Source organism: Cervus elaphus, chromosome 22 (genome assembly GCF_910594005.1).
Source record: "Cervus elaphus chromosome 22, mCerEla1.1, whole genome shotgun sequence".
In the NCBI taxonomy this organism is placed as follows: Eukaryota; Metazoa; Chordata; class Mammalia; order Artiodactyla; family Cervidae; genus Cervus; species Cervus elaphus.
Genome location: NC_057836.1, coordinates 6,293,593 through 6,419,663, shown reverse-complemented (window position 1 = coordinate 6,419,663; position 126,071 = coordinate 6,293,593). Strand labels below are relative to the sequence as shown.

Below are 126,071 nucleotides of genomic sequence, written 5' to 3'. Positions count from 1 at the left end.
TTGGAAGGACTGATGCTGAAGCTGAAACTCCAACACTTTGGCCACCTGATGTGAAGAACTGACTCATTTGGAAAGACCCTGATTCTGGGGAAGATTGAATGCAGGAGGAGAAGGGATGACAGAGGATGAGATGGTTGGTTGGCATCACCATCTTGATGGACATGAGTTTGAGCGAGCTCCAGGAGTTGGTGATGGACAGGGAAGCCTGGCGTGCTGTAGTACATGGGGTCGCAAAGAGTTGGACATGACTGAGCGACTGAACTGAACTCTGCATGTAAGTTGAATAAGCAGAGTGACAATATCCAGCTTTGTTGTACTCCCTTCCTGATTTTGAACCAGTTCATTATTCTGTGTCAGGGTAAATCGGTGAGAGATAACAATTCTCCTGAGGCAAAAGATGCTTACTGGGATATGATGAAAGCAGACAAGAAGAGAGCCGGCTTTTTCCTACCCTTGGCTGACATGACTGCCTGGAGGGTTTAAAAGCTTGGAGAAGGGCGCCTCTTTGACTTAGTGGGTTGGAGCCACTAGGTAAGTGTCGCCCGCCTGTCAGGACAAGGATAACAGGTTTTGGAGTCTAGGCCCAGTTCAGCCAGCTTCCTCCCAGCTTTGTGATCTTGGTCAGATCACTTCTCTGAAGCTGGGCTGCTCCTCCCTACCATGGGGTGAGGGCTGGGGAATCAGTGCTGGGCAGTGCAGGAAAGCAGCTTCCCAGTGAACCCAGGGAAACACTTGGGCAGTTGTCTTTCTGCTTTTGAGGTGCCGTGAGGCATGTTCTTTCAGCCAGTCTGGTTAGATACCCTCAGGGAAGTTGGAAGCTTGCAGGGGCTGGAAGTATTCCAAGGAAGGAAAATATATCACCTTCCAGAACAGTAAGTTACTTTTGCAGTAAGTTTCAGTTCTGACTGAAAGTTCTTCCTTGCACTGAATCAAAGTATTACTTCCCTGGTGGCTCAGCGGTAAAGAATCTGCCTGTCAATGCAGGAGACAGGTTCGATCCCTGGGTCAGGAAGATCTCCTGGAGGAGAAAATGGCAACCCACTCCAGGATTCTTACCTGGAGAATCCCATGGACCGAGGAACCTGGCGGGCTACAGTCTATGGGGTCATAAAGAGTCAGACATGACTTAATGACTAAACAACAACAACAACATTGCAATAGTCCGTGTATTTTGTGTCTCTAGTCCTGGTTTGAGCCTACACAGAACACCCTTTCTGATGAGAATAACTTCTTACCAAGTTATATATCGGATTCAGGGTGTTGTCTACTCTGAGAAGAAAAAAATGTACAATGAAATGTAGACAGTGTCTACACTAACTGAGGCATAAAAGGACTAAAGGAAAAAAAATACCATCAGTGTTTTTTTCTCATCTGCTTAACACCATAATATGTCATACTCCTCTCAACTGAATGTAAGTTTTTGAGATCAGATGTATTATGTCTATCTTTCTATCCCCAGCACCTAAAACAAAGCCTGACACATAGAATATATTCAGTAAGGAGGTGTGGAACAGGCTTAGAATGTAGAAAGCTGCGAAGAATGTGATTCAGCATAATAATGAGAAACGGCTGGATAACATTTAAAATCATAACTTGAGCCCATCAGAGAACTGGGGTTGCAAAGCAACCAAGTAAACAGAATTCCAAAGAGAGACATGCCTCCCCAAGACAGATGGAACACAGAACTCTTTCACCTTTGGCAAAGAACAGGGGAAAGAGGTGGCTGCCATACAAGTGGGCAAAAGGAAATCAGTTAAAATTTTAATGAATTCTTCAAGGCCAAGCATGGACTAGCATGTCAGCTTAGAATAGCTAGGGGCCTCAGAAACAAAGAGAGCTTACTGTCTTCATTCATAAGTTCTTTTCTATAAAACCTCCATCAGAAGTCTTTCTTCACGAGAAAGATGGAAAGAAACCCCTTGTTGGGCAAGCATCCAACTTTTGGTGCATGGAGGTAGAAGCCCACCCGTTTCCTTCTCTCCTAGAAAGCAAAAGCATCAAATTCAGTCTCCCTTGGGCTATAGGCAAAGAGCCACAGCTGCCAGGGGTAGAAGCTGAATCCAGTAATCCCAAATCCTGAAGAGGATAGGAAGTCCTCCTGCTCTCAAGAGTCTAGGCAGAAATTCATTGCTTCCAATCTGAGAAAAATAGAAGGACCCAGTCAGTAGGCAGGTCCACATTGCCCTCTGGGTACTGTCCTTGCTCTCCACCTTTTATGAAGAGAGCTTGGTATGCCTGTGGCCAGGTAACATCTTACGGAAAAACCCCAACAATTTTTTTGGCCAGGGGCTTTCCAGGTGGTGCAGTTGGTAAAGAATCTGCCTGCTCAGTGCAGGAGACACAAGAGATGTGGGTTCGATACCTGGGTCAGGAAGATCCCCTGGAGAAGGGAATGGCTATGCACTCCAGTATTATTGCCTGGAGAATCCCATGGACAGAGGAAACTGGTGGGCTACAGTCCATGGGCTCACAAAGAGTTGGTCATGGCTGAGTGACTAACACTTCAACTTCAACTTCCCAGGTGGCATAGTTGGTAAAGAATCTGCCTGCTCAATGCAGGAGACGCAAAAGATGCAGGTTCAATCCCTGGGGTTGCAGAGTCGGACATGAATGAGTGTGCATGCATGCTTTTTGGCCAACCCAATATTTAGTTTATTCAGTTGAACAGGACCTTGCTGAAAGCCCAGTGCTACTCTAGGAAAAACTAGACATGCTTAGACAGTCATATGATGAATCACAAAGTAAGAATAAGCATAGACCTTATCCTTGCCCCAGTGGCAAGGATAGTTTGTGCTGAGAACAAATTGCTGACTTACAATGGCACAACATAAGAGGTGTGAGTGGTGTTTGTTCACTGCTGAGGACGGTAGCCCAGGAGACAACCTCTCACTTTACCTTGAGGTACTGTTTCAAAGAGATAAGGGAGGAGTCTGGATATATATGATTTTCTTTTTCTGGAAAAAGTGGTTATTGAACATCTGAAGATCACTGCAAATCACAAATAACAGCCATCTCAAATTAATGATTTTAGCGCTTTTCTCTTTTTGGGAAGACATAAGAATCTGCAGTCTCTGAAATTTTTCCTTAGTTGTGTTTCTTAACTATCTAGGGGCCAGTATCCAAAGCACATGCTTTCTGCTTGTCTCCATTCTGAATTCCCCTCAGTGGGTGACTGCCGTGGGTGCTGGCTTGAACCTTGTAGAACTGGAGTGGCAGGCAGTGTATTTTTTCTTTACAAAGCGAACACTGGCTCTCAGACATGCCATTTCTGTAGAGGTCAGATACTTTTGCAAATGACTTCATGGAATCATGAGCAGCCTTATCTGATTTCCACCAACCTCTATATGCTCAGGCAGTGCGCTTGTTATTGAAGTGACTTTAGTCTGCTTTCCTGCCATGGCAAACTGACACTGGGTGAAGGAAAGCACAGCCTTTATTGCAGGCAGCAAGCAAGGAGAATGGGCAGCTCACGCTCAAAGACCCTGACTCTTCAGTGGCTTTCAGGGACTTTTTTTTTAAATTAATAAACTCATTTATTTTTAATTGGAGGATCATTGCTTTACAATATTGTGTTAGTTTCTGCCATACGTCAACATGAGTCAGTCATAGGTACACAAATGTTTCCCTCCCTCTTGAACCTCCTTCCCACCTACCACCCCATTCCAACCCTCTAGGTTGTCACAGAACACTGGGTTTAGCTCCCTGTGTCGTAGAGCAACAAGGGAATGGGTTTTAAAGACAACATTGAGGTGAGGGTTTCAGCTCATGGGCTTCCTTCTGATTGGGTGGTGGTGAGTTAACAGGGTGATGTTTCAGGAACCTTCTCCTTTCAACCAGTCTGGGGTCAGCATGTCATCGACATCCTCCCCCTGGGGGGAGAGGGGCTGGGTCTTAGTTTCTGCAGAACAACTCAAAGATACGCATCAGATTGTTATGATAATTGTTGTGAGGAGGAACTAGGTCTCTGCTTTATTGATGAGTTAGTTTTTTGACTGCTTCTCCTTTGTTTCTACATTCCCTCATCTCCTTAATGAATAGATGCTTGAGTCTGGTCTTTGGAACTCAGGGAAGTCCTGGGAAACTAAACCTGTTTTTCACAAGAAACAGGGGACACGGAGGGGCTTTTGTACCCGGGAGGACCCTGTAGGGGCCTTCTTGATTTCACACTTTTGGAAATTCACACAAGTGTTTTTTTTTGGCCACACTGCACAGCTTACAGGATCTTAGTTCCCAAGATCCTTAGTTCCCAGGGATGGAACCTGCACCCTCTTCAGTGGAAGCACAGAGTCCTAACCAATAGATTGCCAGGTGATTCCCCTTGATTGATTTTTTTTTAATAGAAATTTAAGCTGATGCCATTACCTCCTTTAATGGTTAAAAGATTTGAAATCCTCTTTCAGTTCAGTTGCTCAGTCGTGTCTGACTCTTTGCGACCCCATGGACTGTAGCATGCCAGGCCTCTCTGCCCATCACCAACTTCCGGAGCTTACTCACACTCATGTCCATTGAGTCGGTGATGTCATCCAACCATCTCATCCTCTGTCATCCCCTTCTCCTCCTGCCTTCAATCTTTCCCAGCATCAGGGTCTTTTCAAATGAGTCACTTCTTCACATCAGGTGGCCAAAGTATTGGAGTTTCAGCTTCAACATCAGTCCTTCCAATGAATATTCAGGACTGATTTCCTTTAGGATGGACTAGTGTGATCTCCTTGCAGTCCAAGGGACTCTCAAGAGTCTTCTCCAACACCACAGTTCAAAAGCATCAATTCTTCGGTGCTCAGCTCTCTTTATAGTCCAACTGTTACATCCATACATGCCTACTGGAAAAACCATGGCTTTGACTAGATGGACCTTTGGTCGCAAAGTAATCTCTCTGCTTTTTAATATGCTGTCTAGGTTGGTCATAACTTTCCTTACAAGGAGTAAGCTTCTTTTAATTTCATGGTTGCAGTCACCATCTGCAGTGACTTTGGAGCCCAAGAAAATAAAGTCTGTCACTGTTTCCATTGTTTTCCCATCTATTTGCCATGAAGTGATCGAACCGGATGCCGTGATCATAGTTTTCTGAATGTTAAGCTTTAAACCAGCTTTTTCACTCTCCTCTTTCACTTTCATCAAGAGGCTCTTCAGTTCTTCACTTTCTGCCATAAGGGTGGTGTCATCTGCATATCTGAGGTTATTAATATTTCTTCCATCAGTCTTGATTCCAGGTTGTGCTTCATCCAGCCCAGCATTTCACATGATGTATTCTGCATATAAGTTAAATAAGCATGGTGACAATATACAGCCTTGTTACTGTAATATTTATAACATTACAATATTATACAAAATAATTGAAAAGTGAAATGGAAACTTATGTTTACACAAAAACCTACACTTGCAAACCTATACATAAACGTTTATAACACATTTATTTGTAATCATCAGAAACTAGAGAAACAGCCAAATATCCTTCAATTGAGCTAACAAACCATGGTACATTCACTCAATGGAAACTACTCACAGTAAATAGAAATAAAGTATTTATCCATGTAACCATGTAGATGGATTTCAGATGAATTATGTGAAGTGAAAGATAAGACAGTCTCCAAAGGCTATATGTTGTATGATTCTATTCATATGACATTCTGGAAAAGTCAAAACTATGAAAATAAAACAGATCAGTGGTTTCCAGGGGCTGGAAATACAAGGAGGGGTTGATTACAGTGGAGCAGGGAGAAATCTGAGGGGTGAGGGGACAGTTCTATATCTTGATTGTGGTGATGGTCACATGACTATATGAATTTGTCAAATTATACACTAAACAGGGTGCATTTTACTATGTGTGAATTATACCTTAAAAAATGGGGAAAAAATGGGAAAGAAGTGCTCAGCGATATGGGACTTACAACACATGAAATAAAGAAGACTGAGAGCCGAAGAATGGATGCTTTCGAACGGTGGTGCTGAAAGAAGACTCTTGAGAGCCCTTTGGACTTCAAGGAGATCCAACCAGTCAACCCTAAATCCTAAAGGAAATCAACCCTGAATATTCATTGGAGGGACTGATGCTGAAGCTGAAACTCCAATACTTTGGCCACCAGAAGCAAATAGCTGACTCATTGGAAAAGATCCTGATGCTGGGAAAGATTGACAGCAGGAGAAGGGGATGACAGAGGACGAGATGGCTGGATGGCATCACCGACTCAATGGACATGAGTTTGAGCAAGCTCCAGGAGATGATGAAGGACAGAGAAACCTGGTGTGCTGCAGTCCATGGGGTCGCAAAGAGTCGGACACGACTGAGCGACTGAATGACGACGCGGGAAATATCAAGCAGCCATGAAACATGTCTTTGTGTTAGTCACTCAGTCCTGTCTGACTCTTTGTGACCCACGGACCGTAGCCCACCAGGCTCCTCTGTCCATGGAATTCTCCAGGCAAGAATACTGGAGAGGGTTGCCACTTCCTCCTTCAGGGGATCTTCCCAACCCAGGGATTGAACTCACGTCTCCTGTGTCTCCGGCATTGCAAGTGGATTCTTTACCTGGAAAGAGCTTGAGCCATTGGGGAAGATCCCAAGATAAGTTTTTAGTGAAAGTATATTTAGGGGCATAAGAAACGTTCATGGTCAAATATTAAAAGAGTGAAGCAGGCTACCAAACCACATTCAGAGTATGATCCCAATTCTGTAAAACACACACTTCTGTTAACGGTAAGGACAAACACCTGCGTGTGTGTACATACAGAAAGAAGACTAGAAAAAACGCACCAGAATATCAGCAGTATTACCTCTGCATGTTAGGACTTTAATGTTTTTCTGGATACTTTTGCTTAGGTTCCAGATTTTCATCTGAACCTTTGTTCCCTTTACAATGACCACATTGTTATTTGAAGACGTTATAGAGGGGCAGGAGCAGCCTGGCTATCTTGACCGGCACGTGGCCGATAAGCTGCACTTGGTTTGCTTGCAGTCAGTTTCCCCTTGTTGATCAAACACCACGAGCTGAGGGCTGTCTGTTCTCAGACCTCTGGGCCAGGCCCTCGAGTTTCTGTGGCCTTCAGCTGCCGCACCGCGTGACACGGCTGTAGCCTGCTCACCAAGCCGGGGTGTTAGTTATCCTTTCCTCAGAGAGTGATGTTATTATTATCTCTTTAATTAAAAAAGTATTTATTTATGTGTTTGTGCCGGGTCTTAGTTGTCGCACATGGGGTCTTGGATCTTTGTTGAAGCTTGTGAACCCTTAGTTGCGGCATGTGGGATCTGGTTCCCTGACCAGGGCTCAAACGCAGGCTCCCTGCATTGGGAATGCGGAATCTTAGCCACTGGAAAGTGAAAGTGTCCGACTCTTGCTCCAGGCCAGAATACTGGAGTGGGTAGCCTTACCCTTCTCCAAGGGATCTTCCCAACCCAGGGATTGAACCCAGGTCTCCCTCATTGCAGGCAGATTCTTTACCAATTGAGCTAGCACCTGGGAAATCCCCAGGGAATGATGTTATTTATGCAGTTCATCTTTTCCTTCCTTCATTCATTTCTTAGCCTTCCCCACAGAGGATCAAAGAAGAAGTCTAAAACAGTGTAATCTGGGGTTTTTTGGATGGTTCAAGATTGATTTCTTTTCGCTTTAGTTCCACAAGCACCGGGGCTAGAAAGAAGATAAGGCGCCATCCCTGAACCAATGAGCTTGACGCCAGCAGTGATAACGTGGTGTCCAGAGCACACAGCGGGGCCTCTCGGGTCAGGTGGCTCTGATTCGGCATGACTTGCATCCTGGTAGGTAACTGCAGGTGAGCGGCCCTGGGGGCAGGCGCACCCTCACCCGCCGAGGCCGGCGCGCTCGTGGTCCAACAGCGCGACCTAGTGGGCAGGGACGGCACCGCACCACCCACGTCTGAACCTTGCTAGCCGTGCGGTAGCGATTACACCTTGGGCGAGTTACCTAACATCTCTGTGCTTCTTGTTCCTCACCTATGGAAATAGGAATAACGATATTACATAGTTCAGAGTGTTGCTGTGTTAAATGTTAATAAGTGTCAAAGAGTTTAGAACCAGTTCTGGCATAGACTGAAATACCAGTGTTTACTACTGCCATTTTAAATAACCAAAAAACCCAAAATACTCTTGTCATTTATTGATGAGCAAACCAAGGCTCAGAGAAATTAAGTATTTTGCTCAAGGTAACATAACTAATTAAGGTCCCACAATCGGAGTCAAGTTCGAGTGCAGGGAATACGACCTCACAGTACCTTACAGTCGTATGCTCTTGACCACTGGCTTCATCTTTTCATGTTTGTAAGACTAAGTTTCAGAGAAGAAAAAAATATTTTATCAGGTTTTGGTGTGGGAAGTCCAGCCTTCTTATATACAGTTTCATATATGAATGAATATATGGCTTGGAGGAAGCATTCATGCCCAGCGTCTGGTTGGGGAGGATCCAGCATCTCCAGCTGGGACCTGCGTACTTCGATTATTATCCACTTGAGTTGGGATGGCATTTAGGGGTGAGACCACTTTCATAAAGTGGTGCCTTATATCTATGTGTTTTAACAAGCTCGTTCACACTGTTGACCCCAGATGATGATGAAAAAGAAAAGATGGGAACCATTTCCCCACTTTCCAGATGAGGAAACTGAGGCTCAGAGATATGAAGGGACTTGCCTGCGGACACAAGGTGCCCGTCCGACCCTGGGGGGGCGCCTCTCTCTCCACTGCCCGGCTGCCACTGAGCCCTCCCTGCCCCTTGCCAGGGATGGGAGGTCATGCTGGTCTGATGCCCCTTGCTCCCTGTCGCTCTCTTTTTTAGAACAATTTTTAACATTAAAAAAAAAAGATTACTTATCTGTTTATTTGGCTGCTTTGGGTCTTAGTTGCATCATGGGGATCTTTCATTGGGGCGCACGGACTCTCTAGATGTGGCTCTTGGGCTCAGCAGTTGTGGTACACGCGCTTAGTGGCCCTGCGGTATATGGGATCTTAATTCCCTAAAGTGAAAGTGAAAGTTGCTCAGTCTCTGACTCTTTGCGACCCCATGGAGTATACAGTCCCTGGAATTCTCCAGGCCAGGATACTGGAGTGGGTAGCCTTTCCCTTCTCCAGGGGATCTTCCCAATCCAGGGATCGAACCCAGGTGTCCCGCATTGTGGGCGAATTCTTTACCAGCTGAGCCATCATGGAAGCCCAAGAATGCTGGAGTGGGTAGCCTAGCCCTTCTCCAGCAGATCTTCCCGACCCAGGAATCAAACCTTGGTCTCCCGCATTGCAGGCAGAGTCTTTACCAGCTGAGCTACCAGGGAAGCCCTTAGTTCCCAAACCACGGGTCAAACCGACGTCTGCTGCACTGCAAGGCAGATCCTTAACCACTGGACCACCAGGGAAGCCCCCTCCCTGGCTCTCTTTGTCCATACTGTCCCTGCCTCCTTGGCCCAGTCTGTGGCTGATGGATCTCTAGGTCCCCAGGGCTCAGCTCCTGTGGCCTAGAGCTGGCTTAGGAGCGTCTGCTGGTAGTTTCAACAAATCACAGAGGGCATGGAATTGCAGGTTCTTAAGGCAGCTCTGACCTCAGAACGTGGCCCGGGTCAGCATCCCCTGGGGACTTGTTAGATGTGCAGACTCTGGGCCTCAGAAACTCTGGAATGTGGCCCGGCAAGCTGGAGAACGAGCGCCCTTTGGAGCCGGGCACTGGAGTTCGGACCCCGCGTCTGCCCCTGATTTGCTGAGTGCTGCAATGCAAGCCACTCAAGCTCTCTGGTCTATAAAACAGGGCTCATCATCTTGAGGTTTCTATGGTCCTTTGCAGGGAGGGGTGCTCAGCGCAGGGCCTGGTGTGTAGCTGATTCGTCAACAGCAGGCTGAGAAGCTCCCCTTCCCCCAGGAGTGCGGGGTCAGCCTGGATCCTCTGGCCCTGTGCTTGGCAGTGGCCCTGCCTGGTGGGGGATGAGCCTCAGACCTCAGACCTCAGCGGCTTCTGTCCCGGCCTCAGCCTCCCCCTGGGCAGCCCCAGTCTGTCCATTAAGGGCGGTGGCCCCGCCCTTCTGCTCGCTCCCTCCAGAGTCAGTGCAGGGGTCACTGCCGCCGGCTGAGGGAAAACCCCTGAGAGGGGCACAGACCTCCTGCAGGTGTCTGGGGAGAGGGCTGATGACGGGCACAGGGGGCAGCTGCCCGGGTCACTAGGTCAGAGGTCATTTGCCTTCTGAGCATGACCAGGGGGGCTTGCAGAGGATGAAATACCACCCCCCGCCCATGCGCTGGGGGGACTGGGGTGGGCTGCTGAGGGTCCCCTGGGGGTGGTGTGGATGCAGCCGTGGTCTCAGGGGGAGAAGGGGCAGTGGCAATGGGGCTGGGGAAGACAGAGGCAAAGGGGACCTGGTGGCCCGGCATGGAGGGTGGGGGGGGCGGCCAAGGATGCCAGGGGGTCCTGACTGGGGCCGGGGGACGCAGTGCCAGGCACCTGTGGCCTGTGACCCCGAGTTTAAGCCTCCAGCCGGGAGGCAGGCATTGCTCTGGCTTGGAGGGGATGAGGCCCAGGCGTGGGCGAAGTTTTCCAGCTGACCCTGAGGGCCAGGAGAGGGCAGCAGGCAGCGAGGGCCCCTCAGGATTCCTTGCAGGAGCTCTGGGGGGCACAGGAAGCAGAGAAAAGAGGTTTCACCCTGACTCCTGAGGGTTCCTCCTGCTCAGCCACCCTGTTCTTTATCCACTGATGGAGTGAGAACGGGCTCACCCTCAAGAATCCTGCAAACGCAGGTGTGAACTACGGTTCTGTCGTAGGACCTTGGGCAGGGCACTGGACTTGTTTTCAGACGGGGTGTCTTCTGTAAAGTGGGGACTCCAGCCTCCCCGTGGGCTGGCACCGCAGTATATGAGCTCACGGAGTGCCCAGGACTGGCCGGCCCAGCGCAGGCCGTGGGACTGGGAGCCTGCCCTGACCCCTCCGCTCTGACTCCGCTTGTCTCGCGGAGGCTGCCTGGGGCTGCAACTGGAAGCTGGTGACTGCCGGGGGCAGCGGGCAGCCTCGATGGGCTCAGCGCCTCCTCGGAAGCAGAGAGCAGGGCCCACCTCACTTGCAGCGTGTTTGGAGTTGGGCAGTTCTTTGCAGACGATGTCAGTGAAGTGGGCCTGATGCACAGCAGGGGCTCAGGACATGTTTTCGAAGAAGCTGGGGTGGTGAGTGGTCTCTGGTCTGGTCTTGCTGTCTGGGCCTCGGGGAGGGGGAGGGAAGTGCCAGACTGCTGCCCATGCTGGGGGCACCGAGGCCACACACAGAAGCAGGCTGGAGGGAGGGAAGCACCCCGAGGGGTCAGGGCCCTCGACTCCCCAGCCCCAAGCTTGGCAGGGACGGTGGGACAGGGACGCGGACCCAGGGCAGCGCTCCTGTGCTGGGGTCTTGTCCAGCTCCAGACGCCGGTGAAGACACGTCCACCAGCTGGTGTGAGCGGGAGGCACACGCGTGGCACAGAGACGGTCACAATCACCAGATCAACTGTTTATTGATTATTTTTTTTTCTAAAATACTATACGTTTAAAGAAACTCCTAAACTGAAAAGACTTGACAATTTTTGGTACATCTGTAGCAAAGGAATGAGGATTCTGCTGGTAAGTTTCCAGGACAGATAGACACACATCCTCAGGACAGACAGACACACATCCACTTTCCAAGCAAGACATCAAGCTCACCGGAAACACTGAGTAAAATGCATAGCTTGTGATGCGGCAGCCGTCTCGCCCGTGTCTGGTACACGGAGCAGAGGTTTTCCCTCCCTCGCCGGCCCTGCGGTCACAGGGCAGCTCCTGCCCCAGCCCGTCTGCTCCCTGATGGCGCAGGGTGCTCAGAAGGGACCCTTGTGCTGTGGGGTGAGACCCAGCTTTTGTTTGCTCACGAGGAACACAGATGACAGTGAGATCTGCAGCTGCTTGCAAAGACGCGGGAGTTTCATACAGTGTTCTGCTACAGAGAGGACCAAGGCCAGCTGGACTGAGGGCGCTGGACTCCCAGCTGGCCCGTGAGGACAGACTTCCCTACGGCAGGCTCCACTGGGCCCAGCCGGCCAGCCAGGCCTATGTCCGAATGGTCTTCAAGCAGTTTACAAATTGAAGCCACTGTCAAAAGCTCATGAACACAGTAGACGAGCTCTTTAGATTTTCTGAATATCAAATAGTATATACAGATATACACCAAGACATGACGGTCTAATACAGAGCATCTGAACTCTAGACGCATTCACTTGAAAAGTTAGTCTTCTATTTTAGCCTTTCAAAAATCACTGATAAAATTGTTAATTTGCAAGAGCAAAGTTTTAAGAACAAATAGAGTGAAAATAGATTTTGAATATGGCGACTTTAAAGAGGACTACATAAGGTTATTTGCAAAACTCACATTTGGACATCCCAAATGTGTAGAGCATTCACCATGGAAACCCAACCTTGTGTTCCCATCTTTCCACTGCAATCTCTTGCCTCAGACATGGTCTGTTCAGGCTGCAGGCTCTTGCCCCAGGCAGTGGCACGGGTGATTAACAGAATAGCATGGAAACAGAGATACTGCCTCAAGACTACTGGTGGACATAGACCTATGCCATAATTTAAGTATAAATGAATGCAAGAATGGGAATATAAAAAAGTAACTGTACACAGCCTTTAAATTAAAAACCTCAAAGTGTTCACTCAGAAAATGGCATGTAAGTTTGTTCATTTAAGTTTTAGCAGGCAATGGGACTTGTCAGAGGAAGGAGTCAGTGGAGCAAGGATTAGTGGAGCCCACCGTTACCATCAAGGTGGAGGAGAGGAGGAAAGACAAGGTCAAGAATACACGGATCCATGATAAGCCAACACACAGCGTGGGGGGGTGGGGGGTGGGCGGCGGTGATTCCTGTTGTCCTGCGGCTTCCTGCGATTGGCTCTCTCCATCTGCACTGTGGCAAGGGGGCCGAGTTCCAGGTGAAATGACCAGCTTGTCTGCCTTCAAGAGACAGCATGAAACCAAGAGCAATGGAACCATCATCTTCTGCAGGAAGAGGAGTGGATGCCCGCACGGCTGGCTGGAGGGGCCGCTGCCTGGGGCCAACGGCTAACAGAGCTGCTGGGCCTCCGCTCCGTCCCTCCGCCAGCCAGCCCACTGGCCCGTCACTGGATCGCCTCGACGTAATTCGCGGGGTACAAGCCGACCTGTCCGCTGTCCAAGCGCCCCTTGCACCAGCCCTGCTCATCTTCGTCCTCTATCTTGGTCAGCTCATCCCCTGCAAGACAAAGGGAGCGGTCTTGGTGAGCCCCCTGGGCCCACTGAGGGTCTCTAACGTGGGTGGGAGGTGCATGCATTCTCCTGGCGTGATGAGGGCCCGGCTCTTCCTCTACTAAGTCACATCTGAAGTTGTGTGTCTAGTTGGGGGGGTGGCTCTGAGAGATTAAAGACCCCCATCTCTCACACAGTGCCCCTCGAGCACGGCGTTCTCAGCTGCCCGAGGGGCTCCTGCAGAGACAGCAGGATCTTGCCCTCTGACTGCCCCAGGCCAGGTCCGAGGCCTCGTCCCCCAGGGTCCATGCCTCCCCCGCGCAGCTCTTCCTCCCCGGCCTGGCCTACTCGGTCTTCGTGAATCTCCTCCAGCACTGCTGCCGCGGTCTCCACACCTTCCTTTGTCTGTGTCTAGACGGCAGCTGTGGGAGGCATGGGGACCCGTTCCTTTCCCCAGCACCGAGCTCAGAGCGTCTGTCCTCTGACTTAAAGAAACCAAGCTTTCCCAGCACCCAGAGCGCGCTGGCCTGGTCCTGGGCGCTCCCTGAGGCTGTGTGTGCCCGTGCGGTCTGACTCAGCTTCTGTTTACCCAGGCAAGGAGCAGCCTCTACTTTGCGCCAAGGCCCTGGGTGGTGGAGGGGATACGGAGATGAGGGAGGGACAGATGGAGCCTGGCCTCTCAAGGAGACAGGCCAGGGGACAAAGACCACAGGTGTGATCAGGGGTTGGGGGGAGGAAGGTGCAGGCCTGGCCTCCTCCTGTTCAGGGTGGCCAGAGCAGCCCAGAGCCAGGGGACAGGAAGGAGTGGCCTGGTGACCAGCCCTCAGGGACAGCTCTGAGAACCGGCAGAAGACAGGCCTGCTGAAGTGTCGTCTTCATTGTTCAGTTCACAGCTTTGTGTTTCTCGTTGGCATTTTGGCTCACTTTTCAGGCTTAGCTGCACTGTTTTTCTCAGGCAATCATGCCTTGTCTAGCAGCATACCCTGACTCCTCCTTCTGTGGAGCAGCGGCACCGACCCAGAGGCCTGCAGGGCCAATACTTGGGCTCCCAGAGCTGCTGGGACACTGAGAGGCGCTGTGAGGACTAGGGGTGAAACCCGAAAGGACCCGGGTCGGCGCCAGCACGTAGCGAGCACCTGGTCCTCGTGGCTGCCCTGACTCCCACGAGAGACGGCTCTCTGTCCACCTGGGGACCCACTTCGTCAGCACCAGTGCTCCTGCGAGTCTGACCCGGCGACGTCAGGAGCTGATGCAGGGGGCCACAGGGTGGGCGTCACAAGTGGGAAACCCCTCTTCTCCCAACCCTGGGGGTCCCCTGTGCTCCGGCAGGGCCGACACGGCCACCTGGTCTGTCTCTCATCCGGCCTCGCAGGGCGAGGCTGCTAGGAGCAGACGGGCAGCAGCTCTGAGAGGGGGGAGTGTGGTGGGAAGCTCACCAGGTGGAGACCCTAGGCTCCCCAAGCCCACAGAAGCGGGGAGCAGCCAGGGCACGCTCGAGACAGGAGGAAGCGGTGTGGCCAGAAACTAATGTGACCTCGGGCGGGGGGAAAAGAAAATTACACAAACAGACAAAACTAAACGGAACCTGCCAAGTTGTAAAAATGTAAACTGGTGATTAGAAAGATTCATTTCCGTTTGCTTTTGATAATGAGACATTTTAAATCTATAAAATTGCTGACAAGTCCAAAAGGTAAGATTTAGAGGGAACTCCCTGGCGGTCCAGTGGTTAGGACTCGGCGCTTTCACTGCTGGGGCCCAGGTTCAATCCCTCAGGGGGGATCTACAAGCCCGCACGTCACACAACAGGGCCAAACTTTAAAAAAAATTCAGAAAGAATAAAGTTAAAAATCAATCAATCAATAAACAAAGTAAACAAAGTGGGGGGGGGGGGACACACAACCCCAGTCAAGGATGTCAGAAAACCCTAGGGAATTCCCTTCTGGTCCAGTGGTGAGGAGTCCACGTTTCCACTACAGGGGGGCATAGGTTTGATCCCTGGTTGGGGAATTAAGATCCTGAGAGCCACAAGACATGGCCAAAAAAAAAAAAAAAAAACTTGACAAAGGTGTTTAAAGACACATGAGAACTTCCCAGAAGCAGCCAGTCACTCTATGACCAGTTCTGGGGTGGAGTGGGTAGCTGGCTACTTTCTGAGGGCCGAGAGAAGGCCGCCATCAGACACAGCTCTCAGCCAGGGTGGGTGGGAGGTCGGACACAGGGTCTGCCCCAGAGATGGAGAGTGCAGGGCTCACTTCAGCCTGCGCTGGCTGAGTTAGGGCCCAGCGCCCCCTGCAGTGGAGGGCTAGGGGTGATGCTGCATCTGGGGTGGCTCTGAGCGGGGACAAGGCAGAAGGAAGAACCCTGGCTCCCTTCTGGCCCGTTTGGAGCCAGGCCGACCAAACCTCTGGGGATAGGCTCTAAGACAGTGCTCTTCAGACAGAGGGTTGCAAGCCATTTGTTGAACTGTGACCGGCATTAAAAAAATAAATAGAAACCAGGATAGAAAATTTCCACGCACAGAGCTCGTATGATCAGGATCTAGGCTGTTTCATAAAACCCGAGTTTCAGCTACTGGCAACAAAGCTGTGTTGGTGGCAGGGCTGCAGGGAAGGATGGAAGGCAAAGCCCCGAGAAGAGACTCTGGGGGCCGTGGGGACGCTGCCACTGTGCTAGGGGACCCTCTGCCCGCTGCGGGCCTCTAAAGAAAGGCTCCCCTGGGGACTCGCAGGCACTGTTTCCAGGGAGCCTGCGGGGAAGCCGGATGGCCTGGGTCCATGTCTCTCATGCGCAGGCCTTAGCCTGGCTGGGGCGGCGTCTTGGGCAAAGGCACGGGGCACCTCGCTGTCTTCTAACCTTTAGTGTTGAGCATCTGCCACGTTTGAAATGGAAGGTGGAATGGGGTGGGGAACACACAAATGGAACTAGACTTAAAAAAAGCAGGCTGGGACTTCCCTGCTGGTGCAGTGGGTAAGAATCCACCTGCCAACGCTGGGGTCGTGGGTTAGATCCTCAGTCCGGGAAGATTGCACATGCCGTGGGGCAACTAAGCCCCTGCACCACAACTTCTGAGCCCAGGCTCCAGGGCCTGGGAGCCGCAGGTACTGAAGCCCACACACTTAGAGCCAACGCCCTGCAACAAGAGAAGCCACCGCAGAGAGGAGCCCCCGCTTGCTGCAAACAGAGAAGGCCCGTGCACAGCAACGAAGACCCAACGTGGCCAAACGGACGGACCGGCTGGAAGCAGTGGCCTCAGAGGCCAGCCGGGTGACCACTTACCGGCCTTGAAGCTCAACTCGTCATGCTCCTGCCCTTCGTAGTCATAAAGGGCCCGGACCCGCACTTCCGTCCCCGAGGGGGTGTCCTCGTCAAAGGGATTAGAGTCCCCGTTGGCATCCGTGGAAGAGAATGGGTTGTTAGACTCATCGTCTGACCAGTCCGTGGGGTAGCTCTGGGTCTTCTCGTAGCTGCTCACGCTGCAAGAAAGGGTTGACCCAGCGGCCCTGAGTGTGGGGCTGGCAGAGGCCTGAGGCCCTGCCCGGAGCCTCAGACCCTGCCCGGGGAGGCTGGGGAGCCCTTGGGCTGGGCTGGCATTCCTTCTGTAGAGCATAGGCCCCTCAGCAGCACCCGTGTTCCTGTGCTCATGGGCCGGACCTTGACGAGGGTTAACACAGGGCAGAGAAAAAGCAACCACAGACTGTTAACTGGTGCCTCCCTCCCTGAGAAATCGAGAAGCCAGAGACCGTCCACCAGCCAGGCTGCCTCCTGCAGGCCTCATGCATTGCCCTGAGTGCCGAGGGGGCGAGACCTTGGACAGAGAGAGAAGAGAGAGAGATCGAGCGAGACGGAAGCCAGAGGGAAACGTTTGTTCACCAACTTTTTGGCCTTAATGTCCTCCTTCTCACTGACGGTGCTCCCCGTGTCGTCCTCATCCTCGAAGGGGTTGTAGCTGGACAGTGACTGCGCTGACCGTTCGGGGTTTCCCGGGACACTAAGGTCACTACGGGGAGAGAGAGAGCTTTCAGGGGACCCCAACTCGGTGGCCCCCCACGGTCCCGGGTGCTCCCAGCTGCAAGATCTCAGGATTTGAAGGGACAAATCAGCTCCCTGTCAAATGGGAGGAATATGTTGTTGGAGCAGAAAGATTGTTTTAGTGAAACACTTAGCAACACTTTGGCTCTTGAATGTGCTTAAAGCATCTAAGAAAGAACAAGACTTGCATTTTCCCTCCTTGTGTCTAAATACAGTCTGTCCTAAACAGGAGCCCTGGACGTGCACAGGCTGTTGCTGGAGCATAGGTGCTTCTGGGCTCAGGGCTTCTTTCCGCAGCCCTCCGCCTGGCCCTCTGCGGGGGGCTGGCAGGCCGGCAGCCTGGGGCTCAGCCTGGGGCTCTCCAGACCCCACAGCCCCCAGCGCCCTCTCCTTCTGATGACAAAAGGGTCCAATAGCCTCCTCCCTGGGTCTTCTGGGTCTGCAACTTCCAAGATCAGAGCCAAAGAATGTTGAATAATCCTTTCTAGGAAGAAAGGAAGGACCCCTTCTGTGCTCCAGAGAGAGAAAAACCTGTCTGCTAACTGCCTACTATGTGCCAGGCCCAGAGGGGACCAAAGAGAACTCTGTCTGCAGCCTGGCCTGAGCGGAGACAGCCAGATGATGAAATGCAGTGACTACAGGTACTAAGCATTGAACAAGACGGTAAAGAGATAAGATGGGCCCCAAGAGCCTGGGGACCCCACCGTGGAACTCTGAGTAGGCATGCCCGATCGCTAAGCCACAGGGCAGGGCTGCCCAGGCCAGCACCACCTCCCACCTCCTAGCCAGGGCAGCATGGAGCTGGCACGCTAAGTGCTGGGTGGATGGCTCAGGCAGGGTGGGGGAGGGGAGGAGAGGACACGCCTCAGATGCCACCAGAGGGACCCCCCAGTGGCCAGCCACTGCTGCACAGGTTTCAGGCCTGGCCGGGGCACCGGGCCTACGCCTGCCTGCTGCCTACATCTAGGCCTCATGTCTGAGGCCACCAGGCCCTCCCTCTTCCTTGGCACCTTTCTCCAGCTGACCTTCTGAGAGGGGGTTGGTGCTGCGCAGCTGAATTTGTGCAGCAGCCCTGGCCAGTATGGACCACCCTACCCCTGCCTCTAGGTGCTGGCCTGACCCCTGGCACGTGCTCACACCTGCAGTCACTTAGCCAAGCCCATCTGCCCAGGCACTGGCACAGCAGCTGAGTGATGAGCAGCCATATCAACCCAGGGAGCGCAGGTGGGGGCTTCAGTGCCCAGGACCACCAAAGGCCCCTGGAACCGTGCTGACCCTTCCCAGGAGGCCCGGAGCCTGAGGTGTGTTATCACTCAGCAGGGCGTGGAGGTCTTGGGGCCCCTGGGGCAGTGGCAGCCTCGACTCTATGGAGGACAGCAATGCTTATTTGCTGGGAACTCTGATCCTCCTCAAGCTGAGGACCTCAGTGCCACCTGTTTGATCCAAACTCAGAAATAACAGCAGGGGTAATTTGAAGAAGGGGGCACTGGACAACGAGTGCCCCACCCTTGAATCAGGCACCTGCGTATGGCACAGGAAAGTAAGTACAAACCTGGCCAGGGTCCCTGACTCCACATGAAGGACGCCCCCCAGTCACCTCCACCTGCCCGTGTGCACCGCTGGGACACACAGTGGACAGCACCCTGCATCAGTTCTTTCCATCACAAGGGGCCCAAAGTGCTCGGCGGCAAAGGCTCCTTGTCCGAATCTTTCCACAGCTCTGGCACTGAATGAAATGAAGATTCTCCCAACAGAGGCCCTTGGCTGCTGCCCAGCAGCGTGTCTGGAAAGATGCCCTGGGGTTCCCTGCAGGGCCCCTTTGGGGAGCCTCCCTGGGTCGGGGCATTCCAGCCCTGGCAGAGGACCCGGGGAGCCTTGCCAGGGACGGAGGTGCCCAGTGCCCACCTGCTGGGCTTGTTCTGCGAAGCCTGGTCACCAGTCTGGTTGATGCCCATGAGGGTCACACCATCAGCATTCTTCTTCTTCTCTTTCCGGCTGAGAGTTCGATTCAGATCCACAGACCACTCCTGAGCAACAGGCACCAGGGGAGAGGAATCAAGAAGTTCATTCGTCTGAGGCCACATGAGCCTAACACCGCGGCTGCAAGCCAGTGGCCGGCCCCGCGCAGCGTGGCATCTCACCTTGCTGCGTCTGCTCTCCCCTGCTTCCTGGCAGATCCCAGGCTCGTGACACCCACCACTGACCCTCCTCGCCATGCAAGGTGGGTACTCCTTGGGGGGCCCAGCCTCCAGGGACAGACAGGTGATGGGAACACTGGGGCCAACACTCAGGGGTCCTCCCCGTCCAATCCCACCCCAGCCCCGTGGCACTCAGCCTCCAGGCCTCCAGGCCTTGCCAAGTTTCCTCACACTTCCAAAGCAGACAGAGTCCCTCTGAAGGGCTGGCATTCAGTGCTAAAGACCCTCCCATCCATCTCCTGACTGACTGGTGCCCAGTGAAGCAGGAGAGCTGGGTGCGGGACCTGAGCCAGCCTATGGCTTGGGAAACGGGCCGTGGGTGCAAACAGAATCAGGTACAGGGGGCTCCCTCACCCCTCAGGACCCCGAGGGGTGGCACTCGCCACTGTCCTCTTCCACCTGAGCAACGTGTGGGGTAACAAAGCAGTGTTTATGTCCCCGAAGGCTCACTGTTCCCAGCATGTGAACAGGCTTTTATAAATTGTGCTGGAAATGGGGAGAACAGCACATGTGTATACATATGTGATGAATTCTTCCCCCCAACCCACTTCACCCATTATCAAATCACTTTATCTGAATTAATATTTGGGATGACTGACCCCACGGCTGCGCTGACATGTAGTTACAGGAGCCACCTTAGAAACATCAAGTATAACTGCCAATTTGTCACCTGAGGAAACTGAGGTCCAGAAAGAAACGTGACTTGCCCACGTACAGTTTGTGGCAGACCTGGGCCCCCAATCCCAAACTTAGGTCACCTATTTTCTTAACTGAAATAAGCTGACTGAGAACTCAATTGGAATTCAGAGTCCCCATAGTGACCTTTTGAATATAAATCAGTCCTGACAGGGTGGCTTCCAAGGGCCAGTGTGATTGACAGCTGGCTGACCATGAGGGGAAGGGCCTGCTGTCAACATAGATAACCACACAGCCTGGGCTATTCTGTGGCCTTGGTTCTTTAACCAGCACATGCTGTGGTTAACCAGAGCCAGGCCATGGATGCCACACACAGACCCACAGGCACTGACCACACCACAGGAGGTTGGGAATTCAACAAGTTAGCCATAAAATAGGAACTTACTTCATCCTTGTGGCATGGAAAATAAAAACAAATAATTTCATTAGAGAAAGTCAAGTAGGACGCTGTAAGAGTTGCAAGCATGTGCCACATGCAGGCATGCATTCCCAGGTCAAGGGGCCTATAGAGAAGAGCCCCCATAGGCTGTGGCCAGGGCACCCATGCCAGCAAGACTGCCTGTCAAATGTTCCTTTCCAGACCATTCTATTCCCTGGGTAGGGACCTGCAGTCCTAAGGGCATCATGGCTCGGAGCGGTGCATATCTCAAGGGGTCTCCAGAACCCAGGTATGCGCACCAGTTCCCTCACCAGGGGGAGGAGAAATGGGGCTGTGCTTTTTCCTCCAGGACCACTTCCACCTGGGAAGGCCCCAGGCCTCTGCTCTTGGCCCCTGTTGGGGGCAGGGGTCTTAACGACAGCGTAAGGGAAGGGCTCAGTTGTAGGATTTACATCGTCATGTGGAGAAGCTTTCTTGAGAAGCTCCAGAAAAAAGGCACTGGTATGAGGGCTGAAAAGATGCCAAGCTAGGATGGGGCTAGACAAGGTTCTCTGTGGGGGGCCCCGGGCAAGACCCAGTATGGACCAGGTCACTGAAGCTCTGGCCACCAGGAAGATGGATGCCACTGTCATCCCCATATTACACACGGGACGACTGAGTCGCAGCCAGGGCAAAGGACCCGCTCAGCATCCCACAGTGTGTAAGTGGGGAGGCAGGGTCTGAGTGCGTCCTGGGCTCCGGCAGTTATGGGTCAGAGGAAGCCAGGTGGCTGGGGCCCAGCGCAGAGGGGTCGCCTCAGCCCCTCCCGGGGGAGGCAACAGCCGTGGCCCTGTGGAGCCTCCCCAGCCCCTGATTTACCATGATGTGGGGAGAGCCCTGTCCCCCAGAGGGCAGGCTGCTGGGACTGTGGCCACTGCCTTCTCTGCGACCCTCAGGGGCCCATGTACTGGGAACCCAATTTGCAGACTGGAAGAGTCCTGAGGGCTCCAGGCCCTTGAATATACGTGTTAAAACACTGGATAGCTTGGACCCGTGAAAATGAGAAAAGAAAGCTAATCCTGCACCAAAGCTGACTGAATTTATCTAAGGAAATAAGGAAAAGATCCTCCTGTGTAAGAACGTGCACTCTGAGACTGTGCCCCCTCCCGCCCTGGACTAGCAGCTACTGAGCTGGTGTCCATGGCCCATCAGGCCTGGAGCACTGTGGCCACTCCTTCCCTGGCTGTCCTGCAGGGCTGAGCAGGGACTGCCAGGGACTCTCCACCAAGGGAATGCTGAGGGTCAACAGGGGACCATCAAAGTTCTCACAAAGAATGTAACTGCACCTTCGCCAGAGACTCAGAAGGCCCCTCAGCAGTGCCCAAAGCCCCTTGGAACACCAAACATCCGCTTGGTTTCTAAGGTGGCCATGTGCAAACACTGCCACGTCAACAGGGCACAGGCCAACTCTGAGCTGGAAGGAGAAAGTGTAGGACTCAGTGCTGTGGGCCCAGGTCCCACCCAGGCCAGCGGGTCCTCCTACCTCAAACTGTGGCCAGTTCATGGACATGCCTGGCCCATGGTTGGCTCTGAACCACCTCAGGTCCTCCACTGCGTCGGCGGCTTTGATGCTCTGCTCCAGGTCGCGGTAAACGTTTTTGTAGCTAAATCAGAGAGAGAAGCATGACTGTTTTGGAAGGAAGAGAAGGCCACCAGGCAGCCTTGCCCAGGGCCTGCCCAGAGCTAGCACCACAGTCTGCAGCCACACCAGGGTCGACATCACAGTGCAGACCAGATGTCTGCCCTGCTTGCTAGACAGTCATCTGGCCGTGATGCACACAGAAGGGGAGAAACAACTGTGGCATAGAAGCCACAGCTTCGGGTTCTGACAAATCAAACCAGGAGGCAGTAACCTGGCTTTGTTCTGTGTCAGATAATACAAAAGGTGCTGACATCTGGGCCACAAGGGCCCCCAGTCTGTGTGGTTCCATTTCACCACGTCCACAACTGAGTGTCAGGAAAGTCCCTCCTCATCCCTTCAAAAAAGCTGGTAAGTTTCCATTCAGCAAGTGAAGACTGGCCAGTGCTGTGGGGCTGCACATGCCGTCAGCCAGCTGGGGGGACTCCTGCTTCTGCTCCACAGCCCAGAGTGGCCCACCTCCCTAGGAAGCTGCCTGTGAGGGACAGGAGGACAACCACCACGGGTCCCGGAGTTCTCACTTCTGGTCTGTGTGGCCGGCAGTCATTCCCCCTCTTGGGGTCTGTGCCCTCCTCTGTCCAGTGGGCACAATCCACCTGTTATGGGGTGAGCCGTGTCCTTCAAAACAGATACTGCTGGTGTCACCCCAGGGGTCTCAGGATGAGACCCTGTTGGGAAACAGGGTCTTTACAGAGGTAATCTGTAAATTAAGAAACCCACCTTTTTATAAAAAGGGGGAAACTGGGACACAGGGACAGACAGGGGATGATGTGAAGACCCAGAAGATGGCTGTGTGACTGGAGGGATTCGTCTACAAGTCAGGGAAGGATCCTCCCCTAGACCAGAGCCGTCAGAGGGAGCGAGGCCCACTGACACCTTGATTTCAGAACTGCGAGAGAATAAATTTCTGTTGTTGTAGGCTGCCCAGGTATCAGTATTTTATGATGGCGGCCCTAGGACACTATTAGACTATCTGCTCCCCAGGGTAGCTTGGAGGACTAAGTGAGGCAAGGCAGTTACTCCACACAGAGGATCCCCGCAGCCCCACCCTGCCTCTGCCAGCAGGGCAGCCTTACAAATACAAATACTGCTCAGTCCATGGACTCTAGCCCACCAGGCTCCTCAGTCCATGGAATTTTCCAGACAAGAGTATTGGAGTGGGTTCCTATTTCCTTCTCCAGGGGATCTTCCCAACCCAGGGATTGAACCTGGGTTTCCTGCGTTGCAGTCAGACGCTTTACCCTCTGAGCCACCAGGGAAGCTGGGCAAGTGACTAAACCAGGTCTAGCCTCTACTTCCTCATCCCTGAGATGGGGAACAATGCCACCAACTGCACAGGCACTTGTAGCGCTCCATTAATTGTCGGCACAGCAGCTGAACAATGACTGAACACTTTGCTTCTTTTTAATATTCAGTTTTAGTTCAGTTCAGTTGCTCAGTCATGTCGGACTCTTTGTGACCCCATGAATCGCAGCATGCCAGGCTTCCCTGTCCATCACCAACTCCCAAGGAGACAAAAAGAAGGTAATTCCCTGTTGACGACAAGCTCTGACTTGTAAGTCATTTCTAAATGGCTCGGCTGTGTGGATGACAAGTCGAGGCCCGGGGTTAGCACAGACCTCTGCCCCGATGAAGGTGTCACAGGACCAAAAGGACCATGAGGAAAGTGGGGAAGAACTACCTCGGCCTTGTATCTCAATTCAGCACTGAGGCTCCCGGGCTATGCTGCCCAAGGTCCCAAGCCCCTGGAAGTCCAGGAGCAGGCTGGCAGGCAGCTGCTCTGGATGGAAAGGAGCTTGTGAAGGTCCTCACAGTAAGGCCACCCCCCGGGCTGGGTACACCAGCCGGTGACTACTGGACTTGCTCCTGGGTTGATTTCAAGCGCGTCACTGCAGCCAGTCCGAGCTGCGGCCCTCCCTCGCTGCCCAGATGCAGAGCCCTGCACCCGGAGCTGGCAGAGCGTGGCAGGAGGCCATTGGACTTGCCAGCAAGCAGCCGTCCGGGACAGCAGGACCCCGCAGGGCCACAGGCGGGCTCTGAGACCACCGCCACCCCAGGTCTGGAGAGCAACAACCAAGCTCCACGCAAAAGCACCATCCACTGACTTCGCCACCCTGTGCTCCCCGGCGAAGGGCACTCACCTGGCCATGTTCGACAGGTCCAGGTGCTTCTGCACCTCCAGCAGGACTTCCCGGAAGAAGCGCAGGCGCTTCTCCTCGAACTGCTGGCACTGCTCGAACACCTGCTCCATGCTCTCCATGTACTGCGGCGTACCCTGGCCCAGCTCCTTCAGGGACTTCTCGTACTTCTCTTTGCTCTACGACAGAGGCCAGGTGCGCGAATGAAGACTCAAAACCACCCTGTCCACCTCCGGGTCCTCATACCCCTCCACCAGGTGCAACTCCATCAGCAGTTAGACTGCTCCTCGGGTGACAACATGAAGCCTGCCACTGTGGGTGACCCTGCACCCAAGAAGCACCCCAATCCGTCTCCTCTGCACCCCTAAGTTCCTGCCTAGAGGACTCAGGCCCCACCTGGCTCCTGGAGGGCATTCCCCTCTCCCCCAGGATGGTCTGTGAACAGCCCTCCCCACCCCCCACACACCCAGGCCTCCCAGGCTCGTCCTGAGGCCCTCTCCACCACCAAAGACACCCTTGGCAAAAGTGTCTCAGTCCCCTGTCCCCCCTAGATTCCAAAACTTGAAGAGCACAAGCTCCAGAGTCTGACATAACTCCAAGTTCAAGTCCTAGCCCCTCCACTTCTGAGACACAACCACACTCCTGGGATCTGCCAGGCCTCTCTTCTGGAGTAAGACCCCAGAAGGCAGCCACTGTGGAACAGGCAGTCCCTCAGAGCCAGTGACCGTGTCCTCTCTTGCATGGGGAAGGGCTGTGCCCTGGGTCTTGCCCATAGCAGCAGAGGCTCCCCAGGTTGCCTTTAAGGCAGGATCACAGGGCTCTGAGCTCCATGGAGACCTGTGCCGTGAATCTTCTGGGAGCCTCACTTTCCTTCTCCGCAAACAGAATACTTCTACTTCACAGTACCCTGATACTTAAGGTGACAGACAACGGACACCGAGCTGCACTGAGACATTCAGACAGCCCTGGTTCCCTTTCCTCCAGCCCACGACACCAACCCCTCCCCTGTGACACCCCCCGACACACAGTTATTCCTCCCCAACTGTCCTCAAGAAGCGGTTTCACCAGAAAGAAAATATGAAAACAGGTGTAGCCTTTTCTTGAGGGTGTTTAGGGACAGTGTGACAAGTCTGAAGTTAGCATGTTTTCCTTGCAGGCATGTGCCTGGGGTCAGAAACCTACACAGTCTTCCCTGCCCCCATATGTCTTTGACAGTTAAGGGGACCATCAACGTGATGGAGCCTCCTCGGGTGAAGGGAGGGATGGCGGGGCTGGGGTCACCCATTTATCACAGTTGTTCCCACTCTCAAGACCCTGAAAATGGGGTTTGATCATGGATGGGTGGATTGGCCTTTCCTCTCTGCTCTTCTGTTCCTGACGACAACACAGGGCCTTCTGAGCAGGGAGTGGACCCTCCCTGAGCTTTTGCAGGACTCTGCTTTTAAGACCAAGCCCAGGCCTCAGGCCCGGCCCTGCTGCCTCTGCAGCAGCTTCTCTGCCCCCACTTGGGGGCAGCAGTGAGGAGCATCGCAGAGGGCACAGCTCTCCCACGCTCCCATCACTGGGCAGCACGAGACTGAACCGCTCTGAGGGTCCTCCATGTCCTCCGTCACAAAACAGAGATGCTGCCGCCTAATTCCCCTAATTTCCTCAGAGACTCTTCTGAGGCTCAGGACTCCTGCTTTCCCTCTGGGCATCACGCCGTAGTCCTGAAGCTCAGTGCTCACTCATCTCTAATTTCACCTCTTTCTCCAAACCCAGGCTGGGACTTCCTTCTGTGGACACTGCAGCAGGGCAGGCCCTTGACGGTGACAGCCTCTAGCCACCACCAGCCCTTGGAATAGGGCACAGGAAGGGAGTGGGACCAGGGACGAAGCTGGGAGGCAAGGGCTCCGGAGCCCTTGCTCACATCTGCCCTCTCTTCCCAGGCTCTTAAAGGTTTTTCTAGCAGCTCTCTGTCAGCAACGTCCCAAGCTCCTTACTTGGCCTGACTGTCAAGCCCACTGGTCCTCACAGGCCTCCATACCTGCTCACCTGTCAGCTTCCTGCTGTTGACATTCACGAGCTAGTCCTTCCCACCTCCTGCCGGCGGCCGCCCCAGCCACCCCACACCCTGCCTGCCACGCACAGGAGTCACACCCCGCCTGCCCAGGCTCCGCCCCGTCCTGAGGCGGCACTCAGGGCTGTGGTGAGGTGACAGTGACCTCCCTGATGCAGCCATCCGTCCACGCATCTGACCGAGCAGTGACAGAGGCTCATGGCATGCCAGACACGTGAACAGGTGAGGCATGTGCTCTCAACATGCAAAAAAAACCCCGCACAATTTACCTTAAGAACATCCTGCTTGCACTTCTCTACTCTGTCTTGCAGTTTCTTAAGCTGCTCAGGGTTGAGGGACGGGTCGGCTCTGCTGTTGTTCTCGCGGGATATCGCCAGCTTCTCCTCCTTGCATGCTGCATGGTAGGCCTTCTTTGCTGCTTCTACCTATAGGGAGAAGGAGTTCCCAAACACCATATTTAAAGGTCAAAATCCTCGCTCAAGGTTACACCGACTGTGGGCAGTGCCTGTGCTCTTAAGAAACAGGAAAGATCAGGTACTGTATGTTCAGTATAATCACAGCAAGTTAAAACAGAGGAGTTCATTCAGTGAATATCTACAGGGTGCCTGCTTTGTTGTTAGACACCGTCTAAGCAGAAGGAGTACAGTGGTAGACAAAGAACCTGGCTTTCACGCAGCTCACCATCTAGCTGGGGGAGACAGCTACAAGAAACAGGGAACAGAGTAAGTGAGAAGGTGACAAGTGCCGAGGAGGAGAAGAAAGCAGGGAAGAGAGGCAGGTGCATTGGTGGGTCTGGGCTATAGCCGTACGTAGAACGGCTGGAGAAAGTCATACACGTGACCTGGAGCGAGACTGTGATGGAGGTGTGGGTCTGAGGGAAGAGCTGGCCAAGCAGCTGGAAACCTAACACAAGAGGAGTGTAGCATTGGGAGAAAGGGTTATAGGCCACATTCCTATTCCACATTTTCAATGACTATTTTACATAAATACACACACATAGCTACAGATATAGATGTGTGTGTATGTGTATAATTTAATAGATGCTTCTTAACTGAGCCAAAGTCACAGATTTCATTCTAGAGCAGAAAGCTGAGTTTGTAACCAGAGCTTCATGAGGGAGTTTGTCATCACAAACAGGACCAGAGACAAGAAGGAAGAGAAAGGGGACGTGGCAAAAAAGACAAGACACGGAGTAGACAAGTGAAGCCTGTTGTCACAACCCGGAGACGGAAGTCTGCTCAGGGTGACTCTGAGAGGGAGGAAGGCAATGCGGTTCCTGAGAAAAGCCCCTGATGGGGACGGGACTGGTAGGAAGTGGCACCGGTAGGAAGTGGGGGTACCCTGAGCAATGGGGGAAGGCCAGGCTGCAGGTCTGCCTATGCTAAGGGCTGGGGCGTAGGTATGACAGTCTCTGGAGAACCAAGGCTGGGTGAGACTTGATGGTTTCCACTTGCTACTTTAAAAAAAAATGAGTATCAGCATCATTGTGAATTTGAGAGAAAAACTCATGTAAGAGAAAGAACCATTTAAAAGTTCAGGATTGGGGGTGGCCTTGTTAGCGGTTGAGAGTGTTTCTGTGTGCCACCAACAGCTCTTCTAAAACCGTGCTATTCAAAATGTAGTCCACAGACCAGCGGGCACAGCATCACTCGGGAGATTACTAAACCTGAGCATGAAGAGGCCCCACTTCTGACCTCCTGACCATTTATCTCCAGAGGTGGGGCCTGGGAATCTGGGTTTTAGGAAGCTTACTTATATTTAAAAAGCACTATACCACAACAGTTTCATCTCAGATAACCTTTGGCAACTGAGGACTTACTATTCTGATAGACCAGAAGGTTCATGACATGGAGCGGGGGGTGGGAGCTTCAGTTTTGAGCTCTAGGCTATGTGTGGGCTCTCACCCTGCTCCCAGGACAGGAAAATGGGTGGATAAGGGTTCTGTAAAAACGGCACATGCAGCACTCAGCACACCTCCTGTGCCTAGGCAGTGGCAGGAACTCCGGGGAGGGCAGGAGGGGGGCCAGGGGAAGCAGGCGGCGGGTGGGGTGGGGGGCGGCCTGTGGGCGGGGCAGGCCCTGGGGCGGATGCACCTCTTTCAGTTTCTTGGCCCAGGGCTTCTGCGCCTTCCGAAAGCCGTCCTCAGCCTCCTTGGTCTCCTTGAAGCCGCCCATCATCTGTTTGTGGAAGGCGTCCTTCTGCCAGTTCTTGATCTTCTCGAAGTCCTCGTTCATCAGCGAGGCCTTCACCTCCAGGTGCAGCTCGCTAACCTTCTCCGCCTCGGCCATGACGGCCACCCAGGCCTTCTCCACTGTCCCGTACTGGGGCCCTGGTACAGGAGGGAAGCTGGTGGGTCACTCGGCACTGTGGGGCCCAGACAGGCCCCGGGAGGGGATTTCCTCTGTGAGCCCCCCTCGGCGCTTAGGATGGGGTTTTAGGCCAGCAGTCTGGCTGCCTGGCTGGGAGGCTTCCTTTTGGCTGTTTCAGATATTTTTCTGTCAGTGCTGTTCCTTTTTCAGTTCCTGGGATGAAGAAGAGAATAAGGAACTGAAGCTGGATCTGTTTTCTTTTGTCAGGGAAACTGGGGGATTACACACATTTCCTTTTTGTAAAGACACTGAGCTCTTTAAAAACTCCAAGATGAAGTTTCTTCATTTTGGAAGTTTTGATTTGCTTGAGGCTGGCTAGAGAAGGAAGGCATTCTGAAGTGAACTGACCTCTCTGCCAGGCCAGTCTGAGCCCACCCCTTGGGTTCCTGCTGCCTCCTGGCTTCCCCTGTGTGGGACCACACATTCTCCTGAGGCCCATTCCCTTTTCGACCACACGTTCTCCTGAGGCCCCTTCCCTCCATGAGGAGCTAGGCCCTGGAAACAGCTTGTGGAATGAAGGCCTGAACCCTCAGCAGAAAGGAAGCCCTGGCCTGGGGAAGGAGAGCAGGAGATAGGAATCTGGCTGGCTCTGGCCTGGATGGAGCTCTCCAGACAGTGGGGAGGGTTGCCTGGGTTGCCTCACTTACTGTTCTCAGGAAGAAAACTCCTAGTCTGACCTGTCATTTTGCTGAGGGTGTAGTTGGCCTAAGGTGACAGAGATGGGCTATGACAGAAGCTGAGGATGGAAAGGGAGGACACAGGGCCTGCCCTCAGGGTGCTCCCAGGGCACAATGACTGCTGGCATGGGTAATGACAAGAGAGACACGGTGTGTGTGCTGAGTAACTGTTAGCCCCTCAGGACCTCTGACTTCTCACGTCTACAAGATGAGCAGCTCCTGGTCCTGCCAAGGACCAGGTCCCACAAAGGCGGAAATAAGAGTGCCTTATGAACCTCAGGTTCTGAGTAAGCAGTGTGGATGGTGCTGACAGCTGGATCCTGAGAGAGGGACTCAGGCAGGTGGAAATAAAATAACAACAGCCACTGCTTACTGGAGAAGCCAGCCCACCCCAGCCACCCCACTCTGCACCAGGGCACTGTACTCTGCTCCATAGGTCACCCATTTCAGCATCTGGGGAAAGACAGGGAGCTAGTCTAGGCCCCTGCTGCCTGGGGGCCCCTCGCCCTGGCCTGGCTTCCCCTGGTCAGCTCCTCCAAGGATGGTCAGTTGTGGTAGAAGAGTCCGCCCCAAAACCCACCCTGAGAAATGCCCATTAACCTACTTCTTTCCCAGGAAATCCTAGTCAATAAAGCTCCCTCTCTACTACTAGGAAGTACATTCTCAATACCATCCACACATCCATGTCGCTGAGCTCTAGAATCATCTATGTGTTTTGCAAGGCATGGAGAGGAAGTAAAACCTGCATCATATAATGGGTTTCTCTGGTAGCTCAGTCGGTAAAGAATCTGTCTGCAATGTAGCAGACCGAGTTCAATTTTGCCGGATGTCAGCATCAAGTCTTGCCTGACTGGCTACTTGGCTGAACTTACAAATAAGTAGCCTTGGTGCCAGAAACCACGGTGCTGAGCAGCAAGGCCCTTGACTGGACAGGTGGCTACTCGAGTCTGGGCCCCAAAGGAGCTGCTCTGAGTTAACTCGGCAAGCACAGCATGTCCTCTGCTAACAAGGACTGCCAAGGGAGACTCGGGTGCTGCTGGGGGACAGCAGTCCTGTGTCCCCAGGAAAGGGGAGGAAAACTCACTTGGCCTGTGCTGCTGGGAGAAAATCGCAGCCCCCAGACTGTGAGACAAACTCCTGCCCTGATCTTCCAAGAGAGGAAAGTGGCTCAGAGAGGGTGGACGGTTTGCCCCAGACGCCCGGTGGTGGCCTCCCTACCCTTGTCCACAAGCTGCCTCCAGCGCCGGGCCCACTCGGTGAGCTGCTGCGCGTACGCCTTCTCAATGCGCGCCCGCTCGTGCAGGCAGTTCATGAGGTCTGTGCACAGGCGGTGGCCGTCGTCGATCCGCCGCACGGTCCGCTTGTAGTTCCCGACCTAGGAGACAGAGCCACACTGAGCGCCGGACCTCCACGCTGGCCAGCTCTTGGGCGCTTGCGCCCCCTCCCGCTTCAAAGGTCCCCTGCATTGTTAGATGACAAGCTACCACTGGCAGGAGCAGACAAAACAGAGATTAGGAGCTTCTGCACCACCCATGGGCCAGGGAGGGAAGCAAACCAGTGTGAGAAGGTTTGTGCGGGAGGGAAGTGAGGGGCTGAGGGCACCCAAGGGGGATCTCACAGACAGGACCAGGGACAGCTTCCCAGAGTAGGCAATGTCTAACTAGAAAGATGGAAAACAACAATAGAAACAGAATTTTTTAGTTGCTCAGATTAAAGTGATTTTATAATTAACATTAGAGACCCCTGGCTAAAGGCCTTTGGAGCATTACTGGAATTAGCAGGTTCTCAGGTGTCTACTGGCTTGATGTCACCATATGCTGGATTATTACTTCGCAATTAGAGCCAACAAACGCTATTTCCCACCTACTGAGCACCCACCATATCAGGCACCACACGCCAAATACTGCCTCTGCCTTAATGAGCAGCAGTAACTGTCCCCATGTTAAGATGAGGACAGCAAGGCTCAAGGAAGTTTCACTGTTTGTCAGGACCCCACAGTAGCAGCCTTAGAGGCTGGGCTGCTGCTGAGAGTTTTCCACATGCTTCCAGGTTGGGGCTTGATGGCAAAGCTCAGGCTCTATCTGCTTTGACAAGGGCCAAGGTGTGGCTTGACTACTTTTTCTCACATATGAGAGTTAGCTAATCTAAATTATAAATAATATAAGAGTAATTGGGAAAATATTAGTGGCTAATGTGGAGTGAAAAATCAAAGCATTTCATGTGCTTTATTCTCTGACCTGCTGATTAGAAAGGATACCATGTAGCTGATACTGGAGCCCTTGCAGGAAATACGACAGAAAAATATAATCTGCTGTATTTGCAACCCTTTCTTCCCGCTGTCTTTAAAAAACGTAGTCACATTTTTTCCAGTTTTGCAATTTCTAAAGGTCTCTGCCTGAAAACACTCTCCGACATAAATCACAGCAGGATCCTCTATGACCCACCTCCCAGAATATTGGAAATAAAAGCAAAAATAAACAAATGGGACCTAATGAAACTTAAAAGCTTTTGCACAACAAAGGAAACTATAAGTAAGGTGAAAAGACAGCCCTCAGATTGGGAGAAAATAATAGCAAATGAAGAAACAGACAAAGGATTAATCTCAAAAATATACAAGCAACTCCTGCAGCTCAATTCCAGAAAAATAAATGACCCAATCAAAAAATGGGCCAAAGAACTAAACAGACATTTCTCCAAAGAAGACATACAGATGGCTAACAAACACATGAAAAGATGCTCCACATCACTCATTATCAGAGAAATGCAAATCAAAACCACAATGAGGTACCATTACACGCCAGTCAGGATGGCTGCTATCCAAAAGTCTACAAGCAATAAATGCTGGAGAGGGTGTGGAGAAAAGGGAACCCTCTTACACTGTTGGTGGGAATGCAAACTAGTACAGCCACTATGGAAAACAGTGTGGAGATTTCTTAAAAAACTGGAAATAGAACCCATATGACCCAGCAATACCACTTCTGGGCATACACACTGAGGAAACCAGATCTGAAAGAGACATGTGCACCCCAATGTTCATTGCAGCACTGTTTATAATAGCCAGGACATGGAAGCAACCTAGATGCCCATCAGCAGATGAATGGATAAGGAAGCTGTGGTACATATACACCATGGAATATTACTCAGCTGTTAAAAAGAATTCATTTGAATCAGTTCTAATGAGATGGATGAAACTGGAGCCCATTATACAGAGTGAAGTAAGCCAGAAAGATAAAGAACATTATAGCATACTAACACATATATATGGAATTTAGAAAGATGGCAATGATAACCCTATATGCAAAACAGAAAAAGAGACACAGAAGTACAGAACAGACTTTTGAACTCTGTGGGAGAAGGCGAGGGTGGGATGTTTCGAAAGAACAGCACGTATATTATCTATAGTGAAACAGATCACCAGCCCAGGTGGGATGCGTGAGACAAGTGCTCGGGCCTGGTGCACTGGGAAGACCCAGAGGAATCAGGTGGAGAGGGAGGTGGGAGGGGGGATCGGGATGGGGAATACATGTAAATCCATGGCTGATTCATGTCAATGTATGACAAAACCCACTGAAATGTTGTGAAGTAATTAGCCTCCAACTAATTAAAAAAAAAAAAAAAAGATTCAAATTGTAAAAAAAAATAAAAAAAATAAAGGTCTCTGCCTGGCTGAGCACTCTCGTATTTCATCTCTGTTTAGGGTCGATCTGGACGTTCCTAGAGAACATGGAAGACTAGTACACACTTCTACCGAAAAGGGTACAGTCCTCTCTCTGCCCTGTACCTCTGACTGATGAACAGTTCAAATGACCTGAGTTCCTCCATCTCGTGCTGAGTTAGCCAGGTGAAGAGGCTATAGTGGAGCAGCAGGAAAATCTTGCAAAGAGACAGAACACATGGAGATGGGCATCGGTAGAGCAGGGGACTGTGGTCCCTTCAGGAAAAGCTGTCCTTGAGGCCAGAACTCTGGACAGGCTGAGATGGCCCCATTCGCAATGGGAACCAGAATCCTGGGGAACAGCAGCTCACCAAGACACAGAAGCTGAACCTGAGCTTCCAACTCCATCCTTTAGCGGCCCCTTTTTAGGAAGGAGAAAGCAAGCATTTCACAACCAGTCAGAAGTGACTTCACATGTTCACTTCCCTTAAAATAGGGCCTTGCTGTCATTTTGAAATTTACAGCAGGAAGAAAAACATAATCAACAAAACACAAACTTGGTATTGCTGAACTGGTGGCAAAAAGAGCTAAGACAGTGGCAGCTCGACACAGGCTTGACAGCCGACATGAAATCATGATGCAGACCTGGTTTTCATCCCACTGTTACCAAAAATATTCAAATTGGCAATCAGTATTAAAATATGTTGGCTCCCCAGAAACCTGTCTACCTCTTTGCTTTTCAAAACTCTTGTGAAAAGCTTTAGGGAAAAGGAAAAGATATTTCTTAACAAGGTACACACAGGTTACAGCCCTTTGCATTGGCATAGATCGTACATAAATACCGTTCATCTTTAAATGACAACTCTAGAAATCTGAAAAGCAGCAAGGAATGCAAAGGATGTTTCTGAAAGCATATAGGTTTAAATGCTGGCACTGCTGGGGCCAAGGGGACAGGGGAGTGTTCATGACAACAGGCGCCCAGACACCCCTGCAACATCTGCCTGCTGCTCTCTGCTCAGGGCAAAGGCTGCATGTGGGCTGGAGACAGGCCATCACTTCAGTCCACACACAGGGACATTCATCAGGTATCAATCCATCTCCACCTCCACAGACCACAAAGAAGAGAGCAGGGTGTTGACATAATGAAGATAGTCTGACAGCATGGAGACCTGGCCCTGAGAAGTCCATCAGAACCTGAACATGCACACAGAACGCTGGGGGATGACTAGAGACTTGGTGGGGCTGGGTGCAGTGGGTGGCGTGGGAGGTGGGGTCAGTCAGACAGTGAAAAATCTTGAGGGTCGGGCCATCATCCTGAGGGGTGCTGTACTCAGGGAATGGTGGGGTGTAGGAGGGGGAAGCCCTGGAGGGTAGGTCTGAGTAACCTGCTGACTCCGGGGTACAACAGTGGGGATGGGAGCAGGAAAGCAGGAGAAAGGAAGCATGCTGTCCTCCAGGTGGCAGGTGGGGGTGGACAGAGGCAGCAAGACTCAGCTCCCGGGCACCGCGAGTGGTGGTTCCTGCAGGCTGGACTCATCATGCAGAAGGAGCAGAACCCATCCTTCCCAGAGCTCCCCAGAAACCACTTTCCCACCTCCCTCCACCCAACCGCCTGGTCCTGCCTGGGGCTCCCCGGAAACCTGACCAGCCCGCTGTCCTACTGCACTAAGCTCATCTCGGCTGCTCTACCCTTCCTACCCACAGGCCCCCACTGGGTCTGGGCTGCCTGTGTGTTTGGCTCTCCTCTGCCCCCAGGCCTGAGAACCCAGCATCAGATGAGCCTTGGTTTGTTTGGGTCAGCTAAACGGAGTCTGAGGCTGGAGTTGGCAGAAATATCTGCATAATAGGGGATCAGAGCAGAGACGGTGGACTCTGCCTGAAATCCAGCGGGCTTGTAATTACAGGGGTGCTGGGAAGGGTGGTTCAAACAGGTTGCTCCAGTTCCTCATGCATACTCTGGGTGTAAACAGTCTGGAGCTGCCTCTCACAAGGACACTGGAGAAGGTTTGCTTCTCTGACTTCACAGCCTGTTTACCTTGGCCAACTCCTTTCTGTGGAACATGGTGGCCAAAGGCAACAGGAAGGCTGGAGAATTTGGAAGCAGGTCAGTGGGACCCCCCAGGACCCCAAGTGGATGTGCGGGAACATGAACACGGGTGCACAGCTCCTGCCACCCGTCCACCCCCAGTGCCGGCTCAGTTACCATCTCCCGTGGGAACTGTGGGCCAACAGGTCAGGGAACCTAGACGGTCACGTCACAGACATCTTCCACTTTGCTCCTTTTACCCTTCTCTTTGGTTGGTGACCATCAAGCCCATTTCCCAGACAAATTACCTGATTACAACCAAAGCTCCAGGGTGAATCCAGTGGCCTGAGTGAGAAGAGAACAGGGCAGAATACCCCAAAGCTCATGCTCTCCCACCCCATGCTGCCTCGGCCCTGAGGCGTGAACCTTCACACCCGAGGCTCAATATCACAAAGAATCCCGGTGGAGTCTGGGTGTCCCCAGGAGCCCAAGGGAGCTTTTGGCTGTCTCACTGTTGACTTGATGCACAACACAGAGGGGCTCCTAGGCCCGGGCCCTGGACCACCCTGCGCTCCCCTAGCTGGCCCCTCTGCCCGTGTGCAGACCAGAGCCTACAGCACACAACCTCACACACCTTCTGACTGTGCCCTAACAGCATGGACCTTTGTCTTCCTCATCGACCATTCTTTCCTGACTGCCTTCCACTCACTGGGTCTCAGCGGGCACTCAATAAAAATGTGAAATGTTAAATCAGAGACAGACTAAAAGAAAACGGAGACAAACACCCTTGTGACTTAGGGCAGCGGAGGATCCCTTAAGCAAACTTTCAGAAGTAAAAGCCATGAGTGTACACACACACACACAAACTAAGGATTTCTGTTCTGAAACCAACAGCACGGGCGAAGTTAACAGATTCAAATGCTGACTGCTCGTTTGGCAAGTAGGCAGTGTTGACAAGGGACTAAAATCTGGAATATCCCAGGAAACCCTATATATTAATATCAACATGAAAGAGAGGTCCCTGGGGGAGATGGGCAAAGGTGTGAAGTGGTAACTTCAGAGAGACGTAAAAGTCCGCAGGACTAATGGCCTGAGTGAGATGCTCATGCTCGTGGGACTTGGAGGAATGCCCATGAGAGCAGCAAGACAGTTCTTTACCTCAACAGACAGGTACACCAATAGAGCGGGAAATGCCCAGTGTGGGGCGAGCTGGGCACACAGGACCCCTTCTGAACACACTGGTGGAAAAACAGCCTGGGGCAAGCTTGGGACAGCCAGGCAGTAATTAAGTCACTAAGCATACACTGCAGAAGGAAACAGCAACCCATTCCAGTTATTCTTGCCTGGAAAATCCCAGGGACAGGACCGCCTGCACCTGCAGACAGGCGACACCAATTCCCCACCACAGGGTCCTGCTGGCGGGTCCACTTGGGGGCCACGAGGGCCCTTCCAAACACTGTCCCCATGCTCTGCAGTTGCAGCCTGCTCCACACAGGTCACAGTGGTGCATGTTGAGCTCCCTGGCCAGCTGGACTGCAAGCCCCATGATAACGGGCCCCGCACACAGAGGTTTTCCATCAGCGGCGGCATCATAATAGAGCACACCTATACTCTGCTAGGCAGCATGCTCGCAGCTCCACATGTCACCTCATGTAATCCTGTGACGGTCCCAGGCAGTGAGATTTTACAGAAAAGGAAACAGGTTTGAAGAAGCAAAGTCACTCATAGTCATGTGACCGAAAGGAGGCAGATCCCACCTTCCAGAATCTTCCTCAGGCTGAGGCGAGAGAGGGTGCAGAGCCCAGGCTTACCGGGTCAATCTCAGGTGATGTGTCTGCTTCCAACCAGCCCTGCAGGTTCCAGGAAAGGCCACAGATGACCTTGGTTTTACCCTCAGAATGCTCATGGCCTTTAACCTGTGACCCTGTGGCCCAACACAACTGCTCTCTCTACACCCTGGAGAGGCAAGTCCAAGAGTGAGCCAGCTGTGCCAAGCTGACTGGACAAGAAAGAAAAGCTGCTGATGGTGGCCCTCCAGGCAAGAGCACAGAGTCAGCGACAAATGCTTCACCCAAAGCTGCTCCAGGATGCCTAAGGCTCCAGGGTTTTCTCAACCACCTTGAAAGACAAGCCTTCAGGAATTCCTTAATTACAGGCCTGCAGACATGGGCTGAGTGGGCCTTGGCTGTGTTGTTTGAATCCATCAGCCCCTGGCCCTCTCTGATGAGGCCACCTTCCCTCTACCTCCTCTCATGAGGGGAGCCAAAAAGAACTGGCCCTGCCCTAACAGAAAAGACTGGGTCTTTCTGCCTGCATTTCTGTCCCTTCAGCTGTACCCGTGCTTTTAGACTGGGGTAGCCATCACACAATAAATCCTGGCCATTTCTTCAAGTTGTCCATTCAGACACAACAGGAAGAGAGGAGACAGGATCAGAGGATCTCTGAGGGACTGTCACAATTCCAGGATTTCTAATTCAACAGTCTGTCAATGCCGCCAGCTGGCTGGCTACCTCTTGGAGCACTCATGACTCAATGATTGAGGGTCTGGCAATATCCTCTTGCCACTCACAAACATGGGGTGAACACCTACTGTGTGCCAACGACTATGCCAGGGACCAGGGATGCAGTGGTGAACAAACTGTCATGGTCTCTGCTTTTGTGGGACTTGTGGTCAAGTAACAATTACAGATGGTGACGACTTCTGGAAGGAACACTCCAGGTGGTCAGGGCTACCTGGAGGAGGGGGAAGTCTGAGGTAAGAGCAGAAGGGACCTCCGGGGCAAGGCTCCTTTTTGAAGACTTGAGGTTGAGGCCCACAGAGCTTGAGCTCCACGCCATGCCACCCCCGCTGGGAAGGTCCCCTCTCTGTTACTCTTGCAGCGGTGTCTGCTGTCACATGCAGAATGTGGCAACATGGAGGGTTTGCAGGCAGGGACTGTGCCTTTATTCTCCTCCCTCCACCGTGCCAGGCACACAGAAAGCACCTTCTAACATGTTCTCAGTGCCCGAATGGTGCTGGGAGCGGAGATTCCGTTCTGTGTAGACATGAGGGGACTGGGAAGTTGCTGAGCGCTCAGTGAGAGGCACAGGCAATGAAGTAAGTCGTGCTCCTTTATTCATTTTTCTCAATCCAATGAGTCCTTGAGTTCTCCCCACGAAAGCTAAAAATCAGCTCTCAGAACACGTCATCAGATACACACTCCACAGATGACAAATGAACAACTAATTCTGCCAAGCACAGACCAGCAGAAGAGCCTTGCAGTTCTTTCACAGCACTCACCTGGCTTTCAGTCAAATTCAGGTCCAGGTCAGTGTCTAAGTCCCTGGTGTCCAGGCAGCTGAGAGGGGTCTGGGAGCGGCCCTGCTGTGCCCGCTTGCTGCTGACACTTGCGGAGTCCTCAGTAGACGCCACATCCGTTCACACCAGCAGGGCCTCTTTCTCAGGCACCCTTCTTCAGTCCACCCCAATCTCTAGTCTGAACCTCCCTTTCCTAACAGGAGGTCACATCTGATCTTAAGGCTGTAAGATCTGGGACATGTGCTTGAAAACACCAAAGAGTGAGGGGTATGCTTGGAGAACTGTGAACTCTGTGCCTTGCTCTCAAACTGTCTATGGGTGCCCTCGTTTCTACAGGAGCCCACCCCCAGTTCTCCAACCTGCCCTCCAGCTCACCCCCCCCATCTGGGCTCCCAACTCACCCTGCCCTGGAAAAGAAGGTCTTGGAGCTCCTCACCTCAGTGCTACCCTAAACCTGACCAGGCTCCCTATTCTCAAAACAGGATACTAACGCAGTTCTCCTGGCAGGGCCCTGAGAGGGTCAGACGTGGAGGCTCCTTGCCGGCCTGCCACTGCTGCTGTTCATTTAACAGCCTCCGTTCCCAGCCTCCTCGAGCCCAATCTGTGTGCTCCGGCTCAGCTCTGACCCACGCTGGTCCTGCCTCTGCCTTGGGCCTCACTCTGGCCCAACTCCTGGTTTTCAGTTCTCACCCCCAACATTTCCCAGACTCACCTCCTGTTCCTGGAATTTGTACTCAAGTAGGAGGGTGAAGAAGATGAGGCTCATTACCCTGCAAGGCACCTTTTGCTGTTTTGAGCATGTTATAGCACAAACCCCGTTAAAGATGACTGCATCATCATCCTTTAATCTAAATGCTCAAAATGACAAACTGACAAATGGACGAAGGGGAAACTGAGAGATTCCAATTTTCAGACATAACTCAAAGGCAGAACAAAATAACATAGAGAGGAAGGATGTGTTTTAAAAAAGTTTGTTTCAGACCCGACCTCCTCAAGACTGGCTGGCCAGGCTCACTGCACTCTGCGCCTCCAGGAAACATTGCTCAGATGTCAGGATAAAGGCCCAGTGATACCTGGGGACTTGCCTGAGCACAGAACATGCCGCACTTGTGAGCCATCGCCCTGAAGACCCTGCACGGAGCGCTGTCTCCCCAGCACACATGTGCGTGTACACAGTCCTTCAGCCGAGCGCCTGGGAAGCGGCAGGAGCACTTGGCTGCCTGGTGACAGCTCACTGCCCTCTTACATTCCCCCTCACACTCCAGCAGGTGCTGTGAGAGTTGCTGCCAACCCAGACAGTGAGATCGGTTCCAGCTCTGTAAGTAAGGGCTCGCTGAAGACCAAGCCGCTTCTGGCAGAAACTCCAGCAGTGAAAGGAACCCCCAGGGTAAAAAGCCAAGTGATCTAGCGCAGAAAGTGTCAGATTGGAAAAGTGAGAACAAACAGCACTTTCTGCAGGGAGCACCCCCTTCCATGCTCACCCCCTCCTCCACTTGCTGCTTCCACAGTATCCCACCCCGCCCCGGCCCACCTTTCATGACTCCCGTTTAAAAAAAACCAAACACCCTGCCCCACAAGACACAGCTCCTTCACCCCGCCTCTGTGCCTGGGTCCCTCAGCACTAAGCTCACTGCACCCTCACTGCACACGTGTATACAGACGTCTCAAGGGGGCTAAGCCACCACGGGCTGCTTGAGCTCTCAGGACTTGTCCAGTTCTAAAAGCATGCATTTCTGTTTGTTACTGAGTAGAAACAGAAAATGTTTTCTCCCACAGGGCTTACACAAATTACTTTTGCCATCACTGAAATCAAGTGAGAAAATAAAAATTAATCTTCAGAGGATAAGCTTGATGCAAAAAAATCCTTACTGTTCAATTCTTTCCAGGAAAACACGGAGTGATTCTTTACCAGGCGTTTACAACAATGGTGTTTAGACAGGGGAGGTACAAGCCTGCAGTGAGCAGAAGAAAGACCACCTGATTTGTCTGCCTTCACCTGTCTCCACAAGTGTGACGTTCACGCGTGAAGAGGAGATACCAGTCGGTCTCGGGAGTCATCTGGCCCCTGGCCCCGCAGACGCTATCTCTAGTCCTCACACCCTCCCTGGGAAGCAGGGATTAGCAATGCTGTGTTCCTCCCAGGACTCTGAGCAGGTCATCTCTCTCCTCTGAGCCCTCAGGGTTACACAACAATGAATGTTCCCAGACAGGGGGCGACTTCACATCGAAGCAGAGGCATTTGAGTATGTGGCATCTCTGCAAACGAACATGTCTCTTCTCGCTCCCAGGAAGCCATAAGCAAAGGCAGGAGAGCATTCTAGAGAGCAGGGGCTTGAGCCCCCAGCTGGCACAGTCCCCACCCGGGCCTCAGTTTCCCCACCTGTAAAGTGGAGCTCACGATCGGTGAGGGCTGAGAGCACCCGTGGAAAGCAGAGCAGGGCCCTGGCACACAGCAAGTGTGCAGCAAGTGCCAGCCCCATCACTGAGTTTCATTTCTAAACTCATCCTGGGTCAGAACTCACAGACAGTACACGGGCCAGAAGCACACAGCTTACGTGCACACGGGCTCGATGACTTAGCAGCGTGCACACACCCAGGTGTGGGGTACAGGGCGTGGCAAAAATCACTGCTCAGCGTGGCTGGAGCCCGGGCCAGAGCTCCTGGCGTCCAGCAGCTCCCAGCACATGATCAAGTCCTAGCTACACAAAAGTCACAGTTTCACTTTGAAAGCGATGCAGAAAAGTGAAGCTTCCCGTGCAGGGCAGGAATCACGCAAGGTTGCTTTTCTGATGGGCTGCCCTGGCTGCAGGGAGGACAACAGGTGGAGCACCTGGTGGTACAGGGAGGCTGGTACCCTAAGCCTTGGTCATGGCTCAACAGACACCAGGGCTTGCTTGTAAGAATGAATCGATGGATCTGTTTGGAAACTGTGGTGAAATAAAGGCAAGCCACCAGCCTGCTGGGAGCTCTGTCCGAGCACTGTGGGGTGAGGAGCAGGCCGACACACCTACAGCACGGTTGCTGTGCAGGGCGGGCCCCCCAGATCTGTGTGTGTGGGCGGGGGGCAGGCAGAGGACACTTGGAAGGACCACTGCTGCCCAGAGGCAAGGAGACGGTCGCTTTCACCCCCTCCTGCTTCCATTCACAGCACCCGCACTGCTGCCCAGGACTGCCCGCCATGAATGATGGCTCTGGGGTCCCAAGACTCTGCACTCATTTTGGGACCCCAGGACTCAGCACAGGGCCTGGCTTGTGGTAGATGCCAAATCAGGCTTTATGGAATCCATGAACCTAGGGCAGCAGCATCTTCTAAATGTTACCTACAAAACTGGTCTTGAAGGGTGGGAACAAGGCATCCCATGCCACACGGACGGCTTTCCAGACAAAACCCTGATGCCCGAGGAGATGTTCTCACGTGCTGTGCCACATCCACAGTGCTCAAGTCTGAGAGGAACTGCAGAGAGAAACTTCTCTGAAGCAGACGGCAAATACTAGTCACGTGCCAACTGTTCGGGGCTAACGTTCTACAGCAAGACATTTATGTCCTCATCTCTAAAATACTCTCCTCCGAGGCCCCCTGTGCCCATGGAGAGTGCTCACAGCCAGCCCCAACCTGGTGTCATCCAGGGAGGCCTGAGCTCTAACGGCAGCACCGCTGACAGCTGAACAGGGCTCCTCCTCAGGGATGTGAGCTGGAGGCGGGGCCGGACCCGGACGTCAGCAGGCTGCCCTCCCAGCCCGGCCCCCAGGAGCCCTCAGAGACTGAGGCGGCAGCCCCAAACCCACCTGCCAGGGCAGAGGGCGGCCAGGCTTCCCTGGTGGCACTGGGAGAGCACCGTGGCCTGAAGCCTCGGCTCTCTCTGTGCCCCAGCCTCCAGAGCCAGAGAGGAGACCCAGAGGCAGGGCCTGGAAGTGGAGATGTGGGGGTGCGCCTGCAGGCTCCCCGAGTGAGAATGAGCTAGAGGACTTGCCAGAAGCTTCCCTCGCTGGGAAGCCTGTGGGCAGGATGTCCAGGCTCAAACTTCAGCCAGTTGGCGGCTAAAGGAGTCACCCTCTTGGGGAACCACCTCCACTCGGCCTCAACCTATCTACGCCCACATGACTGCTCTGCCCCAAACAGGCCCTTGACCCCAAAGAGGTCAAGACCCTCAGCCTCTGCAGGACCATGCTTACTGCAATTTGCAGACGCTGCTCCAGCCTAGAATGCTGTCCCTCCCCCGGCCCCTGCCCCACCCACCCCACACACCTTCTCAGGTGAGGCCAGCAGCAGGGCTCTCTCTGAGCGCCATGACACCGAGGGCAAAGCTGTGGCTTGGCCTCACTGCCCTCATTCTCCGTGGAGGCCACCGTCCTTTCTCCTCCAGCTCCTCCACTGTGGGGATCAGCTCCCCACCCTCCTCTCTTCTGAATGGTTTCCTACCATGTTGCAGTGTTGGGGATACAGAAAGCGTCCCCTCCAAATACCCACTACTTCTGGCTGATATGTCCCTGCGAGTAATCTCTCCTCCTCCCAAGAGCACCGCTTGTTCATTCATCCATCTGGCGAACATCTGAGTGCTTAGTCAGCACCAACCCTGCCCATCTTCCATGCCACCTTTCCTGCTCCCTCCTCCAGGGGGAGCCTCACTGCCCCCCCCCCACGCCCCCTGTGTGCCCCAGCAAATTCTATAGTGCCTCCCACAATGATGCCTGTGTCTCCTGCCTCAGGGAGCTTACTTCCGCATGTCACAGCCACAGGCTCCTGCAGGGCAGGGCCACGTCTCTCCTGTGCAGGCGTGCAGCCAGCATGCAGAAGAAGCCAGCATGATCCAGTTACGCGCTGGGTTACTCAGTCAGCACCTTGTGGTGGAAACGGGTAAAATCAGGCACAAAAGACTTTCCACCTCGAGACTTCAATGCTTTCCTTCAACAGCCCTGTGGAGTCACACCCATGAGAAGTGGCCTTCCACGGGAAAGAGGGACCTTGCCGGCAGCCTGGAGACATGCAGCTGGTAGCGTGCACTCGGGTCACTCAGAGCTGGCTCGGCTGAGCAATCACACCTCCACTCAGGGCACGACCGTCAAGTGGGCGGCGGGGAGAGGCACTGCTGATCTGTACGAGCTGAAGAGCAACGTCAGGGACAGCGCCACCAGATGAGCAGAGCCTGTCTAGAAAATAAACCCATTTGCCTTTGTATCCTTCGGATGAGAAATGTTCTTGTCTACTGACATTGCAGTTAAGAATTTAACAGGGAGCCTAGGGGTTTACATCAGTGACAGGGCTTGTTCAAACCACTTGACTTAATATATGCTGACAATACACACTGCAACTTTCACCTACATTTTATTTTTTTAACAAGCACCTGAAGACTTCTGCAATAGAACTATATTTAGCTACTTAATTTTTCCACAGGAGTTTCTGACATCAACTGGGTAATTAAGACAGTGCTGACCAACACACCCCACAGGAACAGACTGTACATTGTGTATGTGTGTGTGTGATGACCCCCACCCCTCGCATCAGAGGGACAGAGCTCCCAGCCGGCACCTGTCTTGATGCCTGACACCACTTTACATGTATTCATTCCCTAACTTGGGCTTCCCTGGTGGCTCAGGTGGTAAAGAATCCGCCTGCAATGCAGGAGACCAAGGTTCGATCCTGGGGTTGGGAAGATCCGCTGGAGAAGGGAACAGCTACCCACTTCAGTATTCTGGTCTGGAGAATTCCATGGACTGTATAGTCCATGGGGTCACAAACAGTTGGACACGACTGAGTGACTTTCACTTTTACTTTCATTCCCTAACTCTCACAATGATAGGATGTGGCTACTGTTATTATCCCCATTTTACAGACTAGGAAATTTGAGGATAAGAAGAAGTAGTAACTTGCCTAAAGCTACACACACACACACACACACACAGAGTAAGTGACAAGGCAGGGAGTCACACCCAGGCCACTTGGTTCCCAAGCCTGTGTCTGAACCTGTCCCTGGCCTCTGCAGGCCCATCCCTCACAAGGCCTTCTGTGTGTGCTAGCCTCCTGTACTTCAGGCAGGCGCTGAGGCCAGTGGCACTGTCACCACAGTTACCAAACAGGAGGTTTCCCCATGACTGTAAAGGATTCTGCCGATAGTTTCAAATCAGTGTTGAGATGGGTGAGGACCTGCATTTCTAAAGGCCAGCTTCACAGGAGCTCACAGGGAGGCTCTGCAGTCAGCGCCAGGTCCCCGAGGGCTTCCACGATGCTGGCGAGGCCACGGGCTCCAGGGCCCAGCAAGCGGGGCCCCAACTGTCTGTGAACCCAGACCTGCCTATGGGCCATGCAGGTCCTGAATCCCAATCATGTCCCCGAGGCACCTCCACCTGCATCTCAGGACTCCCTGTTCTGATCCAGCTTCACTACCAACCCTCCTGCATGCCGTAAGAGTGCACCTGACCACGCCAAGGGCCTGCTGCTGCTGAGCGACTGGGATGTGCCCACAACTCTGTGGCTGCCTTTGCTGAGGTGTTTCCCAGATCACACGTGCCACTCTGGCTACCGAGACTGAGCTCCAGCCCGGATCCCCACCAGGAAGGCTACCAAGGAACAGGGACTCAGGTGGTCGGTCACACTTTTCACGTGAACTCACGGGGCCCAGCACACAGTAGGTGCTCAATAAACACTGACTTCTAATAAAATGATGTAGTCAGCTAAAAGGCAATGATGACCTTTCCCCCAGTACACAGAGAAGAAAAGTGTTGACAGAAGTTTGAGCTGGGCTCCTGTGATCACTTGTCTGTGTTAGACTGTAATATTGATAGTGTTTGATGTTAGACACAATCGCACACCTAATTAGTCACACACCTAATTAATCTAAGCTCCCAGAACTTCTCTGTGCTTGTCTCCAGCAGACCGCAGGCTCCACCATGGGGCTCTGCAACACTTGGGCCTTTTGTCTCAGGAAAGCACCGCAGGGCTCCGATGTTGCCATTCTTGTTTCCTGGTGGCAGCCTCCGTTGAAGACCAGTACCATCATCCCTCTTAGAGTTGAAAACCCTGAAGCTCAGATCAGTCAAGCAACTTGCCCAAGGTCACACAGATGGCTAGTAATGGCACAGCTGGGATCAGAACCCGGAGCTTTCCAATTATAAAGCCAGTGCTCTTTCCACTAAGCCCACAGCTGCTGGGATGGTTCCAGGGGTTTTGACATGTGTTTAGTTGCGAAGTCGTGTCCAACTCTTTTGTGACCCCGTGGACTGTAACCCGCCCAGGCTCCTCTCTCCATGGAATTTCCCAGGCAAGAATACTGGAGTAAGTGGCCATTTCCTTTTCTGGGGGATCTTCCCCACATCTCCTGCATTGGAAGGTGGATTCTTTACCACTGAGCTACCTGGGAAGCCCAAGTAGCCACATAAACAAGATTTCATGGACTCCGTTTTATCCAGCAGGTAACAAGTGCCCAGTGGCTCAGCGGTAAAGAATCTGCCTGCCAATGCAGCAGATGTGGGGAAGATCCCTGGGTCAGGAAGATCCCCTGGAGAAGGAAATGGCAACTCACTCCAATACTGTTGCCTGGGAAATCCCAGGGATACAGGAGCCTGGTGAGCCATGGGGTTGCAAAGAGTCAGACATGACTGAGCAACTAAACAACACAAAGAAATAAGTGGGGCTCAGGAAGAAGGACCTCCATTAAAAAACAAACAAAAAACCCAAGCCACAACATAATCTGATTAGGAAAGGAATTTGTTGCAGGCACAGACAAGAAGATGCTCCAAGAAGTTCAAGGGCAGTTTGTTCAGCCTCCTGGCCACTTGTCTGCATTGCCCAACATGACGTCACATCACAACCATCCATTTTTCTACAAAACTCAAGAGTAATACCACTTCTGAGACCAAGCCTGGTAATTAGTGTATGTAATTTCAAGTCACAGCAGGGTTAGCATGGAAAGGAAGCGATGAGGATGGACAACCTGATAAGACCTTAATGAACACCTCTAACCTCTTCTGTTATCAAACTTTTCTAGCAAGATAAGCTTACCATCCTCACAGAGAGCTAGGCCATACTCGCTGCCACTTAGATCGGAGGCCTGGCTGGTTCTGGTGTATGTTCATCTCGTCACCCCAGCCCCAGTCAATAAAGAGGGGGTGTTAGGCACCACTGGCTTGGTCTCTGCATTCATCTGGAAGAAACCATGGGCATTACCTCCCAGAAGCTGTCGCTGGACACTTCGACTCCAACGGAATCATCGTAAGTGACAGACATCTTTCCAAAGGGTGAGGGAGCAGCAGGGAGTGCTTAAGTTAGAGGTCCGCTTCAGATGCTCAAAATCTGTGGACACACCTATAAAAGAAAAAACACAACATTGCAGGTTTTAAATCCCCACTATAAGGAAGCAAGCTGTCTCCATTTCACAACTCCGATTTCCGTGACCGCCTTCAGGGCAGCACCATCTGCAGTGCCTCCTTCAGGTGGGAGAAAGCCAACACACTCCAAACTCAGCACTGACATATGTGTGCGTGTTACATGTGTGGTGTGCATTTCACATCAACAAGTAAACCTTTGCAACATCTTACTGAAGACTTCGAAGAGCTTTCTGAAGAACAATCTGCATACTTAAATCTACAGGCTGATAGCCTTAATGCCTCATCCCTTGGAGAAAGAGGCAGAGACCCTGTGGGGATGACAGGCAAAAGCAGAGTCGCTGCATCTCTGGGCTCGCCCTGTTTCAGCCTGTCCTACTCATCCCATAGGACAAGGACCTGGGGCAAAATGTGAGTGGAAATAATCCACCTTTGACGCCTGACTCCACTCGCCAGTTCCCACTGGGCTTTGCTTGTCTTGGGCACAGTTTCCCTCTTCCCATGACTGGCTCATCTCAGCCACTGAGGCCCTGGATTCAGACTGGTTTATTCTGACACGGTCCGTGTGAGGGTCAGCTAGAAAGACTGAAGACAAACAAGCTAAAGTGATTGTCTCTGAGCAATGATTCAATGATCTAAATCCAAGTGAGGACAACAGGGTGATTATTTCCCCTGCTAGGAGGAAGAAGTCGAAGGACTCCTGCTACATTCACAAGCACAAATCACACTGATGGAATGACCCATCCACAGCCCCATGAGATTCCCTGACTTCTTAGTGACAGAGCGAGACTCCAGCCTCCTTCACAGCACCCTGCATTCAGATCTCACAGCCAGAGATCTGAAACGCTCTTACCACAGTCAGGAGACCGCTGAGCCGTGGGAGGGAGAAGGCAGAGTGATCTACACTGTTACACTCACAGGTGCCAGACTCTATTCTAGGCACCTTCTCATGCTATCACACTTAATCCTGTGACTCCCTGTGAGACAGTCTAGAAGCACAGGAAGGAGCACGAGCTGCCTGGGCTCTAATCCCAGACGTGCTACTCACTAGCCAGGCAACAGTGGGCAGGGTACCTAACCTCTCTGTGCCTCAATGGCCTTATCTTGTAAACAAGAGACAATAATGTAACCCGTATCACAGAATTACTGTGAGGGTCCAACACGGCTGGACATACGGGGGGAACACTGCATGCTCCTGAGTAAGTGACACATACTAAGTCACACTGTAATTATTATTAGATAGTAGGTATAATCACTTTCATCTATACTTTACAGCTGATAAAACCGAGGTTAAGGGAGGCTAGGTAACTGGTCCATGGTCACCCAAGCAGGACACCAACTGTGCCTGCTTATGAAGGTACTGTTTTCTATCATACTAAGAGGTTTTCTAGAAACAATCTCAAGTTTAAATAAACCAGGTGTCTTATAACCTAAGATCTAACTGGATTAAAAGGTTTCATCTGATGGATTTCCAGCTTCCAAACTTGAACACAGCCCCCTGTTCTCAATACACTTAGAGAGCAAGTTATGGTGGCTTGTGGTCAAGCACCCCACACGCCTGCACTCCATAACCAGACAAAGCGGCCTGAGTGCCACACATACTCTGCCTGGCAGGACACTGGCAGGACCTCTGCTCCACAGTCACAGAGGCAGCGTGTCCTCTTGACCCTGGATATCGCAATGGCTGGCAGGCTTCGCAGGCCAGGGCCCCAGTGCTGCATCTCACAGTATTCCTTTCTGGTGGGATCCCATGCTCTGAGCCAGGGCTCTCCTAGAAGCACCCCAGCCCACAACTGCAGCAGCAGAGAGTTTTCTAACCAGAGCAGCTGGTCTCTGTTTCAAGCTTCTCAGGGAATATCTGAGCTCTGGCTCAGGCGAGTCTCAAAGTGGCCAAATCTAGCCACTGGCTAAGCTGCCTGGCCAGCCCCGGGGAGCAGCTGCAGGGAGCAGGTGCAGAGGAGAGCGGGTGCCTGCTCTGGGCAGAGAAGCAACTTGACACCTGGAAAAGTTCATTTTCAGGAATTCATTTTTTGCCTGGGTTCAGTCCTGGCTTAGACACTAACAGAAGATCAGTTCTGCACAAGATTGATTAAGAGCCTGTGAAGTGCCAGCATATTAAAAAGCAGAGACATCACTTCGCTGACAATGGCTCATATAATAAAAGTTATGACTTTTCCAGTAGTAATGTATGGATGTGAGACTTGGACCATAAAGAAGACTGAGTGCCAAAGAAGTGATATGTTCGAATTGTGGTGCTGGAGAAGACCCTTGAGAATCCCTTGGACTGCAAGGAGATCAAACCAGTCCATCCTAAAGGAAATCAACCCTAAATATTCATTGGAAGGACTGATGCTGGAGCTCCAATACTTTGGCCACCTGATGCAAAGAGCTGACTCAGTGGAAAAGACCCTGATGCTGGGAAAGATTGAAGGTAGGAGGAGAAGGGGGCGACAGAGGATGAGATGGTTGGATGGCATCACCAACTTGATGGACAAGAGTTTGAGCAAGCTCCAGGAATTGGTGATAAGACAGGGAAACCTGATGTGCTGCAATCCATGGGGTCACAAAGAGTTGGACATGACTGAGTGACTGAACTGAGCTGACCTGACCTGGGACCTTATCTTCCCATCAAAAGTATAGAAAAAACAAATTGAGACTTGAGAACAAGAAAATCCTAAGTGTACAAATCATCAGCCCTTCTCCTCCCACTGCTGAAAAACACATCCGTGGTCCCCCATGTGTAACCTGGGTACATAGCAGGCCCTCAGAAGATGACTGCTGAATACATTCTAAGAGACTTTCTTCAGGAATCCAGACATGACTGAGGTGGGGGAAACAGCTCCCAGATCTCTGGGTTCTAGTGACTTCAGCTGCTGATGGATGTAAACACTGTGAGTCAGTATGTACCAAGCTGCTTTAGTCATGTCTGACTCTTTGCAACCCTATGGGCCATAGCTCGCCAGGCTCCTCTGTCCATGAGACTCTCCAGGCAAGGGTACTGGAGTGGGTGCCATGCCCACCTCCAGGGTCTTCCCAACCCAGGGATTGAATCTGCATCTCCTAAGTCTCTTAGCAAATGGGTTCTTTACCACTAGTGCCACCTGGGAAGCCCCTAGTCAGAGCCATTCCTAAAACGGTGGGCAGAATCTCAAAGATTAATGGAGGCTGCCAAGGGTGCCCTTGGTCCAACCTGAGAGCTGGCATAACTTCTCTCCTCCCATCTGGGCCTGATTAAAGATATCAGGTAAGCAATGGTACACATTACATAAGTACATTCAGCTCCCCCTTAATGCCCTTAATTTGTTCCAAGAAATAAAAACAGAACAAGTCATTAGGTCAAAAGGCTATTACTATAAAGCAAGAACATTCAGAGAAAAGGCGCATGTAGCTTGCGCGTGCATGCTAAATCACTCAGTCGTGCCTGACTCTTTGCGACCCCATGGGCTATAACCCGCCAGGCTCCTCTATCCATGGGATTCTCCAGGCAAGAATATTAGAGTGGGTTGCCATGCCCTCCTCTAGGGGATCTTCCTGATGCAGAGATCGAACCCATGACTCATGTCTCCCACATTGGCAGGCAGGTTCTTTACCATTAGCGCCTCATCTACCCTCAAAGTCGGCCTTGGAGAAGCCATCTCTGATCCTCTGTGACTTCAGAAGGCAGAGAAGAAGGGAGGCATCCTCGCTGTTGCCCACACACAACACTAGCCTGGCCTGTGCTACCCTGCAGGCCTGGCCGTGAGCACATGCTGGGTCTAGGGTTTGTTCCTCCCTCCTTATCCAGGGTGGGAGATTCTTCATTGATTAATGAAGTGACTACAATTTCTTCTAAGCCACTATCTGGCCCAGAGTGAGGAGAGAATCATTCCTTCAGTAAGGAGTGGATTTCCCATTCATTCTACAAACCGGTGTTTGAGAACTTACTACGTGCCAGCCACTCTAAGCCCCATGGATGGGGCAACGCACAGGACTGACACAGCCCCTGCAGGCCCAGGGCCTGGTATCTGAGTAGGGCAGATTGACGCACAGGAAAGTGAAAACAGCGGCGAGTGTGAACAGGGCTAGAGCAGAGATAAATGAGGTGCTATATGAGAGTGGAGGAAAGCTCTTGTGGAGGCAGAATGGTCATGCCTCTCTGAGGACCCAAGGTGGAGAGCAAGTGGGTGTGTAAAGGACAGGGGAGGGGTCTTTGCAGCAGAGGGCGGCCCCTGGGAACAAAGGTGCCAGCAGCAGCCGCAACAGGGGAGGAGCCCACAGACCTGCCTGAGGCGGCACTGAGGACTCCAGCGGGGATGGAGCTGCAGGGCAACCAGGATCTTCTGTCTGCTAACAGACAACAATTCAAGCCTCAAGTAGCTGTGAGACGCACTACTGAAAATCAAGCACGCATGCGCATGGTCTTCCATACCTGTCCTAACCTGCGCTACCTCATAGCCTTGATCCAACTAGTTCTTCTAAAACTTTTCCTACAGATAAACTCACCCAAAGGTCAAAGGTAGGTATTCACAGTGGTACTGATTTTAATAGCAGGAAGAATAAGATACCAAAAACCATCTCACTGTGCATCAAGAATCTAAAGTGCTGATACAGCTCTGGAGCGGAACACAGGCAGCCAGAGGAGAAGGGGCAGCGGACTGTGTGTACAGCCGCGGATGAAGGGTGCAACAGTGCTCCTGCATATCAAGTGGGATGAAGTGTAACACCATAGATACAGTCTGATCCCACTGGTATTAAAACACAATCGGGGAACTTCCCTGGTGGTCCAGAGGTTAAGACTCCACACTCCCAATGCAGGGGGCCCAGGTTCGATCCTTGGTAAGGGAACTAGATCCCATATACCAGAGCTAAGACCCAGCGCAGCCAAACCCCCCCCCCGCCCCACATAATCAGGTACCCACCAAAGTATGTCAATGTGCAGAAAGTCCCAGTGGGTCTCAAACTTGTGGCAGTGGGGAGCAAACTTCCATAGTTTACCTTGTAAACCTTCTAAACTACTTGAAAATTTTGACTATCACCACATAATATTTTTAGGATACAAAAACCCGTTAATGAAAATACCTCACTTTGTTTTGTCAGTGGCCTGTGCAGGAATGAAGGAGTGGCCCTCTGCACCACAGCTCCAAAAGAGGACCGACCAGCCCCCCTTGAAGCCCCAACAGCTCTGCCCGCTAGAAGCACCTCTCCACTGCACAATCGCAGTCATCTCCCCATGGTGTCCTGGCTTCCCCTGCCTTTCAGTTTATTCTCAACACAGTGACCCTTTCAAAACTCAAGTCAGACCACAGAGCAGTCACTCAATAAAAACTTGCTGGATGCATTCAGGATGAGAAAAGTTGAAGTGAAAAGTCTGGGCAATTTTGATTCATACAGACTGAAGATCCACAGATGGGAAATAACTGGGGCATTTATGTGAAGATGTTTTGGCTTCAGTGGTTAGAATTCTTTATAAACACTACTGCACACGTTAAACTAAACTGCAACTGGTTTAGCAACCACAGTGGGGGCTGTGTGGCTCAGGGCGGGGTTGTCTACCACCAGCCACACAGGAAGCCCTTCTCCCGCTCAGCCCCGGGGCCGACCACCAGCAGGGCCCACAAGCTGCTAGGAACCCTCTGCCTCCAGCCTCAGTTCAGGCTCTGTCTGTATGTCCAGTCAGTTCCTCCTAAGAAAGGATGGGGTTGCCTGCTTTTCTTTAGCCCTCAAGCCACCTCCCACATGGGGGCTGCTCAGAGAGTAAGACCTGAGGTAATACACTGCTTTACACAACAGACAAAGAGGGAACACTTGCTTTTTTTTAATGGCTCAAATGTGCAGCACAGCCTATTTTGTTTCCAATGATTTCATCTGGAAAACTAAACATTCCTCAAAGGAAGAGATAGAGATCAGCAAATAAAGTGACTTATATCTCTGGAACGTTGTGTAGTGCGCGTACCTCAACCATGGGAAACCACTCCCTCTGAGGGAGACACGATGAGGCCACGGCTCGGCAAGTCCCATGCCCGGATTGGGTGGGTAGGGTCCTCCAGAAGCACGTACCAGGGGCGGGGGCGGTGTGCAGAGTGGGCCAGACACACTCAAAAGTACTTCCAGAGATTAACAAGGCTGTCAGCCTCTCTCATAGGAAATGGCAACCCACTCCAGTGTTCTTGTCTGGAGAATCCCAGGGACGGGGGAGCCTGGTGGGCTGCCATCTACGGGGTCGCACAGAGTCGGACACGACTGAAGCGACTTAGCAGCAGCAGCACCAGCCTCTCTCACAGACAGAGCTTGCTGTTGCCCTGAAAACCACCTCCTGAAACTTGGGAGCATCTCATTTTGTCTAGTCAATACTACAGGGCCTCTTTCTCTGACAGAAAACAATCATGTTGGGTTAGGTGAGAGACAAACACATTTTTCTAAACAGGGACGCTATTCCCACTGTCAGACGTGGCACTGCTCTTGCGCAGCGCGGCATCAGTTCCAAAGGAGGCGCATTCCCGCCCAGCTGTGACGGCCTGGCTCCCAGAGCTTTGCTCATTTGACTCACCTTATACTGCTGAACCTGTGACACTTTCACGTCCAAATGTCTATTCCTTCGGCTACCGCAGGGCTGTCAAAACCAACAAGGGCTCCTCTCAGTGGGGCTCAGTTCCGCCAGCTGCATTCTCATTACTCAACCCTTTCCTCTGTCATCTACAGTCTGTCTTTGCTGCAATCACAGCAAACAAGCCATCCTGCGGTTGGCTTTTTTCAGTTGCATAATGAGCATTTCCCCTGTTGTCTGTGCTGTCTTCCCATCGCTCCTAACAGCTACATGACGTCACGTCTTGGCCCACATCGCGCCCAGCCCCCACAGTCAGTAGCCTTGGGGACCTGGGTCTTTCCCAGTCAGCGCCAAGACTGGGGGAAGGTCACAGTACACACAGCTCCCCACTCTGTCCTGTTACTTCACCAGGGGCTCTGGGCTCACACATTCTAACGATATTTGGTGAACCTCTCAAATGTAGTTTAAAAATCAAGAGTTTGATCCAACATCCTCAATCTACATGTACAGGGGAGACTACACACTCAAAAAAGATACCCTGAGAGGCACAGGAGAAAAAATGACTCCAAAACACACCGTGGCCTTTGGGGGCTTCCTTGTTTCACACGATGAATCTGAGGACATTTTAGAAGATGAAATAGCACTGACAATATTACACATGAATAAGAAACAAATAGAAAAAGAAAAGAAAAGAATAAGTGCCTGTAAAAAGGATACTTCAGCTGTAGGGGGGGACAAAGGAGCCTCATCACAGCTTCTAATTTCTCATTTAGTAAATACAGATATCAGACATCCTGGGGTCTTTTGTTTGATTTTAAAAGCTTCTAGTAAACATTTATGAGGGGGACTTCCCTGGTGGTTCAGTGGCTGAGACTCCAAGCTCCCAATGCCGGGGGCCCAGGTTCAATTCCTGATCAGTGAACTAGATTCCACACACCCCAGCTAAAGATCCCACAAGCCACAGGGAAGATCAAAGATGCCGTGCAACACAACTAAGACCTGGCACAGCCAAACAAACGATCTTTTTAAATTTGTGAAGCTTTACATTTGAAATTCCTTTGATGTACACATTTTCAAAACGTTCAGGACTCACTCCATTCAACCTTTCCCAGACACAGCTATCCACAACTGGATATCCTGGTGGGCTGATGTCCTTTCACCTAGAGGGAGGTTGTCAATGCCTGCACACAATTAATTCCCCCTAACAGGTAGCAATGGGCGTGGTTCATCTGTCTGGTTTAGGGTATCTCTGGGTATACATTGCCGGGAATGCCAATTTTTAAATAAAAATACACATAGATATTTATATACCTCAAATAAACAAACCCAATAAAGCTACACTGATCGCATTTAATTTTTGATGATTCAGAAGTCATTTTTCACTCTTATGAAGGGCTCTCACAGCCAAAATTTGGAAGACTCCCTCCAAATTTGCCACACAAACAGCTGTGGAACCTTGGGCATTTTCTCAACATTCCACTGCTGCTGCTGCTGCTAAGTCGCTTCAGTCGTGTCCAACTCTGTGCAACCCCATAGATGGCAGCCCACCAGGCTCCTCTGTCCCTGGGATTCTCCAGGCAAGAACACTGGAGTGGGTTGCCATTTCCTTCTCCAGTGCATGAAAGTGAAAAGTGAAAGTGAAGTCGCTCAGTCATGTCTGACTCTTAGCGACACCATGGACTACAGCCTACCAGGCTCCTCTGTCCATGGGATTTTCCAGGTGAGAGTACTGGAGTGGGTTGCCATTGCCTTCTCTAAACATTCCACTACCTTCAACTAAAGAGTGCGAGATGAAGCAAACTGTTAGATTTCTTTGAGTTTAAATTGTTTTAGAAGAGCCTCCTACTGGCAATAGATGATAAGAGAATTTGAGTGGACTCAAGCCAAGTCATCCTAAGAGTAAGGTCATTTGCAATAACCTTCACTGCTGACTTTCCTGGTGGTCCAGCAGTTAAGACTCTGCACTTTCACTGCAAGGGGCGCAGGTTTGATTGATCCCTGGTTGGGGAACTAAGATTCCGCATACCACACAGCGTGGCCAAAAAGCTTAAAAAAAAAAAAAAAGAGAGAAAGAGAGAAGAATGAACAGCATGCTGACAAACACAAAAAAACACCACCATGATTTGGGTCATCCAGTTTTTCTATCTGGTTTGAGCCAATGGGAAAATTTAAGAATTACAAAATGAAAGCTTCTGACAGTTCAGGTTCAAAAGTAAATTTATCATTTTAAGTGAAGTTAAGTCATAGAAATACAAATATCATATGATATCACTTATATGTGGAATCTTAAAAACTGATACAAATGAACTTATTTACAAAACAGAAACAGACTCACAGACTTAGAAAACAAACTTCCGGTTACCAAAGGGGAAAGGGAGGGACAACACCTAAGTAGGAGCTTGGGATTAACACACACACACTACTATACATAAAATAATCAAAAAGGGCCTACTGCAGAGTACAGAGACCTCTACTCAAAACTCTGTGATAACCTACATGGGGTAAGATTCTCAAAAAAAAAGAAAAAAAGATTTATGTATAACTGAAGCACTTCGCTATACACCTGAAACACAGCATTGTAAATCAACTATACTCTAATATAAAATAAAAATCACAAAACAAATCTAACTTTGAAGTACCTAATCTTAGAAACAGATGCTAAATGTATAGTGTGATGATTACTAATGAGATATTAGACTTGTTTGAATACTTTAATTTGAACTAACATTCAAGCTCCTAGGATATTCTTTGTGACTTAAATGTATTAACATGTGCTTCCTTGATTAAAAGAATGACAATATTAAGTAAATGAAAGTAATAAACTGAGAAACCTCACTACTAAGGCTTCAGCAGATGCAGCAAAGGTGTAACAGCATTTGGGCAAAAGTAGGGGATGAGGGGCCATTTCTGTTATCAGTTACTATGGCGAACAGGGGCACTGGTAACACATGAGCTGATATAATAATTTACTGGACTAAAACGTCAAGTCTGATAGGGACCAGGATGGGTATAAGGGAGATGCCAAGTAGAGCAAAACAGGAAACCTGTCAAGCCTAGGACAGCAGGGGAAAAGACCAGGAAAAAAAGGGGGTCCAAAGCTGGCCACGGCTCAGGCAGTCCTGACCCTCACAAGTCTCACCTGGTCAGCATCCACAAGCCCCGTGGCCGTCAGACGTGCATCAGCGAGGGTGGAACTCTAACCTGGATAGTCCAGTACTGTCTCCCATCTTTTCTTCCCTCAGCCCACGTTTACAAGCCCTAATCAATTTGCAGACACCAGGGAGAGTTGTGAGGTGTTCACACCTGCATTCAGAGTGGAGTGGGATGCAGTCTCCATCCTCAGCAGATGGCAGAATTAACAAGTCAATATTTATTGAGCGCTTCCTAGGTGCTAGGCACCATTCATTCTCAGAACAGTGCTACCAGGAAGATATTATAACTCTCATTTTACAGATGAAGAAATAAGGCACAAAAGTGCTACAATAACTTGATCAAGGCCATAGAGCTAGGAAGCAGTAGAAAAGTTAAAGTGTTAGTCACTCAGTTGTGTCCAACTCTTTGTGACCCCAGGGACCATAGCCCACCAGGTTCCTCTGTCCAAGGAATTCTCCAGGCAAGAATACTGGGGTGGGTTGCCATGTCCCTCGTTCCAGTGGAAGTAGTAGAGCTGGGATTCAAACCCAGGTGAGGAGCCCAGAGCCTGCCCCTGCACCAGGCTATGCTTCCTCCTATGACACAGGCGATGGAAGATGAAGGAGAGGAGAGGTTAGGAATGTGAGCATGACTCCAACAAAACAAAAGATGGGGGCTTGATGGGATAGCACTCTAACCAAGGCTCCAACAAGGGCAGGCTGTCGGCATCGTTCATTCATTCTGCGGTCACCAAGCACCCGTGGAGGGGCCCTGCTCTGGAAGCACGCCTGCCCAAGAGCTCAGGTGGCTGAGGAGGGAGATGAACACACAGCCCATACCTGCCTCACTCAGGATGAACTCCCGAGGTGGGCACAGTGCCCAGCATGACAAGGCAGTAATGAGAGAATGAACGAACAACAAATGAATCTCTGTGGCACACTAGCAAGATAACTATGGGCAAGTTTCTTAACCTCTCTGAGCCTCAGTTTCCTCACCTAGAAAATAAAACCAATACTTCCTATTACTCCTTGGGATTGTTACACGGATGAAATATCTCAGTCCAGGGTGGAAACAGCTGCTCTCCATCATGGTACTGAGGAAGGCAGGAATAGGATGTCCAGAGCAGGCACTTTCCCAGCCTGGGGACGCGAAGCTGAACCCTAGGAGCCAATGGGAAGCAGGCGGGTGTACACGCACAGGGGCAGGGTGTTCTAGACAGAAGAATCCTTGTGGAAAGGTGGGGGGTGGGGGAGATGGGGTAGGCAGGGGGCACAGGCCACCCAGGCTTCAAGGGTTAGACAGCAAGGCGGGTGCACACCCTGAAACAGGAACAGTGAGGAGGGAAGGAGGAACTGGTGTCACACTTCTATACAAAAATCCCCATGTGGTTCAACTTGATGAGTTTCTCGTAACTTGTAATCTTCCTGCTGCTGGCTATGCTGAGAACTATTTTACACACTATTAACTATATGTTTTAAATGACAGGATCACACAGAGATCATTTGATTATAATTAACGACCAGAGTGCACTTATTTACACAATAGCTCTCCTCACAAAGAGCCCAGAAAACCTGACAGAATCCCAAACTACTAGGAAGGCAGGTGGTATTAATTACTCTAAAATGTCAAAGATAAAATGAAAACAAAAGTTTAATGTTTTTCCAAGTGATCCCAATATTAGGTAGAACAGAAAATCCACCCTCACTTTCAATTTCTAGTCTCCTCAGGACCACCTTTTAAAATACTTAAATCACGTCACTTCCCTGCTCCAAACCCCTCACACTCAGAGCTCAACCCTAAGTCCTCAGCTTGGCCACAGTCCCGTCATGATCTGGCCTTGCCTGCCCCTCTGGCTGACCTCCCTCCCTGGCTGACCCTGCTCTGCCTCAGCCACAATTATCTTCCCACTGCTTCTCGAACACACTGGGCTCATCTCTACCACAAAGCCTTTGTACACGCCGCTCCTTCTCCTTAGAATGCTGCTCTTCCTTGAAGCGAGTGCCTGGCCAGCTCGCGGACACCACAGGAGCCTCTGCCCGAGATCCACAGAGGAGCTTCTCTGACGATCCCCTCCCAGCCAAACCCGCCTCCCACCCTCACCTCTGTAAGATCTGTCTGATTTTAACAATAATATACTGTTGTGAGCAATTTCTTTCATGAAGCTGTGTTAGTGACATCTCTTGGATGACACAGAGAAAAAAGACTAGTCACTCAGATTATTAACTACAAATGTTTCTCAAGCTGAAAGCAAAAATTTTTCAGTGATTCTTTAAAAGTCAATCATTCCACAATGGCCAGCTTGTACAGTCACTCAGTTGGAAGACCTTCCCACCTGGAGCCTCCTGGGTAGCCTCTAGAGCACCCAGAACTGGGTTTTATTTTGTTTTGTTGTTCAAAAGGGTTCTCTCTGAATCAGTGGAAGCAGTTGTGTTAGTAACCGAAGGTCCAGTCAGTAATACCACACTTTAAATTCTCAAGTATTAGGAACCGCTCTGTCATTGAGTCAACAATTATATTTATAGCAGAATTTGAGAATGTCTGGCCAGATGAGTCCCCTACAACAAGCCCCAGGCATAGGCCCAGAACCTAGTCTGTTACTAGGACAAGTTGGTTATCCCTGAAAGAGTGAAAGAGGTCAAAAACTTTAAGAGACTAGAAACAAACTACCTATACAATTCCATATTGCTCTCAGACTTTCTCTAGATCCTGAACAGTCCTTTAGGAAATATACATTTCTCAAAGCAATGAAACACAGAAAAGTATCCCCTTGAACAGTCCCGAATGCCAGGAAGAGAGGGCAAGGCAAACTTCGCCACTGAGTGCTAGACCAGCACTGTTTTCCTTCTGACTGCAGCATCTTAAAACAAGAGACCTTCCCAAAGTGAAAGCTTCACTCAAGCCCAAAAATACATGAACAGATAAGAGTGAGAGAACACACACGCGTTCTTGCTTAAGGAGAACCAAGTCTGCTGAAGGTCTGGACCAAAACGTCCAGGGCCATCACTTCCCAAGCAAAGGTGGCAGCCTGCCCATCCTTTAGGTTCCCTCACCTTGGGACCTAAAGGGGAAGCAGCTCCACACAGATGCCACCAGTCCCGTGCTTGGACGGCCGATGAAAGCCCCCAAATCATCTCCACCCACCACACTCACTGCACGGTCCTCCACAGAACCAAACCTCCTCTATCTCCAACATCTGTAGTGGGGGAAACAGTTAACTTTTCTAACTTGGGAAAAAATGCTATTTCAGTTGGAGAAACATTCTTGGATATCATGAATAAGATGTTCTGATTCCAAGGAATTGTAAATTTGATATTAAAGTGTGTGAAAGTATGAACAAGCAGATTTGAGGAAATATTATGGAGCCATGGTAACAGAAACCACGGAAGAAACTCTGGTTGCACAGAACTGTTTAAAAATAAACCGGATACTAAAATACCAGTAAAGAGCTACAATGACTCACACTGTTCTCCTCAAATACTTGTGAGAACAGCCAGTTCTTTGACAGTCTTCCAGGCTTTTTCCCCATTGGAGAAACGCGAGACAAAGAAAGTGAAAAGAAGCTTTGAGATTTTTCTCTAATTTTACCAGCAACTTGATATGAATAGGACCCTATAGGTTCTAAAGTTTGATGGGGGGTATGGAAATGTACATTCATGCAGAGAGAACTGTTTTGAGGCTTTTCATAAGAGTCAAACTAATTCAAAAATAACCAAAGCCCCAGAGTATGCAACACTAAGTGCTCAAATACTAGTCAATGTGGTAAAGAACCTAAGCACAATTTCCATCACTGATGGACAACCTTCCAAGGCATTGTGTGTGTGACCACCTTCTCCCTCGCTTTGCCTGCATGAACACGCCGCCCTCCCCTTTCGGCCCCCATCCCCACTGCACGTCCTCTAACTGCACCCACACACCTTTTACCGTGGCAGCGCTGCACAGGCCACCCTCTTGGGCCCACACACAGAAGAAACCCACAGGTCTCAGACCTGGGGCCCACATGTGCAGCACTCTGCTCCCTCAGACCGCCCTTCCCATCCACTCCTACTCATCCTGCAAAGGCCAGTTTGAGTGTCCTCTCCTTAAGGAGCCCCTCAACCATGCAATGACCCTCTGCCTACGACTGTCCTGGTACAATTCCTCCATGAAGGATATCACTGGGCTGCTATAACTTATTCTCCACAACTGGAACGTTAGCTCCTGTGGGCACCCTGGTACCTATCACAGTACCTGTGGTGACAGGTGACAGTCACTGAAGGAAGAACTGGATTTAGGGAACGAATGACCTCTCAGAAAACCTGAGTCCTGGCATGTCTGTGCCATCTTTCTCATTAATCAAGACCTAGTTCCTCCCTGTTCCCCCTTCCCCAGCCCTGTTCACGGTATCTCTTCTCTTCTTCTCCCATGAAAATAATTGTTCTCCTGGGCAAAATGCCACCCCTTCACATGCCCAAAGACCCGTTTTGGACATACTGTCTATGCATCAACAACTCTGTCTGGAGCCAGAGCACCAGAAAAACTTGTCTGTGAAACAGCTTTGCACCAGTTGGTAAACAGCTTCAATGGAGTAACTGCACTTAGGTGATCCCTTAAATTTTTCTTTGTTTAGGGAAGACGTTTTTAATCTTTTGCAACACAAATTATTTATCAAGTCCCATAATCATCACTACCATTTCAATTTGGTTTAACACCAAAAGCCCAAAAGAATCACCCAAACACACCCAGGTTCTAAGCCATGGAAAGTGTTGCCCAAAGAGACAAAGATAAACTTGAGAACATGCTCACGGCAAGAAAGCAGAACACACCGAGCCAATGGGAACCTGGGAGACCAACCAGCAGCAGCAAACCCACCAGGTATGGGGAGCCGGCTCTCAGACGCTCCCCACCAGAGCCGAGGAGGGGGCTCCTGTGCATCCCATAAGGGGCTTCAGGGGTGTCTCTGACAGCTCCGGCTAGGAACAGGGCTGGCCCTCCCATCTGGGTCTGTCTAGTCGTGCACAGCTAGCAAATCACATTACTGCTCTGCGCTTCTGGTTTTCCATTCATAAAACAAAGAGGGGTGACGATGCATGCCCTGCAGACTTCTCAATGAGGGTTAGCTTAGAGAATGCAACAAGTACCTGTTTCTCATGCGGCAAACAATAAATGTTGATTCCTTTCCTGGCTCTGGTTGCAAATCTAATGAGATGGAACAGAATGACCTTGGTCCCAGCACATGGCTCCTTGGGCCTTAGATCTCCTTGTTCATACAGTAGGTGATCTTCAAGTTCTATGTAGACTCTAACATGCAAAGTGGAGCCTGGGTATACAGGCAAAGGACAGACGGGGCTGGCATCGGCTCAAAGTTTCCAGTGAAAACGAGTACTATGCATTTTGTTTCAAAACAAGAAATGAAGAAAGATGACTTAAAAAAAAAAATCAAAGTAACAAAAGGAGGTTGGTTTTAATTAAATTAGCATATACCCATTGGGACTGCACTGATAATCTATCCACCCTACTGCTTTTATTTTCCATTCTTTCTAATCTATAATCATATAAAGTGCTGGGGACTTTAAAAGGAGCTGGAGCAGGCAAAAATCTCTCCACCCTCACAGAGTTTATGTTCTAGTACAGAGGACTGACAGAGAAAATGAATCACACAGTAGCAGCTATGCAGCCAAATCAAGCAAGGAAGAAGGATGAGGGGGGCAGCAGAAAGGAGCCGGTCTCCCTGAAAAGGTGATATCTGAGACAAAATGGGAAGCAGGAGCCACGAGCAGCTTCAGGGGAAAGGCCCATGCCAAAAGGAAGATCACCCGTGATGGCACAGAAGGCCTGTCTGACGAGTTCAACAAACAGTGAAACAGCTACCGAAGTATTTCCCAGGGAGAAATGATGGTGGCTAAAACTACACAGACAGCAGGAGAAATGACACGTGAGTTTTGAAAGAATACTGAGGCTAAAACAAAATGCCCTCATTCTTTCAACTTTTATCCACCCCGACTTCCTGACTCCCAGGCTCAAGCCTTCAACCAACCTCTGTGCCCAGCAGCAATCATGTCCTGTGTGTCGCTAAGCTCAGCTCCCCCTGACCCAGACTTTCTCAAGACCCACTGTGGACAATGAGTGGAGATGTGCGCCCCGAGCCCCTTCCATGGAGCTGTGGTTCAGAGAAGCAGGAGAGCCCAGTACCCCATGTCTGGGGAACCAGCTGCGCAGACGGGTGCTGGGGCAGCTTCTCCTTCCCACCAAGCAGTCCCGCACCCCCATCTCCAGGAGGCTCTCAGCCTTCCACATGGTGACTTCAGAGAGAGACCAGCCATCTGCTCTGCACAGCAGGCTTCGCAAACTCACTTCCTTACCACCCCTACCCACATGTGCACAGAGCAAAACAAAATCATCCTGCTGAATGTTCGATTCAAGCCAACAACCCTAAAAACCAAGGCCATTTAAACTGAGCAGAATGCAAAATGTTTCTGAAGCACACCAGTCACCTCAGGTTAAGTTTAGAGAAAATCTTCTAAAAGTACTCACTCCGGATCTGCAGGTGGGGTTTAATTTCTAAAATGCTTTCTGGACTCAGGAAGAGGCAGAAGATGTGACTAGACAATACTCAGCAGTGAATTCCTAAGGTCTGAGAATGAAAATGATGATGGGTCTGTAGATCCAGAGAAAGGTGTCTGTTTATTTTTACAATGAACCTGAAGAAGGAAAGAAAGTCCCAGATGCAGAAAATGCTTATTAATGCCTCTACCTTTGGGATACACAAGGAGGTGTTAAAAGGCTTGACCTTTCCTTTCTGATTATCTTATAGGAAATGAACTCAAATCTTAAAACGAGATGTTCGATGGCAGGCACAGCAGACTTCAGAAGCAGTCGGGGAAGTTCTTTCTCTCGGGAAAGGCTCATGGAATATGTACTGTGTGTTAAGGACCAAACCACGTAGAGGATGTATCAACATGCATGGCCCCAAACAGGCCACTGGGCAACTTGCCAGGGTCCTTTAGGCTCTGCCTTTTCCTCCAGACAGGCTGGTCAAGTCAGCACTCCCACCACACACCACCTGCGCAGCCTCACAAAGGTCTGTCTCCTACTTTATCTGGAATTCCACAGGGGAAGGACTCTGCCCTCTGCATATGTATCTATGCATAACCCAAAACAGGGGCTCCAGAAATGAGACAGGGCCATCACGTGGAGGGTAGGGAAGGGGAGAGAGGAGGTGCTACCTTAGTTGAGTCTTAAAGGTCAGTGAAGGTGACAGACTTTCTATGCAAGAAATTAGTATTAAAAAATACTAAATACCCTTAAGATGACAACGTTTTGCCCCTGTTTCTTTTGCATCCTAATAGCTGAAAGGAAACAAGTGGTGGTCCAGCCCCATGGTCATTTTCTGACGGCTTTTCACCTTCTGGGTAATAACTGTGTTAGGTTACAGAGAACTGGCAGTGAAGGCAGGATTAGACATCAAGTCCTGGCCTCGGCTGAGTCCATTAGCTGTCCATCCACCTACGTGACTTAAGGAGGAGATGGAGCAAACAGAATTTAGACATGTCCCCCCAAATCATTTTTCTCATGTAACAGAAACATGTCAGCTGACAGGTCCATGCCTGGGACTGATTTTTGCTGTAATATTTTTTAGACCTCTGGTTGGCAAGCACCCTGGGAATGTGCAGACTCAGGCTGAAGATTTCCCTAAGCTAAATACTGAGTTGATGCTCCATAGGTTTAAAAATAGAAAAAGTTACTTGCAAAGGACAAAAGTGACACATTTTCAAATCTACTCCCTTCCCCAAAGTTCTGAAAAGGGACCAACCCCACAGTGGGAATGGGACACACCCCACAGGGCAATATTTTGAGAGAAATATACCCATGCTTTTAAGATTGGGGTGGAACTGGGCTGCAGAGAGAGATGACAGAGCCAGGAGACCTGGGTTCTACTGCGTGCTCTGGCTTTTACCTGCACAGGTCACTTCCCAGCCAGCCTGGGCTTCCTTACTTACTGAAATAGACACATTCCCTGCCCCGCCTAGCTTTCAGGTAATGGAAGGATGGTTAGAAATCACCACACAAACAGTATCCCTGCATCCTGTGGCTGGTCCCCTGGTCATTCACTTATTTGCCAAGTAACATATCTTGAGCACCTACTATGTTTGGGTTCAGGAGATCACACAAGTAAGATAAAGTCTCTGATTTTTTAGAGCTTGTATTTTAGTGGGATTTGCATATGCCAGGACTTCGACAAACTGAATTTAGAATGCTCCACCTGGCACCAGACTCAATTACTAGCTGTCTAAAGTTGGAGTTTTCCCTGGCCCTCTACAGAGCAGCTCCTTGGAGAGTGTCAAGGCTCAAGTAAGACAGTGATTGCGATCAGCCTAACAAATGTTATCTATTACGATTATCACACAGTTAGCCATTAAAGAACAAAAACTACAACTAAATGAAAATGAAGTTGGAGTAAAACCTCAAATTCCTTTTTAACTACTCAGCAATTAGGATAGCATTTTATTCCAAAAATAGATCTTTATACTCTATGCAGCAAAAGGAAAGAAGCCCATTGCAAAGTAAATATACTGTGATCCACTCAAGGCAAGTCCATGATGTCTTCATCCCTGCATCTGCACAGGGCAGAGCAGCACCACGTGTCTGTTGTTGAATGAGCCACTACAGTCAGCAAGAGTGAAGCTCAGAGCAGAGTCACGGTGCTCCAGGGGGCGTTCACACTCTCTTTAATATTCACTTATCCTTCCACAGACTTAGAAGCTGAGTCGCCACAGTCAGCGGGTTCAGTAGAAGTGGTGTCACCAGAATGGAGCCCTGCACTAGGGATGGGGAGACCACGGCGGCCTGGAGATGCAGGCCCCCCAGTTCCCATCACTCCCCTTCAAGCTGGCAGCCCCCACCTCCCTCCTCCGGCTCCTCTCTTACTATGGGGTTCTGTGCTTAATCCTGGATGTCACAGTTTAGGAGGTTCAAAAAAATTTTTGTTTCTACAAATGAAAAATATCTGAACACATCTCAAGAAAGGACAAAGGAATGGTACTATTTGCCAGGTGGGGCTGTGTAAGGGTTGATGGTTTAAGTACCTGAAACTATGCCATTTTTTCAATACCTTTATTGAGACATAATTCATACATATTTACCCATTTGACATATACACAGTGATTTTTAGTGTTGAGCATTGTGTATCAGGACCACAGCCAATTCTGTCACCCCCAAAAGCAACTCTGTTCCCCCTTTACTCTTTCAGTGCTTGGCAACCACTAATCTATTTCTGTCTCCATGGATCTGACTACTCTGGACTATTCCATCTCATATAAATGGAATCACACAACACGATCTTTTGTGATCATATGTGTTCTTTTATGACTTGTCTCTTTACCTTGGCACAATGTTTTCAGCTATGGTAGAGCACGTATCAGTAACTCATTCCCTTTTATTGCTAAGTAATATTCCATTGTACAGATTTACCACAATTTGTTTACACATTACCAAGCTGACAGACATTTGGGTCTGTCTGAAGAAGCTGAGTCACCACAGTCAGCGGGTTCAGAAGTGGTGTCCACTTTTTTGGCTGTTATGAATGATGCTGCTGTGAGAATTTGGGTTCAAGTCTTTGTGTGGACCTATGTTTTCATTTCTTTCAGGTACCTAGGTGTGGAATTGCCAGGTCATATGGTAACTCTATGTTTAACCTTTTGAGGAGCTATTTTCCCAAAGTGAGTTGTTTCCAACAGTCAGCCAGACTGTTTTCCAAGCAGTTTTTCCATCCATCCCCACCAGCAGGATATGAGGGTTCCAACTTCTCCACATACCAACATTTGACACTATACACTTGGATGAGCTTGAAATGTCTTATGGCGCTAAATAAAAATCCATTTTAGACAACTCAAAGAAAATAGCTTATTTTTTGGCTTTTAGAAAATTTGTGATGTATAAGAACAAAAGACATCAGAGAAAAACATGGATGTGCCCCCAACTTACTTTTTTAAACCTTTGCACAATAAATTGTAATGTGGAAAGCAAAGAAAAATGGATTTGACACAACTGATAATCTTATTACCTAAAGTACACTATTAATAAAGACTGATATGAAGACTGAGGATTCAATTCTACTGCACAAAGAAGTTGTCAAAGATGAATATCCAGGAAAGAAGATAGCTGGGGCACAGACAGAAGTGCACACAGAAGCCCTCTCTGCTAAACCAGGCCACGTGGCTAGTGTGCAGAGCCCCCGACCTTCTCCTGTCTCCCCATCATCTGCCGAGAAAGCCTGCACTGCAGCTACAGAAGAGTAGACTCCTGAGTCTGCCTGGCCCCAGAGTGACTGTGTAGACTTGCGCCCCAATGCCCCACAAGTGACCTGCAGAGCAAGCAAGGACATTCTGTTATGTGAACCTCTGAGATTCAGGGTTAGGTTGTTGCTGCAGCTTAATCTACCTAAATCTACTCCTACAAATTAACATGTGAGGGAAAAGTACAACCTTCCTTTAAAAACAGAAATAACTGGACTTCCCTGGTGGTTCAATGGTTGAGAATCTGCCTGCCATTGCAGGGGACACAGGTTCAATCCCCGGTGCTGGAAGATTCCACGTGCCACAGGGCAACTAAACCTGGGCATCACAACAACTGAGCCCAGGCTTTGGGGCCCCTGCTCCGCAACAAGAGAAGCCACTCCAGTGAGACGCCCGGGCACCGCCACCAGAGTAGCTCCTGCTCGCCGCAGCTGAAGAAGCCCGCATGTAGAAACAAGACCTAGCACAGCCAGAAATAAACAAACAAAAACAACTGCTTTTACAAATGGAAATAACTTGAGAAAATTAAAATGATAACCCCAGCGGGGCCACAGAAAAATAGGAATGAACTCTAACATTGCTGACAGACTTCATGGAAAAATCTGGAAACAGAACAAGGCAGATGACAGTTACTAACCTCTGACACTGTGGGCCCACTCTGGGGAATATGACCCAAGTAAATAAATTCAAAGAAAAAAGAACTTGAACAAAATGTTCATCCCAGTAATACTTATAATAGCAAAGACTGGAGAACAAGTCAAATGCTCACAAACTGCGACATCAGTGACTTGACAGAGTGGACACTACACAGCCACTATGAAAGATAAGCAAGGGAACCACTTTATATTCAAAATTGGGCATAAGCAAAAAATAAAACAGTGCATAGACCTTTATTACACACAAATGTTAAAGGTAAGGATTATATACTTTCTTCCTTGTAACCCCAGTGCTTAGTATGAAGTAGACGCTCAAATATTTGCTAAATGACTGGATGTCTGACCAGAAAGTAACCATGTCGGGGATGACAAGGTTTGGAGGAGACTCTGGAGATGAAGTTGTGTCCTCCTTATTTCTGTAACATGATTTCAGTGTGTACATTTTAAGATGCATATATCTGAATTAGCAAAAGGGAAACAATATTCTTCCTTCATGTAATAAAGCTAGTTTAATGTTTCAAGGGCATGGGTCATGACTTCACACAAAGAAAAACTCACTAACGGTAACTCATCCCAGGTTTCCTCACAGGAATGGGGAGGAGGCTGGAGTCACTCACAGATCTGTCCCACTCACCCTGCTGACACTTGGTTTTCCCTTCTCCACAGTGTGGGGGTGTGCTAAAGGATAAGGGTCTTTGCAGTTCTGGTTTCAACCATTCCAAGTGGAAAGGGGGGACAACCTATGGTTATCAGAATCTCAGGAAAGTAGCTATCATCCACGATTAAACACATTCAACAAGTGTGGCTTCCTCTGTCCCCAAAATGTAAGCATCCTATGATGATCGTCTAAGCAGTTCCACTCAACAAAGACTGGTTTTACACCTCCAAAGAACAAATGCTCATTGATCTGCCACCATGTCAACCCAGCAAGGAGCCCCAGTGACACCACAGCACGTAAAGCTGCCTTCCAAAGACTGAAGCAGTGTTATTCTAACATAATCTTTGAATGCCTTCGCACAAGTGGCATCACGTACACACACACACACACACACACACACACACACACACACACACACACACACACACACTCCACTTCCTGGAAATTCGCTGCTCCTCTCTCATGTCCAGCTGGCAGTCAGGGGTGGGGAGCAAGCACAAGAGGATGCACTGGCCCATCACTGCCACGACCTCCCCCGTTCACTTCAGGGTATCCTCACAGCCTAACAGAGCACCTGACAAATAGCAGACGGTCACAGACACAAGAGACATGTATGACAAAGTTACAGGGAACTGGGCTATGGACTCAGGCACTTCACGTCCTCTTTATTCCTTGAAATCCTCTGTGCGGCCCCACCTCCCCTGCGCCGGTCTCTGAGGAGCACCTCCAGAGACAGCTATCAAACTTGTTACCAAACTCGTCTAACAGTCCTTTTCTCAGTGAGAAGCTCCTGCCCAGTCGGATACTTCTTCCTTGAGCTTCAAGGTTTCCACCTCGAGACATACTTAAACACTAAAGAAGAAAAGTCAGATGAGACAGAAAGATTCTTCTGGCAAAAGTTGAAGGAAAAAATACAGAATGGGTCAGGAGGTTGTCCTTTGTTCAGGCAAGAAAATGGGGGTATTCACCACAGGCAGATGTGATAGGGAAAGAGGGGGAGAGAAATGCTGACCACTGAGAGCGGGCACTTATGGGGGCACCCTCCGAGCTCTGTTAAAGCAGGTTCCCAAGATTCGACAAAGGGCATTATTAACAACATGCATGAGTCACAGTGGCCGCAGGTCAAGCACTTCAGCTTCTTTCAAACCCTCCGCTCTGAGGCGGCCCCTTTTAGAAGCAGACTTCCTGTCACACAAAGGGCCTCTGTGGGCAGTTCCTCAGCCTCTTTTCCCGTGCGGCGGCACTTTCGGAGGCTCTTCCCTCCCTCAGAGTCTGACTGAGCGCTGAGCACTCCCGAGGGGCTGCAGCCCGGCTGAAGGGCTGACACTCACTCACCCTGCAAACCAGGCACAGCGAGAGACCACTGCAGAACACGACACCCTGGACGCATGCATCTAGAACTGAAAACTAGCCTCTGAAATCTGCACCAGTGATGCTTCACAAGACACACGGGGGGGGGGGGGGGGGGTGGATCCCTTGATGGCTTCATCACCTCACACAAAAAACTCAAGAGGTCTGTGATTGGCATTGCTCATTTGCAAAATGGAAAAAAGGAATCCAATCTGCCTTAGCAGTTGTGCAGATCAAATGACATTTGTCCTGGGCCTGACACAGCGCCAGCATGGGGGCCTCCAGGGTGATGGTGACCATGGGCCATCCTCAGTCAAGCAAGCCAGGTGCCGTCACTGAGGCATTCCCCTTCCCATGGCAAGCTTGAAGGACACTTGAACCTCCTCCTCCAACACAGAGCCAAGGCCTAGGAGAGAACACGCTATGGGAACAGGAGGGCCCATAATGGGTCCATGGGGCTGACACTTCAGTGGGAACTCATCAGCTGGAGAAGAAAGGAGGGGCATTCTAGTAGAGGGACCTGCATGGCAAAGAGAAGGCAGGATAAGCCAGTACAGTTGAGGCTCACGCAGATCCTGATGGCAAGCCCTGGGAAGTGACTGTGGCTTTTAAGGAAAGAGGAAAGAGAATTTACAAGGGCCAGGGTGCTGATGGTCATGCCATCTGGTCCCCAGCCTGAGTCACTCATGCTGCAAGAAGAGTGACTTCTGCTCTGTCCACCCATCAGCCTTAAAAAGTAGCACCTCCTGAAAAGAGCTTGTCATGAGAAGCTAGGAAACCACTGACAAGACTTCACACCCATCAGAGCTCTGTCAGGAAATGAACTGTTCAAGTACTTCTCAAGCTGTGCTGTAAATATGTGCCTTTGAAGTTAAAAAAGAAAAAAAAAAAGTCATGTAACCACAAAAGGGTTTGGTTTTAAGTACTTTGTAGCTATCTATTCACCTAACTATGGGGACACTTTCTCAAGACACTATTCTTTTCGTTCAAACATACAAGCTGGAGCCAAAGCATTCTGTTATAAGGAAGGAAAAACACAGGGCCAGTGTGGACCTGAAGTGACAAACTGACAACTGAATTCAAACTTGATGATGATTTTATTTTTTAAAAAGTTCCCATAACCTGACGGAGAAGGCAATGGTAACCCACTCCAGTACTCTTGCCTGGAAAATCCCATGGACGGAGGAGCCTGGTAGGCTGCAGTCCATGGGGTCGCTAGGAGTCAGACACGACTGAGAGACTTCACTTTCACTTTTCACTTCCATGCACTGGAGAAAGAAATGGCAACCCACTCCAGTATTCTTGCCTGGAGAATCCCAGGGACAGGGGAGCCTGGTGGGCTGCCGTCTATGGGGTTGCACAGAGTCGGACACGACTGAAGCAACTTAGCAGCAGCATAACCTGAAGGACTATCCAGTAAATTGGAAAAAAGAACAGGGAACCCACTTATCAAGAAACAATCTGAAGCTAATGAGCTAAATAAAGTTTCCTTTACATGGGGAAAGAGAGAGCAGGGCTTGTACTAGCAGAGGTTGCTATGACAGGTGCAAGCTTCAACTTCTAAGCCTCATTCTTCTCACCTGGAAATGAGGATAAACATGGCTGATCTACCTCAGGGGGAAGTAAGGAGAAATTTAAATACCACCTTATATGTGAGTGCCTGCCCACACGAGGCACTCAGCAAATGTCCCTCCCTGCCACCTGTCCCTAGTACAACTCCTCCCGGTCTCTGGATCTAGCTGGCCATGCCCCACCCGGGGGCAGATATCACTTGAGAAAGCGGGACATACACGCCCACTCCTCAGTTGTGTCACTGAAAACTCTAGGAATGTAAAACAAAAATCTGCAATGTTAAGTCATTTATGTATGCATATACACATATTTTTATGATGTTACCTGCCTAATAAAACACTTCCAGTTACCAGTTTACAAAGCAGAAAAATGAATGGAACTTCTGTTTATGATAAAATGCCTAATTACTATACAAGCATACCTCAGAGATCTTCCAAGTTTGGCTCCAGATCGCTGCAATAAAGCAAATACTGCAATAAAGTAAGTCACGCAAAGTCTTGGGCTTCCCAGTGCATGTAAAAGTTACATTTCCCCTGTAGTGTATTAAGTGTACAATATATAGCATTATGTCTGTAAAACAATGTACCTTAAAGTCCTTTATTGCTAAAAAATACTAACCATTATCTGAGCCTTCAGCGACTCATAATCTTTTGGCAATAGTAACATCAAAGATCAGTGATCACAGGACTTCCCTGGTGGTCCAGAGGTTAAGAGTTCACCTGCTAATGCAGGGAACACAGGTTTGATCCCTGGTCCAGGAGGATCCCACATGCCACAGAGCAACTAAGCCCAAGAGCCACAACTACTGAACCTGTGCACACTAGAGCCGATGCTCCCCAACAAGAGAAGCCACTGCAGTGAGAAGCCTGCAGTCAGAGGAGCCCCGACTCGATGCCACTGGAGAAAGCCCACATACAGCAACGGACACCCACCACAGCCATAAATTAATTTTAAAAGGCACACACACACACACACACACGTATGCACACACAGAACTGCAGCAAACAGAAGGCACAGAATGAGAAGGGGCCACACCTCTTCGGGTCCACTTCTGTTCAGACTGTACTGGAGGACTAGCCAGAACAAGAAAAGTAAGTAAACAGTATCAGAATTAGAAAAAAAGAATGAAAACGTTATTTGTAGATGATACAGTTTTAGCAAGGTGGATGGACACTAATGATAACTGTCTAGATGAACAGCCTCAACTATGACTTAAGAGCTGTTGAGTTAAGGACAGTGCTGGGGGCTCTGCACATTTGGTTTCATTTCACAGGAGAGAAAGCATCATAATCTTTACTGTACAGAAGAAGAAACCGAGCGTCAGAGAGGTTAAATATCTTGCCCAGAGCCATACGGCAAGTAAATGGTTAGTTTTGAAACTGAGTCTATCTGTCCCCAAAGCTTAGTCACTCCACCTGCCGCAGGGCGACAGACAAACAGCAGCAGCACATGATAACAACCATCTGCGCTCTCAGGGGCGCATACGGCGGGGTGATCACAAGGACTGGAGTATAATGAGAAGCAGATTAACTGGAAGAAAGCCAGTGAAGGGCTCCTGGGCTAGATCTGAAGTGTGTAGGAGAATGCATGGACAGTGAGTGGTATTCTGGAGAGAGAGAGAGGTTAAAACGTATGAAAGAATGGAGAATGTGGCGGCAGGGGGGCAGACAGGGAGGAGCTGAATACAAGGCAAGACAGGCACTAGTAGGCCCAGGAGCTTGAAGGTCACACTGGGAATCTGAAAAGTTATGAGGAGGGACCTGACCAAAAGCCCATGAAAGAAAGTTCCCTTGGAGAGAGAGCAGTGAACAGATCATCAAGCCTGTAGAGCTGGGCTGTCCAATATGGCAGCCACTAGCAATTGAGGGCTTAAAATGCAGCTGGTGCAACTGGGGGATTGACTTTTTTGTATTTATTTTTAATTCATTTTAATATAAATAGCCACACAATGACTACCAACTACCACATTGGACAGTGCCCCTCCTAGAGGTTGGAGACTGAAGAAGGAGAAAGGGTTAGACCAGGAAAGAGGACTGATAGTCAAGAGAAGAACAGACAGGATGAAGTAATCTGTGAATGGGGGGCAGAGGGGAACAAGGATTGAAAGTTCCTGATTTTGAGAATGGGGATACAAGTAGATGGATGGCTGAGTCCCTTCGCTGTTCCCCTGAAACTATCACAACATGGTCAATCAGCTATGTTGAAAGTGTTAGTCGCTGAATGGTGCCTGACTCTCTGTGACCCCATGGACTGTAGCCCACCAGACTCCTTGGTCCATGACATTTCCCAGGCAAGAGTACTGGAATGGGTTGCCATGCCCTCCTCCAGGGGATCTTCCTGACTCATGGATGGAACTTGGGTCTCCTGCACTGCAGGCAGATTCGTTACTGTCTGAGCCACCAGGGAATCTCCAATACAAAATTAAAAGTTCAAAAGAGGAAAAAAAAAAGGAAGGAGAACCCTTAAAAAAAATTTCGATTTTGGCGGCAAAGTAGCTGGTGATGCCACGAAGAGAAAAAGACAATTTGGAAGAAGGGGGTTAGGATGAAAAACACTGGCCTGGACCTGATAAACCTGAGGCTCCTGAAGCCCGGCTGTGTATATACTACCGTCAGCCACATCCAACTCCTGAACACAGCGTGTTCTCTCAGACCTCCTTGCCTTCGAGTATGTATTTCCCTCTGCCTCTCTTGTCCACCTGACAAATCTCTCTCTCAAAACACACCACCAAACTGAGGTGTGACCTGACCTCTCCCATTCTTCACAGCAGATAAGGTGCCAGTGTGAGGAGACTCCTCACCCTGGAGTTTAGAAGTCTCTTTACCTGTCTGGACTGGGGCTTCTCGGGGGCAAGGACTCAATCTCAACCATCATGGATCCCAGGGCCTACAGCACCATGCCTGACATAAACTGAGCACACAACAAACTCTGCCAAGCAGGTAAGCTGAACACATGCATGCCTGAAACAAGTGATCCATCCAGCCAGCATTCGGGTGGACTGTCCCTCCAGGTAGTGACCTAATGGATGCTGGAAATAAGTACAGAGCTGGCTCAGGTGCCTGCACAGCTATTAACGAAAGTAGTCAGGTGCTGAACAAGCAAAGTTACATAAGCCTAACATTATGACTTTTCATCATTATGACAAACTTTGCCCATCCCAAATTCAAACTCTTCAGCCTTAGAAGTCTACTGGATGTGCCGAAGACAAATTAATGCCTTAGAAGTTAACATTAAATGTGCAATGATTTTGCCTAAAAAAAAAAGAAAAAAAAAAGTGGTCCTGAGACTTCTCTGCATGGCCTCCTGGTCTTGATGTGTAACATTCTTCCTGCACAATAACGGTCGATCTGGAGAATAAAGTGAACCTGAACTGAACACCCTCAGTTGCTAAATTAACAAAATGTTTCTGTTTTCCAAGTCAACAGATATTTGGTCATCAGGCCATTGTGCCCTGTGCTGTTTCCCTTTTGTGTCAGCTGATATCAGAAAAGAACCACAGAGAGATCACTTCATTGTCCCCATATTGCCCTGGGCTTCATTGAGTTTGCTAAACAAGCACTACTAATGTGTTAGGAATGTGAGAATCAAAGGGAATTCCAAATTGGTAAGTTCAACATTTTAGCCCTGTTAATTTCATCAATAACATTTTGTCAGATAAGCATTTTCCTGAAAAATCATTCTCCCTGATCTCCCTCAAGGACTACTGCAGAACAAATCTCAATGGGAAACAAGACAGTATGAAATGTGTAGCACACGCTTCACATTAACAGTAAGAAATTTTAAATCACATACTATTGTGATAGCCACTGGCACACATTTCAAATTCAGGACACCTTCTGTTAGATTCTTTAAGTTATCCAAAAATAGAACAATAAGCTTGTGAGTCCACATAGAGATTCATGTCTTATGATTCATGTATGACAGTCTAATGAAAACAAAACAGGGCAGATTCCCAGGCTGCTGGAGATGCTAAGCAGACACCTAGCCTGTCACCCGACACCAAGGCAGGACTGAGGTGCAGATGCAGTCAGACCTGCTCGGTGAGACACGGCTTCAGCACCTTCAACCTCTATGGGAAGGGGACCACGCAATCCTTTCATTCACTCATTCGTTCATTCAAAGCAATGGCCCATATTTTCCATTGATACGATCCATCCCCACCCCCAACACACACAGTCCTCTTCACCTGCTTCTAGTGCCTGGGGTCTACTTGGGTTACCAGAAGTTTCTTCAAAACCTCAGAGGAGATTCTAAGGCCATAGCTAGAAGCAGGTCTGAAGAGCAGCCTCAAGCAGAGACGTGAAGATGGCCCAGATGACCCCAACATCTCACACTCTCTGGGACTTCTGGGCCAAGAGCAGCCTCAGGGGCTGCCTTTAAAACCCTCCTCAGCCTGCAGCAAAGCCAACATCATATCCCCCTTCACATCTTTAAACTTCACAAGCAGAATCAGAATTTACAGTACTGTAGGCAATAGCTAGGTGCAAGGAGGAATGTCAAATATTACTTATTACTGACTAGAACCATTATATATTAATTATATGTTTATATACATGTATAATTATATATATATACATATTAAGAAAGCCAATTACATATTAAGAAAAGGAAGCCATTTAAGATATTCTATATTTAATATGTACTAAAATGTAACAGTACATATAAAATGCTAATTGGGGAAGAAAAGTAACTAAATTATGGGAGAAGTGAACTAAACCACTCCCTGAAGCAGGCTTCACCCTTTCTTCAACCCCCCAATGTGGTCATCTGACTCAGAAACGAAAGCTGTAGCTTCTTCAGGACAGTGACAAAAAGGTGGCTACCAGAACACCACAAGGAAAGACACAGCCCTGACCTAGTACCGAAAAACATTGTTCATGTAACTTACTTTATTACCAGGTTTTATAAATTAAGACAGGTATAAAGCTATCGACCACAATTTTAAGTACAGTTAAAATATTTATGAAAATGCCTATTTCCAAACTGTAGTGTATTTGTTTCAGAAATTCTTGGTAATATATACTCTAAATACTTCAGAAAATACAAATAAGTGCTATTCTGTAACCTCTCCAAGACATTTTAAGGTGACTCTGGGCAGAGTGGGAGCCACATCAAGGGCTGAGAACAGTCACACACTGTTCTCAGCATGCCTCTACTTGCATCTAATTCCCATACTTGAATTTCGGAGGATCCAAATTCAATATTTAGGAGAGACCATTTTTAAATGTCTCTGGAAGGTTGTGGGTAAATTTCATTTTTATAAATTCAATCATTACCCCCTTTACTTACGGTTTAATGTATTGTTTTAAAGTGTATCTATTCCAAAACCCAGTTACTCCAGGCTGAGAGGCAGCAAGACAGAGCTGTCAGTATTCCTTCCCAGGGGCCATAAAGCTCCCCTAGAGTTCAGGGTTCTCCTTTCACATCTTGAAGAATCCTCTTTTCAAAGAACAATCAAGTACTTCAGTCGATTTCTTTAATTATGATTTTATTAAGTTTGGATTTCTCATCTAGCAGATAATGATATAATGAGGTTTTCTTATAACAGTATCAATTGTGTAAGACCTAGTTTAGGGGAGAGGAAAAAAAATTTATAAAATAGAGAACTCTGTTTTTAAGAAAAATCTCTCAGAGGGAGAAATGTCAACACTGTGCTTGAGGTAATGCATTGAGCACCTATGCCAAATGGTACTCAGGGAAATTGCTGAATAAAAGCTGAGTATTTGAAAATAGACTCATCAGAGGAAAAAAGCCAGTGTTGGCCAATTTATCTTGAGATAATATATGAAGAAAGCAGATAAAGCAAAGGCCAATGGCCCAGAAATTGGGAGACCTGGGGTCCAGACTCACCCAGCCACCAACAAGTCAAGTGACCTTGAACAAGTCAGCAGGGCATTTCACCTCTTGGTCTTAACTCCTGGTTTAAAAAAAGGAAGGGGCCTGACTGTAACGACTACAAGAGCTATTACAACTCTAAAGATCATGTTCCAACTTTTTAATTATGCCACCTCCTAAATAACAGAATTATATGGGTGAGCAAAACAGAAGACTAACAATGTATGGGAGGGGGGCTCATTTTTACTACTGGCCTGAATCTCAGGCCTCTAAGACATGCTTCATTTTGAAGCTAGGATACTTGTTTATTATTTTCATAAATGCAGCATTGAAATTCACTGAGAATTAGGTAAGATATCACATTATGAAGACAGAGGGTTTTGAGGAGATATTCTAAGAGCAAGGGTGAAACCTGATTAAGGTCTGAGAGAAATATCATATGTTGGGTGGGGGAGGATTCTAGAAAATAGGAAATATACAATCCTGAAAGTATTAGAAATACATACCTCCCACTAGGAATGACCTAACAAGAAGACATGCTCCTCTGCGCGGCACAGACTGTACTAACATGGCACTTTTTGGAGGATAGAGGACACCACCTTTCTAATGTTAACAGCAATAGGTAACCCAATAAATACATTCACTTAGTGATGAATCACTTAAGTATCAGGAATTTTTAAAAAAAAAATCTTCTAACTAGAATTACAGTACTGCATAAACAAAGAAAAGAGAGAGAGGGCCAATGTTTTAATTCCAGAAAATGACTTCCAAGAAAAGAAAAAATATGTATGTAAAGCTGCTCAGCTATTGAAACCATAAAAGTTTTACATTTTACTATCCAATAAAAATGAAAACAAAGTGTCCAGTGATAGCAATGGATGGGGACAAGGGCACAGGGTCCAGCTGAGAAGAAAAATAAGAACTGATGAGGAGAAAGATGGAGGAGGGGCCTTGGAGCAAGCGGCAAGCTGATCCTGGGATTCTGGAAAAGACGGTCATGAAACAGCAATTACAGTCAACTGGAAAAGCTAATTTGTTCATTTTCTCTCACACGTCCCAGTTACATGTTTGCAGATTAGATTTGGCTGTTAAGAAAGGAAATGGCAGCATGTGATAAACATAATGCCTGACAGTAGGGGGGAAAAAAACCAACTCTTTATTAAAAGCTAACTCAAGTAATTCATTCAGCTACTCAGTAAGAAAAACATACAGCTAGAGGTATGCAAGCTTTCTAAAATAAAACATGCCAAAGTTTTTAATTTACTCTTTAATTATTCTTTATTATTTAATCTATTTTGAAATGAAGCATGCACATATGTTCTAAAACCAGAGTAGAAATTATAAAGCATAGACCTTCATTTAGTTTCGGTCAAAATGTATTCATCAAGAAAATCAAACATTTACTTTGACATTTTCTCAAAGTGTTTTGGATAGAACACTCCACACTCTTCAGCCGATATTGAACTGCGTAAGCATTTCCATTAAGAAGCTCTAAACAAGGTGTGCTTAAAAGGTAAGAGTTCTGGTACATCAATCACTCAGGAAAAAAAAAAAAGATCAATGAAAATTTTACTTTCAAAAGGTCTCTCTTAAAGGAAAAGCAGGTTCTAAACAGCACACTCACGTTTTCCTGTTGCAGGCAGCAGCTTCAACTGCCTAACTTTGCAGATCTGCTTCCGTACCTGCCTCCTCCCGACCCTGCTGGTATGTCTGACCTCAGCTCCCAGCAGAATTCTCCCAGCACATTTCATCATTTCCTGTTGGCTGCCGACTCCTTGCAGCCGCGATAAGGCCATTCCCCTTCGCTGCTGCATTCACCCTACAGGCACCAGGTTCTCAGATCGCTGCTGTGAGCCTGCTAGCACCATCACAGCAGAGCTTCCTTTTTTTTTTCCCCAGAAAGTAGACAAACAGAAATCTCGGTATTCATGAAAAATCAGAGAGACTGAGAACAAAGGTCATATCACCCCCCCACCACCTCAAATCAACCTGCATATGAACTAACTTACACTGTATGTGATCATCTTGGAATCTCTTCCTGTATTCAGGATCCTTCCACTTACGAGGGAAAAAGATCCACTCCGTATCTAAGGAGCCAGGAGTTAACGTGACAGGGATTTATATGCACAGCATAATCTTCCATTGCCCCTACGTGTAGAGCTCCACTTCTCTCTGTGACTCCACACGTTTAAGGCAAAGCAGTCTGACAGGGGGACGTGCAGGGAAACCTGACGCAGACTCAGGCTGGACACTGGCAGGGGACCCCGATCTCAGCAGCATGACTGCCTCCTCGGAGCTCGGGCACTCAAATACGCAAGTGTAATTCCCTAGAAGTGAGCATCAAACACAAAACACCTGACTTCTGAGAGTTTTACAAAGAACTGAAAGTGAAGGAAGAAAAAATATATACATAACTTGCGGTGAGAAGGAAGAGGTCCTGTCTCATTTAAAAATGTATGTGTCCACAAGAACATCCTGTATAATTCTTGTTAGATAAAGAGGAGGCATGACTCTCTGCTGAGTGAGGACAGGGCAGAGGGGAAAGGAAGAGATTACCAGGAATGCTCTGAGCAGCACTCTGATTTTTGAGCTGTTATGGGTGTGATGATTTGTGAAAATCCATTGGTATACACACTTATAATTTGTGCACTTTTATGTGTACATATATATTTATACCTGGATAAAAAGTGTTTTAAAAACTTATGCAACAACATCAAAAATATAAACACTGCAAGAAAGAGAAGATTCAAAGTAATCCGTAAAAAGAGACAAGAACAAATCCTTCAAGGGCTCAGTGTCCCTAAGCCTGCCAGTGTCCCTAACACTGCCCGTGTCCCTAAAATATTTTCTCAGAAAATATGTAATTAACCAAAGAATATACAAGGGAAAATTATGCTAAGTGGATATACATTACTACCCATTTTCATTCAAAAATGTTAAGTTAAAAACAGACATCTAGTCTGACCTTATAACACAGAACAGAATTGGTTAAAAATCTCTTCCCAAAATCTCATGTTTAGAAAGTCCTTAATGGAAAAACACCAATAAAGCAAAGACAATATCAATATCAACAATAGCCTCAATTATTTGACATACAATAATAATTCACACTACTCAGAAAACTATACCACCTTCCCCTCACCCTCCCCATACAACAACAACCATACAACAACAACAAAGGAGAAGCAATGACTTAAAAAAAAAAATTCACAGTCTAAAAGTTGACAGTTATGTGACATCCTCATTTACTGATATGGCAGGAAATATCCCATTTCTCAGAAGTCAACCCAACACAGATTTCACTGTGCTCTGCAGCCAGCTGAGTTAGGTCAATTACACCCTTACAAAGGTATGCACACCAGAGTAGCATCCTCTGGTCTGCAGAGAGGCTGGCCACTTCATCCCGGGGTTTGCTGAGGGTCAGGCAGCATCAGGAACTGAGGGTTTAATGCCGCAAAGATCATTTTCTCCAATGATGGACAAGAAGGCTGGACAAGGCTGAGCAAGACGAAAAATGATTTCAGGCTGAAATGATTTCAGCATACTTAACCACACCAAGACAGGCTTTCTAAAACTAATGGCAGTTCTTTCAGAGCATGTGCAGCTAAGTTTAGGCAGCATAAAAACCTGGTCACCAAAGCCCTTCTCTGGGGATATTTTCTTCCACTAAGAAGCAGTAAACACCTGAGTTTTAGCAAAGCAAGCCGACTGTGTACTTTGCCTTGCTGTCAAGTAGCATGACAGAATTCTCTTCTTTGTCCCAGAGCCCCACTCTTGGCTAGAGGGGCAATCATAGCAAAATTTAAAAGCCTCATCCTCTTTATTTTTTGTAAATCCAACAAACACTGGCTGCTCAATAAACATTTATTGAGTGCTTACTTTATGTATGGTTAATCACGAAAATAACCCTATGAGTGTAAACGTTGTTGTTGTTCAGTTGCCCAGTCATATCCGACTCTCTGCGACCCCATGGACTGCAGCATGCCAGGCTTCCCTGTCCTTTACCACCTCCTGGAGTTTGCCGAAGTTCACGTCCACTGAATCAGTGATGCCATCCAACCATCTCATCCTCTGTTGCCCTTTTCTCCTTCTGCCTTCATTTCACCTCCTTCATTTTCCAGGTGAGATAACTGAGGCACAGAGAGCTTATACTACTTGCCCTGTGCCCTGGAGCTGGCACATGGCAGGGCAGGAATGAACCCCAGGGGGTCAGCCTCCAGAGTCCATTTGTTACCCACTGCACACACTGCCTCTCCATCTCGGCTCCGCTGAAGGATCAGAAATGGGTCCTGGCTACAGCTGCTGCTTAGTGCAAATTTTATAGGAATCAAGTAAGAACACAAATAGCAGCAGGACTATGAGGTAATAAGACCAGCTCTCCAGTGCGGCCAGGGCACTCTCTCCCTCCCCATAACTCCGGGCACCCCTCACCAGCAGCTTCCTGGCAGGAGGGAAGCTCTCCGGGCCCTGTGGCCGCTCCCGATCCTGGGGCAGGGTGCAGCCCTTTGAACTGGTGCTGGGGCAGAAACACTGCTCCAGGAAAACCCACGGCTAACCTCCAGCACACGGTGCCTAAACTGGTATTTCCAGTTCCAATCTGGCTTGTCCCCAGGATTAAAACCATTGGGCATTCATTCAACAAACATTAGCACCAGGCACAGTGCTTAGGGCCTCAGGGCCCCATAACTGGAAAGCCAAGGTCCCTGCCCTGCATTGCTCATAGCATATGGGCAGGACAGAAGTATAAATAACTAAAATGGCACGAGCTGATAAATACTAGAACCAGCATGCCTCAAGGGCTGAGGGATCAGTGTGAAGGGAGCAGCAACCCAGGTGGGAAGGCTTCATGAAGCAGGGGACATGAGTGGGTTATCTAAGAGCTTATCACTGACCTACTCAAACCACGTGGATTAAAGCAGAAAAAAATTCAGAAGCTGAGAGTCCAGCAAATTAGCTGACCTCTGCCACTGTGACCAACGCACGTCAGCAGGGGGATTCAAACGAACAGTCCTTAACTGAGCACAGTTCACAGACATTGGGACGTCTGACCATCTACCTCTTCCCCGTGATACTTTGCTATATGACTGTCACATGCTGAAAATGGCTGCGCCTGCCGAGCTCGTTTAAAAGACTACATAACATAGGTACTACTAGTCCCTTTTTATGGAGAAGAAACCACTACAGACACCTAGCTAACAACAGCCAGATGGGGATTCAAACTCAGGTTCACCTGACACTTTGAAGCCCATCCCCTCCTGACCACACTCTTACACACACACACACACACACACACACACACACATACATACACACATGCCCCACCCCACCCCATGGAACTAGCGCTGTGAAGAAAACTAGGATATTTAGCAATAGGTCACATCATATGAGATGTCAGTTTCCCCCCCATTCATCAACTGGTCTGTCCTGGCTCTAAACCACACTTTAAAAAAAATGGTTTGAGACATAATTCAGATACCACACCATTCAACCATTTAAAGTGTACAACTCAGTGGTTTTCAGTATATTCACAGATATGGCAACCATCATCCGTGGCTTAGGACATTTTCATCATCTCAAAAAGAAACGCCATACCCTTTAGCTATCACCCCCGCACGGTGCTTTCCCCCGAGTCCTAAGTGACCACTGCCTCTCACAAGGTGATACTTAGCAAGGTTACAGGCACAGTAATTGGGTTGTTAACAGAGCAATGCAAATACAATTCTGTGCTTCATTCCTCCCAACTGGGTTAGAGCTAACAGCTGAGCCAGGATAGAGCACCACAGCGGCTAGACAACTCCCAGGCCGAGGCTGGGGTGAGAGGCGGGGGGGACCTGGCGACCGCACACCAAATGGGCTTCCCAGCTCCTGTGTCTCTGAACGTGGCCTTGGCCGAGCGCCAGCACGGATGGCGGAAGTCATGCAGAAGACCTAGAGCAGTCTCACTGGTCACAAGACCTTAAATGCCTAGGAATGCCCATCCCCCTATCTCTAGAAAGACAAGTACCAAGATCACACTGGCTGCCACAAGCTGAAGGTAACCAGAAAAGCATTCTGAGAAGCCCAACACTTACAGACTAGCAAGACTCAAGGCTCTGAGTGTGAAAAGGTGACACTCCCCCTCCCCCCCACCCACCCACCCACACACACACACACACACATACACACACACAGATCTCCATTTGTCTTCCGGCTCTTCCTCTCAGCCTTCCTCCAGTGCTAGGGAAAGTTGGGAGCAGGGGGGGTTACAGACAGCCTATGCGTGTACCCCTCCGGAGCCCTGATTTCTCTGCTGCACTTCTCCATACAGGACATTAGGACACCCGGTGAAAAACTCCTTGGCATTTAAAAGGCAAGAGCCATTAACAGATGTAAAGTGAATGAACCACAGAAATACCATGGTGAGCAAGAAACCAGATGTGAAAGGTACGTACTGTGTGTCTCATATGAAATTGTAAACCAGGCAAACTCACCTAGGGTGACAGGTCAGTGCATGCCTGGGACTGGGGTGCTGCCTGCACAGGGGCACAAGAGACTCCCTGAAGTGACGGAAATGTCCTGTATCCTGACAAGGACAGTGGCTGCACAAGGGTACCCGTCTGTCACAGCCTCTAAATGAGGCCATTCAATTGTATGTAAAATAGTATCTCTGTAAAGAGAAAAGGCAGAGGGAAGAATAAGGAAGGGAGAAGACAGGAGAGAAGGAAGAAAGAGAGGAGGGATGGAGCCCACTGCGGAACTTGGAAGCACAAGTTCCTCCCGCTCCCAGCATCGGCATCAGCAGCGCCACAGCGACCGGCATTCTCCAGGAACTGCGGGCAAGGTCCTCAGGTGCAGAGGCTAAAGCTACGGCGGCACTCCATGCATTTTACTAGGGCTCAGTCCTTAGAATAACTGATCCTCTAACACACACAAATGACTCTGAGGAGCCCGAATGGTCCACTTTCTAAACAGGTTAGCTCGGTTCTCTCTGTCATCACTGCAGTAAAAATGTGATCACACCAGTCAGCAACTTAGGAACGGCAGCTCTTGTGACAGGTCTCAATGGCTGTTTGACAGTCAGTAAACAAGTAAAATCTAATACAATAATTACAGGTATTCACTTTTCTCTTTTTTTTCAAATGAGAAGTAAATCTTAAATTCTAGAACTCTACCATGCTCATAAATAGGTTATGTAAACAGTCCAGTCTTTTTCTGTTTGGTTTGATTTGGTTGGTTTGGTTGGGGAGAGGGTAGCAGCTATGTTCAAGTCCTCCCAGTCAGCCTCTCGTATCGCTCATGAACTGAAACATAGATAGAGCCATTTTACCTTTACTCTTCTCCCCTGTGTACAGAAAAAGGAATAAAACCAGGCCAAATGTCTAACATTCTCTATCAAAGAAGGTGGCAGGACAAGCTGAACTAAGGGCCTGTTCTATCTTTGGCAAAGTAAAAAAAAAAAAAAAGTTAAAACCTTTTATGTAAGCTTCTTTGCTTCTTTGATACTTGACCAAAGGTTTTAAAAAAGGAAAAGAAAGAAAGAAAGGGAAAAAAGAAAGAAAATATGAAGCCAGACTAATTAAAGCAGACAGCCCAATTAAGAAAAACTTCAAAGCACCAATGTGATAGAGAAAAACATGCAAATCTTTCCTCGTGCATTTTATAAAATGCCGTGAGAAGCAACACCTGGACCTCTAACACATCTCGGCGGTTAAGCGGTCACACAGCTTCCTCCACTGCCCCCAGTCCCAGGAACACCTTGAGCCTTCTTTGGGCAACTACCCAAAGAAGATGGTCTGAATTCAAGAGAGGCAAACAGAGTTTGTGGTGAGTTTAGGGGTATTTTCAGGAATAGAGTTAGAGACACACTGTGTTAATGTTTTATTGGAGGCTTATTGGCGTGATTTTACCACTTGCTTACTTATATGGACACTCTCTCTGCTAGACTCTGGAAGTCACAAGCTAAATAATTCATCACACTTTTCCTTAAGCTGCTTAGAGGGCAGCATGGTAGACAGACAAGCTCCCAGAGAACCACACAGTGTGACAAGTGACCCGTACTGTTAGACCTCCACACCTAAGGAGTGAAGTAGGGGGAGGCTGGGAGGAGGTGCTGGAAGACTCCCCAGGAGAGGGGGCCCCTGAGCTGAGTCAGGTAAGCAAGGGCTGCTCACTCTGCACTTCTGGCTATGGCTTCCTCTTCCCCAGGGGAGAGCACAGGGCACTGGATGACAGTTCCCAACTTCACTGACCAGCCCCCTTCATTACGGGTATGTGAACTAAAATATAGCCTGTCATATCAGTAAACAAAGGGTGTTGCAGCCATCAAGCCACCATATTACAGCCGCCAGATAGTGAACCCAGAGATGCCCGCCATCTACAGTCAACTGGCTCAGCCAATCCTGACCTTATTTATTTTTTTTGATAGTCCCAAACAACCAATTCAAATCCTCTGTGAAACTAGGAGGGGTATAAATATGTAAATAAATGAAGTTGTGATCCTAAGCACACCAGAATGCTATCATTACCTTTCCCTTTCTCCTTCCCCATTTTGGACCTGTGTTAAGGATCAGATTATGGGAAAGATGGAAAATATCAAGAACTACATGGGCCAAGAAACATCTGAATACCTATTCAAGATTTTCAATACTATACTTCAATTTGGCATGCAATAAGAAGACATTAAGTGTTTAATAAATGGATCTAAAACTTGTAGGCATTATTGAGTGTTACGTAAATTCAATTTAAAAGACATGGTCTCTAACCTCTAAAAGCTTCCATTCTCAGTCTGAAATACAATTTTAAATATAATACCAACTACAAGCTTAAAAATGTGTCTTGTTTTACAAATTTTATGTTTTTCTTCTACTTCCACCATTTACAATCGACACTATTATACTGAAGAGTCTTTTAACACCATGTGCCCAGTCACACTCTGGCATGTGTGAAGACACAGACCAGGTAACAGGCTGGTCCCTAGAGGGCCCTTCCCAGCCTTCTGCGTGGGAAAAGCAGCACTGAGTGGGGTCAGGCAACAGAGAGGGGCAGAGTGAGCAGACGCAGAGCTTGGCAAGCCTGTAAGCTTCCTGCTCCTCTACCTGGACCATGACGACAGCCTCAGTAACCACCTCAGGGCTTGGGAAGATTGAGGGGACAAGGTATACCTATGTGCTTAGCAATGGTAGCCATGGAGACCACTTCCTGATCTGGAAGCTCCAGAGGATGTTGATCACAACTAAGTCAGGGGAGGGTCAAGGGGGCTTCTCCAAGGGTAGGGGTGAAACAAAGGAGGCGCATACTCAGGCAGCAGCAGCACACGGTTGACCCCCAGGAAATTCAGAGAGCAGGTACTCAGTAAATCAGTGAACTGGAAAATTAGTGAATCAATGCCACAACAATCCAAATGGAAACAAATTCACAATGACCACAAGGAACAAGGTATGGATACGGACAGCTAGTTCAGAAGGTCTCATGAAGGAAGATAAAGTGAGGGGACTTTGCCAAGAGGCTGACGGGGCTGAGTATCTGAGAGTGTCCAATCCAGCATAGTTCAAGGACACGCTGCAGGCAACCTGGCAGGAGCCACAGGGAGAAAACGAGCTGCTCAGCCTGGCAGTGGTTACTCTGCACTTGTGTTGTTGTATGGCAGAAACCAACACATCATCGTAGAGCAATTTTCCTCCCATCGGAGGAAATGTTGGTTTCTGCCATACAACAACACAAATCGGCCATAATTACACATACATCACCTCTCTCAGGAGCCTCCCTCCCCTCCCCCATCCCCCCTCTCTAGGTCATCACAGACTGCCAGGCTGGGCTCCCCTGAGGAAGAACCAAGCATGTTTAAGATGAGTAACAAACCTGAACAGCTCTGGTAACAACCAACATCACAACACCTACACTATCAAGACAACCTGGGATTCATTATACCTGTAGACTGGAAATGTTTTTCTCTTTATTTTTTATGGGAAATGTTAAACATATAAAAAAAAGAGATTAGAACAACGACCCCTAGTTTCAACAGTTATCAGCACATGGTCAACCTTTTAGTTCATCTGTGATTATGAAAAGTGTTAAATGCTCACAGAAGCATGCAACTCAAATATGTCTTCACATGACCCGGCGGTCCACAGCACGCGTCCCCATGCAGGGACAGGGCACAAAGCAAGCAGAGCAGGGGTCCTAGCCTGAAAGAACTAGTGACCCAGTGGGGAGGCAGAGCCACAGAAAGTGAAGGGTTAGTCACTCAGTCGTGTCAGACTCTCTGAGACCCCATGGACTGTAGCCTGCAAGGCTCCTCTGTCCTTGAAATTCTCCGGGCAAGAATACTGAAGTGGGTTGCCAGGGGGTCTTCCCAACCCAGGGATCGAACCTGGGTCTCCTGCATTGCAGGCGGATTCTTTACCATCTGAGCGACCAGGGAAGCCCAGAGCCACATAAAACATGTATAGGACCAAGGAATAAGAATACTAAGCCTGCGAGGTGGACCTCTGCAATGACATGCCACGCTGATATCACCACACCCTGATACAACGCGAAGAGGACAGCACTTCACCTGGAAATATTCTTCCTGCAAACTCATAAGCCGGGTCTAACAATGTGAAAAACACCAGTCAGACCCAAAGTGAGGACCCCTCCACACCAGGTGATGGGTGGCAGCACGCTGCTGGACATGGAGCCTTGCCTGTGAAGGTGAACTGCTGACAGCCAGGAGAGACCTCCTAACGTCAAGGCTGCCCTGCTTGCTCTCCCCACTCCACCCAGAGCTGTGCTGCTTAGGCATCGAACTGGTCTCCTTAAGCTGCCCCCAGCTCCCCCAAGTTTTCTCCTGCCAGTGCCCCCTCACAGCACCTCTCTTCATTCACGCAGCAGTCTCTGAGGGGCTGCAGGTTACCACTAAGCTGAAAGCAATAGAAGGAGGAGGTATTACACACTACTGTATAATAGTCCATTTTAAAAAACAGCAGTTTATGTTTCTAGAGAAGGGCTGAACCGCCTTCAGAACTGAGCACCAGGAGACCTGAAGTTGCAGCACTCAACGAGGGGGTGCTGGGAGCAGCACTGCAGGATTCTGCCTTCGGTCGTTCTGACCTGGAGACCGTGCTTGGAACAACCAAGCCTGTGAGAGCTCATTCGTGCTTTTAAATAGCTTTGCATTTAAAGCTTCTTTATAACAGCATGGTCCTACATTTGAAACTGGACGCAGTTCTAGGAAAAAAAGCAGACCTGGATTTTCAAACTATGAACAGTATGTGGGGGTTTTGTGCATTCTGAACCAGATTTAAGATGACTTTTGTGGCCGGGGGCAAGGCCAAAGCAAGCACCTATGGTAGAGCGGCCGGACGTCTGCCTTCACACAGAAGCAAACATGTCGTGTGCTTGTATGTCAGCCCAAAGAACAGTCTATGTGACAGACTCCTGTCCAAAATGCCCTGCAACAAGATCACTGAAAGACAAAGAGAAAACCAGCACTGATGTTTTTAAAATAAGCTTTAAAAAAGACAGCAGTCTAAAACGGTTGTGCTTGTTCTCCGTAACGACAATTTGAAAATGGATAGGACCTGCACGTTTCCCATCGATGAGGCGATCAATCCGTCCTGAGCAACTTCATTCCTTCTGCTTACCCCCGTCCCTGAAGAGTGTCTTACAACATCCTGGTCAAAACTTCCCCAGTGCTCTGAAGTGCACAACTGGGGGTCCGCACAGAGTATCACCGCCCCCGACTGCCCTCCACTGAGGCTTCATCCTTTAATGCCACATTAAGAAAAGTCTGCATAGGCTTTTCCCATTTCTTTTTTTAACCTTTTCTTAAACTAGAAACTTTCCAAATATACCTTCAACTTTACACATCTGTCAGTTCTACAGGGCTCGAGGGCAAGCTCTCGGGCCACATGCCTGGGCTCCAGCAGGTCTGACCGGCCCCACACCAGTGCCAGGCACAGCCCCCTTCCCCAAATACCCAGCAGGGTGGGTGCTCCCCTCTTCGAGCTGCTGCAGAAGCAGGCTGTTGTACTCCATCCAATCTGAGGGCCGTGCCTGTCCCCACATCCTTCCCCAACCTGCCTCGCAGCCCGTGTTTCCTTGGCACCAAGGACAGCGCTTAGCACCTAGGGGCACAGCACATATCAAAAGAAGAGGAGAAAAATCCATGAGAGAAATGGCAGCCTTGCCCTTGGGCACATGCAGCTCAGGTGTGAATGCCAAGCCTCCACTCGCAGCCAAGAACCAACCCCAGCTCACCACCTGCCAGCCGTGGCATCACAAGCTCATTTCACTCCGCGTCAGTCTGCTCAACTGCAGGAAAGAAGGTCAGCACCTCCCACCTCTCTTCTCTCCATCCCACACCGACGCAAGGCAGCCTCCAGAGCAAGCATCCCTGCTCTGCAGACCCTGACCTCTGTGCAGGCTGTGCCAAAGCCTGGCACGGAGGTCAGGGAGGATTAGCAAGTCCACTGGCAAGCGCTGTGTATGAGTTAGGTCACACCACATCCACCGGGCCTGTTCCAAAGGTGCTGTTTTGGTCACACTCTGACTCTCTCACAGGTCCGAACCTGAGTGAGACGGACTTACACACTCTCTCAAGCTGAGCTCCAATGCTCAATTATTAACATTTATTAAGCTCCCACCATATGCTCACCACAAAGTTAAGTGCTTTCAAGGGATACAGAGATCCTTTCCATCAAAGTCCTCTTTCTTGTGATTTACTCATCAGGAAGATAAAACTAAAATAATTCTATTTAAAAGCAGAACAGAGGAAGGGAGGGTTGCCTATTCTTGTGCTGTATTAACCAGGTATGGACTAGAAATAGACCCCCAGGTTGGGGGGAGAAAGGAGAGGAGAGTTATCATTCAGTGGGGACAGAGATTCAGTTTGGAAAGATGAAAAAGTTCTGGAGATAGATGGATGGATGGATGACGGTGATTGCTGCACAACAACGTGGAGGTACTTAATGCCACAAAATTATACATTAAAATAGTCAAAATGGTGAATTTTATGTTACACATATTTTACCAAACAGAAAAAAAGTTTTAATTTAGAAAACGTCACAGAGTGACACAAATTTCTTGATTTCCTAGGTGACAGAGGCAGAGTCCCAGGGTGCAGAAGGGCAATTCAGTAGTGATGCTGACTCAGTCGAACATCTACTCAGAAGAAAAGAAAACTAGATTTTTACCTCACACCAAAACCCCAAATCAGTTACAAATCAACTCCAGAAAGACTAAGGGTTAAATATGAAAAGCAAAAACTTAAAACTGTTAAAAGAAAATACAGAATATAACTTCCAAGCAGGAAAGGGTTCCTTTTTCAAAGTCCTTAAAAATACCAGTCATGTTAAAAAAAAAAAAAAAGAGTAATACTGTCAACTACATTGGAAACTTAAATGTTTAACAAAAGACAACATAATGAAAGTAAAAAGACATGCCCAAACTAGGAGACGATTCCTGTATCTCATAGAACCAATAAACTGATTGGTATTTGTAGAATGTATAGGGCTTCCCTGATAGCTCAGTTGGTAAAGAATCTGTCTGCAATGCAGAAGATCTGGGTTTGATCCCTGGGTTGGGTTGTAGAATGTATAAAGAACCATACAAATCAATAAGAAAACTACAGACAATTCAAGAGAAAAATGGGAAAAGATCTAGTCATGTCACCAACAGAACCCATGAACTGTTAATAGAAAGTGAAGTCACCTGGTCATGCCTGACTCTTTGCAACCCCATGGGCTGTAGCCTGCTAGGATCCTTCATCCATGGGATTTCCCAGGCAAGAATACTGGAGCGGTTTGCCATTTCCTTCTCCAGGGGATCTTCCTGAACCCAGGTCTCCTTCACTGCAGGCAGACTCTACCATCTGAGCCACCAGGGAAGCCCGAACTGCTAATACCCGCATGGAAACAGGCTCGTCCCCCTAGTATGTAGGTAAGTTCCAGCCAGAATGAGATAACATTTGACATCCTTTGTGTGGGTATGATTATGAAGTGTGACAGTTAGCCCAATTGGGCTAGGATGTGGGCAATGGGAACTCCTTTGCCAGGTTGGAGAGGAACCTGGCACGCTGCTTGGAGGAGGCTTTTCTGCACGCTGAGCACACTTACTCCAGAGGCAACAAGTCTACTCCTATATAAACCTTAGAGAAATGGATTGCACCAAGAGATCTTTACAAAAAAGGTTCATAACCACAGTACTCCTACGGGTCAAAAAAAAAAAAAGAAGCAGCAACCCAATACCTGCTGACAGGAGGATGATAAATTGTGGTCTATGCATGTGATGGTTGTTGAGTTTGCATGTCATGAAATGCATGGATATTTCATCAAACATTGTTCTGGGTGTTTCTGCAAGGGTGTTTTCAGTTAATATTAACATTTTAATTAGTAAAGTACATTGCCCTCCGTAATGCTGGTGAGTACCAATCCAATCACTTGAAGGCCTGGATAGAACCAAAAAGTCAATCCTCCCCAAGTAAGAGGGAATTCTCCACCTGCCAGCCTTCTGTCTTCATCTGCACCATCACTTCTCTGGGTCCCTTGGGCCGCCAGTGCGGGGAACAAGAACTGCACTATCAGCTCTCCTGGCCACAGCCTGCCGCCTGCGGTGCAGATGTGGGCTCACCAGTCTCCATAATCACGGGAGCCAATTCCTCAACGTGAATCTCTTTCTGTACATACACAGATTCTATTGATTCTGTTTCTCTGGAGAACCCTAATACGATACACACAACAGAATACTCTTCAGGAGTTAAAAATGAAATTTGCAGATTACCTGATTTCCTTTTGATAGAGCTCATAAACAAGAACTGAATATATTATTTATAGATACATATGCATTTTTTTTTTGAACTGTGGTATTGGAGAAGACTCTTAAGAGTCCCTTGGACTGCAAGGAGATCCAACCAGTCCATCCTAAAGTAAATCAGTCCTGAATATTCATTGGAAGGACTGATGCTGAAGCTGAAACTCCAACACACTGGCCACCTGATGGGAAGAACTGACTCATTGGAAAAGACCCTGATACTAGGAAAGATTGAAGGCAGGAGGAGAGGGGGATAACAGAGGATGAGGTGGTTGGATGGTATCACCAACTTGATGGACATAAGCTTGAGTAAGCTCTGGGAGTTGGTGATGGACAGGGAGGCCTGATGTGCTACAGTCCATGGGGTCACAAAGAGTCGGACACGACTGAGTGACTGAACTGACTGACTGACTGACTGACTGACTGACTGATACATGTGTTTAAGTGTTCTCTTTTTAAAAGAGCAAGAGAATGATCAAATATCCTGGAATACCTTTGCCCTTGGTAGGAAGCCCCAAATAAGAGCCTCTCTGTGGAACACAATGGTTTTAATCTGGGAGGCTGGTTTCAAGGTTTTTATGATTACATTTCAGAACTTACATACCCATCACCCACTGTTTACATGAATTTTAAGTCGTATAATAAAACCTTCCTAAACTAGAGAAGCCAGGCTTCCTTGGTGGCTCAGCTGGTAAAGAATCTGAAGAAAAGTGCCATAAGAAAGACGAGGAAAAAAACACAGGTATTCAACAAATGCCAGGTTAAAATCAGACCAATGCTGAGACTCACACCTCCCACCAAGGCTTTCCGAACCAGTCAGGAAGGTTGGCTAATCTGACCAAAGCCCTCTAGGGTTCAGATCATTTAGGCGTTCCCTCCTTCCCTATTTTTACCACACTGGTCCACTTATTTATTGAGTGCAGAAGAGGTCGGGGAAGTTTAAGAATTATGACTGGGCTAATTCCTTGCAGAGAATGGCACCTGGCAGGCTCACCCATCTGGTGCTGACCTTCAGTGTCCTAGATGTGACACTTGGTTCCCAGGGCTCCTACCATTACAACTGCTCCCCTGGCCATTTTGAGGTGGCTTATTACTTTTACAATCCTCTTCCCCACTCAACCTCAGGAATTTATTCCTGGCTCCTGCAGGGTGAGACCAGAAGCCACACCCATGGTGCAATGGGAAAGGCAGGCCTTAGGGACAGGTGGTCACATGCTCCAGACAGAGAGGAAGAGAAACACAGGGCCATCTCAGGCTGGACTGACACTGCTCCTGCGGCCCCTCTCCGCACAAGCCTGTCAAGCCCACAGCATCATCTGGGGATTCACAGACTTTGGAGAAGAGTGCTGCATGCAGGCCTCCCTGTCACACCTGGAGCTTAATGAACTGGCCACTTAAATTGCTGGCTGCTGGGTTCTGGTAAATATTTCTGCACTCCTTCTATGACCACTTAGATTTTTATAAGGATTAGCTGTAGAATTTTATAATATGCTTTTCAAGCATCTACTGATATATTCAACATAAGTTTTCTTTTTGCATAGTGAATTGCTATCCATGACATTAATTGAGCACTTACTATGTACCAAGCCCTGCTTTAGCCACTTTGCAAGTATTATTCCATTCAGTCCTGATATCAACTCTGTGCGATGGCATTCTTGTCCTGCTAATTTTACAGATGAGGAAACTGAAGCTCAGAGAGATTAAACAATCTGGCCAGAGTCAGAGTGAGTACATGGCAGGGCTAGGATATACCTTGGGCAAGAACTTCCTCCAGCCAACAAAATTCTTCATGTGATGCCCCCTGTACTTCTGGAATATACCTTGCTTGGTCATGGAGAATTAGTCTTTTAGTACACTACTACGTTCAAGTTACTTTTTATTTAGAAATATATTTAGAAATGTTGTAGATATATATATATATATATATAAACATACATATGCACACATACAGAGGATAGGTCTATAGTTTTCTGTAGATCATGGATGGAAGAGGAAACCTAAACGCTACAAAGATTTAGACATATTTTGTTGTTTAGTCACTAAGTTGTGTCCGACGCTTTTGCGACTCCATGGATGGTTGCACACCAGGATCCTCTGTCCATGGGATTCTCCAAGCAAGAACACTGGAGTGGACTGCCATTGCCTTCCCCAGGGGATCTTCCCAGATCAAGGATTGAACCTGTGTCTCCCACATTGGCAGGCGGATTCTTTACCATTGAGCCACCTGGGAAGCCCTAGACATATCTGACTACATAAAAATCTTTAAATTTTATGGAAAAAGACATGCAAACAAAGGAAAAACCAATTATAGACACAATAGCGAGAGAGGCTATTATATCTGCAATACAAACAACAAAGGATTTACAGCCCAATATACAAAAAGCTCCTAAAAACTGAAAAGAAAAACAGTTCAATGCAAGGTTGGGGGAGGGAACACAGATATAGAATTCACAGAAAAAACACTGATGGCCAATAAACATGTCAAAGCTATGGTTTTTTTTCCAGTAGTCATGTATGGATGTGAGAGTTGGACTATAAAGAAAGCTGGGCGCCAAAGAATTGATGCTTTTGAACCGTGATGTTGGAGAAGACTCTTGAGAGTCCCTTGGACTGCAAGGAGATCCAACCAGTCCATTCTAAAGGAAATCAGTCCTGAATATTCACTGGAAGGACTGATGTTGAAGCTGAAACTCCAATACTTTGGCCACCTGATGCAAAGAACTGACTCACCGGAAAAGGGAGAAGGCAATGGCAACCCACTCCAGTACTCTTGCCTGGAAAACCCCATGGACAGAGGAGCCTGATAGGCTGCAGTCCATGGGGTTGCTAAGGTCGGACACGACTAAGTGACTGAACTGAACTGAAGCTCAACTTAACTAGTACTTCAGTTCAGTTCAGTTCAGTCGCTCAGTCGTGTCCGACTCTTTGTGACCCCACGAATTGCAGCACGCCAGGCCTCCCTGTCCATTACCAACTCCCGGAGTTTACTCAAACTCATGTCCATCAAGTCGGTGATGCCATCCAGCCATCTCATCCTGTGTCGTCCCCTTCTCCTCCTGCCGTCAATCCCTCCCAGCATCAGGATCTTTTCCAATGAACTTAGGAAAGTATAAATTAAAATAACAGTGGAAGCAGCATTTGCTTTCACTGTCAGGTTGGGAACTAAGATTCCGCAATCGGCTCAATGCAGCCAAATAAATAACAATAGGATATGATTTTTACCCATCAGATTAGCAAAAAAAAAACCAAAAAACAAAAAAACCCATCTAGTGCTGGTGGAAATGCCCATGAAAGGGTGTCTGCATACACTGCTGGTGAAGTATGTCCTACAGAAAGGCTGAAGCAACTTAATCTGGCCTAACTTCCAGAAACTACTGACCCGGAGAGATACCCAGAGGACAGCGTTCATTGCTTCACTCAACAACGAACACCTGCCACACACAGAGCACTTCGTTAGATTTTTGTTCTCAGAGTTTAAAATCAGGAGCGTGAAAGCCAAAGGGAAGTGAAAACAGTAAGTTGCTGAGTGATGCTCGCAGCCTTCTTCCTTTTACTAAAATACGCGCTGGTGTGTGTGAGAGCCTAGGGGAAGCTGTGGAGGCCCCGCAACACTGCAGGGGTCAACGCTGGTTCATCTCAGCAAGTTGGGGCAGGAGGTTTATTACCATCTTTCTGTGTATACATCTTTTTTTTCTCTTGGCATGAGCGTATGGTAACAAATGCAATAACCTGTAACTCTGAGAAATCTAATAAAGAATATTGCAAACAGCTGTGGTTGTACACCACAAAGAGGAGCACAAGGTCCACACCAAGTTGGCAGAAGAGCCAAGGGTCCGCCCTCTGCCCTGGCTGACCGCACAGCTGGGCTGCTTGCCCCCAGATGATGCCGCTTGTCCTCACTCTAGCTCACCCACCCCCGCAGGACAGAACTCAGGACGGCTGCTCTGCTCACCAGACAGTAAGCTGCAGGCAGCCAGCTGGCAGCATTCCTTGTATTCATGAGAACCACCTATTTCTTGAGCTCCTATGGAGGATGTGTTATGCTTTTTAGCCTCTAGAAGCTTAGGTGGACTCATTTGAGATAATACAGAAGTGCATTTGCCACCAGGTTGCCTCCTGGCCCTTGGTTAATGTGTTATCCATTTCATGAGGACTCCACAAAGCATTTCCAAACAGGCTGCTCCTTGCCCAGCACCCATTCCTCCTCCTCTGGTGATGGCATTCCAACTCGGCTCTGGGGCATCCCTCACCCCTTGGAAACAACCATCCCTCCCCTGACTCCTCTGCAAGGACTCACTGAGTCTGGGTGAGGCCACCCCACCCAATGTCTCCCAAGGAAGTGCTTTTATATGCTCAGGTTAGCTAAGGACCACAGAACTGTGACCGGTACACTATTTCCCAACTGAAAGGAATGCCATCCCTCTTGACCAACCCCCTACAACAGGGGTATTATGAAACTTTGTCACTTAAGAAAAATAGCAAGTGACTCTACAAAGGATAGACACAGAAACCTCAAAAACACTTCAGATGTTCTTACCACTGCCCAAGGCCCAGGGATAGTTACATCTGTTTATACCTCTATTTACAGAAAAATGTTCAACTGAAGACAGAAAGAAATGGCCCAGGTCAAATACTGCTTCTCCATGAATTTTCTGATCCCTTCCTGCTGGGAGTACCCACTTTCTCTGAAGGCACCTGCCACTTTCTAGCTTGTGCTACAGATTCTGAAGTACAGAAACTTCCCCCATGAGGCTGGAGGCTTCCTGAAAACAGAATCCCTGTCTAATTTACTAAAAGACTTCCCTGGCACTGTGGCCACATGGGGTAAACACATGTTGTCCCATGTGTTAAACAGGTGTTTGTCCCCAAACACATTCATGCCAAGGGTACATGTAAATGCATATGTACGTATAAATATTGGGTTGGCCAAAGAGTTCGTTTGAGTTTTCTGTAACATCTTACCCAACATGTATGGATGTGTATAGTGAATGTGTGTGTGTGTGTGTATTATATATATGTCAGTTCAGTTCAGTCACTCAGTCGTGTCCGACTCTTTGCGACTCCATGGACTGCAGCACGCCAGGCCTCCCTGTCCATCACCAACTCCCAGAGTTTATTCAAACTCATGTCCATTGAGTCGGTGATGCCATCCAACCACCTCATCCTCTGTTGTCCCCTTCTCCTCTCGCCTTCAATCTTTCCCAGCATCAGAGTCTTTTCTAATGAGCATCAGGGTCTTTTCAAATATAATGTATATTATATATATATACACACATATATACACTCCCATACACTCACATTTAACTATATAAGCCTATGAAATAAGTTTACAGTTGCTAAGATTTTAAAAACTTTAAAAACCATAACTAAATCATAGATGTGCGTTAAGACAGGTAAGACAAGTGTAAAGGATTGGGTGAAAATTTGTAAAATCTAGGATTGAGCAACTCAGGTTGCTTCATGCATCTAAGTTCTGAATCCTTCTCAGGCAAAAACTGAATATCAAACACAAATAACAGGCATGGTTTATGCAAGAAAACAACTGACAATTCTGATCAGCAGACTCAAGTAAAAGAGAGGGTCAATGAAAGACTGGCACACGAAATATAATTTTTTTAAAGTTAGAAATAAAATGCCTAAACTGTGTGTGTATGTTTTTAACGATTCTTGCTTTATCTAACTTTTTCAGTGAGCTGACTGCTGGCCAGTCCCAGTTCCATGAGACAAAGGCTAAGTGACCACTGGTCGGGGGTCATGTCAAGGACAGGGGACAGCACTGCCTTGTATAGAAGAAATTCGTATAACAGTTGGCTGAAGGAGCTATGCACAGGCTATGAGGCACCTCACTTAGCATGGCATTAAAAGCGTTCTTCCTTGCCGTCAGTGGAAACAGAAGAGCTATGTAATTTGCTTAAAGGTTGGGCAAATTAATAAAAATACCTAATTCAGAATTCTCAATTTCCAATCTAAAAGAAAAAGCCCCAGGGAACTCCCTAGCAGCCCAGTGATTACGACTTGGTGCTTTCACTGCTTGTAGGCCCAGGTTCAATCCCTGGTCGGAAAACCAGGCTCTCACAAGCTGCACAGTGTGGCCAGAAAGTAAAATAAATAAAGAAAAAGGTCCAGGCTTTCCTGAAGGTGCTCTGATGTTGCTGTGTTAACCTAACAGAACCCTGCTCCCTTCTGGCAGTCACCCACCTCCCCAGACTGAGCCTGGAGACAACATGAAACCCATCTGCCAGGGACAGAAGCATGATGTGCGGGCTCAGGACAGCTGGTGAGCTATGCCTGACACGAAGACGGCTCCAAGTGGAAAAACATTCCCTTTGTTTGGTGCTTCAGGACATCTGGGGATAATGGTCAAAGCAAACCAGAAGGAAATGGAAATTAAATTTGTCTCACCTCACCTGTGCCAAAAGATTACAAAGCATTGACCTATGTGCCTGCTATAAGATTCACTTAGCCTGGGGAACTGCTGAACACCTCCCCATTACGGAGAAACAGACGATCTCCTCCCACCAATTTCATAACGATGGGATTGAGAAGTCAAGCTGTTGTGACTAAGTTACACCAAAAGAGGCAAGTGCTTGCCCCCAAAAAGCAGGGGGGTGGGGGAATGGCTGGAAAACAGAAATGGGGCCCATACTTAAATTTTTCTTATTGTATATTAAACCCTAGAGATGGATATCTATTGGTTTGTTTGTTCTGTTTGATAGCCAAAGGTCAGGAAAGCCGGATGCTTCCTATAAAAAATGAAATCAGGAAGTGTGCAGGGATGACGTGACCACAGAGATCCGTCCCTGCAGCTGCATACCTCGCAGGACGGGGAGCTCACCCCGAGAAACTGGCTGGCTCCCCCAGGCTGCTCCTGTTGGGCTCCATACCCTGCCCACTAGGGCCAGCAGATGGGTGTGCTCGGAGGCTCTGTGGCGGTCCCAGCCTCTCGTACACCCCTGGCTTCCCTTCTTTCCACACCCAGACCCAGCTCCAGGGCTCAGTAGGGTTACCCATCACCAACCTGCACCCCCATCTGATCACACACACCACCCCTCAGCCAACCCCTTGGAAGGGCCTGTTGAAACACTTGCTAACAAGAGAGAACACCACAAAGAATAGCGCCCCCTCTCATGCCACACCCCAAACACACACATGTCTGTCATCCAGCTTCAGGTGGTTTTAACCCCTGCCTCTATACCACATCACATTCTGAAAGAAGAGGTCAAGTCTGAAAAAGACGTTGAAATTTGACAAGTGCTCTCCACCCAGAAATGACTGAGTAAACCCACATTCTCACCACAGGTTCCACAGTCCTATCTCCACTTGAAGCCATTCACCGACGTCCATGCCCACTATGTCCTCCCCATGCTGACTGCAGGGTTACTGTTCATTGTCGGTTCGTATAGAGCCGCTAGACATCTGTCCTCACCCTCACACCACCCACACAAAGGACAGATCAAGGTCATCTTGACTGAGCCGAGAGTCTGGCACACCGCAAAAGCCCAGAATCAGGAAGCTCAAACTTAATTTCAAAATCCACAATTCCCTTGCTCTACATAGCGTTGGTCAAACAACCCCAAGTTGATTTCCCTTTCCCCAGAATTAACACAGAAAAAAACAAGCATCAGACAAGGGAGAAATATGGAAAGGGAGACCAGGAGCTTCACTGGGAGACTTAAAAGGGGAATAATAGCTAACAAAAGAAAACTTGCTCAACAGGAAAGGAAAAGCGATCCAAACTAAACAAATGATGCCGCTGTCCTAAGCCACAAAGCTCAGCCACAGAAGTGGTCAGCACATCTGGCAAACATCCCAGCTGTTTAGGAAAGAGCAGTGGCCACCCAACTGGAACATCCACAACTACAGACAAGGGCAGGAGTCAGCTGCTTAAACAAAGTTGAAAAGAATGAAAAGAAAGCCCCTCTCCCCTCTCCAGCCATGCTACCACCAGACCAGCTCCAACCTACCTGAGATCTCACGCCCCGACTGCTCGTTCACACCACACGTTCATCAGGGCCTGGCAAGGCAGTTCTAAGAGGAGACAGTAGTCAACAGGCCATGGCCTGGGTGATGGTCTACTAGAGAGGGATGAAGGCCCGTGTGGGAGCACGTCAGACATACAACAGACAGCAGGACAGGAAGCAAATTTAGACTGAGGAGTAAGGGAAAGCACAGTGAGGAGGTGGCTTTGGTGCTATAACCAGAAGGATAAGAAGATGCCCTTCAGGCAAAGGACAGTCCAGGAAGTGGGATCCACAGAGCAAAGACCCTAAGAAGGGGCAGTTGCTATTGGATCAATCATTTGCCTTTCTACATCCAAACTCTTCCCTTTTCTATCCATTTCAGAAAACTTTCCTGAAACCCAGGTCTGATCTTATCCCACTCTTCGGCTTAAAAAAACTTCGTTAATTCCCAAAGCCTATCTTAATAAAAAGTCTCTAAATTTCTAGTGAATTTTACTGTATGGAAATTATACAGACCTCTGCACAGAGAGATACAGACATCTCCACTGCCTCCACGAAGTCTCCCCTGACTACCAGCTGCTGGCTGCATCCACACCACTGTCCCCTCATACCACCCTGAATGTAGAGTCTACCACTCTCCCATACTTGATTAAGAAGACATTTCCCATGGCTGGGGCATGTCCACATCTCTGCACCCGACCGGGCCAAAACAGAGCCATGCATCTCATAGCACTGGGATGGACACAGGACCGACATCACCACTGATGCCCCGCGCAGAGCTGTGAGTGAGCAGAGACCACACGCTTACATCCCCAGCTGTCCGAACTGTTCTCTGCAGCTAGACACAGAGAAGAGGCTAAGGAGCTCACTCACCAGCCCCATGTTACAGGGGAAAGACCAAGACAGACCAGGCTTCAAATCTTGGCTCTGCACTTGCTAGCTGCATAATACTGAAAGAGTACCTTAGTTACCTCTGAACCTGTTTCCTTTATGTATAAAAAGGAGACAATAGTATTAGCCTTGAAGCACTGTGGTGAGGGCTGGATATAAGGCATGTGAAGTACCTCCCACATGGCAGGTGCTGGAACATTGATCTCTACTGTCAGCATCCAAGCTGGTTAGCTCTCCATGGAGGAGAATTCTATCTCAAGTCCCTAGACAACACCCCTAAACACAGCTGGCTCTTCCCCTCAGGGACCTCCCTGGCCACCCACCATGGTGGCTCAAGACCACCCAGTCTGAGTTCAGGAGGAATCACTGCACACACTGGCACCATGTTCAGAAGACAGACATGTGCTGAGCAGGAATGGACTGTTACCAAATAACACTTGAACCCATTTTCACAAAGATACAATTCAACCTTCTATTTCTCTTACCTCCTTTCCCCCCACCACACACACCATTATGAAAGTAGACAGGAGAAACTGATTAATCCTGCCTCCTATTAATTAAAGCAAAAAAAAACATCATGCAATGAACTGAAACTAATTCAAAAGTTCATATCTCAACAACCCAGGGGAGTCCGGCTTCAGAGTCCATTAGCCAAAAGTCTAAAAGTCCTTGAACTAAAGCAGCTCAGGGGTAAAACTCACAATCACAGGCATGTGGACTACAGTGAAATGCAGCAGAACATCTCTAAACAGCTCTCTGTACTTAAACACAGTTAACATTTCTTGCCAAACTTCTTTCTCCTTCAGAAAGAGACATCAGATTAAACTTGATCCATTCTAATCAATCCACGCTGGCCCCAACATTGCTGAGAAAGTTTCAAAAATTTATTGAGTTTACTACAAAAATTACAATGGCATCACAACCATTTGTGAAAATATAGAAACTTAATGATCTAAATGATGGGTTTTCCAGGTGTTGCTAGTTGTAAAGAATCCACCTGCCAATGCAAGAGATGCAACAGACTCGGGTTCGATCCCTGGGTCGGGAAGATCCCTGGAGGTGGGCATGACAAGCCACTCCAGTATTCTTGCCTGGAGAATTCCATGGACAGAGGAGCCTGGCGGGCTGTGGTCCAGGGGTTGCACAGAGTCGGACACGACTGAGCGGCAGCACACACAAGCACAGCAAGTTTGAAAAGACGGTCAGAGAGACAGTGTGTTCATCTTTAACACAGGAAAACTCATCCTCAGAGAGGGGAAAGATTTATGCAAGCCTCATTCAGATGGTAAGGAATCACTGAATAATGCTTTTTAAAATGCATCAACATCACTTCCCCGATGAAGGCTGCCCTGGGCACTTGCAGTGATGGATGATGACAAACTAACAGGCCTGAGAACTGAGGGTCCTCATATCATTCATGTCACATTCATTCATTCCACAAATGTTTGCCTTCAATTATATGCCATTACCAAGCTATTGGTGGTGGTGGTTTAGTCACTAAGTCATGTCTAACTCCTGTGACCCGATGGACTGCAGCCTGCCAGGCTCCTCTGTCCAAGGGATTTCCCAGGTTAAAGATACTGGGGTGTGTGCCAACTCCATTTTCCAGAGATATTCCCAACCTCCAGATCAAACCCACACCTCCTACACTGCAAGTGGTCTCTTGCCTTGCAGGTGGATTCATAACCAATTACCAAGCTAAGAACAGTGAATCCCAAGGTACAAGGTAGTCCCTGCCCTCCGCCTCACCTGGCCCAGTGGGAAACCAGCAGATAGCAGGCCAATCATACCAGACCTGAGACGCACTGGTACAAGTGTGGACCTTGCATTCTGCAGGCCCAGGGACAGGACGCCTTAAGTCGAGGAGAAGAGGGTAAAACTAGAACTGGGTTTTGAAGGCTAAGTAGGAGTTTAGCAGGCACAGATGGGAAGAAAGGACATCTACAGCCAATGTAACAGGGTTTTGTGGAAAATACAGGTGAAGAGGGAAAACCTCAAAAGTTCAGTGTTGGCAAGAGATGAGGCTGAGAAGGTAAGCAGGGGCCAGATCACAAGTTTGGAGTTTATTCAGAGCCATTAAAGAATCTTAATCTGATCAAATGGTTCAACTGCTCCCCACTGCTGATAAGGAAATGAAGACTGAGAAGAGAGAGCCCCATAAACCACTGTCTCTATTTTGTTTCATGAGAGTTAATGACCAATGTTAAATGATATCCCTTCTCCAACACTGAATAATGGAAAGCATGGCCAAAAGACGTCTGACATCTGGTCTTCTCAGTACCTGAGTTTCCTCATCTATAAAATGTAGCCACCCTATAGCACTGTTGTGAGGACTAAATGGATAATACAGGAAAAGGGCTTAGAGCAGAGGAAAGTAGGTGCTGGTGATGGTACTAGTTGTGCTAGTATTAGTATGACAAGCAGTATACGAGCCAAGAGAACCACACACAGGTCAAAAAACAGACAAAAATTTTACTGCCCCCTGTGAAGCTGCTGGGTAGTGGTACAAAAGTGGGGGGCCTCTCGGACCGCTGTGTGACTGAAGACAAAAGAAGAATGAACACCCGTTCCCTCACAGACAGTCACAAAGCTGGGCTGGGGGGGAAAGGAGCCCAGAATGGAGCCATGTTTTCTCAGGCTGATGACAGGTCACACTGCTGCCAGGCCACACAGATGAGAATGCCCCCACCACCACTTCCTCAACTGCAGCCACACCCCCAGCCTGGGCACATCCCCACCCACCCAGGCACAGAAGGAGTATTGTCCCTGCACCCCTCCCATACCTGGCAGGCTTCCACAGTCACCTCTGGACAAGAGACATTGCCCGGAACCCACCCACCAGGAAGACCTTACAGGCTTTGTGCCCAGACCTCTGGAAGGTCCAGAGTTGAGGAAGAGACCACACAGGATCACGGCAGGCATCTCCCAGCCTCTTACTCACACACTGCCCAGTGACAGCACCTCTGCCATCAAGGGGCTTAAGACACGCACAAAATAAAGAGAAAGCCAGGTTACATGAAAACTGATGAGAACAGGAAACAGTCATGAAAGGGACAACATTTGTGTGCCTAGAACCCCAACTCCCAGACTTTGGGATTTCACTATCTTCCCAACCCAGGGATTGAAGCCGGGTCTCCCGCACTATAAGCAGACACTTTACCATCTGAGCCACCAGGGAAGTGGCTAAAAACTAACCCCCCACCAAATTTGGAGGAATTTTCAACAAGTAGTACCAAAATAACTGGACATCCACGGGCAAAAAAATAAACTTCATCCATACCTTATTCCATGCACACAAAAAAACTCAAAATGGATCATAGACTTGAATGTAAAAACTAGAACTACAAAACCTCTATAAGAAAACACTTGTGACCTTGGTTAGGCAAAGATTTTAGCTATGACACCAACCAAAAATGCACAAACCATAGAACAGACTTTATTAATTTTTTTTTACTTCTGCTCTTCAAAAAACACCATCAAGAGAATGAAGACAAGACAAGCTACAGACTGAGACAAAATATTTATAAATCATATATTTCACAAGGACTTGTATCCGGAATATACAAAAGAAATCTCAAAACTAATTAATAAAATAAAACCACCCAACTTTTTAAATGGGCAAATGATTTGAATAGGCAGTTCACCAAGGAAGATATTCAGACAGCAAACAAACACCTGAAAAGATGCTCAGCATCACTAGTCATCAGGGAAATGCAAACTAAAACCACAGGGAGACAGTACTACAGACCTATTAAAATGGCAAAAATTAAAAAGATGACCATGAAAAAAAAAAAAAAGATGACCATATCGTGTATTGGCAAAGACATGGAGGAACTGCTCGTGAGAATGTAGCATGACACAGCAATTTAGACACAGAGAATATTTAGGCAGCATTTTAAAAAGTTAAACCAACACTGCCATCATCAAGGGGTACCACTCTAGTATTTATCCAAGAGCTATGAAAGCATGTCTGGACACAGACGGCTACACAAATGTTCATAACAGCTTTATTTGTAATAGCCCTAACTACAAACAGCCCAAAGGTCCATCAATAGGTGAATGAGGGACTTTCCTGGTGGCTCTGTAGATAAGAATCCACCTGCCAATGCCGGGGACACGGGCTCAATCCCTGGTCTGGGAAAATCCCACGTACCATGGAGTAGCTAAGCCCGTTGGCCACCACTGAGCTCACGTGCTGCAACTACTGCAGACTGCGTACCAAGGGCCTGCTCCACAGCAAGAGAAGCCACCGCAATGAGAAGCCCACGCGCCGCAACAAAAGAGCAGCCCCTGCTCGCCACAACTAGAGAAAGCCTGTGCCAAGCAATGCAGACCCGGAGCAGCCATAAATAAACAAATTAAAACTTTAAAAAAGAAAGTTATTTTTTTTAAGATACTAAAAAAAAAATCGGTGAATGAATAAACAAAGCGTGGCATATCTATACACTGGATTAAAAAGAATGAAATATTGATATATGCTATAACAGGGATGAATCTCAAAATAATTTATAAGAAGTATAAGAAGCTAGACTAAAAAAGTATACAGCGCATGAGTCTACTTATATAAAATTGTAGACAGTGCAAACTAATCTGCAGTGACAGAAAGCAGCCCAACAGCCACCTGGGAGGAGTGAGGTGGAAGGGGCTATAGGGGCTCAGGGAAACTTTGGGGGGGTGACAGACATGTTAATTATCTTTCGTGCAGTGATGGTTTAATGGACATGCTCACATGTCAAACCTCATCACACCGTATACTATGTGCAACTGATTGTCCAAGTTATACCAAAATCCTTTATAGACTTCTGGAGGCAAATTACAGAAGGCTGTTAACTTTATTTTGTCAAGTATACTCTTTAAAAAACTACCAGCTCATATCACCAACACCAAAAGAAAGACATTTTCAGACTAAGAGATACAAAGGTCACAATCTTATATCAAAAGACTCCTTCCCAAGAAAAGGCAGTTGCTAACCTTATCATAGAAAAACTACCAAGCCTTCATTTTTTTCTCTTTGGTGAGGACACGGTTTCAGACCAGCTCTTGTGACTCTCTGGGCTGGAACACATTGAAGGCTCCACAGTCCTCAGGCAGGCCCCACGCTCACCTCCATGTCCAACCCGAGGAGCACTTCAGCCCCAGCAGTCCCAGGACGGTCACAGGTACTGGGCAACACTGCAGCTTGGGCAAGTGACTGAGACACAGTTTCCCTCCCCTCTCAGAGAACAAGAAGGCATAAGAACGTGCCCCAAAAGGTTCCTGTAAATGTGCTTTGCTGCTGCTGAAGTGAACTGACTTGTTTCTAGAAGAGCTATTTACCCCCAAGGCAGAGTATCTGTGCTTTGCTGCAAGTTAAAGTTCTATATGACAGGATTAAAGCTATTTACTGAATCTTCCAAGCTAGAGAGGAAACAAAACATGAGCTCTAAAAAAGACCATGATGAAAAAAAAAAAAAAGACCATGATGTAGACTGGAATCCTTCTGATACTGTGCCAGAATGCTAACAAAATCCCAAAGACCTCCACCAGCTAAGCCTGAGAAGCAGGTTTTGTGTAAATGGCACAGTGCAGGCAGTCCTCCTCTGGTGTGGCTGCATTAACGCTAAGAAGAACTGAGTAGGAAACAGGCCTGATATTGAATCCACCTCCCCAAGTCCCAGCTGTCAGACAGGGAGGGACACCTTCAAGCTCTGCACACTGCCATAAGCAGCAGAGATGGTGTGGGACAAGCACATTCAATAATTAAGCATGGACTTTGTCATTTCCAGAAGTCAAATACACAATGAATCCACAACAGTGAGGGTCCTATACCACAAGGAGCCCCAGTGTACTCCTGGGGCACCCCAGACCCATCTACATGTACACGCCCTGTACACAGCCACCATTTGGCCACCTCTCAGTCTGAGGCATGTGTCCACGATGGCACTGTCCACCTTTTGTGGAACACAGCCAGGGAAGAGGCCCAAACACGTCTTGAAATCACGCTGGGGTCACCGGGACAGGGAATTCCGGGCCTCTGTCCCTGTGCACGGTTGAGAAGAGGAAGCCAAGGAAAGAAGCCACAACAGCTGCTTTGTCCATCCCACCCCGCTCAGAAATCCTACAGGTTCTCTTTTCCACCACCCTACCCCTCACTCCCTAATCTCCATTCTATTGGGCCTTCAAACCTAGACTCCTCCAATCCTGCCTCACCCTTTAGACTGGAAGCTCCACTTAGAATACCTTCTGGACTCTCTTAGGACTGGACTTCCAACAAGTACCCCTTGGTCAGATAACATAGGGACAACTTCCCTCTGCGAGCCTCAGGGCTTTTCTGGACCCAAAAATTCCAGGAAGAATGACTGGACACTGCAGCATTTAAGTAACACTGAGCCAGACCCACAGTCCAGCTGTTCCTCCATGACATGAGACGGCTATAGAGAAACTTCACCCTAGCACTTAGTCATGTTTCAAAATAACTCCAAAGGTGCAGTTTTGCGTATGACATGAAGTTGCAGCAAGTTGTAGAAGAAAGCTGAGATATGAAGTTATTAAATGCAAATATTTAAGGAACTAACAGCTGCTAATGCCAGGGCAATGGCAGCTTGCAAACTTCCAGGCAGAATAATGATTCTGTTATGTCAGGAGCTGAGTCAAGAGCACAAACCCTGTTTTATTCCACCCTCTGCAGAGGACACAAAGTTTTTCAAAGCAACTTTTTCAGGAAGTTAGTCTGTTCATTGGGTAGTGCCTTAAAAATTGAAACAAGAAAATAACTGTCTCCTGTGGAAAAAAACAGTGTGCATATAAATCTCTTCAGCCAAGTACCAAATAACAAGCATTTCAAAAGTCACTCATGAGGCAATTATTTGGGACTGATGGAATTATGTAATTTTTCTAACACTAAGAGTGTGTGTGTGTGTGTGTGTGTGTGTGTGTGTGTATGTGTGTATTTGGTAACTCCAAGTGTCTATAACGCCCACCACGTAGAGGCCTGCAGGCATGTTCCTTCCACTCATGTTTCCATCCTTGAGCAAGGCAATTTGATGTGACAGTCAGGTAAAAATTAAATCTCTGACTACTAAAGGAACCAGTCAGAGAATGGACATGTCCAGGGCAAAATGGTCACATTAAATTTTTGGTTGCCATTTCTGATGAAGTCCTCAAGCCTGGCTTGCTGAATTCCACAATCCTAAACTGCACGTTGATCATAAGCACCATACTTCCTAGCTATCAGACCTGTCACTTAACCTCTCTGAAGGCCAGTTTTCCACCTCAAAACAAAGTTGTCACAAGAATAAGTATAATCATGCATGGAAAGGTATAGTACCTGGCACAAAATAAGCCTCAATAAATGTTAAATCTTCTAAAATCTTTATGACAATGATGATAACCTCAAAAACCAGTTCAGGAGGGCAAAAGGGAACAGGGAGATTGGCAAAGAGCCTAGCCCTAAGCAGGGGGGATGAGGCCCGGAGGCTCCAGCCCCCAGGGCCGGCCTTCCCTCGTATGGGACATGAGTTGTCTAACCACTTTCTGTCTCCCCCAACTAAAATGTTAGGCCTTGGCCTACTGAGTTTCTGCTGTGACCCCCAGAGCCTAGAACTGTGCCCTGCACATGACAGAAGTTCAACTATTTGTTCAAAAAATGAATGGGGACTTAGGTATCTCTTGGAATTGCATGCAAAAAATGTCTGGGCCCCTTAGTGGTGTGGAAAGATGGCATGGAATCTATTTTCATGAAATTCTGAAGGAGATCTGAGACCCAAATACAGGTCAAAAATCATAGTGCTGAGGTTCAAGCACATATATCAGAACACTAATGACTAAGGTTAGGTGAGTAAGGCAGTAAAATTACAGAGCAAAATCTAACAAAGAGGAGGGCTCTCCTAGAAGAGACAAGGGCAGCTACCATGCAATAGGCAGCTTCACCGGGGGCAGGCCCTAGCCTTTAAATCCATGGTTTGGGTTCAGGAATGTATTCTGCAAACTAGAGTCTCAGAGGAAGGAGCAGGAATTCATTGAATTGTATAGATATAGATATAGACATAGTTGCTGTTCAGTCGCTCAGTCATGTCCAACTCTTTGCGATCCCATGGGCTGCAACATGCCAGGCTTCCCTGACCATCACCAATTCCCAGAGTTTACTCAAACTCATGTCCATCGAGTCAGTGATGCCATCCAACCATCTCATCCTCTGTCATCCCCTTCACCTCCTGCCTTCAATCTTTCCCAGCATCAGGGTCTTTTCTGAGAGTCAGTTCTTTGCATCAGGTGGCCAAACGATTGGAGCTTCAGCTTCGGCATCAGTCCTTCCAATGAATATTCAGGACTGATTTCCTTTAGGATGGACTGGTTTGATCTCCTTGCAGTCCAAGGGACTCTCAAGAGTCTTCTCCAACACCACAGTTGAAAAGCATTAATTCTTCGGCATTCAGCCTTCTTCATGGTCCAACTCTCACATCCATACATGACTACTGGAAAAACCATAGCTTTGACTTGATGGACCTTTGTCAGCAAAGTAATGTCTCTGCTTTTTAATATGCTGTCTAGATTGGTCATAGCTTTTCTTCCAAGGAGCAAGTGTCTTAATTTTGTGGCTGCAGTCACCATCTGCAGTGATATTGGAGCCCAGGAAAATAAAATCTGTCACCGTTTCCACTGTTTCCGCATCTATCTGCCATGAAGTGATGGGACTAGATGCCATGATCTTCATTTTTTGAATGCTTAGTTTTAAGCCGAGTGATCCTTGAGAATGCATGCAGATGCCAGATATACAGAAGGACATACATGAAGATACAGGGCAAGGAAAGGGCAACAATAGATAGCTACTGAATTCTCCCCACAAAAGGATGCTTTGTTTTAAGACTAACAAGGTCCTGAGATTCCTAAATGATAGTACTTTTTGATCCAATCATTCAGGAACTCAAGATGACAAAAGACTACAATAAATTCAAGCTTTAAAATGAACTGATTTTATTAATCATAATCACAGCATCATTTTTATACAGTAAAATATAAATGTTTTGTGCGTCTGTGTCTTTGTGTGTGTACAAGGACAGTTAAAAAAAAAAAAATCCATCTGCAAAGTACACCTGGTGGGTCAAGTCCTTTGTAATCATTCTCTAATGTCCTGGAGAACCAGGGTCCCTGTGGGGAACCACCAATGCACTGAAGAGAGACCTTTAAGGCAGATCTGGGTCTGAGGAGTTATTCAGCTTCTGTGAGCCTCTTTCCTCAACTGCAAAGCAAGAATCAAAGAGTCACATGGCAGGATGGTTGGGAGGCTTAGAGGCATGCAATGGCCACACCAAATGGGGCTCTCAAAGTGCAGCACTGTCCCAGTCAAGGACACAACACATGCTTATTCATCCTGCCCTCACAACAATCCTATCATTAGGCCCATTTTAGAAGTGAGCCACAGAAAGATCAGGAACTTGCCCAAGGACCCACAATAAACTGCAGAACTGGGATTCAAGCCCAGGCAATAAACTCGTGACATACACCTGCAGCACAGAACACTGGGCTGACCCACGACCATTATTCAGCAGGGCTTGTCCCACTGCTCCAAGAAGGCCCTCTTACAGCAGAGAGCAACTGAGATGAAAAGTCAGGCCCCCATCAACAGCAGGAGCCTGCAGAGGGACCGGGAGCAGTGCTTCACAACCTCTGGATACTGGAATCTTCCACCTACACCCCAAGGAGGGAAAGCTCCTTCCTCTTACCCACTCCCCAGGAGTTCAGGGTGGGGCAGGGCTGCTGACAGAGTTTGCCTCTTGAGAGTGGGCCTCCCCCTCTTCCAGTCACACCACTAACATTAAGTTTTTGTAAGGAAAGGATTTAAAGGTTTGAGGGTTTTTCTCCCTACCTTTTTACTTATAAGTTAAGAGGGCATGCTATTTTTAACTATTTCTAAATTTCAGGAATGTGCAAGTTCCTAGTGGAAGTTGTAGACAAACTAGCACAGGTCCAAAATAGCAATTCTGGATATTTGCTCCAATTATGGAAACAAATTTGTCTGAGCTTTAAAGGGAGGTAATGAGACAGCCCAGTCCAGTCCCAACTAAGCAACTTCAGACCTATACCTGCAAGACCAAGAAAGAAAGAAAGAAATCTAAAAGGCAAAATACCAAAAGTCTGGAATTTACTGTACCAAGTACTTCATTACATTTTCATAAAGGAGGCATACTGCAGCACTCCAATCATCCAATCAAATTTTTTTTCCATGACCTCTGCATGGCCGGACCACTAGCTCTGGCCCCACTTTAAGGCCCATTTTCTGTGAGACTATCAGGTAAGGCCTAGCTCTGGGCTCCAGTCACCTGCACCATTTCTAAAAAGCAGAAGAAACTTGATGGAACAATGTGCAACCTGTCCAACTCAGAATAAAGCTGGGGCTAAGGGCTGCTGAGGAATCATGCCTCATGGTCCAAAGGTCCATGTCCTGAAACAAAGTCACCCCATTCCATTCCATGCCACTCCCTGCCATGCTGGGGCAGTTGGGCAGAGCTTTCTCAGGAAATAAAACAGGAAATGTGGAAAGGACAAAGGGAAGTTATGACCGTGTACCTCTGGGGCTTGGTGGTTACCATTTAGCTTGGCTGAGAAGCCATAGGAAGCCTTAGGGCTTCCATCCAGCCACTACCAGTGCCTTCACCTTACACAGAAACCACAGCTCAGCCAGCTGACCAGGCAACAGCCACCAGACATGTTTAGGCATCTGCGGAAACCAGGGCAAAGTACAATTTCCATGTGTGTAATAAAAACCAGACTACCAAGCACAGAACAAAGCATTACTCTAAAATTTGGGTTTACTGACCGAAGTAACAGGTGGGAAAAGGAAGCAGGAAGCTAGGCAGCACTAGCTGAGCCAATACAGTCAGACAGACCCACAGCACTGGCATCGAAAACTCACTTAGGCCTGAGAAACAAAGCTCTTGTCATGCTTCTGTGTAGTTTGTGATTATTTCCTCTTATTTCTGCCTTAATATGTAGTGATGTTTCGTTGTGTTGTGAACATCAAACTTGCTTAGATAGGATAAGAGGAACCAAGAAAAGAGGAGTTTTTGCCCAGGTCGAGGCCAGAGAACTAAAGAGGAAACAACCTCCTTCAAGTGCAATGGAGGCGAGCAGCAGGCATCCAGGGGCGGGGACCCAAGGGTGAGGGCTGAGGCCTGGCCAGTGCTCCCCACCCGGGCCCCTCCTGTCCCTGCTGAGCAGTTTTTCCTTTGCAGACCCTGAGAAATGAGCCACCAGGAAAGAAAGGACTCCGCTCAATCTGCAGGTGAACACCAAAGAAGAGTGGAATGTGAAAAAGCAAGCCAATCCATGGTAAAGGACAGGTGACTTCAGAAGGGAAAAACAAACAAGCCAGAAAAAAAGAAAGAAAAAGAGTAAACACCCACAGTATAAATGTCCCAGTACTTCTCTGCAATGTTTGCCTCTAGTAATGGCAGAGATAGGAAAGTCCCTCAGAGCTACACTGGAGAAATCCAAAGGATGGCGAGATCCCCCAGGCTGTCCTGGTGGAGATGACATCAGCAGAAACAATCTTGCATGGTCTTTCCCAATATGCATATTACAAGTGAGGAAAAGAAAACAAGAACAAATTCTGAGTCAGACCCTGGTTCGGAGCATCATGACAGCTGAATTGATAAAAGAATGCAATCACAAATATTTACCACTGAAGGAATGCAGAACATTAGCTCAGGTGATTAATAAAGAAAGTAGTAAGGACTTTTTCAAAGGCTGCTTCTTGCTTATGAAGTAAAACATCTCATTCAAGTAAAATTATATCCAGAAATTTGGGAGGAAATATGACTCATTTAAGAAAACCTCACAAAAGTTTATTTCACAGATACTTGAAAGTTCTAAAGGCCAAAGTAATTTAAAGAGGAAAAAAAAAAAATCTCCATTTTTTTCCTCTTAAAAAAATCAGAACTATAAACCCAGAAGTGACAGAGCAGGCTTTCAAAACACTCTAAGATGTTCATATCCTTTAATTCAAGAATTCTAGTTCTGGGAATTTATATCCAGGAACTAATTATACAAATGAAAAAAGAAAAATGAAATTGTCAACTGCAAATGCATCTACAATAAAGCAAAAATAAAAGTGGAAATAACCTAAAATGTCCATTATCAAGGGAATGTTTTAATCTCATTACATTAACAGGCTTACACAACCATTAAAAATCTTTTTAAGAACAATGATAATAATATGGAAAAATATTTGATAAAATATTTAAGGGGATCTGAACAACACAACTGTAACAGTGTAGACTGATGAGGAGAGACAGGGACATGTAGCCAGGCGGTGGGTGTGTGCGCTCAGTCATGTCCTACTCTTTGAGACTCTATGGACTGTAGCCTGCCAGGCTCCTCTGTCCATGGGATTTTCCTAGCAAGAAATACTGCAGTAGGTTGCCATTTCCTCCTCAGGGGATCTTCCCAACCCAGGAATCAAACCTGTGTCTCCTGCATTGCAGGCAAATTCTTTACCACTGAGCCACCTGGAAATTTTCAGTTTACCAGGAATCTTTCTCACCCTCCACACAATGTAGCCAGTGCAGGCTTCAAACTCTCTCCCCTGTCTACAGCCCTGGGGACCTTGAGTTCAGCACATGGCCTCACTACCTTCGGTACCCTCATGTTCAGACTGGTAACCTGGGAGTCTCAAGTATCTCTGTGAGGACAGACAGGGGCAATGCAGCTCTCCAGCCTCTTCTGAAGCTTGGAACAAAGCAGTCAGTTAGTAGGTGCAGCTGCTGCTTCTAAGATAACTTTAAACCGCAAAGCATATGGAAAGTAGAACACAAAGAGTTCTTTATTCAAAAGAACTCTATTTTCTATGTTGTGCCTTCAATTTTTAAAAGACCAGAAAGCAAAGAAAGTCTTTTGACATAAAAGTGACTGATATTTACAAGCATAAAAACAAACATCTGCTGTAATTTACCTGTACAGATGATCTTCCTTTGCTCTCATGTCAATGAAACATGAGCTCTTCTGCAATTTTACAAAGTGTTGTGCAAATGGATACTTTGCAGAACTATAATTTCTTCTCCCCTAAGTGAGTGCTTTTTCAATCTCATACGGCACCTTTTTAGAAAACAGCTAGTGGAAGGCGAGGCAAGAGCACTCCCACCAAAGCCAGGATCTCTGAAGTCCCAGCTCAGCTGTTTAAAAGCCTCTCCCTTTATGCAGTATCTCCCCACTGCATACATTAGTGCAAACTCTTGGATTATCTTTATCAAGTTAGTTGTAGGCAGAGATCCTGTCTTAAACAAAAGACCACATAACTTGTCTCTTTTCTGTGTTTCCGAGGGGTGGGGAAGGAAGATTAACTTACAGATTTTTTTCGTATTTGAGGACAAGTGACTCAGAATGCACCTATTCAAGACAGCAGATAAACGTGGCTTCAGAGTCAGGCTGAGGGCCAGCTCTGCCGGTGACCCTGTGAAGGTCACTTCATCTCTCAGAGTTTTGGTTTACTCTTGTGTAAAGTGGAGTTAACTCCATCTGAAGCAAAAACTGAATGAGCCAGAGCATAAAGCTTCCTGTAGGGTCCCCCACGAGCCCTCACAGCCAGAGGCCTGTCCCAGACGGCAATGCCCAGCCTCTGCTCTGCCCTCTTCACTGGCTGCCAGGCTCCTTAGCTGATGACACCTTCACTGGTGCAGAGGGCACAATCACTTCGATAATTAAAGCATCATCATGTCACAGCTAAACAGCACCCAGGTAGGCCCTCTCCCTCCTCCAGCAATCAGCCAGCTACAGAACCCACTAATAGCAGGCCTGGAGGTCTACATGGGCTGTGGAGCCTGCTCTGTGGTTCTGAAGACCACAGCTCACACTTGGCACACTTAGTTGGCGACAACATAATTGGATACTATGAAACACAAGCATCGTTTAAAATATGAAAATATTCACAAACTATGGCTTGGGTATCACTTTACAATAATAAAATCTCATGTATTCAGTAGGAAACGTCAAAGCACTAGCCACAGTTTATTCTCTATGTTAAAGACCACCCTGCAGGTCGCAGCAGAGACCCCCCATAACTGGGCTCTCTAAGAACTATGGACTCAGGCTGAGGCCCACATGGGGTCCTGGCTGGCCAGCCTCAGGCAAAACCACTGACCCTCCAGACCTCCCTCTTATCCTCCTCTGGAAAATGAAGAGGGGAGCAGACCAACAAGGCTGTTTTGAAAACAAAATGAGGGCTATGGGAAGATTCCTGGTAAACTGAAAATGCCTATGAAACCAAACTGTTATTTTAATTATAGAGTCAACTTATTGCTTAAATATTAATTTTTAAAGTAAAAAGGCAATGTAACAGTGTGGAAATCAAGAAGAAACTTTCCATTATTCTACAACCTTAACTATAGTCACTGTATATTGTTTTAATATTTTACACATGTGATGAATGTACCTATTGCTTTACAATTTGCTTTTTCAAGTCTTTATATTTTTCATTACCTGAGCAGGAGCTATTGTCACCATCAAACAGGGTCCTTTCCAACTCTGAGTCGCTAAAGCCAGTCACAACACCAAAGGTCAGACTTTCTAAAAGCCTATGTAACACTCAACTCAAGCACAGAATCACCAGCCCAGATGGGAACAAGGCCTCTGGGTGGCAGGGATACCCTCAAAATCCAGGGAGGATAAGATCGCCTTCAGGCCTTCACCCCAACCAAGGGGACAGAATCAGAGAGAAGCTTAGAGGAAGAGAAGAGACAAGACAGGCCTTGTAAGTGGCAGGATGGGAGGGCATTCCAAGCAGGATTGGAAGCCTCGTCCACATCAACCACCCCAACAGCATCCCTGTGACCTTGAGTCACCAAGGAAAGGTCTGAGTATACTGAACGGACTTAGGCTGAGAAAAGAATAATGCATCTTAGGATATTCAGTAGAGTTGGATAGTGTAACATCAGTTTGAGACCTTTAAAGGTGTATTTTCTCTTAATTAGCCAAATCACGCAGTAGGCACTGCGCTTCGAGGGATACCAATGGTACTGGGTTGGCACCACAGACCAGGCACAGGTGCTGAGCTCAGGGTCTACAGTCCATTCCCACACATTGCCCTCCTCAAGTCATACAAGGAGGGGCTCCCTGGTTTGGGAGATGTTGAAGCATTTGGCCAAGGAAATTGCCCAGTAGTGGAGCCGGAACTCAAACCCAGGGCTGTGTGGCTCTGAAGCCATGCTACCTGCTATATCTACTGCAATATTACTTTTTCTTTCTCTCTTTTTTTTTTTTTTTGCAGGAAAAAAGTGAAAGTGGCAGTGAAAGATACACACTAACTGCATGGATCTGTGAGCATAAGTCATATGAAAAGAGAAGCAGAACCCAGGCAGCTGCTGTATTACCAACATAAATACAGGCAAAGAAATTGAGTCAAGACTGATGCCAACCCCACTGTGGAAACCCCTCTCATTAGAGATTAGCACTGCTTCCTAAGAACTTCCACGGAAATCCCTGAGCCTCCAGGACATAAGTGACTTTTGTTAAAACGAGACACTTGAAACACCCCTCCCACATCTGCATCCCTGACTTCTCACCTGAAGTCTCATTCCTGTGCAAAGCTTCAACCTGCTATGTCTGCTACCCCAAAATGGCTCCTCCATCCTCCAGAAGGAGGCCCAAAGCCTTGCCTGGCCTACAAGGCAGGTCACACTATCTGAAGCCTGCCCACCCTCGGGGGCCCCTCTCACGCCTCCACATTCTTTACAACTCCATACCTCTGCCTGGGACTCTCCTTCCAGTCACTGTCCGCCTGGAGAGTGGCAAAACCACTGCAAGGTCACCTCCCTGAAGGTGAGCTCTCTGCGGTGTCCTGAAGGCAGTCACATCCACCCTCCTGTCTGCCCCTCCTTTGTACATACTCCCATCTGCTACTGTCACAAAGATAGGATCGCTTCTAAGCTCACCTCCTGACCGAGAGTCACCTGAATCTCAGTATCCTAGAACTGCCAGTAGAGCCAAGCATCAGGGGCACCGCACACACAGTGGCCAGGAAGGCTCCCTTCAACCCACCTTGCATACTCCCCTCATCAGTGCACACTCCCTTCAAACAGCTCAGGAAATGAAATTTAAATAAAAAGCAGGAACTTTGACACAGCAGCCTAATGGAGTTCCCCAGCTCACTACTAACAACTCTGCTACTCTATCAATATTTAAATCACAGACTGGCCTCTGGAAGAAAAGAGCCAACAGAATGCAAGTTTCCTGGCCACAGTGTGTGTGTGCATCATGGCGTGCGTGTGCTCAGTTGCTCAGTTGTGTCACTCTTTGTGACCCTGTGGACTGTAATGCACCAGGCTCCTCTGTCCATGGGATTTTCCAAGCAAGAGTACTGGAGCTGGTTGCCATTTCCCTTCTCCAGGGGATCTTCCTGACCCAGGTCAGAGGAGGGCCCATAAAAACTAGCAGAGTTCACAGCAGGCAGTATAGTTAACTGGATGCCACCTCTGCCCAGTGGCAGCTGCCTGGAGTTTACCCTTCATCACCAGCCTTGCCCTCTGACAGCCTCACCTCACCACTGCCTCTTGCGAGCAATTCCCAGGAAACTGACACATGACATCAGGCTTTATGTTGGACTTCAGTGAGTCTGTCCATGTCTGCCTCGTTCTCTCCAGTATTCTAAAGAAAAGCACTGTGAAATGAGCAAATAACCCTTTTCCACGCCTGGAGAGTTGGCCAGTCTCCTTACAGGTATCAGACGTAACAAAACACATATGTATACTACATTTGAGAGGTATGTACTATAGACCATCCTATTTCCTCCAAGTCTGATTCTTCAACACATATTCATTATGATGAGTCTTTTCATCAGTAATAAACCACTTATATCTGTGAGGCTTTATAGTTTAGTATACTTTTGTATACACAACTTCTTTACATAGCTGATACTTTGTACTCTGTTAATAAACTAAAAAAAAAAAAAAAGTCCCTAAAATATTCAGAATCTGACCAGAGGGCCACAGGAAGCCACTTTTGGATAGTCATGGTGGTTGGCACAATCCACACCTGACTCTCAAACACCCTCCCCACCCCCCCTCCACCCCCCCACCCAGTGGCTCTGGGCTTAGGGAGGCGCCTCTCAGGCTGCAGGAAAAGTCTCATCTATGAGGACATATTTGCCAGAACAAGTCAAATGTTAGGAATTTTCTCTTAACATTTATTTCACAAGTTTCTCAAGTGCCATGCAATTGGAAAGTAATCATTTCAATGTACGCTTTAATCAATAAACATGAAACAAGTATGCTCAAAACACTCAAGTCCTACAAACGTTTCCCAGTGAAAAGTATGGCATAAAAAAAAAATAACAAAAACATAATAAGTAACCTTTTGACAGTCAAGAAAGGTGTTTAGTGATCCAAATTCAGACCAAAAAAAAAAAAAAACAAACCAGTCCTTTCAGCAGATGAACAAATATTTCCTCTGTAAGTGACACATTCTGAGATATTTACACTGCCAAACATAACTCATAATGACAACCACCAAGGAAGCTAAACCTAATGGAAAAACCCCAGGCTGGCAATCAGGAGCCCTGACTCTGGTCCCAGGACAGGCTGCTGGCTGTGTAATCCTACTAAAGTGGTGGCCAGGCCTGGTACCCCTCTCTCTAGGGGAGAAGAATATGCCTATCCTAAGAAGGAGTATCCATCACCACCCACACCACTCAGAAATGTTTGGGGGATTAAAAAAAAAGAGAGATGAAAATGCTCTGGAATGTGTCTTCCATAAATACGAGGCATTATTATTATTAGCTCAAAGATGACCAGGAAAATAGAATTATAGAATATCAAAGGTGAGAGGGAGCTTAGAGGAGATGATCCAGGAGTTCCTAATCTGGGGTCCAGGACTCTGATGCTGTCCATAGGTGTGCTTTCTGGGAAGAAGTCTGTACTTGTTATCAGTTTCTCAAACGGTTAAGAATCTCTCAGGCTCTCCTTTTACAGACATAAAAACTGAGACCCTAAGGTATGTGGCTGTCCTGGGCTCAGGACTAGTCAGGAAAAGGCTGGACTGAGCCCAGGGCTCCTAGTCTCCATCTACAGTCTACAATCCCACTCTACAACCCCACATTCCAGGGAGGAAAAAAGTCACATAAATCTCATATAGCCATAGAGCACATTAATATTACACAAACCACTGCATATGTTCTTTCTAAAGTTATAGCAAAATTTCCCTCCTTTCATTTTCCTTAAGGCTTCTTGCTGAGGCCTTTGATCACTGAGACAGCATTTTATTCATTTCTACACCCTTATATCTTGTTCTTTCAGTCCCTAATGCCAAGACACTCTCAAATGACATTTTAATATTGAAACTAAAGCTTTTATTCTAGGAAACAAGAAAACTAGAATCCATGATGCTCAGTTTTACCAAGCAAACAGATAAACATACAATCATGGGAATAAATGCAAGATAATATACTAAAGTAATGCATTTTTGTCATGTTGTGTCTTTAATCAAAATACTAAAGCTTGTGCTCGTAGATGGCCATTGTCCCTGAAATAGTTACCTTTGGAACTACATGTATGCCAGGAATGTTGCATTGCACAGAATGTTTTGAGTTCTTCTTTAAAGATCATCTCCAGTCGGCAGAGCACAATCGTTTGAATACAAAAATCTGAAGGAATTCCTACACAGCCATCCCAGGGACAGAACTGAGCCCAGCAGCAATCAGATTTCAGGCACTGACATGCCTTCAGGTGTGTGAAGGATCCCAGCCAGGGCCATGAAGAAAGGTCTCTACGCATGGAATGCAAACTGACTTCCTAACGAAGGCACTGCTGTGCTGCCTTCAGGTATGCGGCTGCACTTCCAAACAATCTTAATCGGGGGAAAAAAAAAAAGGGTGCCAGCACCATCGCTCACATGAATGTGGCCATTACCCAAATAATCTACAGGGTGGCCTTGACAAAGTCACCAGCACAATCCGATGGCAGATAAGGCAGGCCTGAGTCAGATGAGAGGTCCAGGTGAGGGTGGCCAGAGAGCACTTGGTAAAAGCTATCATGATCTCTAAACACAAGCTGCTCTTACTATTATTAAGGAATCTGTGCCATCTTTTTGATATTCCATAACATCCTGGACTCAACCGTGACCCAGTCAGAGGAAGGAAACCTGAGCATGAGGCCCTTAACTCGTCTGAACAGACTTCCAAGTGGATAAACAGATGAGAAAATTTAAAGACAAATGCCCCTCAGCTCCCACCCCAGAAAATACCTGGCCATCAGAAATCTGGACTGGGCATCCAGGACTGGGGAAAGCTAGCTATATGTTTCAGCAACAAGCTGTGTTCAAAACCCAGGTATTGCTTTTTATACACACCTACTTTTAGATTATTTAAATCTTATGACCTATATCTTACACACTGAGGGCTAAAAATAATACAGTTCCAGTTCCCCAACAGTGTGAGTTAAGAATGACATTTCCATTCAAATGAGTTTTCATTCTTCTCCCAAAAAGTGAATTCGGAGTACAGACCTAATCTCTCATCTGCTCTTCTGTGCTTCATTCCTTTCCCACGTAATAAATATCATCAATCTCATGGCCAGTTTCTTTAAAGCTCTCAGACAATTGTCAAGAGAAAAACACAGCACAGAAAAGTTTTTGATGTAGTGGTCTCATATCTCAACTAACATAACTTCACCAAGGAGATTGTGAAACTCTAGAATGAAGTTTAAGTGCACACGTGCACACAGATTATTGTTTCCCACATAACTCAAGAGAAATCCCAGTTGCAGTGGCTCCCCTTCAATGATTGTACGAGGAGGCTGCTGGCAGGCTGGTTATTCAAGTCGAATAAGAAATTTCAGGCAGGAAGGGGAAGGCCCGCATTCAAAAGAGACCATCTGCTTGGTTCCCTTGCCCGGGGCTCCAACCTGCCCATCCTTCAGCATACTGGGAATACTGGGGATGAAGGAACCGCAGAGAAAGGAGATAACCGGTGTGAACTCACCACTTGGAGTTCAGGTTTAAAATCTCTGAGCTGGCCTCCTGATTTTCATCAGGACAGCCAGGGAGTGTTTGGTAAACAGTATAATGAGTAGCCGTGGAGACTCAGAGCAGCCAACCCTCCTTAACCACAGAAATACAGGACAACTGGGGTAAAGGAGAGAAAGGGAAGACCCAGGACTGGTGCACAGACCCCACCTGGGGGCCATCTTCCCTCAGGCGTCCAACCCTCGAAGGCTGCAGCTGTGTGTGGGACCCGAGGAGACAGCAAAGCTCGCTCCCCTTGACCAACTCTGTCTGAAAAGAAAGCCAGCCTCCTCCGGTGGAAGCCGAAACCCAAAGGGCCGCTGAAACGGAGCGGCAGAAATCACTACCTCTCCAATCCCAGGCCTCTCCGGATGCCCCAGCGGGCTGGAAACCCCAGAGGAGGAAGGGAGCTCCGGTTTCTAAAAAGTACGGTCTGGGAAGACTCCTTGGGCCAACGGGGCAAACGCCCCCAGCCTCTCTCCTGCCTGTCCCCCAGCCCTAGGACCTGATCACAAAGAAGGGCTTGCACCCCACGCCCCCACCCCCCATGCAGAGGCGGGTGAGGGACTGGGAGGGTGGGGAGGAAGGAAATGGAGGACAGTCATCAAAGCTCCCCTAAACCAGCGCATCCGCATAAGTGTCCCGCCTGCTCAGGCCGCCCCTCCCCTCCAGGACACCCGAGGACCCGGCCCTGCCTTCTAAGTGACGCCGACCGGCCCGCCGCCTCCTCCTGCGCTCCCCACCGCCCCCCTCACCCCAGGGAACCCCCGCACCACTCGGCTTCCCCGCCTCCCCTAGCTAAGTCCCTCAGAGAGTCTTCCATCCCGCTTCGGCAGCAGCACTTTGACCTCTACGGGTCCCGCTCCGCAACTTCTTTCTCAGCCGAGCTGAGGAGGACTGGTCCGCTCCCCTGTGGCGCCCCCCGCTCCCCGCCCAGACCCCGCACCCCACCTCGAAACCCGGCCCCCGCGCGCCCTCCGGAGGCCCCTCGACGTCCCCTTCAGCGCTCCCGTCGGCCCCCGGACGCCGTTCAACACCGGCTCCCCACCCCCCGCTCCCTCAGCGACTCGCCCCCGGACGCCCCTCAACACCGCTCCCCCACCCCCAGCTCCCTCAGCGACTCGCCCCCGGATGCCCCTCAACACCCCTACCCCGCCCCCCGCTCCCTCAGCTACAGGAAGTTCGCGCGCGGGCGACGCGGCCCCAAAGGCTGCCCTCAGGCGCGAGCGCGGCCGCGGCCTGACAGGGCGCGGGCCCGGTTGCCAACAAGCGCCCCGCGTCCGTCCCCCCAACCCCCGCACCCCGCGGAGCCCCAACCGTCGCGGCGCGTCCCTCACCTGGGCCGCCGCTCGTCTCCCGACACTCGGCGCGCCCCGCTCCGGCCGCGACTGCGTCTCCAAGCCCCGGCTCCGGCTCCCGCTCCGGCCCCGGCTCCCCGCCCTCGCTCCGGCCGCGCTGCCCCGGCCCTGCCCTAATCCAGCCGCTGCCGCTCCTGCCGCCAGCCCCGAACGCCCCGCCCCCGCCGCGCCTGCTGTGCTCTTCCCATTGGCTGCTGAGCGTCGGGCCCCGCCCCCACGGCACCTTCGGCTCCCCTGAATGGGCCGGAGGAGAGCCGAGGCGGCACGCCCCTCAGCGAGCCAAAGGGACCTCCCCTGGGCCTCATTGGCGACTTCGCCTGTCCATCAAAGGAGGGGGCGTGCCTACTTAGCTGATGAGAGGGCGGTTGGGGTCACTTTCCCCGAGTCGCTCCAAAACTGTGGGTCCGTGAGACTTTCTCCCAGGAGCCAGAAGTGTTTCAGCTTTGCGGGCGCGCCGAGATGGGGGCCGAGGGAGGGTGGCACCGCGCTTAATGGGAATTCAGGGAAGGTAGTCTTTCTGAAAGTTTCCTTTCCGACGGCACTCACAGACACCAGTGTCATCAGGGCTTCTTAGATTCACTTGAGCCGGCTTAGTTTTTAAAAGCAGGACAGAGAGCGGTGTGTGGTTGCGCATGCGCGTGTCCGGAGCTCACGCGAAGGTTTGGGGATCCCAGGCCAAGTAACTTCCTAGTGGGGTGGCGACCCAGGGTAAACAGTAAATAAATGGCAGAAGCAGGGTCAGCAGTACCCCAGGCCTGTACTGGTTCCACAACAACCGCCTTGAAATTCAGCCGGGCGATGGTGCTGCAATATGGAAAAACGCTTAAACTAAAATGCTAAAAGGAAAAGCCGGATAGGAAATGGCGGGGACTCTTAAAACTGCTACTGTGTTTGCACAAGGATAGAAGACTAGTCGACAGAAACAGAGTGGGTTTTCCCTTTCTAATGTATTTGTTTGGTTGCAATGTGCTTGTGATAATAATCATTGAGAAAGAGGGAAAGAAAGGCCACCACCATGCTGTGCCAGATCCACCTACTGTCAAGAAGTCCCCACCATTCTCCAGGACTCAGCCCACAGGGGCCACTCTGCCACCCAGAACACCTCTGGGTCACATGTACAGAACCCAGTCCTCAGCTGAGGTCTCCCAGGCCTCTGAGATCTGGGTAAATTGCGGTTTGCACCACTTTAACTGTGAAGATCCAAAGTCAGTCCCATGGTTTCTGAACAAGTCCCCATCACCCCTCCCTCCAGCCTCCTGCTCTTTCCCACATGCCCGCTGGTCCTTGTCATCATCCCATCTCCAGCTGCACACACTCACAGAGTCCCCCTTCACACCAAGCTCTGGGGAGGCCAGCAGGGGTTCCTGCAGCCCGGACCCCACGGGGAGGCATCAAACCTGGCACTGCCTGGCAACACAAAACACCTCTTGAGCCCTTTTGGCCTCTTGACCCTGAAGCCACTACCTGGCCACCTGACCAAGGCAGGCCTCTGGCCTCTGGCTCCCTTCTCTTCTCTCTCCTCTCTTCTAAAGACAAAAACAAAATTCCTATCATTGCTTTCCCCAGCAGTTTGAGGCTGATCAGCTCTTTGAGTCTCACCTCTGTCCCCACAGCTTATCAGAGGATTTTTCCCAAGAGAGCTTTCCTTTCCATTCCGTGAACATTCCAACTTTGACCCCCCACAGAAATTTCACAATGTTGCATCCAGCCCCCTCCTATCAGATCCAAACAGCCCCGAAGCGCCGTCCTGCCTCTGCTCCTTGAGCACGTCACTGCCACTCTCTGTACCTCTGTGTCTCAGTTTTTAGCATGCGGGCGATGGCAGGGCCCCCCACCACACAGGGTGAGGAGTGCGTGGGGCCGTCAGGTGAAAGTGAGGGGAGCTGCTCTGGCTGTGCAGGTGTGGGTGCTTGACATCTCATCAGTTAATGTAGTTGCGCTCTGTCACTGTCATTTGGCTGCCTCCTCCTCGCAAAACGTGCTCATTACCTAAGTCTGGGGCAAAGACTGACAGGTCCTTTATTAGCCATTTCCCACTAAACAACTGGGATAAACAGGCAGCCCAAGTTAAAACCTACTTTCACAGGGACTTCCCTGGTGGTTCAGTGGCTAAGACTTTGCACTGCCAATGCAAGGGACCCAGGTTCAATCCCTGGTTGGGGAACTAAATCCCACATGTTGCAACTAAGACCCGGTGCAGTCAAATAAGTGGTGCGCAGTCACTTCAGTCATATCTGACTCTTCATGACCCCATGGACTGTAGCCCACCAGGCTCCTCTGTCCATGGGATTCTCCAGGCAAGAATACTGGAGTGGGTTGCTAAGCCCTCCTCCAGAGGATTTTCTTGGCCCAGGGATCCAAACTGCATCTCTTGTGTCCCCTGCATTGGCAGATGGATTCCCTACCACTGCACCTAATCAAATGAATAAAATAATTATAAAAATAGTTTCACAGAGAATAAAACAGTCTCCAAAAAAATTAAAATGTCCAGATACAGTTATTGTACAGTGGTACAGGTACATCTTCCAAGAAAAAAAATTCAAAATCTGTTACAGATACTTATTTAATTGATAATTACAATGTTTAGAGAATGTGCAGGACAGGGAATAGGGTGGATTCAGGCTGGGATGGACTTGAGTTCTGTCTTGCTTCCAGGAAGACCCAGCAAGGACATCAGACCTAGAAAAGGCCTCTCAGTGGTCCCCAGAGGGTCACCATATTGAGTGTGTGAGTGTTCAGTCATCACTCAGTCCTGTCCAGCTCTTTGCGACCCCTTGGACTATAGCCCACAAGGTTCCTCTGTCCATGGGATTTCCCAGGCAAGAATACTATAAATGGGTTGCCATTTCCTTCTGCAGGAGATCTTCCTGGCCCAGGGATTGAACCTGACTCTCCTGTGTCTCCTGTATTGCAGACAGATTCTTTACTACTGAGCCACTGGGGAAGCCCTGCCATATTGAAGGCAGTGATATTTAACTGAGCCAAGGTGAATGGAAAGGATGAGCAGAGGCCCAGAGGCAAGAGATCCTGCTGTCCAGGGAGACAGGTGGGTTCTTCTTGGCTGGAGCATGTAGCCGAGCAGTGAGTAGCCATGCAATTCTGGCAATCTGTTTTGCCACTCCAGGTCTCAGTTTTCTCAGCTGTAAAATGGGCATAATCACAGAGTCTAGTGTTTAGAGAAATTGCCAGGATTCTTGAGGTCACTCCTGTGACGCTCTTAGGACATAGCTGATACAGTCAGTGGCTGTTAAGTGTTTTACAAGGACCTCTTTGCAGTTTGTAAAAGTATTCTTTTTAAAAATTTGTGATTGGCCTTTCAGCAGCTGAGAAGCTGAGCAGATGGCCTGAAGAAGGACTTTGGATTTCATTGTCCTCCCAGCACTTTGACCCTCTCCTGAAGCCCCTGGCTAAAATGGTTTGAACCCAGCAAAAAAAAAAAAAATGTGGTTGGGACTTCCTTGGTGGTCCAGTGGTTAAGACTGAGCTTCCACTGCAGGGGTTGATGGTTTGATCCCTGACCTGGGAACTGAGATCCCTCAAGCCAAGCTCACTGCAAACAAAAACAAAAACAAAAACATGTGATTAAAAAACAAAACAAAAGGAGAACATGTACTGTGCACCAAGTGCTAATACTCTGGAGACATCAGAGTGTTAACTGTTGTATCTCTGGATACACCTTGGAATGAAGTGCTCCCTGCCAAGTTGTGTAAAGATCTGAATTCCTTATAAATGTGTCATTGACTAGGAGGCAGCTACCCCGGCCTTTCTTCCTTTGATTAGTTCTGCTCCATGCTAGCCTGTGCACGTCTGCTCACATAAAGGTGTACCAGCAGGTACAGGGCTCCCCTCATACCTACCACACTCAAGTCAGCACCACTGGGCAAGACACCTGGGCCTGGAAATCACTCCCTTCCAAAGTCAGCAGGATATGGTCAGCATCACCTGGACAGCATTTCCCAAAGTGAGCATCTCCAGGATGCTCTGTACTGGGATCACCCCATTTTCCACAAGTCCCTCTGTTGATTCTTCTGCCTCACACAGTCTGAAGCACTATTCTTGGTGTTGACTGAGAACTCTAACTTTTTCTAAGTGAACAGGGTTACACTGTTGCCATTGGTGCCAAAGTGGAGAAAGTATCAACAATGAAACCAATACTTTCAAGTTGGGTGTTTTGAAACTCTGACAGAAGACCTGTCGTGCCCAGACTTCATATGTGATACATTGTAAAGTATTTTCTACCATGTGATAAAGATTTGAACTCCCTTAGGGACTCCTTCCTTGAGTCCCTGCATTTCAGGAGGATGAGGTCCTGAACACCACAGTGAAGTCATTCTGAATGCGAAGTATCATCTTATGCCTTTCAGGCTCCTGGATCAGATAAACTGAAAGTCACCCTGTGATTGTAAAACA

General features: G+C 48.5%; 1 protein-coding gene and 1 non-coding gene across 5 annotated transcripts; one reads left to right on the top strand and one right to left on the bottom strand.

Annotated features, from left to right (window-relative positions):
• Window positions 1–11,444: 11,444 nt before the first annotated feature.
• On the bottom strand, window positions 11,445–121,792 carry PACSIN2 (protein kinase C and casein kinase substrate in neurons 2). Of its 4 annotated transcripts, none has more exons than XM_043880834.1 (11): window positions 121,641–121,792; window positions 46,566–46,703; window positions 30,644–30,800; window positions 28,473–28,708; window positions 26,649–26,804; window positions 24,324–24,499; window positions 22,027–22,147; window positions 19,137–19,258; window positions 17,077–17,199; window positions 16,479–16,675; window positions 11,445–13,209 (listed from the first exon to the last, which is right to left on the bottom strand). In XM_043880834.1, exons 2-11 carry the CDS (start codon window positions 46,623–46,625, stop codon window positions 13,097–13,099), a joined length of 1,461 nt encoding a protein of 486 aa, XP_043736769.1. In that variant the 5' UTR covers window positions 46,626–46,703; window positions 121,641–121,792; the 3' UTR covers window positions 11,445–13,096. The 4 variants fall into 4 exon arrangements, with proteins under 4 accessions (XP_043736769.1, XP_043736771.1, XP_043736770.1 ...); XM_043880836.1 differs by lacking the exon at window positions 121,641–121,792 and adding an exon at window positions 78,345–78,426; XM_043880835.1 differs by lacking the exon at window positions 121,641–121,792 and adding an exon at window positions 53,250–53,386.
• A 1,960-nt stretch (window positions 121,793–123,752) lies between these two features.
• On the top strand, window positions 123,753–123,825 carry TRNAG-GCC. Its single transcript has one exon. It is a non-coding gene; the product is annotated as a tRNA-Gly (tRNA).
• Window positions 123,826–126,071: the final 2,246 nt, after the last annotated feature.

Coding starts and splice junctions, on each gene's coding strand:
- PACSIN2 (XM_043880834.1), bottom strand. CDS start 46,625: ATGTCTGTCACTTACGATGATTCCGTTGGAGTCGAAGTGTCCAGCGAC. Junction 30,801..46,565: donor CCAGCGACAGCTTCTGGGAG/GTAATGCCCATG, acceptor TCTGTCTCCTAG/GTCGGGAACTACAAGCGGAC. Junction 19,259..22,026: donor TGAACTGGCCACAGTTTGAG/GTAGGAGGACCC, acceptor CCTGTTGCTCAG/GAGTGGTCTGTGGATCTGAA.